This window comes from Lutjanus erythropterus, chromosome 6, assembly GCF_056507025.1.
Source record: "Lutjanus erythropterus isolate fLutEry1 chromosome 6, fLutEry1.hap2, whole genome shotgun sequence".
Classification (NCBI taxonomy): domain Eukaryota; kingdom Metazoa; phylum Chordata; class Actinopteri; order Lutjaniformes; family Lutjanidae; genus Lutjanus; species Lutjanus erythropterus.
This window is the reverse complement of record NC_139322.1, coordinates 40,292,999-40,401,415: the sequence shown is the minus strand read 5'-3', so window position 1 is coordinate 40,401,415 and position 108,417 is coordinate 40,292,999. Positions and strand designations below refer to the sequence as shown.

Here is a 108,417-nt window from a genome sequence, read left to right as displayed (position 1 = left end):
AACCAATCACAGAATCCAGAAAGTTTGAGATTCAGTCAGTTATCACTGCACATACAAAGTATCCATTTCACTTCATCTCATGAGAGCAGCAGAGGTTAACACTGTCAGCTCTCAGAGGTGGTAACAGTACACACAGTCTGTACACACGCTAAGTACTGCTGTAACTTCTTTACTCAAGTAAAAGTGAGAAGGTACAGGCTCTGACATGTACTCAAAGTATAAAAGTGAAAAGTAGTAGTGGTGAAAAGTGAACCGTTCATCTTGTCGTGTCTTTTGTGTCTTGATACGTTGTTTTTTCGTCTTCTTACACCCTTTGCGTTGTTTTAAGTGTTATGTCTTTTTCGTCGTCACGTCTTTTATATCATTCTTTTATGATATATTGTTATTTGTCATGTTACGTGTTTTGTCGTGTTACATCTCTTGTGTTTTTGTCATGTTACATCTTTTTTGTCTTGTGTTTTTTACATAGTTTTTCATCTGTGTTTGTTTTGTCTCATTATATCTTCATGTAGTGTTTCATCTTGTTACAACTCTTGTTTTGTCACATCTTATACATTGTTTGTTGTCTTGCTACATCTTTTTTGTCATCACTTCTTTTACACAGGTTTTTGTCTTGAGTCTTTTACATCATTTTTTGTCATGCTTTGTCTTTTTTATCTTGTTACATCTTTTTTTTTGTCTTGCGTATTTTACTTTGTTTTTCATATGTCTGCTTTGTCTTGTCACATCTTTTATGTTGTCTTTTGTTTCGGTACATCTTTTTTGTCTTGTCTTTTACATCATTTTTTTATGCTCGTTACATCTTTCTTGTCTTTTTACATCTCTAACATTGTTTTTTCTTGTTATATCTTTTTTGTCTTGTTGAATCTTTTATGTTTTCTTTCATCTTTGTATCTTTTTTATGTCTTTTACATAATTTTTAGCCTCGTTACATCTTTTTTGTCATTACATCTCTTTGGTCGTATGTCTTTTATGTTGTTTCTTTGCCTTGTTATGTTGTTTTCATCTTGTTACATCTGTAGTGTGTGATATTCACTGATGGATACACCAAGAATCATCTTTTCTATGTGTTATTGTTCCGTCCATTTAGCTTGAAATCAGTCTTGATTTAAATAGCTTCATATTTCTGTGAGAGTAGTGTTGTGCTTTCAGAGAGGTTCAGTAAAAACACGACTGAGAAATAAACTTATTTAACTGAAATCCAGTTAATTTGATCATTTAATATATGAAGTAACTGTGAATGAACAATCCTTAACTGACTATCTACTGAATGTTAACTCATCAAAGTCATAGTGACTTCATTATTTCTTAATGGTGAACAACAGGACTTCATGATACATCTTGTATGAATTCATGCATTACATCTCCATTAGTCATGCTTTAGTTAAGCGTTACGTAAGTGTGTAATTTGTACCTTTATTATAGTCTCAAGTGTTACCAGCTCGTGTCCTCCTGAGCTCCAGAGGTCTCCACACTAGTGTATTTAGAGCAGCAAATTCAAAACTTTAAATGGACTGGATACATGTTGAATCACAAATGTGTTTATCCATGAAGGAAAGGAGCAAAACAAACATTTATACAGGCTAAATGTTGCAGGTTTGAATGTTGTGATTTGTACATTCATGTTTGGACTTTGATGCAGTATGTTTATATGATATGGTGTGTAATGTGTGTATTGTGAGTTGTGTTTTTATTTTTATTTTTGCCTATGCTGAGACGATGTTCTCTTGTAAGTAATGTCTATTGTATTTTTATTATCCGTGCCGGGTGTATGCCAGGAGGGGATCATGTAATCGCTTCTTTACACACATATCTAATAGGATAAAATTATGAAATTTTATATCCAAAAGGTCAAAGGTCAACATCTGCACTCTACTGACTGAACTGTTTTAGTTATGACATGTTTTATGTTAGAGTGAGAAGCTCAGTCATCTGTGAGGGACTTTCCATAGAGAGGAGCCAGTTGAGGTGGATCGTGTATCTCATAAGGATGCCACCTGGTCACCTCCCTAGGGAGGTGTTCCAGGCACGTCCAGCTGGGAGGAGGCCATGGGGGAAAGACCGAGGACTAGGTGAAGGGATTATATCTCTGCCCTGGCCTGGGAACGCCTCGGGATCCCAGAGTCAGAGCTGGTTAATGTAGCTGGGGAAAGGGATGTCTGGGGTCCCCTGCTGGAACTGTTATCTCCGCGACCTGACTTTGGATAAGCGGTTGAAGATGGATGGATGGATGTTTCATGTTGAAACCAAAGGCAAATTTCCACATCGTACACAATAAAGTTTTCATATTTGTACTGATATTTACTAATGTACAGAGGGGAAAGCCCAAGGACAGAAGACAACTGCAGCATGGACCCAGTGGATTGTTGCAGCACCAGAAAAGGAGACTGCTGCATCTTAGGAACAGAAGTCTGCAGCCTAGCTGCAACAGACGCAGGTGAATGCTGCTAGACTAGACCGCAGACTCAGAGGCAGATGAGGTGAAGGCCGATGGTTTGGTAGTGTTGGCCTACCCAGGGGCTAAGGAGAGTTTGGCTGACTCAGGAGTTGTCTTAGTGTCAGCCAAACCAGGCACTGGAGAGACGTTAGCTGGGGTACTGGGCAGTAAACAGCCATGTCACTGGGCAGTGAAACGGCCGGGATGCTGGGCACCTGGGGTCCTAACAGCCTGGCCGCACTGGCTGCTTGAGCAAAACATGCGCATCACAGAACCTGTTGGTTTTTTTTCTTTGCACATATTAACAGGTTAGAGCAGCTACACAGTCCATGTATGTGACGGGAAGGTGGCTCCAGGGCAGAATCAGGCAGAGAACTGGCTTGCTCTATGCTGTCTGGCTCAACAACAGAAGAGAGAAAGGAGACCAGGGAACTGGGGACAGCCTCAACATTGTCTGAAACCTAGCTGGAAAAGTCATTTTAGTTCATAGGACCCACATGTCCACGGTTACATTGTTTAGCATCTACCCTGATATCTTGTTGAGTTTTGCCAAATGCGAAAATAGTGAGTTACCCTCATCCACATGTACTGACTGTGCCCTCAGTAACAAACATTCTGGAGTGACATCTTTCATACTCTATCAAACGTATTAAAAAAGAACCTAGAACCAGACCCTCTATTAGCCCTGCTTGGCGCTACTGGTGGAGACAAACTTCATTTGACATTTGCCGAGCACCGCATGGTTGCCTTTGCTTTGCTTTTGGCCAGTCATTCAGTCTTGCTTAAGTGAAAGGATGCTGCCCTGCCAACCCTTAATGAGTGGCTTCAAGAGATAAAGTCCTGCCTTATATTGGAGATGATGCACGTCTCAATCACTGGCTCTAAGGAAAAATTCTATAAAATCTCTAGACCCTTTTTGACATACTTTCATAACACCCAAACTGTGGTCATCCTTATCATTGTCTGTATTACTACATTGGTGTACATTTTCTAATAATGTGGAATATATCCTCCCGAACCTGGGAAATTTTGTTGAAAATCACAATAAAAAATCTTTAAAAAAAAGTAAAAATGAGTTTATCTTGCGGGACAGGGGAGTTGTAGGAGTTTGGGTTTGTTAGTCAGTTTGTGTTATTGTTTGACTTCGCTGTGACTTTGGTGTTTTCACGTTTGTTGGGGTCCAAACTAGCGTTACTTGTGGATTGAGGCAGCGGTAGACCAGCAGCTCCTGTGTCCTGTGAGGTAAAAATTATGTTGTTTTTTTCATTGGAGTTTGTGGGTGTGAACACAGCAAAGATTCAGTTTTTCGTCTAACAGCAAAGTAAAGTGAGGAAAACACTCTAAATCCTAGATTCTCAATGTGGTACATGTGGTGGTACACAAGGTCCTTCTAGCACAACACAGTGAGGTGGAACTTTGTTTCCCAAACTTTTTACAACATATACCACCTATGAAAAACTGCTGTAAATATAGTGAACACTTACACTGATATTGATTTGGGCAGCAGGTTAAATCAGTGTTTGTGTTGAAGGAGTGATATAACATTGTTGAGTTGGCTCCGACTCAGAGAGCAGCTGCAACAGAGACGTTTTGTTTCACCCACATAGCAACTGACATTTTTATGACTGGTTTGTGAAATTAATTGCGTTATTTTTATAATAAATGTCAAAGCTCAAACATGCCCAATTCAAACCCAGTACAGGAAAGTGTACAAAAATTGAACTGACAATATTAGGAATTTGGATTAAAACTAATTTCTGTCACCTTTTATAGGCTTACTGTTGTGTACTTAATATCCTAAATCACATAACGAGAAGACTATTGTGGATTTTGTTTTACAGAGGCTTTAAATTGAAATGAATAAAACTTTTTTTTATTTGTGTTAGAGATCAGATTAGTCCACTAAATTCCTGTTTGATATTTTACAGTGCAGTTTTTTAAGACTTTTCCCATGCACATTTTTCAGCCTGTGTTGAGGTAGCGTGTGTCCAGATTTTGTCCAGATTTTTTTTTATGTATGTAGCAAAGCATAATGAAAAAGTGAGATTACAGGTTTTCTTCCCTTCATAATTTTCCCTCGCTGCAGGCATAAATCTTTTAATCCAGTGTATTTGTTTGCTTTCCATTTTTTTGTCTATTGTATAAAACTGTTTCCATCTGCATGTTAATCCTATTTTCGTTTCATCTCCTCTTAACTGTTCCATCGTCTTCTTCCAAGCTAAACAAAGCAGAACTGCTGTACCATGTGTCAGTGCTTAACCAGTTGAACTTTGCATCAGTCTCCTCTGAAGTTAAAATGTAACTAAGTTCAATATAACTTGTAAATAATTATTTTAGGCAAATTATATATATGTATATATATATATATATATATAATATCTTTATATATTTCATCCACAAACTGTTAGCTCCATGAGTGCCAAACAAGTTATTTTATTAGGAATGTTTTAAGATGGAGAGAAATGGCCTCTACTGGATTGTGGTTTAGATAGTGGTCTTTTGAATTAATGTAAAATTAATTGCACAATTGCAATTCAAAAGTCGGTGCACTGGAATCTGGATGCTGTGTGAGGTTGTGTTTGTAGGGTAAAGAATCCATCCATCCATCTTCAACCACTTATCCGAAATCAGGTCATGGAGATAAAGGTTCCAGCAGGGGATCCGAGACATTCCTTTCCCCGGCTACATTAACCAGCTCTGACTGGGGGATCCTGAGGTGTTCTCAGGCCAGGGCAGAGATATAATCCCTTCACCTAGTCCTCGGTCTGCCCTGTGGCCTCCTCCCAGCTGGATGTGCCTGGAATACCTCCCTAGGGAGGTGACCAGGTGGCATCCTTACAAGATGCCTGAACCACCTCAACTGGCTCCTTTCTATGCAAAGGAGTGGCAGCTCTACTCCGAGTTCCTCACAGATGACTGAGCTTCTCACCTTTTCCCTAAGGGAGACGCCAGCCACCCTCCTGAGAAAACTCATCTCGGCCACTTGTATCCGTGATCTCATTCTTTCTGTCATGACCCACCCTGCATGACCATAGGTGAGAGTAGGAACGAAGATTGAGAGCTTCACCTTCTGGCTAAGCTCTCTTTTCGTCACAACAGTGCAGTAAAGCGAACATAAAACCGCTCCTGCTGCTACGATTCTCTGGCCCATCTCACAGTCCTTTGTCCCTTCACTCGAGAACAAGACCCCGATATACTTGAAGTCTCTCACTTAGGGTAAGGACTCATTCACTACTTGGAGTAGACAATCCACCGGTTTCCTGCTGAGAACCATGGCCTCAGACATAGAGGTGCTGATCCTCATCCCAGCCGGATCACACAAACCGATCCAGTGAGCGCTGGAGGTCACAGACCAATGATGCCATCAGAACCACATCATCTGCAAAAAGCAGCTTTGCAATCCTCAGGCCACCAAACTGCACACCCTCTCCCTCATGACTGCGCCACGATATCCTGTCCATGAAAGTCACGAACAGAATTGGTGATAAGGTGCAGCCCTGACGGAGGCCAACCCTCACCGGAAAAGAGTCCTGACTTATTACCGAGGAAAGAATTTCGTTTAGTATTCAGTAATAGTGATGTTATACATTATTTTATCATCTTAATATGACAGTTATCTGCCCCAAGTATCTAAAATTGGCTTTTAGATACCTTAAGTATCTTTTGATACTTTTGCTGTAAAAGTAAATTTTGCTGATAATACTTCTGAACTTTTACTAAAGTAACATTTTAAATTCAAGTATTTTTAGACAGCTGAATTTCTACTGTTACTTAATTAAAGGATCTGGATTTGAATACTTCCTCCACCTCTAAAGAGGAGCAAAGAAACCAAAAATGTTCACATTTAAGAGGCTGAAATAAGAGAATCTTGACTTCTTGTAATATATATCCTTTATTTTTAGAAAAACATAAAAAGTACAGTGTAACTGTTGGTCACCTATACATTCATATTGATGTTATACAACAGTAATGGGAGTTCATGTCAGTTCATACAGTAGCAGATCAGTGATTATCCTGTGAGGTCACAAACACAATCAATTTCTCCAAGTACTGCAAAAATTTATCAACCCAAAGATTTAGCGAAAAAGTAATTCTTTCCATATTTTGAACATCAGTCACAACACTTATCCAATCAGTCTTTCTTGCTGGCTGTTAATAATATCTTTAATAGCTATTTGTCTCACATCAGTAGATGAGCTGTGATATTGCCCAAATAAACCGGAGGAAGAACTGTCAAATCCTTCTCCAGAAATATTCTTTATGATGTGTATTACCTCCTGCCAGTGTGGCTGAATGGCCCGGCAGCTCCTAAATATATGGAAATGATCTGCCAGCTGTTCTCTGCATTTCCTCCAAAATAGACCTCTTTCCATCTCACCTATCTGTTCACATCCTAACTTGGGGGTTGTGAAATATCTGATCAAATTCCACCGACAGAATTCTCTCCAAAGACCCCAACTGGTCTCAACTCTGGACTGTAGAGAGCATGTTAGTCCAGATTCTTCTCCCTATTTTAATCTGATTTTAAGTATAATTTTGGAACAAGTTCCCTATTGTCCTTATTTTCATTTACAGCATGTCAATGAAATTGCTATCACATTTGTCCATGAATTTTATCTCATTATTAAAATAAGTCCTGGTTTGTAGATATCTAAAAAAAAATCCAGTCTTTTTAAACCGTATATGTCTGAAAATTTCTGGAAACTATCCAGTTCTCCCTCTGATGAAACTGAGCAATATGAAGTGATGCCAATTCTATACCAACATTTAATCCTCCCGTCAATCATTGCTGGTTTGAAGTCTGGGTCAAAAGCAACCCATCTCAGCAGTCTAGACTTTCTTTTAAATAGTGATTTGTATTCCTTAAACCAGATTCTTAGAGGAACTTTAGTCCATTGTTTTAAACTATTAGAATGCTGCTCATATGGGGTTTCCACATCTTTCCATTTTGCTATAAACTGTGGATTATAGCAACCTGCTTGTGGTCTTAATTGTGCTGCCTTGTAGTAGTCTTTAAGCATGGTAATGATCTACCCTCTTTCTCTTTAGGAAGTTGCAGTGTTTTGAATTAAGTTTTTGGTTCTTTAACCACCCCGTATGAATCTTGAAATACATTTGTCACAGGCATGAAATTATTGTGATGTTACTGCAACTGGTAAGGATTGAAAAAATACATGAGTCAGGGTAGTACATTCATTTTTACAGCTTATATCCTATTATGTATATCTAGGGGCAACTGATCCCTCACTAAGCCCCGCCCTCCTTGGTTACTGTTGTTAAGCCTGCCAGCTTTCCATTCTCACACTGCATTTATACAGTTTATGGTGATGATGGTGGCAGATTTAACATTGAAATTGTGAGTAATTGTTGAAACACGAGGTATGTGATTCCTTAGAGAAGTAATCAAGAGCAGCTTCTCATTTCTAACTGACGACGGTGGAATTGTCGGCTAAAATAATGACTCACAAGTGTAGCTGGCTGACGTACTGCTAACTCCTTGAGTTGGCTGAGAAATCATCTCCAGCTTATGTTTTAATGTTTCCACCTGACACGTTTTAAAACAAGAACACGTGAAAGTGTAAATGTAAAGTTACCTAGCAGTTGTGTGCATGATATAACGTTAATGCTTAAAGATTGAGGCTAAAGCTAGCTTATATCTCAGTAAACATTGGTCAGATGGTGAAATACAGCAGGTATATCTACATGACAGATGACAGAAATACACTCATTAACGTGGGAAAAGGAAGTGCAGTGGACTTTGAGATGGGGCACCCAGCCGGACCACACTCATGGAAGACAGCCGGGATAGGAGCTAAGCTAACTTGGTTTACACCTAAGACACTGAGCCAGAGAGAGATGCATCATTGTTTACCCACTTTGATTCTGCATCAGCCCACATCCTCCTCCTCAAAGCTCCACAGAACAAACACAGATGCAGTGGTATCTAACAAGTTTGACTGGAGGCAGTTACAGCAGCTAGTAAGCTACTGTTAGTTAGCCAGACATGCTAACATTTACAGCTTATATTAGAGTAGATGAAGACAGAGTTTAATCCATTCACCACACGTGTGCTGTTGTGTTTCCATGTTTATGAGACAACAAAAAAGATATCACCGTCCAGACTCATGAAACACCAACTATCGCTCTTCTCAGAGCCTCCAGCAAACCTTCAGCATGTATAGAAATGGAAAGCTTGACAGCTCTAGTTACGGTTGCTAAGCTATGTTTGGATAGTTGCTGTTGGAGGAGGGGCTTAGCAAATGGTCAATTGAATGAAATACTGAGGCATATAGGCATAGGCCTGTGCGGTATACCGGTTCATACCGAAAACCGGTCTTTATTTTCGTTATGATATTTTTCATATACCGTCATACCAGTTAATAGCCCAAACAACGTCCGGAACGTGCGCGGCAAGAAAGTGTTTCAGCGGTGACCTATTTCACTGCTGCACACCGACACCACAGGCGTGCTTCCTTGAGCGTGTGTACTAGAGATGTTCCTGGTGACTAATTTCCCTGTCGATTAAATGCAAAATTTAATTTAGACTAGTCTAACACTAAGAAAACACACAGAAAGCAGTTAAGATTTATTTTAATTTATAATGTTAAACACTGTCCGAAAAAAATACTGTGTGTATTAAGAGCCATTTGAAGCCGTTAATCACAGTCTACAATCACCAAATCGTACTTTACATGCCGCTGAAATGTGCACTACTTTGCGCTGTGCAATACAAGCCTTACACATTAATGTACAAAACATGAAAACAACTCACTAAACGCTTCACCTTTTCAGACCGAAGAGGGTCACAGTGTTTGCAGGTAAAGGACCCAGAGCTAACGTTAGCTGCCAGCCTGACACACAGTGTGGATAATGTTAGCAGTGCTAGTAGCTTACAGGTTTATGTCTGTGTATGTGCTTAATGTGGGCACGTTTCTCCAGTCGAGTGAATATAGATCAGCTTATTCTGTCACAGTTTACATTCATCTGTCCGACTTTGCTGATAAAGACATCCGGTGTTGCCACGGCGATTGGTTCATATGCGCTGGGTGAGAGAGGCTGTTGTCTGACAGAGCCGCAGCCTCGACTAGTGGCGGACGGCTGCATAAAATCTTAGAGGCCACAGATAACTGGCATTGTGCGTGAATGAAAGACTGATAAATATTTTAAATATTTTATTTTTAGATATTTTAAACTACTAGTATTTCTGGTCCTGACTAGTGTGTGTGGGGACGTTTAATCGTATAGTCGTCCTTGCCATGTGATGGTAACCATACTTTGAAGGGTCATGGTTTTACCTGTGTCTGGACATGAAAAAAAAACATGATACAATCCTTATGACAGTAAAATGGGCTGTTTTAAAGCCAATCAACTGCAGTAATTATTTTCTCATTAGAAAAAAATGTGGGTAAGAACACTGCTGCATGAAAAAAAAACAAAAAAAAACGTCAAATACCGTGAAACCGATATGATTTAAAAAAAAAAAAAAAAAAAACGTAATATGAAAATTTTGTCATACTGCCCAGCCCTATATAGGCATATGTATTTTGTTCTTCTCTTACAACCCTAAAAATCAAGAAGCTCATACAACCCCCCTGAGATGCTTTGGAGACCCCAAGTGGGGGTTGGGACCTCAGGGTCAGGAGCATACACATACAGAACTGGTGATAATGTGTTGAAACAAACTTTGAGAAAAATACTTTGTATTTTTACTTAAGTAATTTTCTGACACCAGTATGTTTCCTTGAAATTGAGTAATTGTAACAGTATAGTACTTGTACTTGAGCACAGATTTTCAGTAGTCTTTCAAACACTGTCAGTAACTCAGTTACTTGGATTAGTAACTGTAATATCTTTACTGTTTTGGAAATTGTAATCCCTTACATATTACTGAGTAAAGAGTTACAGTAATATATTACTGCCTAATGCTGGTGCACATATATATTTCTTACATTAAAAGATGTCTAGTGTAGTTTAAGTAGTCTGTGAGTTATGAAGGAAAATGTAAAAGTTACACTTGCTCCTAGTCTCCCCTATTTCTTCCACTACTGACTGTAGGACTCCCTTATGCACCAGGACACTGTAAGTAGAACAGAATGTGTGGCATATAAGAGGACAGGGCTTACAACTAGTAGAATCTGTCACAAACATGTGTCGTTTGGGATCATCTTCATGTGTCAGTGTTAGCATTTTTAAAAGATGTCTCTAAACACCAACTGATAACACAAAAAGCGTTCACTGCGGTGTGTCTGGTGTCGTCATCACGCCGCCGAGTAGGTGGGGGGTGACGTATGGAGCAGTCCTCCAACCCCCTCCCTCGCTCGTTTCTTCTCGCGGATGCTGCGACCGAGCTCCTGTGCGCGCGGGCTCTCGCAGCGGCTCAACCCCTCCTCCTCCTCCTCCTCCTCCTCCAAAGATGTCGCATGAGCTTCTCCTCTCACCGCGGCGTTTCTTTTCTCTTTTTCTTTTCTTTTCCTCCCTGTGCCCTTAAGAGTCAACTGAATTCGGTGAAATTAGCAGCTCTGGCCGCCGGCAGCAGCTAGCCCCTCGTCTCGGCGCTCGGACTGCCCCCCTCCTCCTCCTCCTCCTCCTCCCAACAGCGGAGGTGTTTAAAGCCTCAGCCCGGCGCATCCTCTCTCTCTCTGTCTCTCTGTCTCTCTCTCTCTCTCTCTCTCTGTCTCTCTCTCTCTCTCTCTCTCCTCCACCGCAGCAGAACTCCGCCGACCGACCGACCGTCAGGTGACCGCGCGGAGCGGAATATTCATCAGCACCGTCGTCGTCTTTCATCCCTCCGCTCCTTCGGACTCCTCCGGTCCCCCCCCCCCGGATCCTGTCCTCCGCTCCGGGACATTGTCCGCTCCACGCATACGCAGATTAACGGGGATTCTGCCTCCCCGCCCGCGCGCTGATGCTGATGTCCTTGAGCTCGGCCTGCACGGTGAGTCGGTGAGTCCGTGCGTGCTTGCGTGCGTGACTGTGACTGTTATTTACCCCGGGCGCCCGAGCGCCCTTTTTTTATTCTGGAGGATGTTCGCTCGCGCTGTGCTTCAGTGATAACATGTAGGAGATTTGATGAGAATGTGAAGCAGGGCCTGATGGGTATTCTCCCCTCACAGGCCTCCACAGCTGGAATAATAGCCCATACAGTAGGACATACCATAATACCCTGCCAAACAGCGCTATGACATTATCAGGGAGTGTGTGTGTGCGCGCGTGAGAGTGCTTGCGCGCGCGCATGTGTAGCTAATGATACATATCCATCCCTTCATCCATTCCTCCATCCCTCCGTCCCTCCATCTCTCCTCCGCGTCCGGTGGCAGAGGATGGAGGCTGTCTGTCTCTTGGTTTTCCCGGGCTCCTCTCTTCAGGCTTCAGGGGATCAGTTGCGTTGTTTGTCTCGGTGACGGCGCGTCGCACCTGCAGCGCTCAGCTGCGGGGGTGTCGGTTTGATCCGGTAATGATCTCTGGCCGGAGGAACCTGCACATGTCGCCCGGCGTAGGGTGGGCGTGAGGCGGGCAGAGCGGGCCGGTTAACCTTGCGGAGGGACATAGGGGAGGCAAGTGGCGCACCACAGCTCTGCTCCACTCTGCTTGTATTATTAGTAGGCACACAGTGTAGTTTGTCAGCATGAATCAGGAGCTCCTCTTGGTGCCATGTATGTGTTGAGGATGAGGATGAGCAGAGGGATGAAGCTCGGGCACGTCTGAAGGTGACCAGGAAAGGTCGTTTTGTGTGGGAAACACACTGTTGCATCGGGCCATTCCTTGCCAGGATGAAGCCTGTGAGTGTGTGTAGCTCTGGGTGGAGGTGGAGGTGGATAGTGGCTCATGTGGGAGGGACATGGGACACTGAGAGTGTGAGAGTGTGTCTATGCATGTCTGTGAGATGGATACACATCGGAGTGGACATGGATAAGTCTTAAGCAGGACTTTATTTTAGTCTTCCCATGTCCAAACTACAGATGTTCCGTTACCATTTTTTCCTTCCCGATACCAATTCTGATATCTGAACTTTGCGTATCAGATGATACCATGTACTGCTCCGATACCAGTGTGTTCAAAAAACAGGGATGGGGGAAATAACTGATTCTTAGATGCATCATGATTCTCTCTTGAGAGATTTTGAATCAATGTGGAAAAGTTGGAAATATAAAACCCAATTCTCGACATGATGATCGCCTGTAACAATATTTTAAGACCAGGCTGTATGTTCCTCATAGTTGAACCAAAGGATGGTGAAACTTAGATATGTTTCATGTTAAGGTTCTAAACAAGGCTACTTCTTGAGTTTTGGTGAGGATGGCTGAGCATGAGCTGCTGCAAATGGATACAGTCTAACCAGCTTCAAATGTTGATGCACCAAGATGCATTGATAGCATAAAAGATCATTTTATTTTTTTTCACATTTTAACCTTTGTAATCGAATTGAATCACAATATGACAAGAAATTCCCACCCATATGTCACGACCCTTCCAATGGCCTATACTTTGGAAAAAATATGAACTGTAGTCAATGGTGTGAGACAAATTATTCTTTGTTTTTTTGAACTGTACCATTTATCACACATATGATGTTCAATGTCAATTTAAAAGATCATTTTCCAAGTGAAGAAAATCTCAGTTTGTCGTAAAACTGTTTAAGTATCAAATTGTGAAGATACGTATTTAGAAAGACTACACCCAGAGGTTGTGTAAGTCATGTCATGACTTTCTCCCTTCAAAAGCTAACGTTCGCTGCTGAAACTGCAATGCCTGTGTGTACCAGGGTGTAGTCACAACAGTGGGTCTTACTCATTCTTTCTCTGGTTAAACAATTCAGGTGAGATAACATTACAGGGGGCAGCGAGATTAGTGTTGATGACGTAGATTGTGCGAGACGAGAGGTGTACTTCACTGAGCTGTTTTACATAAAGTTCAACTAAACTACGATAAACCTCCCACAAACTCTAAACTCAAAAATCTAAAAAATTGACAAACAACATGTGTGTAATTTGTGGCACAATTCAAATGGAATTAAAAAAAAAAATTTGTCTCTTGCTTAAGACTACTCTTCATATTTTTTCTTTTTTTTTTTTAAACAGTTGTATACTACTGACTCTGTATGATGTGATACGATGCTTGTTGTCTTGCTCAGGAAAAAGCCTTTGTAAATCTCGAGCAAACACATACAGAAAAAGCTTGCCATAGAACATGACTTTGCCATCCTGGGGAAAGAAATGGCGTATCGGATGTGCTGGGAAATAGCAGGTTTCTGCTTCGTGGTTAATAAATTGTGTGGTATCAGATTGGGGTATAGCAGGGCTGGGCATCAGTACTCAATAACTTTAAGGTACTGATTGAAATAACTGTACCAAAAAGTACCAAAACTACTCTAGTCAAATGATAACTGCATTCAATCTTCAATCCTATAAAAACAGACTCACAGCCAATCACCACAGGCATTCTTCATAAGGAAGAACCTTAGATAGAATGTATCAACTGGTTAACTGTATCGTTTTACGGTACTGGTATCGGTTCTGGTAATTATTTAAAAATGATACCCACAGAGCTTTAATGATTAATTGATTATGAATCAATTATTAAATTAATCGTCAACTAGTTCGACAAATGATTAATCGGTGTGAGTCGTTTTTTTTTTTTAAGAAAAAAAAAAGTAATTCTCCGATTTCACCTTCTTTAATGTGAATGTTCTTTTGTTCTGTTCTTTCTGTTTCTTGTTTCTTGTTTCTTGTTTCTGAATATCTTTAAAGTAGTAAAACAAGACAGTTAAGGATATCATCTTGGGTTCTGGAAAACACTGATAGACATTTTCACAATTTTTCTGACATTTTAAAAGAAACAACTATGAATCAAGAAAATAATCGGTTGATTAATCAACTGTGAAAATAATCATTAGTTGTGGCTCTAGATACCCAGCTGGAGAGCACTGACACTTGTACTTGCCAACACCAGCTTTTTAAGCAGTAACGGAGACCGTGAACAACCCCAGTCCAAACACCTGTCACCATCATCACCCTCGTCGTCGCCAGCATCATCCACTCTCTTTAATGTGCTCTACAGTAATGCAGATATCCGTGCCCTGTTGGCGGCCCACCTTTAATGGCTCCAGCCACTGACTGTGTCGAATTCTAAGTGTGCTATTCCCGCTGGGCATTACAGAAGTGTGTGACTGGCGCCGAGCCAGTGACGGCAGGAAGCAGCCCAGATACAAGGGTTCTGCCAAAGGTGACCCTTTAGATGCCTGTCGGAAAGTAGGACTGCAGGTGCACAGGTGGACCGTGGACTATAGCCAGTGTAGGCGAGGGGGACGGAATACCGACAGGTTCACACACACACAGAGCAGTAATGTGAACACAGTCACCTTGGATGACAATTGTGTGCACAAGAAGTGCAGACATGAACACATGAGTGCACACATACATATTTAGTCACATCCGCTTGAGTGTGTGTATGTAACCTGGGTTGCCCCATCCAGCACACACACACACACACACACACACACACACACACATGCAGTCACAAAGCATCCGAGGCCCTGCTGGCCTAGAATCAAATCCCGTGAGGACCTTCTCTCCTGTGTCTTCCCCGCTCTCAACCTTCTTGCTGCTGCAGTAAAGAGAAAACACCTGAGGGAAAAGAATGGCCATTTTCTCTTAAAAAACAACAACAACAACAACAACAACAACAACAAAAAAAAAAAAAACAGACTGCTGCGACCCTGTAAGGGACAGCGGAGGAGCAGGGCTAGCATTCAGGATAAATGGGCCGGCCGCCGAGGATTGTGGTGACCTTTTATCCAACTCTTTTCATGTTCAAACACATTTCCAGCCAGGATGGCCCCGTCTCTCTCTCTCACTTTCATTTTGAAAGCACCGTGGTGTATGACACACTTGTGCGTGTGTCATAACAGAGATCATATAAGTGATGTCTCTGGGCATGAGCATCGGTGTCTTTGTGTGTTTACTGTACGTTGGCGAGGCTTGCATCCTGTGGCTAAAGTGGGCCGTATCTTTGTGTGTGTGCGTGTGTGTAAGAGTTAGGAAGGCGTAACAAATTGAGTAACAAAGTGTTTTGTTTTTTTTTTTCAATTTATGTAATGCAGGCTCACATGTGCACACGCGTACACACGTGCACTGTACACATCAAAGCTCTGGGACAAACAGAGAGACACGGTCAGAGTTAGTTGCAATAGTTGGGAGGCTGAACAGAAGAGCTTTTTCTTGCGTGAGCGTTATAAAATCAGACAGAATCAGTGAGTAAGAGACCAGGCTGGAGAGAAAATGTGCGACTGGCTGAGTAAATAAATGATTGCAGTAGCAGGAAGCAGATAGACAGGGAGAGCGACAAAATGAAGGAGTCAGGAGAGGGGAAAAGGAGGAAGGTAAAATAATAACAAGCAATGAGACACCACAAGACACGGCACACACAAAAAGACAGACTAAACCCATATAGATAGAGTAGACAGATAGATAGATGGGAGAGCAGGCAAATAAGAAAAGATGGAGAGCGAGAGGAAGCTTCAAAGGCAGAGCAGGGTGACTCAGTCATAAACTAACACTCTCAGTCAGGATTGAGGCATGGCAGGGAAGAGAGGAAGAAAGGGAGGGAGAAGATGCAAGAGGCAGAGGGAGCTGAGGGAGAGTGAAGAGTGGAGAGGAGGGAGGAGGAAAGGAATTAATGATGAGCTTCAGCTCTGCTTTTTTTTTTTTTTTACACTCATGCTTATGTAAAATACCCTGATAGGGAAATCAGAATATGTTGTGTCATGTGTGATGCTGAGAATATTTAGTTACAGGCAGCGCTAATTGCTCATGTGGGAAGAAGCTTCGCTTCAGTCAGTCAGTCAGTGTGGCTGAAGAGAAAGCAAGTCGCTGTTCTACTAGGCAGTACTGAACGCTATCGGTGTCAGATTTATTTTAATTAAATCAGTTCCAGAGATGGGTTGAAATGTTAATTCACTGATTAGGAAATTGTTTTTTTTTCCGGTGGATTCAACAAGAGCAGCTCACTTCAGGAAATTTCCCTCTTTCAGGTCTTGCATGGTTTTTATTAGACTGAACAAACTGAACATGAATGAATCACACGTACAATGCATGTAGATGTGTCCAGGCTTGAAGTGGTTTGTGTCAAAGTGGATGCTTTGGCATACCTGGTTGATTACCTTGGTCAGCCTTAAAGAACAGCCTAGTCACAATCTTGACTTTTCATATCACCACCAAATCCCATGAAAAGACCAAAACCAACAGTGAATTGTACCTCCATTGTCTCTACATCTCTGGAAAAAGTGAGTTTTTCTTCTAAACATATTATACAAGTTAGAACATAGTTGTTGAAAATGTGAAAAGACTGAGAATTATGTAGTGCTGAATTGTGGAGATAGACCGTTGAACTGTTGTTCTGTTTTCTGTGTTAGGGATTTTTTGGGTGGACCTGAACCATGGCTCAGTGACGTACTGGAGCCATGGTCACCCAACACTATATATAAGCCCCACAAACTGACACACAAACAAATTATGGAACCCTTTTTAGTAGTGCAACTATTTGTGAGCTATTTTTAAAGTCACAGCAGCAACAGCACTGAATGAGTGCTAACACAATACCCCCATAACTATACAGCTACAGCACAGCATTAACCTGGCTGACTCTTCCCAGACTGGTATCTCCCAGTGAACACGAAAAAGGGAAAATCTGAAAATATTTTCTCCATAAATATGATCCAGTTTCACTCAAATCACTGAGTCGAGTCATTTTTTGATTTTTTTGTACTAGTCATGAAGTTGTGCTTTTGTATAGTAACTTTTATCAGTGAGCCCCCAGCCCATCGCATGATCAGTGTAGCTGCTAGCTGCCTTGCACATAATCTGTTGTAACAGACACCACTTTCCCCAGACTTAATAAATTCTAGCCAGTGGGCCTGTAACAACAGTATTTTGGTGAAGCAGAACAAGGTTTGAGTTGGCCAACATCTTGGAAGAAACACCAAATGTGCTGTACTGTTGCTAGCAGACTAACTAATCATTTGGCTCTGGTGCTCTAAAAGTTGAAGAAGACAGTTGGATGTCGTGACTGATAGAAATCGGTTAGATCTAGCTTACGTAAGTGCCCACCGTGTTTTGTTTGTCCAGGAAGAAATGAACGGATTTTCCATGATTTTGATATAGAAATACAAGCAATGGATTTTTTTTTTTTCAGTTTTGTATTTTGACATTTATTGTTCATTCAGTGCACAATATGACTAGAAACGTGATCTAAATGGGTCAAAAAGTCATTTTTCATTTTATCTTGACTTGAAAGATTTAAGTCTTAAGCAGGACCTAGTTGGTGATGAGAGCCACAAACAAGATAGATAAGTCAGAAAGTATTGAGAGATGGACACACATTGTTGGTTTTGGTCTTTTCATCGGCTTTCTTGACAATAAGACCAATGCCATCCTCTAACAGTGGACTTGTGGTGGTAGGGCTGCTGCAGTGAAGGAATTTCCCCTGCAGTGATTTAGATTGGCTTTTTTTTTCTCAAATTGCTTCATTTATGATAAATGAAGTAATGTGGTGCAGTAATGCTAAGTGTGACGTTATCTGTGAATCTTACTTTATGGCTCAGCGGGCAATTTTATGGTCTGAGCTGCTGGGTGCTATTCATAGTTACAATTACAATGTTGCAAAGCAAATGAATTCATGCAGTTTGACCATTTCTTTTTCACAAGTAGCTATATTATTATCTATCAAGTAACCCTAATGGTACATACAGCAGTGAGAGTGGCCCTCCATATAACAAGGAAGCTAACACTAGCTGAGCTAATGTTAGTGGTATAGTATATATGTCTGTAAAAAGTAACATGAAAAACAACTGGCTTCAAATGATGCTTCACACACTTTTGCGCTCACAAGAAGAAATTTTCTGAAAATGTTAAGAGTTCACAAGTCGTGTGCACAGCTTCCCATGTCACAATCACTAGTTCCATTTTTAAGGCTGCATTTATCTGCACTGTCCCTGGATATTACAACATTAGCCCAACATTGCCAGTCTGCTAGCCACATCAGCATGATAACATGCTAATGCTGAGTTCAACAGGCTAACCTGTGAAATAAATATTAAAACAACATAAAACATGGCAAAACTTAAAGGCTTCAAGTGTTAAGTCGAGCCGTTGAAGTTGGGTATTGATCTATCCTTGAGGTTGAACCTCTACCAGCCCCCATGCAGCTCACTGAAATTTTAAAAGCGTTAATCATTGATTTAGCAGGCCTTGAAGTGTAAAACAGAAGGACTTAGCCTGAAAAAAAGGAAAAAATATGAACATGAGAAGTTGTTGTGGTTGCTTCCCATCCCCTGTGGTTGGCTTGACAAAAGCGCCACATTTCAGAATCACAGTTACTGCGACAGCCCTAGTGGTGGACTGTTATCCAGCATAGTCAATACCAGATAAAAAATGTTACAGCTTCATGGTTTTTCTTCCACATACCATCATGTGTATGCTTCATTCTTAATGTACGAAAGCAAAAGCATCATGGAAAATGTTTAAAGCTTTCTGAAAACAGTTGTAATGGAATACAATGTTGTAAATCTCAATCTAATACCTGGTCTACACTTTAAGAGTTTAATTTTTTTTTTTATTATATGAGAATATTTAAAGATCATTATTTTATCATATTATTTTAACAAAGTAGGAAATAAGTGTAATATGACAGCTGTCATTCGTAGTGATGAACCCACAGAGAATTATCACCAGCTCTGTAAAAAAAATAAGGCCTCAGGATTCTTGCCTTTTTTTAAACAGGAAGTGAAGAGGTCTTTAGGGTATAGCTAACCCTTTTTATGCCTGATGGTTTTGTAAAGATTTGCCAAAGTCGACAGAAGAGCCATTGTGATTAACGTAGCACATTTTAATGTTATAATTATGTATTATTAGTATAAGTTTTGAACACTTTTAACACATGGGACAAAGCTGTTTTCTGGCACAGAGCAAGTTTAGAAATTTAAAAAATTAAAGTAAAGCAATTTCATAAATTACATACAGTATAATTCACATATAAATATATATAAATTCTTATAGGTACACGAAAATTAGAATTAGAGTGTGGGTGTTAATAATTTTTAAAGGTTTTTTTTGACATGATTTGTAACACCCAAAAAATGTCTGATATATCAAATTATACTTGTGTGTTTATTTAGATGATGACTGATGTATTAATGCAGATTTTTAGACACTGCATCAACTGTACAAGTTTCACAACTGACTCCAGAGTCAGCACGCCCCGTCTGAGCCTCAGAGATGATTTGATGTAATGATAGTCAGTGAGATCAATAGAACAGAGTGCTAATGCTTTATCTCCTCCTTGCTCTCTCTCAGGTCCTGGTGGTGCAGCAGTAGCTACCTCTGAACTGGATCCACTTCCTGTCTCTGATTTATCAGCCGCCTTTGCCCTGCTCGCCCCTCTCTCCATTCGTCCGTCATCCGTCCATCCCCGTCTGTAAGTCCGTCAGCCCGTCCGTCCATGGACTGGCCGTGACCCTGGAGGGAGGGGGACAGAAACGAGGAAAGAGCGGAGTCGCAGAGGAGACGAAGTTAAGAAAGAAAGCTGGATTCATTCAGACATCACTCTTCTGTAGTGCCCCTGCTCGCGGCCCTTGATCCCCCTCACCCTCCTCCTCCTCCTGTTATGGAGAATTAAAGGAGCAGTGGGAGGCTAGGCCAAGATAGTGAGGAGAACACAAGTTAATAACCAACACCCCTTCATTCTCCTTAAATCAAACTGAAGAAGGGTTTAGGTGTGTCATCAAATTTGCACAAGTAAGAAATCAAGACAAAATTCTGACTGTTTTGAGCACATGAACAAGCCTCCACCAACCAAACGAGAGGGGAACTGAGTCGACCACGGAGGAGGACCGCAACAGAAAAATAGAACCTTACTGACATGTCAACAACAGCCACGATGGGTGAAATGGCAAACAGCGCAGTGGAATTTTATCCCAAAGGGACTCGAGGCGGGGGCGGAGGAGGAGGAAGGGCAGATGGCAGCCACGCAGGGGGAGACTTCGGGGTCACAGTGAAGGAGCTCAGGGAGCTGATGGAGCTCCGAGGGGCCGACGCCCTGCAGAAGATCCAGGACAGCTACGGAGACACAGAGGGGCTCTGCCAGAGACTACAGTCCAACATCACTGATGGTGAGCAGGCATGGATGGATGAATGGTTAAACTGGTGGATGGATGGATTAATAATGGAGGAGTAGATGGCTAGATGGATGAGTAGGTGAGAGCACAGTTGTATAAATAGATGGATGGAGGAATGGTTGGGTGGATGAGTGAATACATGAATGGGTGAAGAGATTTCTGGCTTGCTGGGTGGATGGATGAATGGAGATGGATTAGCAGGGAGATGGATGATGAGATGAATAACGGATCCGTGACATTATACTTGGGTGGAGTCGCACATAAACACCACTGCATGGGTGGTGTTGCTGCAAACTGTGACCAAATCATCTGTCTTATTTCTACGCTGTCATCATTTGGCTCAAACTAATGAAGCACATTACACGAGGTCACCAATCATTCTGTAGCAACATCAAATTTTCTTGCAATGTGAACACACTCAACAAAATGCTGTGATCACAGAACCACACCAAGATGACACTCATTTTATTTCACGCATGCATTATTCAAACACAAGTAGCCTGACTTTAAAAAATGCAACAGTTTCACTGCAGTGCAACACTTCTCACACAGAGAGATGTAGGATAGAATGAAAGCACTTCCATCAAACAGTAAAAACACATTCAAACACATTCTACTCATGGAGCATCCTGCCTGTAGAATTGGTAGAATTGGATGCACAGACAACATGATTGATGAGTGAATGGAAAGCGAACAGAGTAAATCAATAGAAGTGTGGAAGGATTGACTAGAACCTCTAATTGCACACCTGTAATTATTGCAGACTGTCTGTAATTCATGCCTATGACTGCAACTACTTTCATTATTCTTCTGATTAAATATGTTTTGAGATGCAATGGAATGAGATTTTTACAGAAGAGTGTTATGGCCTGGCATAAGAAAAGAAAAGAAAAGAGAAGAATAGATTATTTTTTTTTCATTTTGCATTTTGAGAATAACATCAAATTATTGAGAGTAAACCTAAAATTTCATCCATCCATCCATCCATTTTCTGTATTTTTTCTGTATTCCGTAAAGGTCGCGGGTTGCTGGAGCCTATCCCAGCTGACATTGGGCGAGAGGCGGGGTTCACCCTGGACAAGTCGCCAGTTCATCGCAGGGCCCTAAAATTTCAAATTAAAGTCAAACTTTTGAGAATATATCAAACTACTAACATGAGCACATATGACTGCCTGTACAAAATCTATTGTGTAGATGAATTGGTGAAACAGTTTTCATAAGAAGGAAATTCTTTCTCTTTTGGTGCATTAAGAGATTGTACTGAAAAGACTGAAAGAGGTGCTGATGGACAAATGCAGCGATATTGATGGTTACACTTATGTCTAATGCAGAGAGAATATTTTGTATCGCAAGGTGCAATAAGATATATACACATTAGGCTTAGGCAGTATCTATTTTTTCATACCTACCTGACATTTTACAGGGGTGTATGGTATTAGGCGTTATTTGTGTAAAACTTGTGTAAACACTGTACTCCACTGTAGTTAATATACCCACAATGTCGGCGGAGCTAATCATCATAGCGGCGCTATTCCAGCTAGGAAACAACGCGCACACACGTAGGAGCTCCAGTTCAGTTGAGGAGATGCAACTTTTATTCACCGACAAACTCAAACCTAAACTGTAAATGTACTGCGTGGTCTGTACATACTCTCCCAGAATGACAGCTCCACTGCTCACCTTTCCCTCCGCTCGCCGCGCATTCACCATAACTCTGTCACCAGTCTGCCTTTCGCCTTATGTGATGCTCGCTAAAGCTACACGCTCACAATGAAACACTATTCTGACAAGGCAGCAGTCTGCAGTGTTTGTTAGAAAACAGGGGCAGATACATTTCTTTACTTTTTAATTAGTTATTTCTGTAACTTTATTCCCAAAATGACATGTTTCTTCTTCACATGAAAGCTATGTTTGTCTGCTCTTTGTCTGTATTTATGATTGTACTGAAAATGATACTGTCAGGATTTCTTGATAAATCAGGTATACCCTTGTATTTCGTAATGCCTTTATACCACCCAAGCCTAATACATATACTCTTCTGTAGATTTTCAAGGTGTGATAACTGTCTCAAAAATGTCACAGAATATGGTATTACACAGTTATTATTTTCAGTGTGGCTATGCAGTTGATTGAAAGATTCTTAAAATTGAAATATGGCCAAGTGCAATAGCCAAATCGTAGAGGAAGCAATTTTTTGATAAAGGAAAAATGTGCAATTTTAGCATTGTATTGACCCCAACAAATGTCACATCATCATGATTTTCTTAGTTTTTTATTTCAGTGAAAATGAAAATTGTGATGCAAAAATTATCATTCCCACTGGTTGTGAATTATGTCACATTTTTTTCTTCTAAACACATTATACATGTTACGAAAACATTGCTGAAATCATGTGAAAACTGAGAACTATGTACAGCTGATTTGTGGAGTTTAGACCGTTAAACTGCTGTTCACGTTTTCTGTGTTAAAGATTCTTTTGGTGACGTGCCAGAGCCATGGTCCCCCAAAACTATAATAAGCCCCACGAACAGAAACAGGAACAACATTGTCTCCCCCTCCCCTCACCCTCCTTAAAGTTCAGTTACAAACGTACCTTCAGCAACTCTCTCAGTCCAAATCAGCCCAGCAGTTCACTTCAGCTCACTTCAGTTCCAACAACCCGACACAGAAGAAAAAAAAACATCAAACATAGGCATGCCACCCAGACATTTATGCGTGCTTCCATGTATTTTTTCTTCATACCAACACTCAAATTCCAATATTTTGGCGCATGTTTATTCTCTTAGGATTTAAATATATGTAATTTATTAAATGTTTTGGTTTGATTTTTTTTTTTTTAATTTCTAAACTTGATCTGTGCCAGAAAACACCGTTATCCAAGAGAAGAATTCACAACTTCACACAGTTAAAAAATGTGTTAAAAGCCTTCAAAATCTAAAACTAACAATACCTACTGACAACATAGGTGTAAAATGTGCTTTCCATCAGCTCTGTCAGATTTTTACAAAAACATGATTTAATCAGGCATAAAAAGGATTTGCTATACCCTAAGGACCCCTGTCTCACTTTAGGGTTTTAAAAAAAAGGCAAGAATACTGCTCAAGCACTGGCAAACTTTCTATTTTCAGACAAATTCATTAAACAATATTTCTATCACAAACAGCTACCACAACACAAGTCAAACTTTACTTACCTCATTTACCAACATGATGCTGGTCAGTCACACTCACATCACTGTTGTGGCCGATGTCCAGGCTGCTCACTCACACCTACAGAGTGTGAACACGCGCAGGAGCAACAGGATCCTGACTGCAGTTCATTTTCTGAAAATTCCACATAGTACCTTCAATCAACTGATTGTTTCTGCATTAATGCTCTCAATTTTATTGACACCTTCCACTTCCAAACTTAACCCCCCAACCTACCCCCTGTCTTTCTCTCTCCCTCTCTCTCACACACATCCACGGGCGCACACACACACACACACACACACACACACACACACACACACACACACACACACACACACACACACACACACACACACACACAAACAAGTTAATATAATCATGCCAATCAAAGATTTGTCAGGGTAGAATTGCGATTGAGTAGAATGGGCTTCTGTGTCTTTAGTGTGTGTTTGTGCATGCGCACACTTACATGTTCTAACAGGGGTGTGGTACCACACTACACCCACTCCTTCAACTAGTTTGTAACCTAGCAACACAACAGCAGAGAGAAGTTGGCTGGGAAAGTCAGTAAGAGAGAGAAAGATGACTGAGAACTGTGAGATGGAGCTGGTGAGGAACACAGGGGGGTGAAGGGAGGAGGAAGAGTGTGTGTGTGTGTGTGTTCAAGTGTAAGCAAAGTCTACGAAATGTGTGTGTGAAAGAGAGATGGAGAAAAAGTGAGAGAGTTGGTGGGTGTTGAGTTACAGTAAGTCTGCGTTGAGTGTTGCTAATTTGACACTGTGAGCTGGTCAGGAATCAGTGCAGCAGGTCCAAACACACACACACACACACACACACACACACACACACTCGCACAGAGTCATGTATCTGCAGTTGTCCCTACAAAGCACAGTTGGCAAACACCACACACGAACACACACAAACACTGCTCTCACACACTGGGACGGGCTTCCTTTGCACTGTGCTGACTTTCACAAATTACATATGGTCTCATCTGCTGTGAGAAAGCACCCAAAGTGCAGACATGGATGGAGAAAGATGTTTCCATCTTATACAAATCTAATAACATTACCAGGGTTGGCAGGATTACTTCAAAAATGCATTCAGATACAGTCATTAATTACCTGTCAAAAAATTTTGTCAGTAACGTAATCCAAGTATCACAGTATTGAAGTAATGTAATATGATTACTTCCCGTAATGTTTGGAATACCTCAGTAAAAGTTATGGTGAAAATTGTTTAACCTAATACAGTATATTAATATAGTAACTTAAGATTACTTTTATCATTGATTAGTCAGTTGATTATTTTCTTAATTAATCGATTAGTTATTTGGTCCATCAAATGACAGAAAATGGTGAAAAATGTTGATCAGAGCTCAAGGTGACATCTCAAATGTTGTGTTTTGGTCACAGCTCAAAAATATTCAGTTTACTGTCAGAGAGGAGTAAAGAAACCAGGAAAAATTATATAAGAATTTCAACTTTTTTTACTTGAAAAAATGACTCAGAATGATCAATCGATTAATTAATCCTGTCACGATCTTGTCACTTAAAAAATAATGTTTCAAGTCTTTTTTATAATGAGTAGTCAGTTAGTCTCTCAACCATTTTCTCCATTTATTAATTCGTTTTTTGGCGAGATCATGCAAAAATCCATCTTGCCATGCTTCAAGTTATCTGTTTGTGTCCGCACCAAAAGTGGTGCAGCCAGTCAGCGTCCTCAGAGGGACCTCACGCTGCTACGGGTGTGTTTTAAGGTGTGACGACAGCAAGAAGCCTCCATGAAAATGACTCACCTTGAACAAGCAATGGCAGCTCCTGCAGAGGTTAGCATAGATACTGTGATAGCATCAGTTATATCAGAACTCTTCATTTAAAGAAGAACAAAGAAACAACACTGAAGGTTTTTCTAAATGGAAAAGATGTTTTCATTCTTCCCCCACCTGGCCTTGGCAAGAGTTTGATCTGATTGGTTGAGGTTAGTCCGACAGATGGTTAGACAGATGGTTTATCCCATCATCTGCCAATTTTTTTTTTAAAGTGCCTGTCCTTTTCCAGTTTCTAAAGCCAATTTCCCAAGTTACTAAATACAAATACTCAAGTAGTTTAGGTATCTGCATTATACTTGAGTATTTATTTTTCTGACAACTTTTTACTTTTACCCCCTACATTTTAACACAAATAATTCCGCTCCTTACATTTTCAAAACAGGCATGTTACTTTAGCTTTAATGTAGTTGGGGGGAATTATTACTTTTATTTTGCATCATGGTGCTCCGCCTTCCCAGCATCAAGACTGATTTCAGCCTAAATGGATGGAACAGTAACATTCTCTGGACTTCAGAAAACATCTTTGTTTAGTACAGATCACTGAAATAAATTATACACCATAATTGTTTTAATTTGTGTTTTTCAATGAAAATGTAAAAATGATCCTTTCCTCTAATATCGCAAATTATACCGCAATTGTGATATCAGTAAAGATAAATGCAATTAGATGTTTATTCAAAACCGTTCAGCCCTAGTAACAAGAAGAAACTGACGTAACAATATGTTACAAAACAAAAATGGCTAACAAGACACAAACAATGTAAAAGACATAAAAAATGAAAATGATGTTAAAGGTGTAGCAAGAAAAAAATTATGTAAAACAGGTAACAAGATGGAACAGATGAAAAAAAACAAAAACAAAAAGGACTTTAACAAGGCAAAAACTATGTAAAAGACAAAACAAGAAACAGTCAGAAATGTCCTTTAGAGGGCAGATTTTTACTTTTATACTTGTCTGTACTTTTTCACTTTTACTTGAATAAAGTTGAATCAGTACTTCTATTATTCCTTTTTTACACAAGTATCTGTACTTCTACTTGAGTGAAGAATGTGTACACATTTGCCACTTCTGGTCAGGTTACAAGTGTTGCATGGTAGTTCATCATTCTTTATTTTTACATTTTTAATCCTACTAATAATCCCTATTTTTACTAAATGTATCTGTAATCTGATGACATCTTTTTAATCTGTAACAGTAATGGAATACCTTCGATTAACTGTTTGGTCAATAAAATGTCAGAAAATGGTGAAAAATGTTCATCTGTGTTTCCCAAAATTCAAGATGATGTCCTCAAATGTCTTGTTTTGTCCACAACCCCAAGGTATTCAGTTTACTGTCAGAAAGGAGTAAAGAAACCAGAAGAAGCTCTTATCCAGATTGTTTGTAATCCGTTCCTCCCCGGAACTATTCATTACTCAAAAATCAGTCTTCTCAGACTTGTGACTGATCGCTCCAAACTCACAGATATTTTCTTCTTCGATCTGAGACATTTGACAGTCCAACAAAAGCTGTGCTGCCTCTGCTCATTATGATCACAATAACACTCATCACAGAGGAGGAACACGAATCGGCAGATCAGATAGATAGATGGGAAATGTATACAGTAGAGAATAACTCCTGCCAACAGAAATGCATATTTTGCAACAGTGCTGCACAAACAGATAACGTCAGAGGATACACATCAGGGTAAATGTATCGCACGCGTTTACATTATGATGATGAGCATCATTTGTAATATGATCCACAGAGCAGAGTGGGGGTTAAACCAATACACAATATGATCTTTCTCTGTGTCTCACACACACGCAGACACACACACAGATATGGATACCCCGGCACTGCAGTATGAGACCATTATATCCACATTGAAGAGACAGAAAGGACGAGGAGGTGAAACGATGAGAAAGAGAAAGAGGGAGTGAGAGGAAGAGTGTGTGTGTGTGTGTGTGTGTGTGTGAGGGGTGAGGAGGGAAAGCTAGAACAGCTTGCCGCATTGTCAAGGACACATCAAGGGGAGATTGAGAGAGAGGGAGGAAAAGAGGAGAGGAGAGAGAGGATGAGGAGCAAGGGGAAGAATGGAGGGATGGATGGAGGAGGAAGGGAGAGAGGGAGGGATGGACTAATGGAAGGAGGATGCAGCTCGCTACGATTACTCAGCATAAGGTCACCTGTTTTCTCTCTCCCCCTCTGTCTCTCTGCCTCGCCTCGGCCTGAACCCTGTTGAGCGTCATATTGCTACACAAGTCTTGGGCGATGCTGGGAGCTACATATGATTCCCTGCAGCAAGCACATTGGATCAGGATGTCTCCGAACACACACACACACACACACACACACACACACACACACACACACACACACACACACACACACACAGAGAGAGAGAGAGGCACACGGACACAAAGACAGTCACCTATCTTGGCCAACCACAGCATACAAATTGCAGTTACCCCCTCCCCTTAGCAGCCAATCAGAAAAAAAATGCTATGCTCTAAACCAAGAACACTGGAGGAATGACATCACCTGTTGCTGGGCAGAACCCTGTTAGAGACAGGAAGCCCTAGACCTGATATCCTGGTCACCATGGAAACAGAATCACTTAGGGGTGAGGTTGAAGGGGAGAGGAGGGTGAGGATGGAGATGCTGCAGTGAGGCTAGAGCAGAGAGGAGCAAAGTTAACTTACAGTTAGCAGAGCGCTGTTTCAAACTGTTTTACTGGGTGGACAAAGTTTGACTTTTTTGGGGTGACTGTGCTGATTTTGCATGTGTGCTGCAGTGTGAGTGTGTCCTTGTGATAAACTGCTATCTGCTACTAGACAGTGCCAAAATCAAATATCACAATATTTTTGACCAAATACTTTGATATAGATTGCACCCATTTTTGAGAACTGGGACAAATGAAGTCCCAAAACTTATGAAATAATATTGCTATCAGATGTGTCTCAACCATAACATGTCCATAACAAGTACATAGCCCTCCTTGAACAGTATTCCTGCCTTTTTAAAACCAGGAAGTGAGGCAGGGGTCTTTTGGGTATAGCTAACTCTGTTTATGTCTGATTAAATCATGTTTTTGTAAAAAGCTGATGGAAATCTGTGACACAACTTTAAAGGGCCAACATTTTCATAAAAATATATTTTAAAACAAAGATGATTATGATAGCACATTTTTACATGGCTGTCATCAGTAGGTATTGTTAGTTTTAGAATTTGAAGACTTTTAACACATTTTGAAATTGTTTGAAGTTGTGAATTCTTGTCAGGGATGAGGCTGTTTTTCTTCTCAGAGCAGGTTTAGAAATTGAAAAAATTAAAGCAAACCAAAACATTTCATAAATTGCATATATTTCATATACACTCATCGGCCACTTCATTAGGTTCACCTGTTCAGCTGCTCATTACCGCAAATATCTAATCCACCAATCACATGGCAGCAACTCAATGCATTTAGCCTGCTGAAGTTCAAACCGAGCATCAGAATGAAGAAGAAAGGTGGTTTAAGTGACTTTGAACGTGGCATGGTTGTCGGTGTCAGACAGGCAGACAGTATTTCAGAAGCTGCTGATCTACTGGGATTTTCACACACAACCATCTCTATGGTTTACAGAGAAGCAGTAGTTCTCTGGGTGACAATGTCTTGTTGATGCCAATGGTCAGACTGGTTCAAGATAATAGAAAGGAAACTCCATCCTGCCTTGTATCAATGGTTCAGGTTGCTGCTGGTGGTGTGATGATGTGGAGATGTTTTCTTGGCACACTTTGGGCCCCTTAGTACCAACTGAGCATCATTACACCACAGCCTTCCTGAGTATTGTTGCTGACCATGTCCATCCTTTTATGACTACAGTGTACCCATCTTCTGATGGATACTTCCAGCAGGATAACACAACATGTCACAAAGATCAAATCATCTCAAACTGGTTTCTTGAACATGACAATGAGTTCACTGTACTCCTATGGCCTCCACAGTCACAGATCTCAATCCAATCCAATAGAGCACCTTTGGGATGTGGAGGAATGGGAGATTTGCATCATGGATGTGCAGCCAACAAATCTGCAGCAACTGTGTGATGCTGTCATGTCAATATGGACCAAAATCTCTGAGGAAAGTGTTGAATCTTTGCCATGAATAATTATGGCAGTTCTGAAGGCAAAAGGGGGTCCAACCTGGACCTAGCAATGTGTACCTAATGAAGTGGCTGGTGAGTGTTTATAAATACTTACAGAATACATTTTCACCAAAAAGTGGAATTAGTGTTGGTATTAATCATTTTTAAAGTTTTTTTTTTGGTAGGACATGATTCATCCTAATTCTCAAGAATGGCTGAAACATTTTGTATCACTTCGAATTGCACTAACTTGTATGAAAGGTAGAAAATAGAGTTTGATTGATTGATTGATTGATTGATTGATTGACTGATTGATTTATAACAGCACGAAATTATGTGCCACTGTGTGTGCAGATGCGTATTATTTTTCATCTCATCTGGCCTGTAAATTTTGCTTCAGAATTAAAATTGCTAATCTCAACCTTTCTTATTTCTATCCTTTTTTCTTCCCGTGTCTTTCTCTCTGTCTCCGTTTCCCAGGTCTCAGTGGGGACCCGACAGACCTGGAGCGTCGGTGCCAAACGTTCGGCCAAAACTTCATCCCTCCAAAGAAACCCAAGACTTTCCTGGAGCTCGTGTGGGAGGCCTTACAGGACGTCACACTCATCATCTTGGAGGCCGCTGCCATCATCTCCCTCGGCCTCTCGTTCTACCAGCCTCCCGGAAAGGAAAGCGAAGGTAAGGATGGAAGGCAAATCATCATCAGCATAATTATCACCCTAGATAAAAAGGAGAGCAGGAATGAGACATGGAGGAACCTCAGGCTGTAGGAAGAGAAAAAGGGAAGAAATTTAAGAAGTTAAAAAAAGTTTTGGCTCTTCAAAGAGTTAAGTGAGAGCTAAAGAAAATGGAGAAGGACGAAACAGAGTATTAAAACAAGCCTATGCAAATCATGCCACAGGTGTCAATTACATGATGAAGGTTCACTTTAAAATGTTACAAAAAGAGTCATAAATTGACAAAAAAATAGCAAAATTTATCCAAATCCAATCTGTTGATAAAGACCATAAAATGCTGTTTAAAAAGCTAGTAAGTGGACTTTGAGTTAAGATAACCAGATTCCAACAATGAACTTTTACAGTCAAGAGTCATAAAGTTAGTAAGTTGATTCAGTAATGTTTATTACATTGTATCTATAAACTATATATATTTTTTTATTTTTATATTATTTTTTTCCCTAAACTCACTTTTTATTACTTTTTTGCTGATCATATAAATGATCTGATCCGTGACTCAAAAGGGTCCTCAGAGTTACTGCAGGGTGCTGCCAAATTATTGTTTGATAATTAAAAAAAAATATATATTAAAATATATCTGAAATAAACATGAACATGAATCTAACATATTATTTGGAAAGATAAATCAACCTATTTGTTAAAAAAAAAAATCCTCATGCAATCATATGACCTAGTTAACCTACAGAATCACTGTTTAACACCTATCCATTATGAATTTGTTACCTACACTACTGGTCAAAAGTTTAAGAACACCCCAAGTTTTCCAGTTTTTTATTGAAATTCAAGCAGTTCAAGTCCAATGAATAGCTTGAAATGGTACCAATGTAAGTGGTGAACTGCCAGAGGTGAAAAGAAGCCATTGCTCAGACATCAAAATAAGAAAAAGAGGCTTGCCTTGGCCATGAAACACTGTCAATGGACTACTGAAGACTGGAAGAAGGTGTTATGGACTGATGAATCAAATTTAAAATATTCAGTTCATCACACAGGATTTTTGTACGCTGTCGAGTAGGCGAGAGGATGGTTCCTCAGTGTGTGACATTAACTGTCAAACATGGACGAGGAAGTGTGATGGTCTGGGGCTGTTTTGCTGGATCCAGGATCAGTGACTTGTACAGAATGAGAGGCACCCTGAACCAAAACGGCTACCACAGCATTCTGCAGCACCATGCAGTAACCTCTGGTGTGCACCTAATAGGTCAGGAATTCATCCTACAGCAAGATAATGACCCCAAACATAAGTCCATGCTAAACCAGAACTATCTTAGGAAGAAAGAACAAGATGGTAAGCTTGAAAGCATGGAGTGGCCAACACAGTCTCCAGACTTAAACCCCATCGAGCTGGTTTGGGATGAACTGGACAGAAGAGTGAAAGCAAAGCAACCTACAAGTGCCACACATTTATGGGAACTTCTGCAACAGAGTTAAGAAGAACTTTCTGAAGAATATTTGATTTCCATTGTAGAAAAAATGCCACGAGTGTGCTGTTATATCTGCCAAAGGTGGCTACTTTGATGAGTCAAAAGTTTTGAATACATTTTGGTTTATAAATTGATTCCATGATGTATTTTTTAACTTCAATTGTTTATTTGTTCTATGCTTTCATTTCAGAGTGCAATGAGACATTAAACTGCATAATTCTCAATAAAAAAATGGAAAAATTGGGGTGTTTTAAACTTTTGACTGGTAGTGTATGTATAATTGAAACGTATTGGCCAAATACCTGTATGATTGTTAGCATCCTGCGTGTTCAGACACTGAACCACAATGGATAATTTTTTAACTTCACAGGCAAGAAGCTTACATCCCCTCCACCTCAGAAATCACCAATGAAAGTGCAGAGGGTGAAGCTAACACAGCTAACATTAGCCATACTACACCTGCTGCTGACTTAGCAGCTATGGGAATGTGCAGATAAGGGAAAATATTCAATAAAATATAAATAAAAGGGGGTCTGTCCTCCATGGCCTGAAAAACATGTAGGATCCCTGATTGAAATTATTGCCCATATTTTCAACATTATCCACCATAAAATACTGGTCATATCAGACCAAGCAATGCTGCAGCAGCAAAGCCTCCCAGACTGTGTTGCCCCAGTAGTGAATAAGTTAATGTATGATTAGCACAAATAAGAGTTTAACTAGATGTAACTTGTTAATTCAGATTTAAAATTAAGCAGAGCTCTGTTGCACAATAATTATAATAATAAAATCTCAGCTTAGTAAAGCCAAGTATATTTATGTAAACTGAAAGTAAACTGAGTTCAATTAGTATGGAAATGCTTGCTTACCCAAATTAAAATAAATAAATGAATAAAAATAAATTTGAGTAGTCATGGGACCTAGTTAGTATTGAAGAGGGAGGAAAAACATTCTTTTGACTGCTCTGTGTTCCTTAACAAAATGTTACATTGTTTGTTTGCTAGCTAAGAAGCAGAGGTAGCCTAATATTGTTTGCTAGCTAGCTGAAAAGCATAACAAAGAAGTAATATTGTTTACTAGCCAGCTAATAGAAAAAAAGCATCATATTGTCTGCAAAAAAAAGAACATGTTATATTGTTTGCAAGCTAGATAAAAAGTTGAAAAAACAAGTAATATTGTATGCTAGCTAGCTTAAAAAACCCCAAAACATTATATTGTTTGCTAGCTAGCTAAAAAAAAAAAAAGGGGGAGGGGGGGGGGGGGATTGTTTGCTAAGTGGGTAAAAAAAAACAACAACATTATAATGTTTGCTAGCTACCTAAAAAAAACAAAATCAAACATATTATTTGCTAGGTAGCTAAAAAGTAGAAAAAAGAAGTAGTATTGTGTGCTAGCCAGCTAAAAAAAAAGAAAAAAAAAACTATTATATTGTTTGGTAGCTGGCTAAAAAGTAGAAAAAAAGGAGTGATATTGTTTGCTAAGCTTCCATTTGTGAGAGGTATAATGTGATAGAAGAAGGCATAATTTATTAATCTCTCCAGGGCTGCCACATAGTCAGGCTCCCCGAGCAGTTAGAGGTTTGGTGACTTACTCAAGGGCACCTCAGCAGGGCCCAGGAGTGCACTGGCACCTCTCCAGCTACCAGTCCACACATTAGTTACGTAGTCTCACTTTAAAGATAGGTTCATGACTAAGCAAAGTGTGGAAAGTGTAGTGGGAAGAAAGTTGAGGCAGTTACACATCAAAATATCTGCAGTCTCCCTTTGAAGCATTCCTGTAGCACACCTCAAAGCAGAGAGCATATGATTCAGCAGGGCCGACATTATATTTCTATGCTGAATTTACACCTAAATTCTGCTGCAGTGTCTCTCAGATCCTTCAAATGAAATTGATAGCATACTAATATGCTAACAGATAAAACACAAAGAGACAAAACATGTAAGGGATTGTAAGCTTTCTGAGTTTGTTCACCACAGTTTACCACAGTAAACAGTGACAGGTCATGATTGAGAGGAAGTGGGCTCAGTGAGCAAATGCAAGAAATATGGAACAGTGTGGTTTTGTCTGAAACCTCATGTGCAACCAACACTCACATGCAAACTATCACAACACATTTATTTATTTATTTAGGTATAATGGTAAAGGTAGTGTAGTCATGTACTTCTTGTCATGACACTTATTTTCCATTTGTGAATGGTATGGTGTAATAAACTATGCTAAACACTAAAGATGGGTGGCATCAACAATTTTTAAACCCAATTAAATGCCAACTTAAACTTTAAATGATATTGCACCAAACTTTTTAACTGGTTTAAATTTAAGAAAGATTAAATTTACCCCCCTCTTTAGTTTTTACTCCAAAATCTGTTAAATGTAATTTTGTTGCAGCAAAACTTTTATATTCTAATTTGAAACGTGATCTGGTACTTTAAACTTGCACTTTTTGAGAGGGATTGCTTAAAGTGTTAAGTGCTAGAGAGTGTCTTTTCTTCAGTGTACATTTGTCCATTTCTTAATGTTCTATTTTTCTGGCAATAATACTCCATTAATTCAGCCAACAAGTTTTTCTCAAAGGAGGTGAAATTAAAGCTAAGCCATCACGAGTAGGCTAGCTTGGCTAACTAACTGTTTAGCTAGCTAACAAACATTGTAATATTTTGTTAACTTTTTAGTTAGCTAGCAAACAGTGCAATGTTTTGATAACTTTTTATCTAACAAACAGTGTAATATTTTGTTAGCTTTTTATCTAGTAAACAATGTAACGTTTTGTTAACTTCTTATCAAACAAACAATGTAATGTTTTATTAACTTTTTTAGCTAGCTAATAAACCTTGAGACATTTTGGTAATTATTTATTTTGCTAACTGTATTGTGTATTGTAAATGTATTGTTTTACTATGGAATACAGAGCTGCCAAAAGTTAATGGTTTCCCCCCATCTTTTATACTCCCAACTGCACAAATTTCTAATTTATTTTTCATTTATTTATTTGTTTGTTTGTTTATTTATTTTAATAAATTTAAACTTTTTCACTTCCGATACAATACTGATATTGCAGCCTTGAGTATTGCCGGTACGATATCAGCATGAATCATACATACTTTTATTACTTATTTTGTAGTGTGGAATGTTAGAAAAGGTTTGATCAAGTGATGTTACTCAAACAGAGAACAATAGTCAGCAACCAGAGTCACCTATGGATAGAAGAGCTGGAGCAGAAAATGGACTGCTTATTGGAGCGCTTATATCGGAGATTTTAGATGCAGTCCGATAAAATCCGATACTCATTTTTTGGCTGATATCGGACCGATATCCGATATCAATATCGGATCGGGACACCCCTAAGAATCTCCATACTGATTTATTAGCCTAAATTTTGCAGTTCTGCCGAACTTTGCAATCTCCAATGGTTGCATCTGACAGTTGTGGTGGCATTGCAGTAGGTGCTTCACTATCTGTTGCCTGGCAGAGATCTGCACTCTGACTTCTTCCAGTTTTGAGTTTGAATTTATTCTCGGTTGTTCTAATTTATACCTAAATGTTCTACTACAGAAAGAATCTGGTTTTGGATCACAGATTGTTCCTTTAATTTTGCTTTCCATGTTACATTTGATAACTTTTGAGAAAGATAAAGGTGAAAATATCCAAACTAGCCATACCACCAGCCAACTAATATTTCAGGCAGGTTAAATACTGTTTGATTCAGTTGTGTTGTCATATTTCCAGTTGTGTACTTATATCTAACCATCCCTCCGTTCCCCTCTCCCCAGCATGTGGGAACGTGTCGGCGGGCGAGGAGGAAGGCGAGGGTGACACCGGCTGGATCGAGGGCGCTGCCATCCTGCTGTCTGTTGTGTGTGTTGTCCTGGTTACAGCGTTTAACGACTGGTCCAAAGAGAAGCAGTTCCGGGGTCTACAGAGTCGGATCGAGCAGGAGCAGAAGTTCACTGTTGTGCGGAAAGGAAATGTCATCCAGATTCCTGTGGCTGACATGGTGGTGGGGGACGTGGCGCAGGTCAAATATGGTAAGGAGACCATCACAAATGTTTATTGTATGAAAGAGCAGCAACTTACAAATATTTTCACCATCAATCGATCAATCTATATTTTTTCAAACTGAATTATTAATTGTACACCCATAAATGATATAAATCACATCACTGCTTATTTTTTCTGCCCAGAGAATATAAACTCGGTCAACATACGTTAAATTTCTTGTGTTTTTGAAAACCCTCTTCATCTGATTAGGCCTACTCTTTTCTCAATTAAAGGATCATTGTGTGGATTTTAGTGCTGAGGTTGTAGATTGAATTCTGCTTGCCTCACCCTCCCCTTCCAAGTGTGCAGGACAAACTATGGTGCCTGTGAAACGTAGAAGACCCTCTGACCAGTGTTTGGTTTATCCATTCATTGTCGAAATGTGGCAGTTAGCAAAATCAACAAATAACAAAAAATCAGCCTACTAGCACCTCTAAATTCCACCAGTGATCAAATTATAACTTGTATTTTAATCTGTGCACAAACAGATATGTGAAAATGAACAATTATAATATAATGTGTAAATCAGTAAACATTTAGTGGTTTTGGTAGGATGGATTTTTTATGTTTATTATGTTTTTAGCAGGGGTGGAAGTAAATAATAACAACTACTAAGAACTTAAGATTAATAACAACTTTCTTTTGTCCTGTGTCAAGTATGCCCCTCTGACAGAACAAATGGCCCCAACCAGGTCCCTCAGAATCCACTTGGATACTGACAGACCAATGAAAAACCAAATGATATGTGGACGAAAAAATAAAATCGAAAACTGTGCAACAGGCTCAGGTTTGGAGGGGCGACTGTGACCACTGAGCAAGACACAACAGGAGCTGGGAGTCATTTAGACTGAAGGTGTTTTTCATAGTTCAAGAATTTGTGCGCAAATTATGAAAAAAATACACACGTGTGGAATTTTTCTTAGAAGGATATAATGATGAGGTGATGACATTTTATATCCAAAAAGTCAAAGGTCAGCTTCACTGTAACATCATAATGTTCAGCTCTCTATCAGTCCTCTGTCTTCATCTGTAGAAACAGTCTCTAAGTGACAACAGCATGTTTCTACCTAGAAATTATTGACTGGAACTACAGGGCAATAAGGTTATAACTTTCAACAAAAAATACAATTAGTACCTTTTATTCAATTCCTTCAAAGTCTAAATAATTACATTTATTACATAAGTGTGGATATAAACAGTAGTTTTACAGGGAGTCACAAGTTTAACAGCTCGAACATTTTTTTTGCTTTTGTGTATGGATTAAACAAACAAGATGTAGTGTGTTAATTAGTCAACATTTAAAGGTGTTAGTAGTTGTTTTTTTTTACCTTTGGAAAGGCTAGTAACTGCTTCCAGTCTTAACACTAAACTAAGCTAATCACCTTCAAGTTGTATATAGGGCTGTGTATTAGCAAGAATCTGGTGATACCATACATATCACGATACAGGGGTTATGATTCAATGTATTGCAGTAAATTGCAATACTGTAAGCAAGATGATATAATGCTATTGCTAATCAGTCAGCGTATAAAGAACAAACCACCACATGTTTAATATTTGAGTAAATAAAATTTTGCAATCAGAACAGGGATGATGGGTAACAGCACTGCTGTCTAGCAGATGGGGGTTTAAACACAACATGATATGAACCACTGCCGCAAATCCTTGCATGTAACACAATACAGTGTTTTAAAGATCGTGTAAAGGGGATTCAGACGTTTTCTTCTAAACATATAGGTCATAAATGTATTGCTCAAAATGTGTAAAAAGCCTCCCAACCGTTTAGAATTGAATTGTGGAGCTAGACCTCAAATTGTGTTTCAAGATTTTTGTGTTGTTTTGTGGGTTGGTCTGAAATGGTAGCAGCGTGTCGTGTCGCAGCTACCATTAGCATAAACCTGCCCCTGCTGCTCCAGCAGTATAAAAACAATTGATACAGTATCACAAAATAACGTAATGATCTTCTCATCTAAGTCTAAGCAACAGTTGAATATACTGGTTTCCCACAATGAAGATTATTCCTGCTGTACCTGCACTGTTTATCTCTGTAGCAGGTACTGCTGTGTAGTACCTAATGTCTCCAAGAAATACTGAGACATAAATTGTCCCTGTCAGGCACTGACGTCCTCAACAGAAAAGGTCAAGCACAAGGTGACTCAATCACTGATGTGTACATGTGTGTGTTCAGGGGACCTGCTGCCAGCTGATGGGATCTTGATCCAAGGCAACGACCTGAAGATAGACGAGAGCTCTCTGACAGGAGAGTCTGACCATGTACGCAAGTCTGCGGATAAAGACCCCATGCTGCTCTCAGGTTAGTTTTCACATTTTAGATTGTTGTTCTGGTGACATGGTGGGGCCGTGTTTATCTGCATGTCATGTTCATGTTCATGTTCAAATTCTAGGTTCCAACCTGTTTGCATGTTCTGTGCTGCACCACTACATTACAAACTACATCACAGAGTTCAGTGTTAATGTTTTTTTCAGTTGCCTTGTGGGGCAATCAAAATATTCCTGCTCAAAGTCAGTTTTTATTTGCCCCTTTAGAAATTGTTTTATTTATTCAAACTTATTTATCAGTGGTTAAATAATTAAAAAAGTTAATTGTCATGTTTAATCTATGACAGCATCGTCTGTAAAATAAAAGTAAATGGTGAAAATGATCCTTTCAGTGCTCAAGGTTACATCTTCAAGTGTCTCATTTTGTCAGTCTAAACCCAAAGACATTCAGTTTAATATGATAATAAACAAAGAAATCAGAAATCTTCATATTTGAGTCTCCAAACAGCGTTCTCTGCCATTTTGCATGAAAAATTGCACTAACAATTAGTCAGTTATCAAAAATAGTTAACAAAACAATGTGAGTCTTTTTTTTTACCACTTTCCCAGTTGAGCAAATGAATTGTCAGATTTACTTGCCCAACATAGTATTTTACTTGCCCTGGGCAAGTGGACAAGCCTTATTGTTAAGCCATGCATTTTATATATACCTTATATGAGGGCTAATGATTATTTTCATAGTTGATTGATAGGTATATTGTTTTCTCAATTAATCAATTAATAGTTGTTTGTTTTAAAATGTCAGAAAATTGTAAAAAATGTCAATCAGTGTTTCCACAAAGATGACATCCTCAAAGATATTCAATTTACTGTCAGAAAGAAGTAAAGAAACCAAAAAAATATTCATATTTAAGAAGCTGCTGAAATCAGAGAATTTTTACTATTTTTCTTAAAAAAAAAGACTCAAACAATGAATAAATTATCAAAATACATAGTTGGTGATTAATTTAATAATCAGTTCTATACATTTTATTGTCAGGTGTTTGTTTTTTTTGAACGCTCACCAATGAGCTACCAGGCCACTATCAGGTGTTCATGTTAGTGTGAACAAATGAATGCAATACCTATTTTTATTGATAGGCTCATTAGCACAACTGCACATTCCCTACAAATATTTGCACATAATTTAATACCTTAATGCAATAAGAGTTAATATTACTGTGTATTTTGCCCATGGATATGCCTGGCACCAGGCCATTATGCAGGGAAATCAGATTTACAAACAGTGAGATTTACAGAATATGCATGCTGGTGAAGACAGAGTATTCTGTATCCTTCATAACGACATTTTTATCATCTCTGAACTAGTCTCTTTTTCAGTTTGTCATGGATTGTCTCAGTTGATGTTGGTCTTTAGTTGTAACCCATGTTGGGCACCATTTGTTGGTGTAGGACCCATCTATCAAAAATAATTAAAGGAGAACTCTGTAATGTATTTACTGTAATAAATCATAAAATGACCATGATGTGTCATCAGAGATCAAGAAAACATGTTAGGTTGAAATACTCACTTCACTGGACATGAACACTACAGCTGCAGTGTCCCCCTTTGAAATTTGGATTCTGGACCAGATAACTGTTTGTGTTTGCCTTTTTCACATTAACCAGAGTTCAAATTAATGTCAAATGTTTGCCAAATGAATGTCTGTCTGTTTATGAGTCATAATACATTTTTAATAATCTTGCAGAAGGTGTAGATCTTTATAACTCTTAAAGTGAGCAAAATGTTAATGGAGTTTGGCAGCAGTGAGACAGGCAGCCGCTTAACTCAGCATCCAGAGTGTGTTATTTCAGAGCAGTGGGCTTTTTTTTCAGGACAACAGGCTGAGCTTTACATTGACAGACAACTGACAGCTATAAACAGTTGATCAACTTACAGTGGAGGAGGCGGCGCAGGGAACCAACTCATTTCAACTATAGATTGTATATTAAACAGGATTACAACTTATTTTAATACAGTCTATGGCTCCAACTCACTATTTGGACTGCTGTACTCATTTTTGCATGCACAGTGGTTACATGTTGCTGTTTTAAAGTTCCAAATAAAATGTGAAAATATTTGATTTTTTTAAATATTCAGGCTGAGTTTGGTTGGCAGTTAGTCAAAACTTCCTCAGGAGATTGAGGCATTGCTGGGGGACTAAAATGTTCATTACAGTCCTGTCTAGAGCCGTATTGAATGTTAATAGTGTCATCTTTGTTAAATGATAAGTTGCTCAGATGTTACTGTTGAGTGCAGTAGTAGGTAGCCATAGAGTATGGATAGAGAGGCCTAGCATTATGTGATCCATATTCTGATTAAAAACAAACTCTGTACTGGAAAATCCATTATGAACCAAAAGGCAGTGGAACACAAGCTTACCGAGAAGTGCCCGAGGAGTTCATGGTACAACTGCTCCAGCTGAGGCACCAGCTGAGTCATCAGTTTTCCCACAGATTAAATGTTTGGTGCTAGAAGCACTGCAAGCGTGGGTGCTATGGCCCACAACATTTTCTAACTTACTGGCGAGTTCTTGATTCAAACTATTTAAAACTTCCAACAGTCCTGTTTAAAACTTGAGCATCCCCTTCTCTAATCAGTCCTTTTCACTGACAGCGGATCAAATGACTATACTTTATGTATTATGTGAAACCTCCTAGTGACAAATCCACAGATTATTTTCACCTGACTCAGCAGTTTATCTCAGCTGTACAGAACATTGTAGCATCTTTCAGCTCATTGTATTCACAACTTTTCTGTTTGGCTTTGGCACTGTTCACTGTAAATTTTGACAAGAATTTTTAATTTAGTTTTAGTCTTAGTCACTTACAATTTTTTTTTTTGTTTTAGTCACATTTAAGGCTTTTGTTTTTGTTTTATTCTAAAGTTTTAGTTTTAGTCTTAATTTTAGTCAGTATTTTAGTTGTAATTTCACTTCAAATTGTTCACTTTATTCAAAACTGTTTATTCATTTTCCTTATATAAAGTTCTTTCATAAATTGTATAGTGTGGGTCTTAAATCACCAAATTACCTCTCATTGTTACATCTGCCCCCAACTACAGTAGTGTTACAACCCACCCCAGTAGTGGTTTAGGTTGTAATGACAGTACTGCTTGTTTTTGACATGAATTCAGATAATGTGTGATTATGTAGTAGACGTATAACAGTTTTATTTTGTAGTAGACAAAATATGGGTACGGTGTATCAAAGTTTGAGAGATCTAGTGCAAAAAAAGTGTTACTACCATCCCCATTCTCCCTATTATATAATAATGAATGCAGAAGTCATTATTAATATGTCAGTATCTGTTTATCAGACACTGCTAATAATTTTTTACTTGAGCCAGCCTTGAGTTTCACTGTTTAAATAAATCAGTGTCCTCATCAGTGTCCTCAAACAGTTTGTCTGTCCTCTTTCTTTTCTTTTCTGTCCACTTTAAAAGCCGCTGCCAAAGCTGAGACACTGACTTTGATAGATTTATTCTACTCTGACATGGTTAATTACTATAATCTAATCATTGAATACTTATTGTCAAATTTTAAGTCGACATGTTAACACTGACAGTGTTTTGATTGACTGAGACTCTTCTCATCAATGGTTCAGTCCGTCATTAGGGGGCAGCCCAAGGTAAAACATTGTCCAGTCTGCAGGTGTAGCTTATAATAACCCAAAATAAACATTGGAGCTCCAGAATATAGAAAGCCAATATAGTGCGGCATCTTTTCTCCACTACTGCCTTGGTTTTAGTGTAGGGATTATATAAATTCTAGAGATGGGCATTTCAAACCAGAATGCTATTCGATGTTCACTGTGAACTATTCAACAGTTATTCAAAGATGTTGTCAGGTAGTTTTGAGCCAGTAAAAGTTCAGTAAACAGCCTGTCACTCTGAAACAAAATACAACAGAGTCTACAGATGTCCTGTAAGCGATACTACCTGAGCCTGTAATAATGTGAGATCTGATGCCATCGTATTATTTCCAGTCGCCGGTAAAAAAAAAAAGGGAAACAAATAATGTAAAATAGATTAAAAACAAAACCGTAGTCGCATGAACTATTCAATTTTTTTGTTAAAATAATTTGATGACCAGTTGAATATTTGAAAATCACGACCCATCCCTAATAAATACAGCTGACAAGAACACTTCATCTCCAGGAAGATGGCTGGGACACAGACAAATGGTTGGCATCTCCATGAAGGGCGTTCACACCTTGTGTTGCATTATTACACATTGTAGCAATGGCCCTTGTTTCCCATCATATTTTATGTTCCAAAATGCAAATGTTGCTTTTTGTTTGTTTCAACATGTATCTGTTCATAAATGGTGGTTTATGGTTGTGTTTTTTTTTTTTTTTTTTTTTTTTTTGTTTTTGTTTTTTATGAGTGGATCACAGTTACTGCTGACACATGATGTTCTTTGGTACACATGTAGACATAACCATAGAACTGAATCAAATAGATTGACACCATTGTCACAGATACAATACAGCTATTTGAGTCAGTGTTGGACCAACATCAGCGTTAGATTGGTGCATCTCAGCACAACAGCTCAGGCCATCTGTCATATGTTGTGCTTTAGGAAAACATTGAGAAAAAGCCTTACAAACATTTGCAAGATCACAAGTTGTTTCATATGTGTGACCACTTGGGAATGTCACTCTGTAAGCACCATGGTTCTCTTCGTAATTGAATCTTAATAAGTAATGTATTTGGACATTCAGGTACCCATGTGATGGAGGGATCAGGCAGGATGCTGGTGACAGCTGTAGGTGTCAACTCACAGACGGGCATCATCTTCACCCTGCTGGGGGCTGGAGAGATGGAGGAAGATGGGAAGGAGAAGAAAGGTAAGTGGAAGAAAAGAATCAGTGGAGAGACACTAAAGTTACGTAAATAGTATTTTGGACTATTATGAGAGAAAGATATTTTTATTAAAGATCTTGTGCAGCTTTTTATTAGTTTTGTTTGTCATATAGCAGGCTAAATAGACTTAACATTATTGATACATCAGACGCACAAATGGTTTTGTTCTTGAAATGTACAAACCAGTAGAGGAAGTAAACAGATGTGAACAGAACCCAAGACAGATGACAGTCTCTCATACATCACCATCATCTCCATGGATGTGAGAGCAGAAGCAGAGATACCACAAAAAACACAAAACAACCATCAAGAAACACATCACAACTCCAAAGAGACAGGAAAAGACTACTAAGAGATGTAAAATGACCACAAAGAGACACAGTAACTACAACAAGACTCAAAAGGACCAGAGAGGCATGCAAGACAACTACAAAGACATGCGAAAATTACCAAACGCCAAATGACGACTAAGAAACCTATAATAACCACAAAAAGATGCAAAACAACTACAAAGACATGAAAAACCCAAGACGACTATAAAGAGACACAAAATGAGCACAAATACACAAAACGATTCCAAAGAGACAAAACCGACTGTAAGGAGACAATGACCAGAAAGATCTGCAAAGGAGACTTGAAAACAGCCACGCAAAGTGACATAAAACCAACACAAAAAGACAGAACAACCACAGACTCAAAGGGACCAGTAAGACATGTAAGAAGACCACAAAGAGGTGCAAAAAGTACCACAGAGATGCCAGATGACCACAAAGAAACATAAAACAACCACAAAGAGATGCAACACAACTATCATGAAAGCCATGAAAAGCTCAAGGCATCCACAAAGAGACGCAAAATGACAATAGATGCAAGTTGTCCACAGGGAGATGCAAAATGACAATAGATGCAAGGTGTCCACAGAGAGACACAAAATGAATCTGCAGAGGTGAAAAACAAGACTTGAAATTACTACAGAGAGGTACAAAATGACAGAGATGCAAAATGACCATAAAGCAACATAAATGATTAAATAGAGGTGCAAAACAAACACAAAGAGACAAAATTGACTAGAAAAATACTGAGAACCCACTGAGTGTGTTCTACATACAACCCTTGGAACATAAAAGGTTGTCAGTAGAACCCTCAGTGTTTTCTAGACAAAACCCTTGGAATACAAACGGGCTCACAATAGAACTCTCTTGGAATATAAAAGGTCTCTCTGTAGAACCCACTGAGTGTGTTCTAGATAAAACCCTTGGAATATAAAGAGGTTCCAGGTGTTTCCATGGGTAGAGTCTTGTTAGTGCACTTCAAAGGTGGAGCAGTCCTGGATAGAACCCTCAGAGAGAGTTCTGGGTGGAACCATTACACCAAAGAAGGGTTCTCCTTTAAGTGAGTGAAATATACCATGGATGGTTCTAGAAGGTTCTAGCATGAACCAAAAATGAATCACCTATGGGGTCAAGCCAAAGAACCCTTTATTGGGTCTAGTTAGTACTTTTATTTCTAAGTGTGTCTGAGCACAAAGAGGCTGTGAACTACAAATGAGACAGTAGTTGTAGTTCTGTGTCTGTATGATCTGTCCATGCTCTCATACTGCAGCTGCCTGTATGTGTGTGTGTGTGTGCGTGTGTGTGTGTGTGTGTGTGTGTGTGTGTGTGTGTGTGTGTGTGTGTGTGTGGAGTTAGTTGGGTGCCTAACTGATCTCAGATAAGAGCTCCAACAGGAAACACACCAGTTTAACCTCATCGATAATTTAGCCCACATCCTCTCCATCCCTCTCTCCACTCCCCGTTTCCCTGTTTCCCCCTCACCATCTCACGTTCTCCTGCCCCCTCTCTCCTCCTCTCCATCTTTCTCTATTTCTCTCACTCCATCTCTTGTTTACTCCATCCCTCTGCCCTCTTTCACTTTCCTATCTTTCCCTCTGCTCTCCCCCCTGTTTCTCCTTCCCTCCCTTAATCTGAGAGGGAGAGAGGCTGCAGATTGAATCAATTATTGAAAGAGCAGGGGAGAGCGTGGCAGCCGGAGAGATTCAGGGAAGAGTGTTGGTCGGTCAACGCATGAAGCATTAGTCTGTGCTCAAATTTGTTTTGGAAGAGCCCTGCAGTCAGAGCAGAGCTGCATACAACACATACTTTCAGAAGCACTTAAGTTTAATATCATTACCAGTGCATTCATCCATGCGTCTACTGCTGCAGTTCTCACCTCTGCATGGGAATGTGTGTACTGATGTTGACATCTTTAAAAAGGAGAAAACATTGGTGGCATCCTGTAGTGCAGAAATGGACAGCGACAAATTATGCTTATTTTATAAAAAAAAAAAATTGCTCCTGTTGTCCTCATTGTGTTTCCAGTGTGTTAGATGCACAGTAGGATGTATGCCACTGAGTGCAGCAGCCTCTGTGGGCTGGATCATTCAGACAGTCATTTACTGGAGCTAATACATTATTCATAAGACTTCTACAAATGCCATAACTTGTTAGTTTTTCCTCCTGCAATGTGGGTTTGCTACGGGGCTGTTCACTCTCTTTGATCCGTCTCTCATTTTGAGATCGAGGTTATATTCAGTTCATTTTTTCATTCTGTTCAGTCATCTGCACTCTTTGAAATAAGGGTTCCAAAAGGGTTCTTCCTGAAGAGATGAGGTTCTACCCAGATCCACTCACCCCTGAATAAAGGGTTTGTCAAGAGCTCTTTGTAAGACTAAGGGTTCCATTAAGAACCCTTACATCCAAAGAGCCCTTTTTTGAAGAAAGAGTTCTTAAGCGACTGTTGAAATCCTTGAAGAACTCTTTCATCAAGTGTTTGTCAATAGTTCTTTCTACCACAATATAATAGGATTCTCAGTAGAACCTTCATTTTGGTTTCTAGATAAAAATCTTTTGAGTAGAAAATGGATATGAGTAGAACCCCCTAAGTGTGTTCTACAGTAGATAAAAACCTTAGACAATAAAAAAAAAACCTGCGTGTATTCTAGTTCAAATCCTTGGAATATAAAAAGATTCCCAGAGGAACATCCTCAGTGTGTTCTAGATAAAACCTTTGTAATATAAAAAGGTTCTTGGTAGAACCCCCTCCGTGGGTTCTATATAAAACCCTTGGAATATAAAAAAGTTCTCGGGGGAACCCCCCTAATTTGTTCTAGATGAAACCCATAGAATGTAAAAACAAAAAAAAGTTAGAACCCCTTTATGTGTTTTAGATAAAATTCATGGAATATAAAGAGGTTCTCAATAGAACCCCCTTGGTTTGTTCTAGGTAAAATCTGAGGAAGATAAAAAATTTTCTAGTAGAATCTCCCGAGTGTGTTCTGTATCAAAACCTTGGAATATGAACAAGTTCTCAGGAGAACCTTCTTGACCTCAGTAGAAACCCCTGAGTGTGTTCTAGATAGAACCCTTGGAATATGAAAAAGTTCTTGTAAGAACCTCCTCGTTGTGTTTTAGATAAAAACCTTGGAATATAAAAGGGATCTTGGTAGAACCCCTTTCGATGGGTTCTTGATAAAATCCTTGGAATATAAAAAAAAGTTCATGGTAGAACCCCCTTGATGGGATTGAAATATAAAAAGGTTTTCAATAGGCTGACAGTACAAAGATTCTGAATGGAAACCCCTGATAGGGTTCTGGGTGAAACCATTACACTAAAGAAGGGTTCTCTGTAGGACCTCTCATGAGGGGTTCCGGGTGAAACCTGTCACAGATGGTTCTAGGTATAACCCTTTATGCTGGACTCTAGATAGAACTCTCTGACTGGGAACCAAGTGGAACCTTAATAAAAGGTCTTAAAAGGAACCGAATAGCCTCCTATGGGGACAAGCCGAAGAACCCTTTATGGGTCTTGTTAGCACCTTTATTTCTGATCGTGTAGAAACGTTCTGTTAGTACAGTGGTGCGTACAAACACTTTTACTACTTGAGTTTTTTATTCTTCCCTTTTTGCTCTCTTTTGTTTTCCCCTTTTTGCCAAATCCTCTCATGTGCCCCCAAAACCTTCCTTCCTCACACATTTCCCCAAACAGAGGACAGTACTGACACAGTGCTCATCTCTACAGAGGCCAGTTACAGCACAGTCACCAATGGTATGTGAGCATAAAGTTGTCTGCCCCGCCCCACTCCTTTCCTCAGCCAATGAATGGACCCTAGTACACGGTGCAGTGAAAGTGAAAGTGACCTATGATGGACTTTACATATAGAAATGTCTCTCACTCTCTTGACCCAGTGTATGACGATGTGTGTACCTTCATGACTCTTCCCTTTAGTATTGTTTCTTTGTGTTTTTTGTTTCTGGATCTGTATGTTTAGCTGTCCTGAAATCAGAAATATGACCATGAATATGCACAATTGTGGACATTCTTTTCTTAATTGTTTGTCCATCCTTTCCCTTATCTCTATACATACCTCTGTTTAACTCAGCCTGTCTTTCTCTCAGGAAAACAACCTGACGGAGCTGTGGAGAATAATCAGAACAAAGGTAAAAGCTCAGGATGTGTGTGTGAAGCTTAGGCTGGATGTCCGATGAGCTTATTTCATCTGCAGGTGCAGTGCTGAAGAGAGTGTACATGTTTTTGTGTGTGTTTCAGCCAAGAAACAGGATGGGGGTGTTGCCATGGAGATGCAACCCCTGAAGAGTGCAGAGGGAGGCGAGGTAGAGGACAGAGAGAAGAAGAAGACCAATGTCCCGAAAAAAGAGAAGAGCGTGTTGCAGGGCAAACTCACCAAACTGGCCGTTCAGATCGGCAAAGCAGGCAAGAACTGTTACGCCTGAGCTGGGCAGCTTTCACGCTCTTTGACTGTCATTGAGGACATTTTTACTCGATAAATGAACACAGAGAGTAGATGCTGTAGCTGTGAGTCCCACACAGCTTTTATTACAATGATGTACAGTGAAATTCTTTCTGAATATGAGAAATGAATTGTGGGAGTTGTGTGAAACTTTGCACATAAGGTGCAAAGAGTCAGTTATGTTTTATTACAATAACAGAGATGTGTGAAAAATTATGTTCTCAGATGCTTTAGTCTGTGATGGAATGTGATGATCACACAGGTAAAGGAGTGAAATGACTGATGGATAACAGTGTAGTTCTTCACAAGACGTGCATTACTTTAGCCTGACTGTTTTGCAAATGTGAATGAATCTGGAATCTCTCACTCCAAAGCCCCTTTACACTGAACAGAAACTCACTAAAACCCACTAACATCTAGCTCTTTTCTTCAATGGGAAGGGGTACAATCGGCATTCACTCCTGAGTCAAATGACCCAGCAGCAGACATGGGTATTTATCAGCTCTGGCTCTGATGGGCAGCAGTGTAAATGTGACACATGGTTTGACACACAGTTTTCACCTTTTTTGCTCCTGTTTTATCCACATGTGCTGCTTGACTTAGTTTGACTTGCTGCTGCAGCCCAGAACAGCAGAGTTTGCAGTTTGCAGTTTGCAGCCGCTTGAATGTGTGTATTTAACTGATGAAGTGCTCGTATTTAGTCAAGCAGCTGAATGGTGTATAAACATTTTATTGACAATAAATTCTTCACTATAAAAGTCCCCAATTTCGTTATCTAAAAGCTTTTGTTATGAACCACCAACATCAGGATATGTCAGCAGCAACTCAACATGAATCCTATCAGCTGAAAGTGAACATAAACAGTAAAATAAGACAGATGCGGTGCAGGGGAGAAACTAAACTTCAAACCCAGAGATTCATTTGGAAGCTACAAAATTATTGAGAGCTGAACAGTGAACACGCAGACTTTTAAAATGTTTTTTCTCTCTTCTCTCCTGCACAGCTATGAATTCAATCTTGGCTTTCCAGCACACATCAGAAAAAAATTAGAGAGACAAACGGGTCTACTTGTAGTGGGAGAAGGCTCAAACACCTTTTGGTGTAAAAACAGAGGTGTTATCAAGATGCACTGTCCAAAATGCCCCTGGACACAACTGAATAGACTTATAATCGATCAGAGCAATGAAATGTGCGACGTAGCAGTGCCTGGTCTATTTTCAAGCTTGACACAAAATAGTGACTACCTGGACACAATTTTCCTCATATTACAGCTAAAGAGAACACTAAAAGTAACATAATCTTGACCTATATTTGATCTGGTAAAATATAGATTAAGATTATATAGATCTGAAGTAATCAAAAGTAAAAAATGCTCTGTGCTGGATGCTCCATTGTTTTCCTAAGGAGAGAGTGGTGGCCAAATAACCAGCAGTGATACCCTTGGCATGGCGCACCTCTCAGATTTGTCACTGAGCACTGAGAGTAATGAGTATTGAAAGGAACCCCAGACCTGCAAAAGATCTTGCAAGAGTGATCATTTTAATGTTTGTACTACATCCATGATTAAGAAACAATGCATACAAATCTTCCTCGTTTGCAAATCAAAGGTTCCTTTCTCAACACGACCGAGAGCAGTGGAAGAAAAGTGTTTCAGAGTTCACCACACTCCAGAACACAAAATTAAAAACACACAATGATCTTGCTAGTAAGTGTAATGCAATGGTGAGAGGTCAGAAGTCTGATCAGGCTATCAGATTTGTGAATAATTCAATTTATGAACTTCGCTTGATCCAATGCTAAGGTAAGCTTAGCCATATGTATACCAGACAGACAGGAAGTTCAGCACTATGCTTTGCCTCTCTGCGCCCTTCCTCATGTTGAGCCTGGGACAAATTTCTTATAATGAGAAGGCCTTTTGAGGCATTTCGCTGGATGGACCCTGCTGACTTGAATTGACCTTCAACCAATCAGAGTAGTGAAATGTGTTACACCTGATTTTTCAAATGTGGACCTGTCAATCATCACATAGAACCTGCCCCATGTTAAATAAACAGTTGTGATTTGTCCAACTGGATCCAAGGCTGGTGGAATTCTGACTGAATAGAAGGGGGGCGGGACATTTCTGCCAGAGCAAATAAAAATGCAGATTTGTCTGGTTCCTGTGTTAGCATAACTTCAGACCTAAAATAAAAACATATATTGAATAAATTCATAACAGACTAAGTGACACACTGATACATTGTCCCTTCTTTGACTCTCCCCACAGGTTTGGTGATGTCGGCCATCACTGTCATCATCCTGGTGCTGTATTTTGTCATCAACACCTTTGTCGTCGAAGGTCCGTTTGTATACAAATTACCAACAAACACATACACACTATCTCTGAATGCAGCCATTTTCACTTCCTGGCACATTTTACTCTGACCTGTCTTTTCATGTTGTGGTAAATGTTCACCGCTCTGCTGAGTGTGACTCACTCTTTATAACTGGCTGTTGGTTTGGCCTTAATATGTGGTGTGATGTGTGTGCTGCAGGTCGCACGTGGCTGACAGAGTGCACTCCGGTCTACATCCAGTACTTTGTCAAGTTCTTCATCATCGGAGTCACTGTGCTGGTCGTGGCTGTCCCAGAGGGCTTACCTCTGGCTGTCACCATCTCTCTGGCTTACTCTGTCAAGGTAGACCCCCCACACATCCTGTTGAATGAACGCTTGGCTAATGGAACAGTGGGAGCTGCTGGCTACCAGTCAAGAAAGATATGCAATTGCAATATGAGTTAGAAGTAATATTATTTTCTCGATTAATCAAGTAGTGGTTTGGACCATAGAACTTCAGAAAATTGTTGAAAAGGGTGAATTTCTCAAAGCTCAAAATGACATCCTTAAGGATATTCAGTTCACTGTCAGAGAGGAATAAAGAAACCAAAGAAATATTGACATTTAAGAAGCTGAATTCAGAGATTAATTTCTAAGAAATTACTCAAAATGATTAATTGATTATCAAAATAAGTTGGCGATTAATGTAGTAGTTGATTAATAGTCAATTAATTGTTGTCATCGTTGCAGCTCTAGTCTTGATTTTAGTGGGAATGGTAATTTTGCATTTCATTTTCACTGAAGAAAATATGAAAATGATGCTGGGGTCTGAACCAAACAAACATGTTCACATGTCTGGAGAATCTGACTTGCATACCAGGGTATCTCTGTAGCAGCATGATGCTTCATTTATAGTGACACATTTTACCTTTATCAGAAAAAGTTTCTGTGAATTGTTCAGGTCTAATATGGAGAAGGAAAGGCAGGAGGATGTGTGAGGACAGCATTCATATGTGTGTCTGCTGAAAGAATGTTCCAGTCATTGGTGCAATTTTCACTGCCCTCTATAACCTTTCAAAATTCTATTTCTGCCCCTATCACTGTTACTCACTTTTTCATTTTCTTTCAAAACTCTCTCTGAACAGTGTCCTCTGACTGTTCAGCTGTCAAAATTCACCTCTACATACAAGGTTATGTACAGGACTCTATACTCTGTGGTCACTGAAGTTTGTTGGGCTGTATACAACTTGACAAGAAACACTGCAGATACTGCTCAGAGCTCTAAGAGCCTCCTTCTCCTCTCCATGTTTCTCAAGCAAAAACAGAAATGCTTGACCTTACATAAAGCCCACCCCTTATTCTGTCTGTGCTCCAGTAACATTTGAGCAAACTTGGTAGTCAGCAGAACCTTGGTTAACTTTCTCCTTTCCTGTTTCTTGTACTTAAATCATAGACTTATAATAGAACTAGACAGGACATTGCCGCTCAGCCTTGCCGGCAATTTTTCCCAGGAGCCACTTGCGGTATTGGAGCGAAAAATTCCCCACCGGCCCAAAAAGCATTTTCCCCTGTAGGCTACCATTTTAAAAGAGACGTTTGTAAAACTGTTGACAGGACACCTCCAACAGCAAACAAGCTCGGTTATAACTATAAATGATCCCAATTTTAATCTATAGAGTATTCATATTTGTAAAAACTTTCCTTGAGCCAAAAAAAATGCTGTTTAAAAATCTGTGATGTCATCACAATGTAAAGTTGATGGGCAGAGAAGGAACTTGCAGGCTGGGGTAAGTGCATATTCAGTATTCAGTATAACCAGGAAGTAAACCCGAGCAACTCTAATTGGACTGAATGCACGCTATCTTAGTATGCGTTAACTACTTCCTTATAATATATCTATGACTTAAATATTCTAGGTGTTAGGCCCTAGGAGTGTAAGAAAATATCAAAACTAATGATTATCACAATAGTACGTTTTGTGATACTGTATTGATTCTCAAAACATTGCATTGGAATATTTTGATGTTCGTGGCAGTGGTTGATTTTGTCTGAATTGCAGTGTTTCTAGCTTCCCTGTTCTGATTGCATAAAAAAGTTAACTTTTTTCAACTCAAATGCTATGCATATGGTGGTGTGGTCTTTGTACTGTAAAAGTTTTCCTTAAAATTAGATTTAAAAAGTGACAATATATCACTTTGCGAACACTGTTGCAATATATCGCAATATACTGAGTCATAACCCCTGTATTGAGATACGTATTGCATCGCCAGATTCTTACCAATACACAGCCCTATCAGGTTTGTCTATGTTGAAAAAAAAACAGTGCTGTTGATATGTTCATGCAAATAACAAAGCAATTAAACCTAAATAGCCAGCAGCGGCCCTGAAAAGAAAACCTGCTGGACGACCTGCTGGACGACCTGTGAAAGAGACATATACTGTGTATAGTTACATCTTAAGTTAGCTAATATTAGCAAAACTCTCAGTAACTGGCAAGTTAACGAGTGATGTAGATTAGATTAGCTAGTTAGTTGGCTAGCATTTCACTAACATTAGCTAAGTTGAATTGTGACTATGTCACTGACAGGTCCTCCAACAACATCTTGTAACCATCTCCAAAGATTTCAACATAGACAAGCCAAGCAAATAGCCTATCTAAGTTCAAGAACAGGAAAGGAGAAAGAAAGTCTCTTGCTTCAAGCTTGCTCAACTGTTATTGGAGCACAGAGTGAAAAGGGGCAGGGCTTAGACAAAGTCAATCAGAGGAATCGTTCAACATTTTGGGGAAGTACACTTGTTTGCTTTTTTTTGCAAAGACTTAGATTAGGAGATTGAAACCTCTCTTAGCTTATCTTAATATAAAGACTCAAAGCTGGGTACTCAAGGTTCAGTCAAATGCAGAGCAGAACATAAATGTTTTTAACCCGGATTTATAGGTGGTGAGCAAGTCTAATATCTTCTGGAAGTTTGTTCCATCTCTGTAGTGAACAGTAAGTAAGTGCTGCTTCTGCATGTTTAGTTTGCAGTCTGGGAACAGATAGCAGCACCTGATGATCTGAGAGGCTGAGAGTGTTCCTATTGTAAAAGACTGATGCTTTTCAGTCCCAGGCCATTGAGAGATTTATAGACAAGCAGCAGTACTTTAAACTCTGTTCTCTTACACACTGGAAGCCAGTGCAGAGCTCTGATGGCTTGTGTAACGTGTGCAGTTTTATTGGTCGTTGTTAGGACTTGTTAGCAGCTGCTTGCTGCATGAGCTCAAGATGTCTGAGAGTTGCTTTTTGGGAGACCAGAGAAGATCATTACAGTAATCTCAGCTGATGGAAATAATAAAAAATATGGATTGGTTTGTCGAGTCACTTGCTCAGTTCACTGTTGTCCACTTCATTTTCAATTTGGCTGCTCAAACTATGTGTCTCCTGATTTGTACTTCTCTTCAGAATAGATACAGTTTAGTGCCACAATTTTTTTTGAAGCATTTATTTTACTTCTGCTTTCTGTCTTGCCTCACAGTTTAGCCATTAACTACCGATAATCATGTCGTACATTCATGCTATGTGCATGATAATGATGTGGCAGGCTTGTATTGAAACAAAAAACAGGGAAGACAAGACTTACTTTAAATTCCATTCCAAATTTGCAATATTGTCATAGTATGTTTTAAATTAATTTATTTCAGAAAGTATTTCTGACATTCCTTCATGTACCACTAGAGGGAGCACACATACTACCAGTGGTACATGTACCACAGTTTGAGAATGTAGAACCTAATGGAAGCATGTAAATGTTTAATGTAAGAGGACCGAGGATTGAGCCCTGGGGAACTCCACACATGATGCTAATCTGCTCAGATGCATAGTTACCAGTTGAGACAAAATGGTTTCTGTTGTGAAGATAAAAATAGAGTCATTTTACTTCTCTGCCTGAGGACCCCATTCAGTTTTCCTGTCTGTCCAGTAGTAATGTATTCTCAACCGTGTCAAAAGCAACATTTCTCATAAGATCTGATAAGAATAGAACTAAAATTCTGTGTGAATCAACTGTTAAACAAAACTCATTCAAACCTGTGTGTGCAGCTTATTTCAGCAAAAGTGCTGTTTAAGGTAGTGTCTAAATCCAGTTTACAAATCACTCAAGCACTTATTCTTGAGAATTGTGACAAATGTATTTTGAGGGGCTTTTGATTTAAACTCTTAAATTTTGCTGGGAAAATATATTTTAAAGGCTCAAACATTTGACTGTTAAACCTTGTAATGAAAGTGGTTACACTGTTTTATTATATGTAGATGTCAACTCTGTCAAATGAAAAATCTGATGGATTAAACATCTTATGGAGTTGACAAAATGTTACATTTAGAAGGACTACAGAGTCAACATGTTATGGTTGAGACATGTCTGATAGAAATATTATTTAATGAATTTGTCAAAAACTAGAAAGTTTACCAGTACTTGAGCAGTATTCCCACCTTTTTAAACCAGGAAGTGAGACAGGCATCTTTAGGGTAAAGCTAATCCTTTTTATGCCTGATTAGATTTTTGTAAAAATCTGGGTTGACAGAAACTTGGGACACAACCTTAAAGGGCCATTATTTTCATACAAAAATCAATTTGAAAAGAAAGATGGTTATAATATTTTTTTTCCTGGCAAAATTAAAGCAAACTAAAACATTTCATAAATCACAAATATTTCATTTATATGAAGACTAATAGTATAAGTTTTGAAAAAAAAAAAGAAAAATGAGTGAGTGTTGGTATTAATATAATTTTTAAAGGCTGAATGGTTGCAAGTCTTCAGTGACAAGAGTGACTAATTAATAAAATGAGTTTGCATCTGTGTATTATATATCACAAAATAATTTTCCTCGTATTTATACTGTATGTAATAGGCCTTCTGCACCATTTTAGCCCACATAAATTTCCAGTCTTTACCCACACAAGGTCAATGTCAGCCTCTGCACAGGTGTTATCTTCTGCAATGTTTGTTTCAAAAATATCTTATATGAAAGAAAGTCTTTCATCTGCCCCTGAATTTTCATTTAATAAACAGTTACTGATTTTGCCCTGCCTCCCTCTCTCCTTCCATGAATCCATTTCTCTCTGCCTCTGTCCTTCTGCCTCTTCTCCATCTATTTATCATCATTCACTCCCATCCACCCCTCACACATCCCTCTGCTCTCCATCACTACATCATATGCAGAAAATGATGAAGGACAACAACCTTGTACGCCACCTGGATGCGTGTGAGACCATGGGCAACGCCACAGCCATCTGCTCTGACAAGACCGGCACCCTCACCACCAACCGCATGACTGTGGTGCAGACCTTCGTAGGTGAGTGAAAAACAGAAAGTGATAAATAATAATGAAATAAAATTCACCAGGCATGTCTTTATTGATCATTTATGCTGGCTGTGTTCCACCATAATGAAAACACAAAATCATGCTAATATTGAATAAATGTTGAGAAATGCATTGTTTTCAAAAACACCCTCACGACTTTGAAAAGTGCATGAGCCAATCATGTAGGCCAATTTTTACTTTACCATGATTAGATCAATAATACCTCTGATAAAAAGTCCACAGTATGAATTATCACACTGTTAAATGACAAAGAAAGAAGATGATTAACAAATACGTCCGTTATTAAATAATAAAATCAATGTGTGCAACATTTTTTGCTTGTCTAAAATGTGTTTTTCCTTTTAACATACAGTGCTTCTGCTTTCCTTCTTTAATAAAATAAAATATAAGCCAGTCACAGAAAAATACTATATAATGTATATAAACAAGTATAGAAAAATGCTGTGTCATCTAATACCAAATTTTGATACCTATGGAGACACATCAGTGAGAAATAAGCACACAGCATGCTTTTACCAAGATCTAATAATGCTGGTGATTGGCTGTCTACTGTTACACATTGTAGAGACATGCAGGAAAAACACTACACTACAACCAGAAACCTTCTTTAAAGTGAGCCATTGTACCATAATGTGTAATGCAATTTGCATTTAGTTCAAATGAATTTGGTATAAAAAAAAATAATGTTGAGGAACCAGTATCGTGGCCAAGATATCAGTACCATTACTGGTATTGAAAATGTTTGGAACAATACCCAGCCTATTCTTAAGTGTGTAGAATATGAGTATGAGGCCAGGACATCTCAGCAGCACATTATTTAATTTAAAATGGTATTTTGACACACATTTCACCTTTAACAAATATTGTACCTATTTTGGTTTGAAAATTACAGAAGACAGAAGACTTTGCATTACAACAGTAATGAGTTTATTTGTCCATCTATTAATCTTTTACATAATTGTTTAGTTTTTATTCATTGACAAAAATGTAACAAGTTTCCTAGTTCTCGCAACAAAGGTTACTTTTTATTTAGTTTTATTCTTGTTTTCATTGTGAAGAAAACAGTGAATATTTCTGTCATGGTTTTTGACAACACTGGAACACACACTGGAATAGATGTACAGTATTTTACAGGTACATTACTTGCTTTATTATTTTATTAAAGAGGTTGTATGGGTGGGAATAGGCATGGGGGATGCCATGAAAACAAAAAAATCATTAAGGTGGGTTGTTCTTTAAAAAACGTAGGAAAACACTGGATATTTGAACTGACACACTAGAGCAGTGGGCCTCCTATGATGTGTACTACTGTGGATCCCTGACTGGAACACAGGTTTTTTCAGCTTGGATAACAATGTTCTGTACCTCATACACTTATCGTCTATGGCACACCTCAAGGAACTATTGTTGACTCACGTGTATTTTGTATGTGCCTACACACTATTACAGATGCTCAGTTGTACTTTATATCTTTATATCTTTTTTTTTATTGTCACAAATATTGTCATTTGTTAGGTTGCTGTTTGTTAGAAGGGGCAGTCTCATCTAATTGTAGAGCATCACTCTCTATTGTCAGTCATGTTTTTATTTTCTCCAGTCTTCCATGTTTCTCATTGTCGATTTAAAAGGCTACCACAGCAGTTTATTTTAGTATTGCACTTTCACAAAGTTGGAGGGCTTTCCAGAAACAGATTTCAAAAAGAGAGACAGACCTTTGTCCCTAATTTGGGCCAAGCAACAAAAAAAAAACAACTAGATCCTATTTTTCCTGTAATGCAACTGAATTGCAACTTTGATTAAACTTGCTCTTTCTGGGAAGTGCCCAGGTCTTTCAAGTTTGTAATGCACACTTTCATATAATAAAATTAATACATTTGTAGCCATTGAGCATAAATTGAGATGGCCCTCTTAGACTTTTAAATACATTATACAACTGTTTTCACAGTCTCACTAGCACTCATGTGTATAATTGGTGGAGTGCCTCTTTAAAATTCAATGGAATTCAATTTTATTTGAGCGCCAAATCCTAACAAAGTTATCTCAGGGCACCTTTCAAATAGAGCCGGTCTAGACTGTTGTCTTTATAAAACTAATTGTTCCCACCAAGAGCAAGCACTGAGGTGACTGTGGCCAGGAAAAACTTCCTTTTAAGAGGCAGAAACCCCAAGTGGATCCAGAGTCTTGATTAACCAGAAAGAGAGGGGGTGAGGGGAGGGGAGGGAGGGAGACAGAGGGAGGGAGGAGAAAGAGAACATGCAGACAATACAACAGTACAATGCAACCTTCACTTAATGATTCACAGTAATAGTAATAGTAGGAATAATGATAATAGCAATAGTACTGCAATAACCATAATCATAATGTTGTCAGTAATGTACTACATAATTCAGTACTACATGTACTTAATACTGTGGTGCATTATATCCATAAAAGTTACCATTTAAACAATAGAAATAAACTTATTCTTTAAGAGCAGAAAAGTCTTTATCTATTGGCAGCTGGCTCCATTTTCAGGTCACAGATTGGAGAATGTGTCCACATGTACTGAACTCATCAATATCACAGGCTCTTCATATTATCTGATTTACAACAGTGGTAACAGAGAGCAGATGCACAGAGATTATAATTGATATATGTATTAAAGTGAGATTGTTGTTTCCCAGGTGACGTGCACCATCGTGTGATCCCAGACCCTGGACAGATCAACCCCCGGACACTGGATCTATTAGTCAATGCTATCGCTATCAACAGCGCCTACACCTCCAAGATCTTAGTGAGTCATGCACACACAGAGATGCCATTGTTTTGTGGCTTTATTCTTTTTTGGTGCAATCCTTTTAGTAGTCCTTACTTAATGTTAGTTAATGTTCATCCTGTTTTGCTTCGTCTTGCTTATCCGTGTTTTGTCTCCTTCTCTGTCTTCCTCCCTGATTTTCCCGCTGCCTCTCTAATCTACCAACTTTCAGCCACCTGATGTGGAGGGGGGTCTTGCCAAGCAGGTGGGCAACAAGACGGAGTGTGGCCTGCTGGGATTTGTATTAGACCTACAGCAGGACTACGCCCCTGTCAGAGAGCAGATCCCTGAAGAGAGACTGTACAAGGTAGGAAGCATGCAGCACATCCACCTGCACAACTTATTGTTTATTTATAGCGTTATAAAAGTTACCTACTGCAGCTTCAACACAAGGCTGTTATGCTTTATATGAAATTGTGCTATCTTGTATTTTATAATCTTTTTTACTATATAATTATTTATTTATATACATAATCATATGTGCATGTGTAAGTTGGGCTGACAGTATAATACATTTGACGTCTTTAAAGTGTGTTAGATTTCATTTTTTAGATTTCATTTATGTCTGCCTTTACACCTTAGTTTAGTTTCTACTCTAAAGCTAGATTAAGTTTATTTCTGTTGCACCAAAACTTGAAACTCTAATTTGATTTGTGATCCAGTAGCAACTTTATTTACTGCAGCTTTTTAACTTGAGGAGGTTTAACTTTTAAACTGGCTGCACTTTTTGGGACGAATTGAGCAAAATAATTAAGTTCCTTGAAGAATGTTAAAGAACAGACTCAGCCCAGTGTTATGATGCACATCCTCTTCATTTAACTCCAGTTGATCCAGAGGGAATCCATAGCAGCCAAAAGTTACCAGTAACTGCCCCCCTGCTTGACAATGAGGCCTGCCTGGTGCAAAATGTATGAAATGTGTAAAATGTCATGCTGGCCAAGTAAATCTGACAACTATGAACAACAGCAAAAACAACGCACACACACACACACACACACACACACACACACACACACACACACACACACAAAGAAAAAAGAAAAGAAAAGTGAAACTTAAACTATTTGATTAATGATTAATCATTATAGTACTTTTTCATGTAAAAATGACAGAAAACACTGTTTTCATCCACCCAAAATATTTTTTATTTTCTAGTAATCTTAGATTAAATGAATCTTTGCTTTTAAGAAATTTTTTTATTTTTATATACGTCATGGATACCATAAATAAATTAAAAAAGCAATAATCCTACAGATTTTGTCTATATGCTCACCATAAAGGCACGTTTTATTAATAATTAATAACTTTATTTATATAGTACCTTTAAAAACAGAGTTTACAAAGTGCTTTGACAGACAAAGTAAAAGAGCACAAGAGCAGGATACCAAGGAAAAATAACAACAGAGGGCCAAACAAGAGTAAACAAGGACTGAAGTAAAACAAGACACAAGAAAAGACACTGAAACATAGAAAAAACAATAAAACACAGTAAAAGAAATAAGAACAGTAAAACTAGACAAACATGACACTAAGAATAAGTTAAAATGAAGATGGCAGAGATCACAGAGACATAACATGATGTTGTCAAGTCAATATAAATAATAAAGGAATGGAATAAGACAACATCGACATCACATAAAAGCAAGTGTATAAAAATTTTAAGAAATGATTTAAAAGATGTCACTGAATCTGCAAGCCTTATCTCCTCGGGCAGGTCGTTCCAAAGCCGAGGGGCCCTGATGGAGAAAGCCCCGTCACATTTAGATTTAAGCCTCGACTTTGCCCGAGGATCTAAGGCTGCCTACTGGCTTGTAGGGAGTTAACATTCAGCTATGTAGCTAGGGGCCAGACCCAGGCGGGCTTTAAAAGTGATCAGTAAAATCTTAAAATTAATTCTAAAACGAACAGGAAGCCAATGGAGGGAAGCCAGGATTCAGGTGATGTGATGTTGTCTGTTAAAACCAGTAAGAAGCCTAGCTGCTGCGTTCTGAACCAGTTGGAGGCGGGAGAGAGAGACTTATGTCACAGTTTGAATTTCAAAGGAGAAATCTGTAATATATTTTCTGTAATGAATCATAAAATGATAATGATGTGTCATCACTGATCAAGGAAACGTGAAGCTGAAATACTCGCTTCACTTGACATGAACGCTACAACTGCCTCTTTTGAAATGTCCATTCCAGACTGGAATAACTGTTTTGTATGTGCGTTTCACATTAATCAGAGTTCAAATAATGCAGAATTTTCACAGAATGAGTAAGTGTCTGTTTATAAGTCATAAGAAATCCTTAATAATCTTTTAGAAGGTGCAGATGTTTATAACTGTTCAACTGAGCAAAATGTTAATGGAGTTTGGCAGCAGTGAGACAGGCAGACACTGAACTCATCATCCAGAGTGTGTTATTTCAGAGCAGTGGGCCTTTGTTTTCAGGATAACAGGCTGAACTTTACATTGTTAAACAACTGACAGTTATAATCAGCTGATCAACTTACAATGGAGGACTTGTCCCTTACTTGTTATTGTCATTTGTGTGCATCCTGCACTCCTGCAGAGCTCCTGCAGCCTGCCTGTCGGATGTGCAATTGCTATACGTTACTCCTTTTAATGGTAACCTGGCACACTCACATCCCCAATAGGTCCAAATACACAGGTGCAGTCTGATGCACATTTGATAATGTAGTGGACCTAACTCTGTGTTTTGTTGTAAAGTGCACAAGGACCACACACACACACAATATGTTTCATCAGTTTGTTGCCATGCGGTTCAGACAGCAGATATAATTGTACAGAAGCAAATCATTCACATGGTCTCTTGCTCATGAATGCTCTCTGTACCGTCCCAGAGAAAAGTCCAGAACAAACAGAGAGAGGGACAAAATTACAACAGGGCTCTGTGCCTAAGTACTCATTCATTAGGGACGTAACAATATATTGAATATTGTTTTATTTTATAAAAAGACAACTAGTGACTGCTGTATTGTCTTTGTTTTTCAGTTTGAACATGCATAATGCAAGCATTCATTGCCATTCATGGCTGGCTACTTTTATTATTATTCATTATCATTTTATTAAAAAAAGAAAGCAGAAGTGCTTTAACTTCTAAGTAGGGTTGCATATGTTTTGCACTTTCCTTAACTGATAAACATGCTTACAATTGATTTATTAATTTATATAAAGTCCACCTCTAGTCATGTTTTAAACAATATAAAGTGCTCTGCAATAAATTATCAATTGTGTTTGATGTGATTTTTTGCTAAATAAGTTCAAATACCTTGTTAAAATGTCTTCCATATAGCTCTACACTTCGCCTTCATTCAGTATTTAAGGATTCATGGATATGCAAATAGTCCCCGCTCTGTCAGACAAAACAATGTTAAGTGAGGCACAATTACTACCATTTTTATATTATTGATTAATACAGTTTTAATTGATCAAATGGTGATTCATTGATTAATGATTAATCATGAACATCCCTAGTTAAAAGGAAAAACAAATTTTATGCAGACAAAATCCTGTACACAGGAGATTTATTGCTAATGAATAACGAATAATGTAACTTAATGAATAATGTTTTCAAGTTGTAATTTTTCTTAGATTTTTTACTATTGTGATAAATATTGTATCATGGACTTTTTGTTGTGGTCTTCCGTGAGCATTGTTATAGAAGTTAGAACACAATTCATCTTTCAGTCAGTGGCTTTACAACAGTTCTACTTCTTCAAGCATGACCAGCCAACATCATGGCTCATTGCATGAATGCAGGTGTAAACCCTCAGGTACACCATCCAGCACACTCAGAGCTGTGTATTGGCTCTTCTTTTACTCTCCTGAATCAAACATCTCTCCCTCTCTCTCTCTCTCTCTCTCTCTCTCTCTCTCTCTCTCTCTCTATCTCTCTCTCAGGTGTATACATTCAACTCTGTGCGTAAATCCATGAGCACTGTGATCAAGCTGCCTGATGGTTCCTTCCGCCTCTACAGCAAAGGAGCCTCTGAGATCATGCTGAAGAAGTGAGTGATGGAGGAGGATGAGGGAGGTGGAGGTGGTCTGCGGTGACATCAGACTGTGTGAATAAACAGAAGCAGACAAAGTTCACTGTCATTATTATCTGTCCTTTGTCACTCTCTCCAGGTGTTCCTACATCCAGGATGCCAACGGAGAGCCGCGCAGTTTCCGCCCACGTGACAGAGATGAGATGGTCAAACAGGTGAGACCTGATAACTGAGCTCTTACATGCATCATGGTTTCTTAAGCGAGTCATTCTAGAATTAATTTTCATGGATCATCCTGGTGAAATGAGGGTTTAAAACCCTGACCATGTCACTGCAACAATCCTGAGCCAGTAAGCTTTGCATGTCATCCCCCAACTCACTCTCCAGCAGGAGCCCCTGAATAGTTCAACATTTTAAACAGAAAGTTCGCTCCAAAATCAAAAATATATGTTTTTCCCCTGGCCTGTAGTGCTGTTTATCCATCTAGATAGTTTTGGTGTGAGTTGCAGAGTTTTAAAAATTTGCGTGCCTTCTCGCCAATATAATGTGGCTAAATATCACTCAGCTCATAGTGCTCAAAGCATCAAAAAATACATTTGAAAAATTCAAAACCAGTGTCTCTTTCCAGAAATCATGACTCGGTTACTCAAGATCATCCACAGACCTTGTTGTGAGCAGTTTATGCAGGAACTACTTACTTTCTGCAGTAGAATCTGCTGAAACTTCTTTATAATCTACCAGAACTACTTTCTTTTCTACTACAAGTACACTTATTTGTTTTTTGCTGAAAGTTAGATTAGAAGATCGACACCTCTCTCTTGACTGTCTGCTAAACACAAAGCTACAGCCAGGAGCTGATTATCTTAAGCGTGGAATCTGATCTGTCAAAGTCTCAACTGGGAGATGTCAAAAAAGAAAATATCTTACACCACTTGTCTGTAATAAATCTTTCATCATCTCAATTAAAGTTTCTCTCTTTTACTGAACTAAGACTTTCCGTAAAACACACTTCAAACTCAACAGAAACTAAATAAAACCCACCAAAAAGTCTTTGCCGGTCTCTTCACTGTTCAACAATCACCATCTCTGGTTTGGTTGAAATAAATCCTTAATCTGCTGTGTGTGAAAATACTGTGGCAGCAGCAGTGGTGGAAGTAATGAAGTACATTTACTTGAGTACTGTACTTAAGTACATTTTGTGAGTATCTGTACTTTACTTGAGTATTTGTTTTTTTTGGAAACTTATTACTTTCACTCCACTACATTTCAAAAACAAATATTGTACTTTTGACTCCACTACATTTCTAGGAAGGTTGTTGTTACTTTTTGACTGAGCACATCATTGAAGTCAGCTGTTGCTGTTTTTTCTTTTCTAAAATGCAGTTGGTCACATGCTGTGTTTCTCACAAAACACAGGAAACCAATCACAGTAGCTCCTCTCAAATGGGACTGATGTAAAAGCAGAAATACGTCCAGGCGCACTAACAAGCACAAACAAACTCTCCCTCTTTCATTCAAACAAAAAGCGGTAATGGTGAAAAATACCACATAATTCATGTACATACTGCCTCTGAAGACAGAAAGAAATCTCAGTTATTTAACAGACTTGTTGAACTCCTTACAGTTAACTTCAATCTGCTTTTATGATGTGATTTTAATACAGTTACATCAGAAAATGACAATAACTGTCCTTTTTGTTTTTGACTGTATTTCTATGTTGAAGTTTTTATAGGTGTTTCTATAGACTTTATGTAGCAGAGTGGTTCTACAAGCAGGTCAGTGCATCATTAGATGGTTTCAGAGAGTTACAAGGTTCTGTAAATGCATCATGAAAACAATACAGCATGTATTTATATTAGAAAATGTACTTTGTAATTTGTACTTTTGAATACTTAAGTATTTTTATAAACGTGTACTTCTGAATACTTAAGTATTTTTAAAACCAAGTACTCTAGTACTTTAACTCAAGTAAAATTTTGACTGAGCAACTTTCACTTGTAGTTGAGTAATATTTGACCAGGAGTATCTATACTTTGACTCAAGTACTGGGGTTGAGTACTTTGTCCACCACTGGGCAGTAGTTAGCGGTTACTCTGCTGAGACGCTGCCCCCTGTTTGTTTGGAGTTCACTTTGACAGATGGATGTATTTTGCATGCTGCTCCTTCAACCTTGGGGGTTTCTACAGCAATGTCATCATACGGAAACCTACAACACGTCACGTGGGGAAAAGTTTTTAGAAGGGTCAGGAAAATCGCATTCTGATGCCAAACTACTACTCCTACTTAGACCAAAATTTGAATTTTTGGATTTCAATACATAAGAAGCTACAGGATGACATCAAAACCTTAGAGCTAAGCCAGCTGTTTCTCTCTGCTTCTAGTCTTAATGCTAAGCTAACTTCCTGTTGGCTCTAGCTTCACATTTAGCCTAAACACAGGAGAATGCTCAATCTATAATTCTAACTCTCTGCAAGAAAGTTATTTCCCAAAATATGAAACTAATGCTATTTTGCTAGCATTGTAATGTAGAAATAATCTCAGGGTAATCTAATATGTGTTGCTTTTTATTTAGTGTGTGTGCTGTTTGACCTTTTTTGGTTTTAGGTCCCCCTGATTGAAACTGATGACTACAATCCTATTTGAGATCAGCCTTCGTGTGCCTCAAATATAAATGCAAGACTTTAAAAAAAAGAAGAAGAAAAACCCACCCAAGATGGTGTAATAAGATCAGTGGTTGAAGTAGGATACTGAGGGAATACATCACAAATAAAATTCCTGTATTCAAAATCCCACTTAGTAAACGTACATAAGTATATAGCAGCAAAACAGTAAAAGTACTGCAGAAACATCCTGCAGAAAAAGGCCACTGTTAGTGATGCATATTATATATGACATTATGAGAGTGTTCATGCTGATGCAACCATGTGTAAGGAGCATTTTACTGTTGCAGCTGGTTGAGGTTCAGCTAGTTTGAATCATTTTCTATTCAGTTGGTTTATCTAACCCTGTGGCTTCCAACCCAGCGGTTGTGGGAGGGTTAGTGAGGGCAGGAAAGAAGAAAAAACACAAATGTGTATTCATTCTTTTTCTAATCTTTGTGACTCTAATCTATTTTTTCTTGCGCTTAACCTTTATTTTAATATGCAATCGAATAGAAGTTAACTTATAAATATAGTATAGATCACACAGCACATGTAAGCATTGCATCAGTCCATTTTATTTGGGTTTTATTCACAGAGGTATCACAGACACAGACACCAAATTAAACTCATTCCAGCCAATACATTATCACCCACACATTTAACTCTGGAAATTAAAGGGGAAAAGCGTCATAAAGGACATATACACCATCACAGTCACATTTATAGACATGAGCCCAGTTACATGTAGACTGCACCAGTCTAACACCTCTCCTCCACTAGGATCATGGACAGTTTGTGTCCTTAGTCTTGATAGCTGGTGTCCTTTTGATGCTGAAGACATCCACCCTTAGTTGCAGATTGTCTGTTATGCTCTCCATCAAATCACTTTTTAACCTTTCCTCTTTACATTTCTTCATAACACCCTAATCACCTTTTTTGCAATCAGCAACAACACCCTGAGTAAATATATCTTTATTTTAGATTCTTCATGAATCAAATCTATTTTTGTGCAAGTTACAGTTTAAATGAAAGCATGTGATACGTTGGAACGTTTGAGAAATGTCTCATTCAAAGGTCACTGTGACCTCATAAAATACATTTTTGGCCATAACTCAATAATCTTTACACTACTTGTGACAAAATTTCACACAAAAGTCTACTGTAGTAAAATGATAAAATGATGACATTAAATATCCAATAGGTCAACTTCACTGTGACATCATAATGTTCTGTAAAAACACTTTTCTGGCCATTATTCAACCTCATAACTCAGGAACAGAAGGACAAATTGTTTCCATATTTCACATTTGGCTACTGACACTAATCTTGGATATTCATTTGAAACTGTGCTGCATGTAGAGCTCCTCTGTGCTGCAGACAGGTACTTCTGCATGTGAGTGAAGCATCTAGATTTTAGAATTTGTAGCTTCTTTGCAGCAACATTTGTATTTGAAAGATTGTAGTCCACCACATGCTCAATGTTTTTGATTCAGGTGATCGTCATTGCACCATGTGATGAACCTCTTTGAGTGAAGATCTCACTGGAAATTAATCATACGTGTCAATAAAGTGATAGCTTCTATTTCACCAAATCATGTTTTTGTAAAAGTTGGTGGACATCTTGGACATAACTTTAAAAGATTTCATAAAAAATGGATTTTAAAACAAAGATGATCATAACATCACAGTTATACACCTCTGTTATCAGTAGGTGTTAGTTTTAGATTCTGAAGGCTTTTAACACTGGAACATGGCTGTTTTCTGACACTGAGCAAGTTTAGAAAGTGAAAAAATTAAAGGAAAACCAAAACATTTCATAAATGACATACACTGTATTTCATATATAAAAATCCTTAAAGGATAAATTACCAATGGAATTAGAGTATCAGTATAAAAATGTAGTATGTGAATGTAGTATACAGTCAATTAAGGAGTCCGTAGTGTGATTTGTCCTCCTTCTCTGCACCATAGTTGTAATAATGATTGATTGATTAACAGGTGATTGAGCCGATGGCATGTGAGGGGTTGAGGACCATCTGCATTGCGTACCGTGACCTGCCGTCCAGTCCGGAGCCAGAATGGGACAACGAGGCAGAAATAGTGACGGAGCTGACCTGCATAACTGTGGTTGGGATAGAGGACCCTGTGCGGCCTGAGGTACGGGTGCTGCTGTGTGTGTGTGTGTGTGTGTGTGTGTGTGTGTGTCTTTAGTGTTAGTTTCAGATAGTACTGTGCAATCTGTGATCATAACTTGGATGATAAAAGTAATTGACATTGTGTGTTCTACGTCCCCGTCAGGTGCCTGAGGCCATCCGTAAGTGTCAGCGTGCAGGCATCACGGTTCGGATGGTGACTGGTGACAACATCAACACAGCCAGGGCCATCGCTGCTAAATGTGGCATCATCCACCCTGGGGATGACTTTATCTGTCTAGAGGGCAAAGACTTCAACCGACGAATCAGGAACGAGAAAGGAGAGGTGAGCTGGGGTCTTGCGTGAGTTCAGTACAGAGTCATGAAGTTTTCTGTTGCTGAACTAAATTATAATTAACTTAAAATAGATGTTAGCAAATGTGTTTGGTGGGAGTAAACTGACACAAAGACTTTCATCTCACATCAAATAAATGTGTATTTATTGTATCCTGCATGTACAGGTGCCCAGTCCTCTTGGACTGATCATACTGCTGAATGTTTTTTGTCATCATTCAAGCAGAAGAACTCATCAGAATCGAAGGACATTTTACTGAGCAGCGCCGCCCTAAAATCCTCATATAATGAACAATAAAACATTATAAGACAATTAAACCAGCTTGTTTCAGCAATGGTGAACATAACTGTGACTGTGGGTTAACTTCTGCTTCACATAAGACTCCATGCTGTCATTCTTATGACTTTTCATGAGATAATATGTTTATTATTAGGGCACTATCAGTTATTTTCATCATCATTTAATCTGACAATTACTTTTATTCTATTAATCATTTAGTCTATCAAATATCAAAATGTTCATGAACTTTCTGTATCTATGGAAGCACATTTCTGCCAATATGATGGAAAAAAGATCCTATAAGTCATTATAATGACAAACTTTGCTGAAATTATGTCCTGGAATCTTAAAATAATTATTCAGTTTTTCAAAATATTGACTATATAGAATAATATAAATAATAATAAACTTTATAAAAATGACTTACATACTATAGTAATTATTTTAAGATATTAAATCTTTTTTTTTTTTGAGATAGTAAGTAATTATATTAGATAGTAAGTTTCTCATTCTTTTGAGATACTCTGTATATCTGAAACTGTATTTTAAGATAGGGGAGACCGGGGGCAATTGTAACTTCTTTTTCCCCTTATAACTCCCAGACTACTTGAAAATACACTTGTCATCTTTTGATGTGAGAAACATACATATGTGCACTAATTTATAATATAACTATTACTACTACTAGATATAATACAACCAATAAGGACAAGACTGTAATATTAAATTTCATGCAAGAAGTTACCCTCTTGGTAGGGGCAATTGAAACACTGGCTGGGGGCAGTTGAAACACCAGAAAAATAAGTCATATTAACTCACTGTGTTTCAAATAAAAACAGACCTGTAAGTAATCACATTACTGCTATAGTAGCTAATAATGTTACTTAAGTTTTTGTTTTGGGTTCTTTTGTATGTGGTTTGAATTCTGTTAGACTTAAGGCATCGTCTGCATTCAAAGCAAAAGTCTGTCTATTTTATCAGAAGACTGGTCAACTATTATAAGATTGTAATTATTTGACTTCAGTTAAAAGTAATTTTACATTTGCAAATAAAATAAATACAAAAACATGAATATTGTGCACCATTTAGTTCTGTTGAAATTTCAAAAAGAGAAAGAAGAAAAACAAGAAATGAACATGAACTTAGTTCAAAAATTTAAAACGTGAACTAGTTCATTTTAATCTCTGTGAACTGAACTTTAAACTAGTTCTTTTGCTAAAAGTTTGAATGAACTTAGGCAACACTGTTCACAAGTTATCTCGAGTCATTGCACACTGTTAAAGCCACTGCTTTCATCCTAACCATTTAACTCTATCATTTGAGCCAAATGTTTTGTTAATCGGATGGATATCTGCTGATTAGAGATGAAGCTGTGCTGTTCTATGGAGTGTGTATTTAAATTGACACTCATGCTGTGTATAAACTGTCATTATGCTCACAGTGTGTCTTTGATGCTTTTTCCTCCATCACACCTGAGGACAGCTCTACCTTCCCGACACTCTGGATCAACAGTGACACCTAGTGAAAGAAGAGAAGAGCTATCATGTCATTCATCATTATCACTCTCTTTCCTCCTTTTTTTTTCTCTCCATCTGACCGACAGATTGAGCAGGAACGTATCGACAAAATCTGGCCCAAGCTGCGCGTGTTGGCTCGGTCCTCGCCAACCGACAAACACACACTGGTCAAAGGTGAGTCTCAAGTTTACTAACCCAAACACACGCACACACACATTCATCCACACACACTTCACAGAGCCTGTTTTTTTTTTTGCCAATTTGTGTGCAGGCATCATCGACAGCAGCATCATAGAACAGAGGCAGGTTGTCGCAGTAACAGGGGATGGAACCAATGACGGGCCAGCTCTGAAGAAGGCTGATGTGGGCTTTGCCATGGTAACCTGACATATTATTCACTATTAATGCTTTTCTGGTGTTAAAACCCTCCTGTAGTTGCAGGTGTTGTGTGCGTGTTCACAGATTTAGGTGAATGCTTTAGGTGGGTGGGGGGATGTTTTGTGGAAGACAGCAGCTCAAAGTGGCAGACATCATCTGAAAGCTGGAACTTGAAGATTAATATGAGAAGGGGTATAATTTAAGTAAATGATGGCTGTTCTATCATGTCTCATAAATTGCTGCAGCAGTTTTTGGGTTGCTACCATTTATTACACAGATTTTGTGTAAATTCTCACCTTTTTTAACTCTGGAGAATTGATAAAATGGTCAAAATCCTCCCAAATACCACATTAAGACACCAAGACCTTGACAACACCATAGAAAATTTCATGCTGTATTTGGTATCAAAAACACTTGACATTTAGATATTTTTGTAAAAGTTGCATTTTTCAGTGACTGGATTTTGAGCGGTTCTGTTGAAATTATTCAGAAACCTCTTTATTGTGAATATAACTGTGAAAGCTATCCATCGTCTGAACACTCCAGGTCTGTAGTTTGTGGTTGTGCAGTTTGATGATGCTGTGATTATCTCACAGCTCACTGTAGGTTATTTTATACAGAGAGGTCGAGTTTAAAAAACTCTTCTGAAGGGCTGAGGTTCAACCCAGAATCATTTGCTTCTGAAGAACATTTTTTTGAAGAAAGGGTTTGTTAAAGGTTCTTGGTTAGACTAAAGTTTCCATTAAGAACTATTGTCATCCAACAAAAGAGTTCTTGAAGGACTGTTGATATCCTTGAAGAACTCTTTCATCAAAGATTCCTGTGGTAAAACCCCCTCAGTGAGTTCTAGATAAAGGTCTTGGAGTATAAAGAGGTTCTCTGCAGAACCCCCTGAGTGTGTTCTAGATAAAAACCTTGGAATATAAAGAGGTTTTTAGTAGAACCCTCTGAGTGTGTTCCAAGTGGAACCTTTATAAAAAATGTTATCAGGAACCTTAAAGAGTTCTCCTATGGGGACAAGTCAAATAATCCTTTTTGGTTCTAGTTATCATCTTTATCTAAGAAATTGTTACTGTTGTAGTGACACATGAAGACAACTGGTCTCAGTGAATCCAGAGTCTCAGCTCTGCATTCTGTCCCAGTTTATGGTTCTCCAACACTGTTCCTGGGCTGCAGGATGCAGGAACATTCAAAGAGAACAGGTGAAATTTAAGACATGTATGTTATGTTACACGCAAAAAAAACTGTATTGTTCCTTTCCAACACTGTATGGGATGAGCAGAAAGTGGGCATGTCCATGTGACTCCTGGTTAACTATGATGAAGTCTGTTTTCATTCAAATATCCTGAGGTGAGAGGTCAAAGAACCACTTTAAAAATGGTCATGACAGTTTTTTCCTCTCCAGAATTTAGCCTCACTTATTATTTAGCCAACAAGCTGGTGGACATGGTTGGAGTGAATAGATTCCTACAATCCAGTTATATGACAGTTATCTTTAAAAGTGAGTCTGCCACAGTCTCTGACAGAGACAAATGTCTGCAGTGTTGAAGAGCCTCATCATCCTATAAATCATGAACACGTGATAAATATATCAATAAACTAAGAATATACATTTTATAAAGGTTCCACTTTGATCCCTTTCAAAGGTTATACCTAGAACCATCAGTGGAAGGTTTCATCCAGAACCCCTTATAAGAGGTTCTACAGAGGTATGGTGTAATGGTTCCACCCAGAACTCTCTCTGGGGGTTCTAACCAGAACCATTCCACCTTCTTAAGGTGCTAACAAGAACCCACAGAGCAAGTTCTACTGAGAGCCTTTTTATATTCCAAGATTTTTTATCTAGAACCCACCCAGGGTGTTCTACTGAGGAACCTTTTATATTCCAAGGTTTTTTTTTATCTAGAACCCACACAGGGGGTTCTACCAAGAACCTTTTTATATTCCAAAGGTTTTATCTAGAATGCATCCAGGGGGTTTTACTGAGAACCATTTTATATTCCAAGGATTTTATCTAGAACCCAGCAAGAGGGTACTATTGCAAATCTTCTTTTATTCCAAAGGTTTTATCTAGAACCCTTTGAGGGGATTCTGTATTTTGTTTGTATTTGAGGTGGTATTTATATGTATATATTATGTGTTTTATCTTGAGCACACTCAGGGGTTCTACTGTGAACCATTTTATATTCCAAGGGTTTTCTTTAGAACCTCCTCCAGGAGGTTCTACTAAGAACCCTTTTATATTACGGTACAAAGAACCCTTGATGAAAGATTTGTACAGGGATTCAACAAAAACATGTTGTTGAGTAGCGTGCACATGGTTGTGGCTGCAGCTCTTACTCATGCAGCACTTGGAGGCACAACAACACAGTCCTGAGACAGTAACTCTCCAGAAGGATCCTGATGCTTGAATGCTTCATGAATCATGTCATGAGTCTCTCTGTCTCCTCCTCACTCTCTCTCAATCCATGCCAGGGTATTGCGGGGACAGACGTGGCCAAAGAGGCATCTGACATCATCCTGACTGATGACAACTTCAGCAGCATCGTCAAGGCGGTGATGTGGGGACGAAATGTCTATGATAGCATCTCCAAGTTCCTGCAGTTCCAGCTCACGGTCAATGTAGTGGCTGTCATCGTGGCCTTCACTGGGGCCTGCATCACTCAGGTAGACACATTTATTAATACACACACGCTGACACACATGCTTTTCTGCACACACGCACACACACACACACACACACACACACACACACACACACACAGAGAGAGAGAGACAGAGATGTCACTTCTATAAACATCACTCAGCCTATATCTGCTCAGATAAAGCAAATGCTTTTTATGCATTTTTACTTCAAGCTAATACAAGCAGACACATTGTGACCTGTATGGAAACAATGACATGTTTGATATGCAAGAAATATTGACTTGCATTATTATTAATAATATTATTTACTATATTATAATATATTTTGATTGAAAGGTCTTTTCCTCATCCAGAACAGTCAAAACATAAAACTGACACAGATTTGTCTAACTCACCCTGATATACTTGCCAACTGTCCCAATTTTTCCAGGAAAATCGCCCTCTCCCTATTCCCTCCCGGAATTCACAATTTTCACTCCTTTTTTCCTTCCTTTTCTTACTTGTTTCTGACACTGTATGGTGTCTATAAACCCTAAAAATACAGCTACAACAAACCAAACCTCCAAAGAAGAATTTCCAAATTTTAAGGAAAGTTTTGTTTTTTTGAGGGAAAGTGGCATGCATTTTGCTGTGTCAAATTCTTTTTTTGGGCATGGGAAAAATAGAAATGAAAACTGATGAATATTCGTTTATGCCAGAGATTTCATGCAAGGAGGGGGGGTGGGGGTGGGGGGGCAGCAGCCACGGTCACTACTGTTCGGGTCGGTGAGGCCACATTCCTCTGAACACAGTTCATGACACCAGCCCTCTGGCTGCAAATCTCCCTGCAGGACTCTCCTCTGAAGGCAGTGCAGATGCTGTGGGTGAATCTGATCATGGACACGTTTGCTTCCCTGGCCCTGGCCACCGAGCCCCCCACCGAGGCCCTGTTGCTACGGAAACCCTACGGCCGGAACAACCCGCTCATCTCACTAACCATGATGAAGAACATCCTGGGCCATGGAGTGTACCAGCTGGTCATCATCTTCACCCTGCTGTTCATAGGTGCACACACACACACACACACACACACACACACAAACACACAAACGCATGCAGAGACAATCGAGCATGTAATTTCATCTACTGCTGAGACAGCCTGTAATCGTTGGCTTTGATCAACAGATTTATCCTGGAATTGAGATGGTCAGGTTTTGTTTCAACATGCTCATAACAGAAAAAACAAGGAAAGCAAAAAAACACAAGGTGCCAAGATGGTCTAAACACACACCCAAACAAAAAAAATCTTGAGGAAATTTCTTCAAACTTGGTTCAAGCGTCTTTTTGAACTGATCAAATTCTTGTTAAACACATCCTTGGCCATAACTCGAGATTTTCAAGGCTAATTATTTCAAAATTCTGCACAAATATCTAATAGGTATGTGGATGTGGATGTTGATGGAACTTGGTTGCATCTGGCACTTGTGGTGGCATTGCAGGAGGTGCTTCACCATCTGTTGCTGGCAGAGGTCTGACCACTTGTCTCTCCTTTCTTCACACCCCATCTACTCCTTTCTTCACCTACTCCAGGCGAGCGCATGTTTAACATCGACAGTGGCCGCAACGCTCCGCTCCACTCCCCTCCCTCTGAGCACTACACCATCATCTTCAACACCTTCGTCCTCATGCAGCTGTTCAACGAGATCAACGCTCGCAAGATCCACGGAGAGAGAAATGTTTTTGACGGAATATTTGCCAACCCCATCTTCTGCTCCATCGTTCTGGGAACCTTTGCTGTGCAGGTAAGGTCAGGTATCTTGTTCAAGATTAGTTGTACCTGACTGAGCATCTCTTGCACTCAGTAAAAGTATGTTAGACTCAAAAACTGGACAAGATTCTTTCAGGTGGTGACTTCTAGTTAGACAAAAAAGGCTCTTGGCATGTGGTATGTTTAGATATTTTTATGTAGTTCAGTGTCAGTGGGCTGATGGAACAGAATCATGTACATGCTGCATGCTCCTGACAAAGTCTGCCCACTTTGTAATAATTCAATTGTCAGCATGATGAGGTTGTGAAGGTCAAAGATTTGTTGTAAAGCTACAGAGACATAAGGAGAAAAGAGCCCAGAAAGAAGCCATAGGAAGACGTGTTCTGTGGATTGTGGTTGTTGAGTACCTACTAGGAACTGAGCCTGGGTACTGTATCTCTAAGGTCCTGAAGTGGCTAGAGAGGAAAGAAAAAACACATACAACATACAATTAGTTTCCAAATGAAGGTCAGTTTGTGGGCACAACATACAATTCCTCCCGTGTGTAGAACAACAGAACAACAGAGCAGCCTACACTGAACACATAGGAAGGCTATCAACATGCAACTATGGTACGTCTTAATCAAAGTGTACCCACTGTGTGTAAAGACGCACACAGCTAATTCAACAATGCTGTTACTGCTCTGTCTGAATACATTAACCTGGACCTTTACTTTAATATTTGTATTGTTGTGAACTAATCCTAATATGTTTCTACTGGCAGAAGTTTGGTAAAAGCCATGATTGTCTGGCAAGTTGTCAGAAAACGGACAAACTGTTCTGTGTGTCTTGATACACATGGCGGTCAGACTGTGTGTTGCTAGTCTTTGCGTTCAACGTCCGTTTTGGTCCAAATTAACCAAAACATTGGAACAAATTGCATGTTGTGCGTACCCTACAGTATTTCAACCAATCGATGTAGTAAAATATGGCACTGATATATAAATAATATTCTCTCCATATGGCCAATCTGTGGCTCTGTACTAAAGCAATACAAGTTTAAATGTCTTCTACAGATGGATGCCATGTTTTGGTGATAGCCTGTGTTGTCTGATCACGTTCATAGTTTGTAAAAATTTAGAAAATGAATGTGATCATCTTCAGCCATTGACAGCTTATTAATTGTCACGTTGTCTTTCTCCATAGTGTATTCTGATTGTGCCCCACATACAAGTCCAGATTTAAGATTCCAAACTTTAGCAACCACAGGAAGATTGTTTGTTGAATCAACTCTCAGTCAGTGCAGAAGAGATGCACTGTGCAGGGAATTGTGAGTACACAAAAACACAGAGAAGCAAACAAAGACAGAATGAGTGATGGAGAGAGAAGAAGAGGGATATTTTCCAAATCTCTTCAGTTCTCTGTGTGGTCCTCTGGGGAGAAACAAGAGAAGAGAGGAAGCTGGAGGGGGATGGCAGTGATCTGCACTGTGAGAGCGACAAAGAGACAGTTGAGAGGGATTTGGAAAAGAAGAGATGAGAGACTGCAGACAGCTTAAGAGAGGTGAGCGAGGTGAAAAAGAGAAATAAGTAAGAAAGATGGATCCCTCCTCTCTGCATAAAGGAATGATTACTGTATGTGATACACTGTATCGTACTCCCAGTGAGATTTATGACTGTGCAGTCTGGTGTCAGGATGATAGTGTCACTCTGATAAGCCTTGTTCCTGGTGTAAATGATCATGTTGTTATATAAAAAGCTGTCACTACATCCACTGAGGCAAGCAGACCTACAGCAGCCTGCTGTTTAAAGACGCAGCCACAGGGCCGCATTCATTATGTTGAAACTATCACTAATAAAGACTGGTTGTATAAATGCACTTAGTGTGTCATTTTTACACAGTGACATAAGCTGGAGTGGGTTGACTGCTATGATTAATGTATCTGAGCCTCAGAATTCATCTTAGTTCACTTTAAGGCATTACAGTAACACCACAGTAGAACACCATTTTTGCTGTTAAAAAATTAAATTGGCATGAAAAATAGCCTTGAGAATGGTTCTAAACTTTGACTTATGAGTCTAAAAATTCCCAGTAAAACGCAAGACTTCTTTATATTTATATAGATATTGGTCAGCCAATATTATTACTGACATACTTTGGAATGTGCCAAATATTGCATTCTATTGCCCTGTCATATTTAGCTTATTGAAGATGAGCCTTACTGTGATAGTTTTGTTTTGCACCTGTGTTATTTTTGTAGTGTTGTGATGATATTCTCTGAAAATTAATAAATACACTTCTTGAAAAAAATATTATTTTCCTATCACAGCTATATCAGCCTATATTAGTATCAGCATATATGTTGTCTGATATGTGGCGATATGAAAACTTACATAAACATAATGCAGACCTTTTTTTTTTTTCATAGGCAGCATTACATGTATATTTCTCCCTAGATATCTTTTTTCTTAATTCAGGTTTGATATATATCACTCATTCTTGAGAATTGGGACAAATTATGTCTTACCAAAAAAATACCTTAAATTTTCTTTTGGTAAAATTTATTTTATAAGGATTTATGTATATGAAATACAGTATATGTATGAAATGTTTTGGTCTGCTTTAATTTAATTTCATTTTAAACACTTTTGTCCCAGACAAGAATTCACAACTTTAGACAATTTAAAAATGTGTTAAAAGCCTTCAAAATCTAAAACTAACAACACCTACTGATAGCAGAGGTATAAAATGTGCTATTGTAATCATCTTTGTTTTAAAATCTATTTTTTTGTAATGTTGTAGTTTTACAAAAACATGCTTTTAATCAGGTATAAAAAAAAGGTTAGCTATACCATAAGGACCCCTGTCTCACTTCCTGGTTTAAAAAAGGCAGGAATCTGCTCAAGCACTGGCAAACTTTCTATTTTTAGACAAATTCATTAAATAATATTTCTATCAGATGTGTCTCAACCATAACATGTCGACTCTGTAGTCCTTCTAAATGAAAGATAAATAAGAATTATGTTTTAAAAATGTGTATTTTGATTAACATTAAGAGAACTCTGAGACACTAAATAAAATGGCTGCTCACTGTGACTATGCTGTGAAATGAAAAAAATGAAACATTTTGTCAACTCTGGAGTTGACATCTGCTGGAGTTGACGTCTACAATTAATAAAGAATGTAATCACTGGGAGATTGGTTCTTTATAAGGTTTAATAGCCAAGAGTTCCTTTACAATATGTTTTCCAGCGTAATTTAAGAGTAAAAATCAAACCCCCCTCAATATATGGTTTTGCCCCAAGTCTCAAGAATGAGTGAAATACATCTATATGTATTAATTATATATAAACAATATTGGCTCATATATCAATATCAGATTTTTGTTACTATACAAATATCAGCATCAGCCACAAAAAGTATAGGTCCAGCATAGATCAGGTTCTAATACAAAGAAGCTAAAAGTAACTTTTATCAAAGAGTAATTCTTTGTGATTTTGAAGGTGCTGACAGCAGCCTATAATACTGTAAAAGCATCAACCTCTGTCAATCCAATCAGTCAAAATATTGCATTGATATAAGCATATTATTGTTAGCAACTCACCATATTGTTACCAAATATTACTATGCTGTTATTTCCAAATGTGTTTCCTCATTATTACTCTTTACTCTTATGACCTTGTTCCATAAATTTCAGTCAGAATCACTCAGATATACCCACTGTTAATACCAAACTATTATCTGCTTATTACTTTGGAAATTAAAAGCTATTACTTTATTATTACCTCTTTATTATCACACTACCATGTTATTACTGAGCTGCAAAGTAAGCAGTAAGTTTTATCAGTGTTCATAGTATACACAAGAATAAGCTATCATGACCTGATGTTAGCCAGGATAGTGTGAAAGGAGGGTTTATAATCTTAATAGATATTAAGGGTTAGGTATATCACATGAATAAGTACATACAGCGCTTGAACATCATATATTATAACATGTTGTTTTGATTTTGATAGGATGCAGCAGGGATTACAGTGATAATGCCACCTTCTTTTTCTTACTTGAAATCGTGACAGAGTAGAAGATAGACATGTTGCCACATCCTGGCGTTGTTGCGTTTTTTTCTCCAGTACAGACTGTGGTTGGTGCAGCAGAAATAGATGGACTGTGTCTATGTGTGTGTGTGTGTGTGTGTGTGTATGTGTGTGTGTGTGTGTGTGTGTGTGTGTCTGACAGTGATGACGTTCCTCCCTGTGTCTCTGCTGCAGATCGTGATCGTGCAGTGGGGAGGGAAGCCCTTCAGCTGTGCCCCTCTCAACGTGGAGCAGTGGCTGTGGTGTCTGTTCGTGGGAGTTGGAGAGCTGCTCTGGGGGCAGGTAAGCAGCTCTTCAGCCTGCTGAGTCAAACCACACTGAGCAAGTGTAGGCTGGCAGGCCTGGTTTAGTTTCTCTGAGGTGAGGCAAAGGAAACATTTTTACCCTTACTTAGATAACAATTCAGATAAAACTTTATGTTCACTTGAAACAACAACAACAAATTTGATTTTGAGTTAATTTACTCACATGTATGAAGCTGATATAATTAGTTCAAGAGTGACAGTAACAATAACAAAACATAAATTGGATTACACTGTATATTAAGGTGCCTGCCTTATAAAATGCTTATTATCATTAATGTGTTAACAAGACTATAAAAAAAATCATAAGGTAAGAATCCAGCTGGGAACATAGCCTTTGACACCTCTCATTTTTCTCTGGAGGTGTCACTGACCAATAAAAGCAAAATGCTGTTCACACCGTAGATCTCGTTCCCCCCAAAATGCATAATTAACTGTTATAAGTGCATAATAAAGGTTTAATGAACCTTAATAAGCATTGTTTATACATCAGAGCCAGTATCCCCAAAATCCGTTAGTTAACTCTTAATTAGTTCATAATAAAGGATTAATTAACCTTATTATGCATGAGTGAGTGAGGCTAATGTTAGCAGCAGCAGCAGCTCCTCTCCTTGCAGGTTAATGTTCGTGTCTGTGCTGAATATGATCACATGTTGCTCCGGTCGAGTGGTTATCTACCAGTTTATTCTGTCACAGCCTGCATTTAACCTTATTTCCATTTTCTAGATTAAAATACTGCGTAACTGCTGTGGTTTTTACAAGCTGTCATCTCGCCTTTGCTGATAAAACATCTGGGGGTGCCTGGGCCATGGGGGCGTATACGCACTGGGCAAGAGGGGCTGCCGTCTGATGGGGCTGCAGCCCTGACTAGTGGCTGCATAACATCATAGAGGCAACAGGAAACTGGCATAGTACATTAATAAAATATTGATAAGTAGTTTAACTGAATAGTATTTGTGGTGCCGACGAGTGAGAATGGTGACGTTTAATTGTAGTCAACTAATCACACACATCCCTATTATAATCAAATAATAAATATGTTTTTGATGCTATTATCCACACTTATATAGTTTTATTAACACATTAATGTTCATAATGACCTTATCAAGGTCTTATTACCTAACTAATACTTATTAATACTTATTAATATTTAAATATGTTTCAATGTTTTTATCTTCCTATGTCATTTAGTCAATTTCTTATTTTCAATAAAACAATTAATTTGTGTTCATTTAAAAACCTAAAAACACATTATTATTATTAGTAGTACTATTATTATTATTATTATTATTATTATTATTATTATTATTATTATTGTTGTTGTTGTTGTTGTTGTTGTTATTATTGTTGTTTTGTTATTCCAAACAAAAAATGTTTTGCTTTCTTAACAAAAAATTGCAGCAATCAACCTGTGTTTTCACCAACTTATTATTTTCTTGTATGTGCCACTTAGTGAAAATGAGTCAAAGCAACGTTTATTTTTAGTGGAGGCACCACATATTACCACATAGTTCCCAGCATGCATTGTGTGCAAGTTAAAACTCTCCTGAGACCCTTCTATTTATAATCTCTGGAAATCTGTAAATGGAAATCAAATTTATTTGTAATGTTCATCAGTGTGACAGAACAGTTGTTGCTTCAACTTAATATCTTAAGCTTATTGTTTTCTCAAGTTGAGTTAACAAAACTTAAATAGATTTATTATTATTCAGCCACTTATTTTCAGTGCACATAAAAAGTTTTGGATGCAATCAGTTTACAGTTTTTAAGATGAGAGGTGTTTACAGTGTTTGAGCCATCAAATTTGTTTGACAATGTAACAAACCGGGCTTTCAGGTGATCGCCACAGTGCCGACAGAGCGCCTGCCCTGCCTGAAGGAGGCGGGGCTGGGCCTGGAGCCCGGGGAGGAGGAAGGGGAGGAGTTGGCAGAAGACGAGGAGGAGATCGACTGTGCTGAGAGGGAGCTGCGCCGTGGACAGATCCTCTGGTTCAGAGGCCTCAACCGCATCCAGACCCAGGTACTGTTTGATGGAACAAACTTTAACCAAAGCTCTTTCACAGGAACACGCAAACACACACACACAGATATCCACACACCAAAGCGCCTCAACCAGAAGCTTCACGTGGTCATGACACACAAGCAGTTTGTTTAAGGTGAATTATAGATAGATGGTGATTGAAAACAGGACACACAAAGTATTAAACATCTGAACATGAATGCCTAAAGTTTGCACTTTTTAATCAAGTGCTTTATGATAAAATGCTAATTATTTTGGGGGGATATTGTGTCTTAACTGTGTAGTAACACTGCCTAAATAAACTGCCAGTATCATGGCCTCTACACACTAACAAAAGAGACTTTTGGAAAGAAAGAAAGAGATCTGCTTCATTCTTGATTCTTCTCTGACAAACATTTAGTTGTAGATAAGTTTAAAGACCGTATCTGATTTGTTCTTACTCTTCAAAAGTCAGTCTTTCTCTCATCCTGTCTGTGCTGTTCTTCTGACTCGTGCCAAACATAATGACTCCAGTCTTTTTCTCTCCAACACAGCTAACGTCTCTGTTCTCTAATGCTTTCTCTGACTTGGAAGTGGTATTTTAGATGCTCATGAGAGAGGATAAATGCTGTGATTGTGTGTGTGTGTATGTGTGTGTGTGTGTGTGTGTGTGTGTGTGTGTGTGTGTGTGTGTGTGTGCTGCAGCGGCACTCGTGTGTATGAGTGTTAACACGCTGTGTACAGGCTAATGCTAAGTAGACAGGCCGTTGACTTGCTTGATGACTTTAATTGATTGATACGGCACTGTGCTCTGTGTGTGAATGGACATTAAGACATCCAAACAGCATCAACATGAGCAGCAATCTGCTAACAGCCTCCTGATCAGTGTTAGAGAGCCACAGTCCTCACTCTCTGCTTAAGTGCCTGTCTGTGCGTTAAGTGGTCAGTTTTTCATTAAGAGGGTTTGGTCTGAGTGTGCAGACAATAAGCACACACGCACAACCTCATATACACACATCATCATCATTTGTAATTCTCTTTGTCAGTAATATTCAGAAAGCAGTTGTGATGCACATCACTGACATTTGCCATCAAAGGGAATTTAAGGAATAGTTCAGAATATTTGAAGTGTGGTTGTATGAGGTTCTTATCCATAGTCAGTGTATTACCTGCAGTATATGGCAGTCAACACGCCCCCAGTTTGGAGAAGCAGCAGGAGTACTGGTGTAGGAAGCTAATCAATGTACTGTGTACTGCGAATAGAGTCAGCAGCAAGACGTATTGTAGCCTCTTAAGAAAAAAATCAGTGTTTCTTTATGTGTACACTATATTTAGAATAGAGCCTGACCAACACTGGATTGTCGGAGCCAATGTTGAGACCAATATTAGAAAATATTAAAAATCGCTTATTGTTAGGGGTGTAATGATACATTGATCTAGCCTGATATATCTATTCAATATTCAACAATCTAATATGATCGATGTAAAGTGAAAATATTGGATCTATATTGTCATTGTGACAGCAATGCAAATATCATTTCAGTTACACCTATAGTTATTGATATATCAGTAAGTAATCTGATGACATTGTGAAGTAGTGTGGCATCATGGGAGATGTAATCTTCGCTTTTAAATATTTAAAACATTTAACAAGACTTAAGTCTTGTCATGTTTGTCAACTTCCTTCCTTACTCTCTGACATATCTGACATATCCCATGTTTTCCTGGAACTTACAGCAACTAGGAGCTAGCTTGCAATGGCTAGCAGGACATGCACCATTAAGTTGATACTGATTTTTTTAGGCGTCTAAAACACATTTTGCTGCTGACCTTGTTCACAGCAGCACATTGCCTAACTCCCTACATCGGTACTTCTGCTGCCTCTCCAAACTGGGGGCGTGTCGACTGCATGTAATACAGTTTAAGTACTTCAGATAATTACCTCAGATAACCCCCCGTCAAATAATCTGAACTATACCTTTAAGGGACTACAGCTCACACACTCGTACGCTCAGACCGGCCTGTCCTGCCCTCACTGAGTGCTGCTGTTTTGTCTCTGTCCTGCAGATGGAGGTAGTGAGCACGTTCAAGCGAAGCGGTTCGTTTCAGGGAGCGGTGAGACGGCGCTCCTCCGTGCTCAGTCAGCTCCACGACGTAAACACTATCTCTACCCCCTCTCACGTAGCTCTCTCCACCGCAACAGCCAATACCAGCCCAGCCCCCGGGAGTGAGTCCGCCGAACGCATGTACACACATGAACACACACAAACACACACACATACACACCTGCACACACACACTCGCAGCCACCTCCTCTCTCACACACACTCATCCGTAGACACAGACACACACACTGCTGCACGGCACGTGGACTGCAGTATTTTTGACTCTATGGTTGTGTCCCCTCCGGCTCGCTCGCTGCTCGTGTGTGTGCAATGTCTCCTCTATTCTTTTTTTCTCTTATTCTCCCCCTTTTCAAACAGCACCCAGTCCCGACCGGCTGTGTATAGTTCTGGTCTGATCCGGCCTGGTTCCAAAATCCAGTCCCCGGCCTCAGCCCAGAGTGTGTTTTGTTGTTGAGTGTTGGTGGGTGCGGGAGGTGGCTCGCTGTTCTCTTTCTGTCTGAGGAGTCCTGACAGAAATGGAGCAGCATTGTTTATAAAGACACAAAGTGACTCATGTTTAAAAGAACGAGAAGAATAAATTTAAGCAACCAAAACGGTCTGATTCGCTCTGACAACGCGAGGACACACCCTAAAGATCAGAAAGTGAACGGTGGCTCCTCCCGCACCATGTGTTACCTCCTGTCTGTGAATGAGGTCAAGCGTGGTTACTGTGGTTGACCCTTTATTTTCTCTATAAACTAAGAGAATATAGTGTAACAATAATGTGACTCCTCTTCTGCTGTAAGTTTAGATTTCACTGCCATAGAATCATACTCACGGCTTTCATATGGCTGCTGCAATTCTCTAAACTGTAAACCTTCGAGTATAAAAGCCCGATAACACACTGCTGTTAACAAGACTGAAACAAAAGTTCCCTCTACCTCTATCGCTCTTCCTTTCTTTCTCCTTCTTGTCCTCCTCTCACTTTTTTGTCCGGTGCTGCAATTGTTGTATTCTTGTAACAGTATTTACAGCTCTGACGTCACAACTTTGGCCCCCCTGATGTCTCCAAAAAAGTCCTGATTTTTCTCTCTGTCCAGTCTGTTTTTCCCCTCTTCTCTCTCTCTCCATCACAGTTCTCTCCTCTTTCTTCTATATTTACGATGAGATATTACAGGTTCCCTGTTTGCAGAGAAAATCTGTGAAATGTCTTCTTATTGTTCTTCATAAGTAGAGTTGTTCTGTTGTAGAGGTATTTAGATTGTACCAGATCTAAATACAGGCTCTTGTGTAGCATACTGATAAGATTTCTTTAGGTTTCTCTTCATTTTTTCCCCTTTTTTGTCCCTAACCTCATCCATTTTTGTCACCCTCCCATCTCCTTACTAGAGTAGCGTCCACCCCTCATCTTTTCTCTTGATTTCTCTGTATGTCAGTTCCGCGCGTCTGTTTGCAAGCGTGTTAATGTGTGTGCATTTGCTGACACCCGAGAGCCGTAGTTTGACTTATCTCTGTCAGTGTGCGAGTGCTGTATGTGCTTGCGTGCGTGTGTGTGCCTGCGTGTGTGTGCGTGCATGTACTGTCTCCTCATTTGATTGTCTTCATCCGTCTCCTCAGTTGCTTCTCCTTTTCCTTCCTTGCTTCCCTTCCCTCCTTCCATTCCACGCTGCCTCCCCTCCCCACGTTGCTCCATCACCTGTAGGTGTAGATTCAGAGAGGCCCAAGTCGGTGCTGCTGATGCCTCATTGTTGTGACCATCCTGCACAGACAACAGATGTTAGCGGGCTTTCTTTCAGTACTTTGGAAACACATCCTTCTCTCCATCACATGCAAAATGCAAAAAAATCTTTAATATCATCGTCAGAGTTGCTGCAAGATTGGCTGCCTGGTAGAAAAGACAGGTAATATGACAAAGGTGTGGAAGGATGTACAGTCAAAGTATGAAGGCAGGGTTCAAGCCCCACCACTGCCAGCTCATTGCTTGCTTTTTCAATTCTTTTTCTCTTAATTCGAAGAGCTTGTTGTGTCGAAATCTGTTACCCAACAGCAGTATGACACACACTTTCATCCTCCTGTGGTTCAGTTCCTGATGAGAAACCAAATGAGTTTGGACAAACATACGGGACGAGGAGGGAATGTGAAGGAGCAAGCATTAACTTTGAGCTTAATGTGACCCAGGTTTGCTCCTCTGAGTCACCTCGTGTTGTGTGGAGGCAGCCTGTGGTCAAATACAGTGTGCTCCTGTTTGCTTCAGCTTTCAGGACGGGGTGTACGCAAACAGCAGAATTCAGAACGCGTCAAATAAACTTCCAGCCACAGAAAAATGTATCAGACTTGATTCTGCGCACTTTAAAGGTTATGTCTGGGAATATTCTGTTGTTTTCTTAGTGTCAACAAATCCCATGAAAAGAGCAAACCAAAAGTGAATGTACTCTGCTAATAAGCTTTGTGATTTGTGTGTATCGAAACCTTAATATATCTTATTTCTCTGTTGTTAACAAGACAACTGTGCTTTTCACACTGCATATACTTAGCCCAGGGTTATCCTTAGCCCTGGGATGATCCTGGAATATCTAATAGGACATGGCTTTGCTGAGTCAAACCATACCTGATTTGCATTTCCATTACCACTTATAACACTCCATGCTGTGCTAAGTTGCTCCCAAGATGGACCACCTCTGGAATCGGGCCAACACATGCCCAACTGGCCTCCAACCAGTCATGATGACCACACTTCCAACCCTCAAGTGTGTGTTGTGAGACTCAGTTTCAGAGAAAGACTATTTTAAAAGTCTATGTGTTCAGCTCACAGTACTTTTATAGCTTTTCACTGAAACTCTGTGGTTTTCAAATAAGCTTACCTCCTGGGCCCCTGTTTGTACTTTCAGGTATCTGCTTTATTTTACTGTTTCATGTTTGCCTTCAGTTATACAGGAGTTCTGAAGTTGTTGCTAATGAAACCCCAACATTTTCTAATTTTGCTGCTTCGCAATAAAAGCTTTGACTTTTATTTTGAAGAATTTATAGGTAATCAAAAACGTTTTACAGACGCTCAACTAAAGGCAGACATATTAAACAAAGACAAGCTCAAGTGGGCAGTCATGTTGTAGTGGAGATGCAAATCCCTGTCATGCCGGGCTGATGCGCTGAGTCATATTGAGTCAAGCCAAGCCGGCACATGTGTATGGAAACACACACACACTGTTAACCTTGAGTTAACCTAAGCCCACGGCTATACAGTTCACACTGCACTTCTACTAGCCCTGGCTTAAATATCAGTTGGACCACATGAGTAATGTTAACATTCCAGAATGATGTGACTACTGTTTAGGGCTTTTCACAGCCCAGGGACAAAATCATTCTTATGATCTTCTTAGCCCCAGGCAAAGACAACTTTCACACTGGCACATTCCAAAGTGAGCTAATACTGCATTTAGTCCAAGCCTTGCTGGCCTTGCTCTGGAGCAGAATCAGTTTTCAGGGTTATCCCCTGAAAATTGACCAAATACAGGTCTAAAAGGTGTCTGCTGTGGGAAAAGGGGCTAAAGGCTGTTAAAGAGTAGTTAATTCTAGAACATAACCATTATTCATGTGGATCAATGGGCATTTAACCAAGGGCTAGTAGAAGTGCAGTCTGAATTATATAGCTGTGGACTTAGGGTAATCCAGGGGAACCAATGTGTTTTGTGAACTGGGGCTAAGTTATATCAAGGTTAAGTCTTAGTCTGAGGCCACAGAGCCCTGGGCTAAGAATATACAGTCTAAAATCCCATAAAAGTCTGCAGCCATGCTCATGACTTTGTAAGGCTTTACTTAGAGACATCATTGAGCATGATTGAGCTAGATGTTAACATTTAGCTCAATCATGCTGACATGCTGATGTTTGTTAGGCATAAACATCATGCTCACCATCTTGAGGGCTTTTCACATTGCATTTTTTAACTTAACCCCTTTTTACTCACGTGTTTAATCTAGGGTTAACCTAAGCCTAAGGACTATACAATTCACACTGCACTTCTACTAGCCCTGTCTTCAATGTCATTGTAACAGTGACTAATGTTAACATGCCAGGATTGTGCCAGTGTGAATGCTTTCTTAGCCTGGGGCTAAGAAGGTTCTAAGATTGTTTTTAGCCCTGGGCTAAGTGTAGTGTGAAAAGCCCTTACGTATGAATATACACCAAATCTTACCCTATCCTTATCCTGGTGATTATAACAGGAACTTATGTTAACATTCTAGAATGTTGTGTGACTACTCTTTAACTGCCTTTACCCATTTTTCACACTGGGACGTTTTAGCTCTGTGTTAAAATTCTGGGCTAATCCTGCTCCAGACTGAAGCCAGTAAGTCTTAGGCTAAAGTCAGGCTCAGTACCCTTTAGGGATTAACATTTAGCCCAGGGCTATCCTTAGCCCTGAGCTAAGTGTTAATCCTGGGATAATTTAGGCCATTTTCAAACACAAATTGTTAAGCCAGGGTTAAGCTAAGCCTAGGGCTGTATGATTCACAGTCCCTTGTTCTAGCACTGGACTAAAGCCTCTGTACACCCACACAGCTGTTTTCCATTAACCTGGCTGATTATCTTCTTCTAATCTTGTAGCCCTGTTTCACACTGGCTGCTTTTATCCCTGGGTTTAGTTGATCTTCAGGGTATAACCTCAGAAACTCAGGGCTAACCCTGGTCAAGAGCAGGGCCAGGTAGCCCTAGGCTAAAGTCAGGGTCAACCCACTTTGGAACGTGTTAGGATTGTGCCAGTGTGAAAGACCTTTTAGCCTAGGCCTTATGAAATGTGCCAGGAAGGTCACCAAAGTTATTCAAATTCGTCCTGAGGGACATGTACCAAAAGTCATGACAGTACATCCAATAGTGTGAAAACTTGTCTTTGACTTGCTGGTGGCAGTAGAGGAAAAGTCAGGGGGTCACCAAAGTCATTATTGTTTTGGGTGTAAACTGACTGACCAACACTGGCATTCAGAGAGCCCTGCTGCTAGCTTGGCTGTAACTCATCAATGAGCCACACTCTTTGTATGTTCTTTTTATGGGATTTGGTGACAGTACCACAGATACAGAATATCACCAGTTTTATCCTTTAACTACCTTCCTGAGGTCTGATCACATGCTCTGATATGGGAATCTCCAAACAACAAACTCACACCTATCGCCTATGCGTTATCAAGACATACTGACCTCTCCCACTGCACTGCTGCTCATCCACAGTTAGCTTCAGGGTCATAACTTTACACCACTACCCAGAGTTCTTTGCAAAGCAGACCCAGCCCTCAGACTTGGCACTGTGCCCTGTTGCAGTATGATGTGCGTAGCTTCTGACGTCAACACCATCACCTCCCTGGGTTTTACAGCCAAATTTTTTCATCATTGGGTAAGAAAAGAGTCCAGGGTTATTCTGAAAGATACATCTCAAATATTCAACAGAGATATACCAGAAGATAAGTAGATCTATACACTCAACTACAACCTCAATTCCAAAAAAGTTGGGACATTGGGTAAAATGTTACAGAATGCAATGATTTGCAAATCCTTTTCAACCTCTGTTCAATTGAATACAGAACAAAGACAAGGTATTTAATGTTCAACCTAAGAAGCTTTATTGTTTATTTGTAAATGTACACTCATTCTGAAATTGATTTCTGCAACATGTTCCAAAGAAGCTGTGACAGGAGCAACAAAAGACAAAGACTGGGACAGTTGTGGAATTCTCAAAAAACACCTGTTAGGAAGATTCCACAGGTAAACAGGTGCGTTGGTGACAGTATCATGATTGGGTATTAAAGGGGAGTCCTGGAAAGGCTCAGTCGTTCACAAGTATGGTTAGTGTCTGGAGGCAAATAGTTCAACAGTTTAAGAACAATGTTTCTAAACATGCAGTTGCAAGGAATTTATAGATTTGACCGTCTACATTCCATAATATCATTAAAAGATTCAGAGAATCCAGAGAAATCTCTGCACATGAGGGGCAAGGTTGAAAACCAATATTGAATGCCTGTGACCTTTGACCCCTCAGGCAGCACTGCATTAAAAACTGCATTAAAAACCCACATCATTGTATAAAGGATACTACATGGGCTCAGGAACACTTTGGAAAACTGTTGTCAGTAAACACAGTTTGTCTCTGCATCTACAAATGAAAGTTAAGACTCTACCATGCAAAGAGGAAGACATACCAACAATGTGTCTTGGCATTGTCTTTAAAAAGATGTCTTCTGGTTGGCAGCATATGTCCCTCCAAAACCAATATGTACCTTTCAGTATTAATTGGGCCTTCACAGCTGCTGTCTTTTGAAGATAGTGTTGGTAACAATCTGGATGGTCCTTTGTCTCTTTAGTTCAGAGGACACAACGTCCATGATTAGTGAAAACAATGTGAAATGTGGACTGGTCAGACCACAGCACACTTTTCCACTTTGCGTCAGTCCATCTCAGATGAGCTCAGGTCCAGAGAAGTCTGCAGTGTTTCTGGATGTTGTTGATATTTGTCTTTCTCTTTGCATGGTTGAGTCTTAACTTGCATTTGTAGATGCAGAGACAAACTGTGTTTACTGACAACAGTTTTCTAAAGTGTTCCTGAGCCCATGTAGTATCCTTTATACAATGATGAGGGTTTTTAATGCAGTTTTTAATGCAGTGCTGCCTGAGGGGTCAAAGGTCACAGACATTCAGTGTTGGTTTTCAGCCTTGACCCTCACATGCAGAGATTTCTCTGGATTCTCTGAATCTTTTAAGATTAAGGATTGTAGATGGTCAAATCTATAAATTCCTGCAGTTTTGTGTCATTGTTAATCTGGATCATTTTGAACCTCACCCCATCCATGCTTGTGAACGACTGAGCCTTTCAAGGACGACCCTTTAATACCAGTCATGATACTGTCACCTGTTACCAACTCACCTGTTTACCTGCGGAAGCTTCCAAACGTGTTTTTGAGCATTACACAACTTTCACAGTCTTTTGTTGCTCCTGTCCAAACTTTTTTGGTTGCGTTGCAGGCATCACATTCAGAATGAGTGTATATTTAGAAAAAACGATGAAGTTTATCAGTTTGAACATTAAATATCTTGCCTTTGTGCTGTATTCAATTGAATATAGGTCAAAACGTTTTTGCAAATCATTGCATTCTTTTTTATTTATACTTTACTCAACATCCCACCTTTTTTCATAATAGAGGTACTTCAACTCACAAAATGGGAGCAGAAACAAAAGTGTTGGGTTTGTATGTTTTGTTGAGTGTATAAATCTGTTTCATGCTTTCATCCACCTCAGCTGTGCTGGACCTTATTGATCTCCCTGGATCTTTAGAGCCAATCTATGGATCCAGTTTGTTTTCATTTCAGACTGGTTTAGTTTCATCTACCTGCAGTTACAGCAATGTTGAGACAAGAGATGAAAATTAGTCAGGAAAAATAAAGGGGAATGGAATGTTCAAGCTGAATCTCAAATCCATCCTCAGCTCCTCAATTCTTTGCTTAAAGTTGTTTATGTTCAAAAAGAAGATTTCAGCCTCAGCCCTCACTTTTCGCTCCTTAAATAGTAAATGAGTAGGAGCCATGAAGAGAATGAGCATTGAATTGAGGACATTGCTGATGTGTTGCTATGGATAAGAGCTCAGTCATCACAAATATGGGTGGGTGCTGCTCAGAGTCGGGTCACACGGTGGGGGGAACAGGAGCCATTAACCAGTCATGTACCTCACAGCTTCTCCCTGTCTTTCTGTTGCGGTTTCTTCTCATCAGCAGTTGTTTTGCACACAGCAGCCTCTCTACCTTACAGCGCCTGTCTCCTTCCTCGTACTTTTAACCATCATCGTTTTTCCATCAAGCACTGCTGAAAGAGCCGGCAGGGAGAGAGGGACAGAGAGAGAGAGAGAAAGTGGGTGAGAGAACATAAGTAACACAGCAGTGCCCTGACCTCCAGGCCTCTCTGGTCACACTGTGGGCGTCATATACTCGAAAGTTTACCCTTCTCATGGAGACCAAATGAAAACAAACCAAGCGCTGACGAAGTGAGAAAGTAACATTCTGAAACCTTCTCAGGCTGCATGAGGTGTTTTTCTACTGTCTGACAGGCTCTTTGGAAAAACAGATAAGCACTGAACCTACTGCTTGACCGTCTGTCTGTGTGTCCGTCTGTCTGTCTGTCTGTCTGTCTGTCTGTCTGTCTGTCTGTCAGTCTATCATATATGCCAGAGTCATATATAGAGACTCCTCCGTGTTTGGCCAACTGCAGCACTGACCTCCATCAGCTGCCCGACCATCCACCTCTCATAATCACAGTTTGGACTCCAGTGGGTGCTGCAGTCGACATCAAAGCTTCTTCTATGTTCTCCGTCCTCTCATTTGGCCAAACCGTCTCTATGTAGGGCTCTGCCTGCCTGTGCCTGTCAGTATATTTGCACTGAACTGTCTCTGTTTCTTTTGAGCTCATGCTGCTTCTTTTCCTCTGTTTGGGCTTGGGGGAAGGGTGCATGGACCAACTGCTATGGCAAAGGAATGTGTTTACGCACGCATACACCATAGACTGCATAATCCACCTTGAAGTACACTCATAGACCTCACTCTGATGTGTGTGTGTGTGTGTGTGTGTGTGTGTGTGTGTGTGTGAGAGAGAGAGAGAGAGAGAGAGAGAGAGAGAGAGAGACAGAAAGAGAACGTACGTGACAAAGATCTGATTCAGCATGCCCTGGCTGCCTCTCTATGTGTGACAGGGCTGACGCCCGAGCTTCACTCCGGCCTCTGAACCAATCACCTTCTGTTTCTAGTAATCTAACCAACCGCATTCTGTTCTAACCTGCTGATTCTCCGTGATGTCACCTTTCTGTTTTGCAAGACTTGTTTTTTTCTATCCTGCAGAAACTTCATCATCAGCATCATCATCATTTCAATCACTCTGCCTTCCTCTGTCCCCTCACCGCTGCATGGCTGCAGTACATTTTGCACATATGCATGTGTGTGTACGTGCATGTGGGTGTGTGTGAGATGCTGAGTGACTAGCTGGCTGTCCGCGTGTCTGCGTGTACAAACCAGATCTCTCTAACAAACAGCACCCCTGACTGACAACTGTCTGATGCATGTGGATGTGATGAACCTCCAAGCTGCACAATGTGGGAACTTCATTTACACTGCTGCTGCATGCACATCTGTATGTGTTTGTGTGTGTGTTTGTGTGTGGTCACTGCTATAGGTTCTTGCCAATTTCTTATTTTATGAAACATTAAACTAACACTCACCATTCCTGCTTCTTTTCCATCTGTGCCTAACAACCACCCTCATCTGTGTGTGTGTGCATGTATGTGACCCAGTGTGCTGAGGTGTGACTGTTTTCCCCACACATACTTTATCATCACACACACACACGCACACATAGACACACACTCATGCTCAAGTGTGTATGTGAAGCGTCCGCAGCTTCTGTGGTCTTTGTGATGGTGGCTCCTGAATGCTCTTGTCTTGTGAGGTCTGATTGGTGTGTGAGAACTGACAAAAACATGTCATTAGCCAACTCATTTTATTTTACCTTTGTCTGTTGGAGATACACAGGATCAGGTGGACTCAATATATTTGTGCTGTCAAGGTTAAAGTAAATATAATTGCAAAGTTTGAGAAATATCCTTGATATCTTCAAATACTGTGTACAAAATATGTAAGGACAAAAACAGTTTTCCTTTGAAGGAATAAAAGAAGACATGACAAAAAAACAACAGATCTTGATATTAAAGTAGTGAAGTGGTAATGTGAGGTTGTGGATATACTTTCCTTTAAATTTGGTGATAGTTAATAAGTATGTTGAGTTAATGAGTTAATGTGTCTGTTGGTGGATAATTTAAAGGGATATTTCACCCCAAAATCAAAAATATATATTTTTAATCTGGCCTGTAGTGCTGTTTATCCACCTAGATAATTTTGCTGTGAGTTGCAGAGTTTTGGAGATATCAGCTGTAGAGATGTCTGCCTTCTCTCCAGTATAATGGAAGTAAATGGCACTCAGCTTGTGGTGCTCAAAGCAGCAAAAAGTATATTTGCAAAAATTCAAAACCAGCATCTCTTTCCAAAAATCATAGATAAACAACCCTACAGGCTAAAGGAAAAATATCTATTTTCGATTTGCAGTGAACATTACCTTTAAGGTAAGGACCACACTCTTAACATTATTTGTGTTCCAGAACATTGCCCCGTTGGCATTCAGATTTACCAGTTACTTGAAGAAATAGTCAGACTTTTTGAGAAAAACAGAATTTACTTTTGTGCTGAGTTATATGTTAGCCAGTTAGCTTAGCTCTAGCATAAACTGCTAGCTTGACCCTGTCCAAACGTAACAAATTCCACCTAACAACACCTCTAAGAATGAGTTGCACCAACAAAAATGAATTTAATCTAAGATTAGTTCTAGTCAGATTTTACAAAAGTAGGTTTAAAATAATTGAATCCAGATTTAAAATTAAGCAGAACTAATCAAAAACTAATGTCCATTTAGTAAGTCCAAGTTATTAATGTAAACCAGAATTAAGTGAAGTTGAATCGATATGGAGAAGCCAAAATTACAGCAAATAAATAACTTAAGTAGAGAAAAGAGACTTTTAACTTCCAGCTGCTCTGTATTCTCTGTGTAAAAAACAAACAAATCATTACATAGTTTGCTCGCTAGCTAAAAAAGTTAACCTACATAGCCTACTCATGATGGTTCTGCAGAGGGGCTTTTTAAAAAACTTGTTGGCAGAATTAATGGAGTAATATGGTCAAATAATATTAGATTAAACAACAGCATGGTAAGGAAAAAGGAACCTGCCTGGCAGCAACTGGGAGACCATATAAACAGATCAAGTTTGAGGAACTTGATTATTTTGCCTCAATCCATCTCAAAAAGATTACAAAGTGTTGTCGGACCAGACAGTCTCTCCTGTCAGATATTTGGACATTTGAACATTTTGGATATTTGGATGCAGAGGACGTGACAGAAATAGTTTAGTGACAAATGGAAAAAAAAAGAAGTAGAGAAAGAAGTTCCAAACCTGCTCACTTTCACACCTCTGCACAGTTGACCAATCACAGTTGTCCGTTTGACATTAATTAGTAAAGGTGTAGGGGGAGAGGGTCTCTGAAGCTAATCAGTCATCTGACAGGCAGTTTAGACAGAGTACTGGTGTGGTAAGGCTTGAATATACTCCCAATTGAGTGCATACACAGGCAACTGGGAACACTACGGAAAAGTAGTAATTCCGTTTATACTACTTTTGAGAACAAGGACGCTGTGAGGACACGCTCCACACATGCTGACATATTTCATAGCTTGTCGTAGTGTAATGGTCATGCAGACAATTCTGTGTGGTTACAACAAATTGGAGATACACATGCACCCTCTGAGGGTGAAATTTTTGTCATGCGGATCCTTGCACACTCACAGACGTGGAAAGTTGAACTTCACCTTTAAAGCTCACTAATTGACAGCAAGACTTCAGGAAGTCTTTGCTCCCATCCCACAAATACTTTGACATATAAATGTCTGTAAAACTTTCTGCGGTCCTTTTCTACAGATTAAACAAATAAGATATGACGTGTTAATTGTTGAGCTCTAGCAGCGTTGATAGGCACTTTTTGTTACTTTATCTGACAAAGTGATGAAGAAAAAATGTACTACTGGTCAGACTTTGCTTTGGATAGGATTTTATCCAGGGCTCAAGATATCTGTGTACCAGACCAGACTTATTAAAGTTATTAAAAGTTGTTTTTACTCAGTAATTCTCCAGCAGTGCCAAACTGGACAGACTTTGCTGTGGTAAACCAAAGAATAAACTTGAGGAGCCTCAGTTGATCTTGCATGCATTTGAGTTCAATACAATGTATATGTATACAGAGAAGATCCACTGCAGAGAGATACAATAGAAATACTCAATTTTATATAATATATTTCACATCATACAGAATCATGTATCATCAGGACATTAGACAGGGGGGCACCACATTACACAAGCAACAATGTCAATACTACAGAAGCTGTTACAACTTTATCCAAGGCTCAAGATATCTGTGTCCCACCCCACCTGTGTACAAACTTTTATTAACTTAAGTGCCTAATATAAAATATTAAGGTTATTAAAAGTTATTAAAAGTAACAGTTACTTTGAGAGGCAGCCGGATTCTTAGAATCCATTTGTGTCTGCACCAAAATTAGTGCAGCCAATCAGCATCCTGGGAAGGACTACGGGCAGTTATGGGCATGGTTTTAGGTGTGACAACAGCAAGATGCATCCATGAAAGTGACTCGACTTAAACAAACAGTCATCTTAAACTCGTCTTAAACAACCTGCAGAGGTTAGTGTAGATATAGTGATAACAGCAGTTATATCAGAACTGGATACTGATCTATCTACATGGAAAAGAAGTTTCACTCTTGTTCCAGACGGTTTTCGGCAAGAATTTGATTCAATTTTGTTAACACCATGTTAGGTGTGATAGATGGTTCATCCAATCCCCTGCTGTGTTTTTTCTTTTTTTTTTTCAAGTGCCTGCCCTTTTCCAAACAGTTTCTAAAGATGACTTCCCAGATGGTTCTGTGGAACAAACCATCTGGCATGTCAGGTTACCAAAACAGAGCCAGGCTAGCTGTTTCTCACTGCAAAAAAGAATAAGAATATATTCCGATTTCAAACGATTTTTTGGTCAATTATATTCTTGATTAATCAATTAATAGTTGTCAGAAAATGGTTAAAAATGTTGATCAGTGTTTGACGTCCTCAAACGTCTTGTTTCGTCCACAAGTCAAAGAGTTTACTGTCAGAAAGTAAAAACAAAAAGAATTTATTCACATTTAAGAAGCTGAAATCAGAAAATGTTTATTTTTTCTTAAAAAATTACTCAAAGTGATTATTTGTTTTTCAAATAGTTGGCTATTAATTTAATTGTTGCAGCAACTTGTGTTCTAAAAGACTGTTGTGTTTCAGCTCCATCCATTTTGGTTTAAACCAGCCAATAAGATTAATTTCAGCTTTCAAAGTAGCTCTGAGTCAAAAATAAAGATACAGTTTTTTATTTAACACCAGTATGACCAGTAGAGGTTATTTTCTTTGACTGAAGCCACCTGGCCCTGAGTGTCCATCTGTCTGTCTGTCTGTCACTCTGTTTGTCTGCTGGAGGACACAAGTCTGTCTGTCTCTGGGTTTCCCTTGTCTCTTTTTTCCCTTTTTCATGTCTGACTTTGTCCTCTCTTTCTTGTGGTCCCCCCCTCATCTCTTCTCCTCTCTGGCAGATGCGAGTGGTGAAAGCATTCCGTAGTTCGCTGTACGAGGGCCGGGAGAAACCGGAATCCCGCAACTCCATCCACAACTTCATGGCCCACCCGGAGTTCCTCATCAACGACCTCATCCACAACATCCCGCTGATCGACGACACCGACGTGGACGACGAATCAGAGCTCAGCAGATACCAGCACCTGCACCCGGCCCTCCGCAAGCCGCCTCCCCCTCCCACCCAGCCCCAGCCCCCAGCCCGCAGCCGCCCCACCCGCCCCTACCGCCAGTACAGCCTCCCCGTGACCCCGTGCAACCGAAACAACAACAACAACAGCAGCAGCAGCAGCAGCAGCAGCATCAGTTCAACAGTCACCCACTGCAACAAAAACCCCAGCACCCGGAGCCCCCATTACCAACACCACCACCGCCACCAACACCACCACCAACACCACCACAACCATCATGGCAGGGACAGGCCGGCGAAGCCCTCTGCCCCTCACCTGGCCCACCTCTACTGCGTGGAGACCTCCTTATAACTGAGCTGAACGTGGGTCAGGGGGGGAGAGGAGGAGGAGGAGAAGGGAAGCGATGTCTCGGGGAGGGGGGTGGGGCGGAGGAGAGGGCTGAGGACTCACACATGACATTTTTCATCCGACCTCCCCCCGACGACGAGCCGACAGGGGAGCGAAGGACGAGGGAGGCACAGGAGGGAGTGGACAGTGGCTGCTCACACAACTCCCCGAGGACACTGCAACTTACCCTCCCTTTGCCCTTTGCTCCAGCCCTCTCTCTCTTACCACCACCCCTCCCCCGCCTCCTCCTCCCTTGAACCCAACACCGCCGCCGCTGTCCCCGAAGAACTGCCCCACCCCCCTGCCCTGCCTGACCTCACGCACGCTTGTCGCACACACGCACCGGCACAGGTCTGCTCTCGCTGCTTTGTCCTGAGCGACGGTGGGTCAGGGGAGGGATGGAGGGAGGGGGGACGGACATCCAATGGAAAAAAACAAACAAACAAAAAAAAGACACATCCCTCAACGCTTCAGTAGAAAAGACTCACTCTGTTTCTACTGGTCTTCATCATTAGTGTTGTTGTCATCTCCCACCTACAGCTGCCATGGCACCATCACCACCACCATCTGTCACCATGGCTACGACCTGCAGCCACTTTGCTCGCGATATAAGTAAAACGCTTTGTTAAAGCTTTAACTAGACTTCAGCCATCCTCCAGTCATTTATTTCTCAACATAATGGTGCTCATTCATTTCATTCTGTTACATTTGGTTGATTTCTTTCTTTTCTGTCTGAAAACTTCTTCCATCCCTCTCCTTTCAGTGTGTGTATGTGAATTGTCTTGTCTCTTCTGAAAAAATAACAAAAACAGAACAAAAACAGAAATTGCAAACAAAGATACTGTTCATTTAAACCTAATAGTAAATAGAATGGCTGCAAAAAACATCTAAATGAGGGGAGGACACATATATATACACGGTATATGTATATGTATATATATTATTTGAATGTTTGGGAAGCGACAACACAGAACTCTTTATGTTCGTCACTATTCTTTCTCCAGCTCAACCTGCCCAGTCCTCGTACGCCGCCCCATATGTCCACACGACCTGTTATCTGTATCCTGTCCACCCTGCTGTGAGATGATACAGTGTGTTGGGCTCTCACATCAGCCCCATACAGGACTAATGTACAGCCTCCTGCCATGTTGATGGATTGATGAGTATGTATGGGTTGATATCTCTGGACGTCACTCATCACTGACGTCCACAGTCTTCATTTCCGTTCCATCATCTTCTCTCTTGCTGTTCCTCAGTCTCATTTTTGTCTCATCCCTTCTGGTCTTTCGTCGGTGGGGTGTGTGTGTGTGTGTGTGTGTGTGTGTCTCAGCTTTTTTCTTTTGGGGAAATAAAGCTGAATGCTTGTGAAGCATTAGCCCTTTAAAATGCCATCAAACACACGATGCACAGGCGATGGCCCTTTAAGACGTACTCACTTTCAGACTCCCACCTCCACCGCTCCTGCTCACGTGCCATCAGGTCATTTCCATCATGTTACCAGTTCCCTCTCCCATCAGTGTTGTGGACAAAGAGATCGTTCCATGTTCATTTTTACAGAGGAGGAAAAAAAAAATCTTCACTGTCTGATGTTGAAAAGCAACCGACCGCTTGAGCAGTCAGGCCCCACGTCTAACGTCAGTGTTCTGTTTTAGCTTTAGGCCCAAAGCTCGCTCAGATCTATCAGGGACGACCAATGAGAGCTTTTGTGTCAAATACTGTGCGTTCCTCATCATCATGATGTACGATTAGTTGATTGGAATACATTAAAGGAACAGTCTTACATTTTAAAAAATACACATACTTGCTTTCTTGCCACTTTCATGTCTGTAGATCACCCATTCTTGAGAACTGGGACAAATTATGTTGTACCAAAAAATACTTTAAAAATTGTTAATACCAATTCTAATTGGTTGGTGAAATATTTTCCTTAAAGGATTTTATACATATTTATACATGAAGTATACGTAATTCATGAAATGTGTTGGCTTACTTAAGTGTTTTTCATTTCTAAACTTGTGCCCAAAAACAGCCTTGTCCTAGACAAGAATTCACAACTTCAAACAATTTAAAAATGTGTTAAAAGCCTTCAAAATCTAAAACTAGCAAAACTAACTGTAACATTTTGTGAACTCCCGTTAAAAGGCTTAATAGCCAAAAGTGAATCTAAGAATACGAAGCGACAGCCAGCAGCAGGTTACATTAGCTTAGCATAAAGACTGGAAACAGGCACACAGTCAAGCTGACTGTCTCAAAAGGTTTGCCTCTGCCTCTACAAAAACAATAAGACACGGCTCGTACAGCTTACAGTACATCATGTTTCAACATGCAGCTAATGAACCACTTATCTTCTCAAATACATGTCTACATAAAAACAGCTAAAAAGCCTTTGTGTCAGGAGAGCCAGGCTAGCTTTTTCCATCTATTTCCAGTCTTTATGCTAAGCTAAGCTAACGGCCACTGGCTTCAGCTTCACACTGAATGGACAGACATGAGAGTGGTATCAAACTTCCTATTAAACTCTCGGCAAGAAAGTGTATAAGTGCACTGGCCAAAACGTTTAATCATGGTGAAGCTGTCCGATGTAAAGGGGCATAACACACTGCATGAGCACACCCCAGCAAAAAAAAAAAGAAGAAAAAAAAAAAGAAAACATGACGACGGGCTCAAGGGCCCATGACATCACATTCCACCGCCACCTCGTCAAACTCCACCTCAACATTCCATGGAACATAACATTCCAGAATAACTGCATCACATTCCAGACTGGGTGTGAGAGTGCCCTCCTGTATACCATGTTGCACTAGGTGTGGGTGAACCGCTGACTTCATGTTGCCTCGGAGCGTGACTGCAATGCAAACTCTCTCCCCTTCCTTCCCCTCCTTTCCTTCCCTCACTCGGTTACACCCCGTTGACTTCCCTGAGTTCTCTGCTGGTCTCTCACACAGGCCAGAGAAAGACAAAGGGCAGACAATATGCAACAGACTGCCATGTCCACACCTGTCCCCAGACGTAGGAGTAGAAATAGAGATGCTAACACATGCAAACACAGCGAGAGAACATGTCCGTCCTGCTAGTTCTGTTTCAGGATGCACGCAGGGCTCTCTGGGAAACACCCTTACCTGTACAGAACTCTGTCTTCTTGAATGCTCATCATCATCGCCGCCACCCTGACCCCGACCCGGCCCAGCCCCACAGAGCGGGCGGGTGGGCGGGCGAGCAGGTGGCGACATTGTATTGGTCTGTCTGTTTTGAAGCATGCATTTGGTATCATTAATGTCACTCTTTATGTGTTGGTAAATCATTTAGGCTACTGTCACTACTGTGTGCTATGATCTCTCCACATCTGCTCTCTTCCTCTCTCTCTTCCTCTCTCTCTCTCTCTCTCTCTCTCTCTCTCTCTCTCTCTCTCACACACACACACACACACACACACATACACACACACACACACATCCTGTTAACCTATTCTATTTCAGCACCTCTTAGCACAGCTCTAAACGCTTTCTGCGGTATACAAACACACACACACACACACACACACACACACACACACACACACACACACACACGCATACATACACAACAGGCAAACAACAGGCGAATAATCTCCAGTGGTGTAAATTTGACTGTCCAGTTCCAGCCATCTCTGTCCATCCGTCCAGCCACGTTACATCATGATGTTGTGAGACAGTTTCACAGAAGGCAAAACACAATGTGAAAAAGAATATATTATATTTATCAAAATTATAAATTGTACAACTGCACCACTACTGTACAGACCGCCCAAATGTGCACATGTGCATCTTTGATTTACAGGTACTATGTTCCTGTTACACTTTTCTTTTTTTAATTTTGGTTTCTTTCTTTTAATCCTATTGCTTTTTGTAAAGAGAGGAACAACAAAATGGAAGCGCTTGTATATTATTATTATTATTATTATTATTATTATGATTATGATTATTCTTATTATTATTTTTGATTTTCTCCACCGGTGCTCCCACTGATGGAAAAAGACAGTTGCACATTCTCCTGAGCATATTCTGAGGGCTGTGTTTTCTGTCCACTGAACAGCCCCTGAAGTGTGCAGAGGTGCGGAGATGCTTATAGTCTCTTAAAGACCAGAGACACCACTCTGTAAATAGAGAACAGGAGATACAGACGTACCTCATTATGATCTAAAAGGACTGGACAAAAGTGGGGACCCAGGGCGGACGGAGAACTGGAAGGCGATGCAGAGCTAGAGACTGCAGAAGTGCGACGCACCCATGCGTTGTTTAGGCTGCTCTTTTAGATCTGCCACCAGTATTTACTGCCATGTTATGATGGGAAGAACTGACAGGTTTTACATTATTCATTATACATACTGTTGTAAATATTGTGTGTGGAATGGTCCCCCTTCTTGCACAATGCAGTGCTGTTCTGCAGACAGAAAATGCAGCCTTAACTGTGCTGAAACGAAAAAGACCAAAAAAAGAAAAAAAAAAAAACATAAAAACTATTGAATATATTAAAGAGTTACCTGCCTGTTATTTAAGCGAATAAATATCTATATATGAGAAAGAACACACCTGTATACTGTAGACTAAATCTGTATGGAAATCTAAGAGAATTTAATGGGAATTAAGTCCAACACCTTTTGTCTGTATGAAAGAAAAAAATACATCAAAGTATTCTACAATAATAACTTTGACAAAGTCTGTGTGGTCCTGTGTTGTTTGTTCACAATGATGCAAGACGCCAAGGGTTACTTGTTAAAGATCATATAATGGAAAATAGAAAATAGTTGCTGAAAACATGTAAACTGTTGTTCACCATTTGTGTGTTTAGGATTTTTTCAGGTGGACCTGAAAAATGGCTCAGTGACGTGTCGAAGTTGTGGTCTAATGTTCTGTAAGCCCCACAAACCGACATACGAAAAACACCGCTTCAGCCTCCCTAATGGTCAGTTTTAAACATACAGTGACTCTCTCAGTCCAGATCAGCCCAGCAGTTCACTTCAGCTCACTTCAGTTCCAACAGTCCGACACAGAAAAAAAAAACATCCTGCGACCGTCCTCTGGCTCTGGTGGCTCAAACATGTCTGGACATGTCCAATAAAGTTGTTGGACGTAGTGTCCATGTTTCAGGTGGTTTTCGGGCCATAGTGGTCCCCAATGTTTCAGAGCAGAGAAAACTGTGAATTTTCTGCTAACTGCTAATTTTGAGACCTAATTTTATATACTTAGAGATCATTCAAATGTAGCTCAGTGGTTAGTAACACATTTCTGTGACAAACTCAGAACACACATTTATTGTTGCTTTAGACGACCTTTAAACCTCTGCAGAAGTGACACTTGGCCTGTTTTGAAAGAGATGCAGTGTTTATCTTGTTCAAAATGCCTCACAGGTAACTGAAATATTCATCATGAAGTCCACTTGAAATTGTAATCTCAAACAGAGCCTGAAGACTGTACAGTTTTAATGCAAATATGAGTTTGTGCATTAATGAGATAAATTACTCTCCTTCAAATACCACTGTGTGGGTCAAACCACCACGTGTTTCACAGTGAAGGTTTCGGGGCCAAATGCCTGTCTTCATTCGACCGTTTTCATGGTAGACATTAAGGCCGCATTCCAATCGGTTAGTAGTTCACTATGAAGTGTTCAGCCATGTTCAGTAAGATTCCAAACCACCATAGAGAACAAAAAATGCTCAGCTTAAAGGGAACTGTGAATTGAGCAGGGAAGAAATAAACAGTGGATCTTTACTTTGCAGGAAGTCAACAAGCAAGATTACCCATAAGTCATTGCACCAAAATCAAACAATTAAGCTAAGTTTAGTTTAATTTAGTTTAATTTAATTTAATTGAATTAAATAATTTAATATTTTTATATTTATAGTCACAATTTTTATGTACTTTACATGTCTCTAACTATAGATCCTTTTACAGTTTGTTTTGGCAATGGACCACAACAGTTTGTCGATGGGCGCTGCAACATGAGCAGTTTTGATCACATCCTCAGTCCAGTCAACACGTTTGATAGCTTGCAGCCAAAGACAACGTCAGTTCCTCTGAAACAGTCATGGTCCTGTCAGAATTCTGTACAACCTAAGTAGAGCAGTGCAGTATTGTACACATAACAACCAGACATTTTGGTGATTTGGGTAGAACATTTAATTCAACATTTGCAGATGATATGATATAAATATTACATTACGGTAGTCTGTATATAATCAACAGTACATATTAATTTGGAAATAATCTGCGTATTAATCTCTTTTGGTATGCACCATACATGTATGTTGAAAATCATTCAAATCACATTAATTCACCACTTACATGGCCTACTGGAATAAGTTTCGTAATGTTTTTGTTTTGTTTCACTCAATATTTTGTTTCAGGTGTAAAATTTCTGTATTTGCAGCAAAGGTATCCAGGTGTTTTACGTTAACAGGCTAACATCTGGAGGAAAGATGTCTGTGTTGGTGATGTCACAGGATGTTTCAAATGGAGGAATTCTGTGAAGGGAAGTTCCTTTAACTGACAGTCAGTGAACAGGGAGCAGAGAGGACAGTCGACAGCAGACTCGCTGTGGGTCAGTGCTCTGTAACAACTGCTGTCTGAAGTTTGAACAGTGTGAGTGTGGATTGTGATATGGAGTCAACACGTTGCTAAAACTGGCTGTTTTGTTACTGTTGAACTTTGCTACCATCTACTAGAAGGTGTTTATTCCACCAGAGCCAAACTCGCAATGTTAACAAAAGTGAAAAATAATTTGTGCAGCCGCTCCAAGATTGAATGGGTTCATTCTTGACCCATGCAGTAGTTTTTTCTGTAATGCTGCTGACAAACAGACAACCAAATATAACTGCCCAAAATATAACAAGGTAATAATTCTTTTTTCTTTTTATTTCAATAAAGATTGTATTCCATTGAGCCACTTCCAAGATGAAGCAAGATACCCACCTGCATGTCAGTTTGCTGGCTAACATCTGTGTGGTGTCTACACACAGGAAGAAATGTCTTTTGGTCTTTTTTTATTTGGGAGTTCTGCACAAAGGACTTTTTTGTGTAATTTATGATCAAAAATTTCATTTTCTTTCCTTAAGGATCTACACTTTGACAAAACTACACAACACACTTAAAAACATTAAAAACACAGAGATTTGTGTGGAGAGCAGTTCATTAATTTGATTTTTCCAGTATTTAGAAAAATATAAAACATTTATTTATGGTTTTAAAGAAACAGTTCACAAACAACAAACAAACAAACAAACAAAAACAATAACATATTTTTCCTCTGGCCTGTAGTGCTGTTTATCCATCTACTTTGTGTGTGTGTGTGTGTGTGTGTGTGTGTGTGTGTGTGTGTGTGTGTGTGTGTGTGTGTGTGTGTGTGTGTGTGTAAGAGAGAGAGAGTTGCAGAGTTTTGGAAATACTGACCCTAGAAATGCCTTCTATCAATATAAATCCAAAAATCATGACCCAGTTGCTCAAGATAATCCACAGACCTTGTTGTGAGCAGTTTCATGTAGGAACTACATTCTTTTTGCAGTAGAATCTACCAGAACTACTTTTGAGTTTACTAGAGAGAAAGTAGCTCCTACATGAAACTGCTCACAACAAGGTCTGTGGATTTTCTTGAGAAACTGGGTCATGATTTCTGGTTTTGAATTTTTCAAATGTAAATTTTGGGGGTGTTTTGAGCACTACAAGCCATTATATTGGAGAGAAGGCAGACATCTTTACAGCTGATGTCTCCAAAACTCTGCAACTTACACCAAAACTATCTAGATGAATAAATATCACTACAGACCAGAGGAAAAATGTGTTTTTTTTAAATAAAAGTTGACTAGTGTGTGTCCTGACACTGCTGGAGGTTGTTCCCGTGAGGTGTCTTCAGTTGTCCTGCAGTCTGTAGAAGGGGCTGAAACTGACTGAAATCTGAACCCTGTCCTCCTGACCCCCTACAATAAGTGTAATAAAGAAGTTTATCAAAAAGATAAGTAACACTATAGGTCAGGGGGAAAATATGTATTGTTGATTTTGGGATGAACTGTCCCTTTAAGACACCACAAATGAAATGTCCTTCACACCTATACTGTATACTTATGTAGTTAATTCTTTTGTTTTTTTATGGAGGTGTAAAAATTAATTACATATTCTGATATTTCTGTCAAAAGACTGACATTAAAAGAATCAGAAACAGTGGAAATGGTTTGTTACAAGCCTTAAAACTACTTTTAATATTCATATGGAATGATGAGTTGAAATATGAACTGAAATTGTAGAATATATATTTTAATAAGGCCAAAATTCTTTTAAGTTGAAAAAGAGTGTTTCAGAATTGGTTTATGTTAATCATTAAAATAAATCTTAGATTCCAGATGTCCTTCCCACCACAGTGTCTTTGAATGGACTTGTCTTTGGTGAGACAGGAGCGCAGCACTTGTCCAGCCATGCCAGTGTCTGGATGAACCACAGACATTGCTCATTTCCCAGACTACCTTTGGGGAGGTGACCTGTGTCACTTCCACTTAGAAATCCTCCAGTAGGTGGCGTCTCTGTCCAGATCAGCCCTCTGCAAAGCATTGTTGTGACTTAAACCACTTATCTACACCCCAGTTTTACACTAGCATGTTCACTGGAAGAGTTAGTGGAGACTGGAGACATCATGGGTTTGTTTTTCCACCACAGATGTTTTGATTTGTCACAGAGGGAAGAAAAATATAGTTCTTATTTATCAAAATGTTCCAACAAGCTGTGAGTGAGCCAGAATACTACAAGACAACGCCCACCCAGTCACAGCCTGTTCACCCTGCTGCCATCAGGCAGGAGATACAGACAGATCTGCTCAAATTCAAAACCAGTCTCTTTCCAAACACCACCTGGCAACTCCACAGACTTTAATATGAGCAGTTTCATGGAGGAATTATTTTCTTTCTATTAGAAAGAAAGAAAGTGCATTAGAAAGGAAAGGTAGATTACACAGTACCTCCAGTAGATTCTACTCACAAAAAAAAAAAAAAAATCTAGAAAAATAAACAGCACTATAGACCAGGGAATTTTTTTTATTATTATTTTAGGGTGAACTGTCCCTTTAATTCATCCTCTGCACTTCACCTTTTTAGTTTCTCCTATATTTTTATTCTCTCTTAAGAGGGAAAGACATGGACATCTTGTGACACATACCTGTAATAAGAAATGTCTATTGGTTTGAAAATACAGTGATAAATTAGAATCTCAACATCTGTCAACTTACTTTATTAAATACCATACATATGCATGTATGATTAGATATGTGTAGTTATTGGCATAAACTGTGTAGGACATTTTTTTATATATATATCTGAGGTTAGTTTAGTACCTACACGCAACTGTTAGCTACCCAAGTATCATATTATGTTCTTAAAAGGTTTTTGTGTGAAGTGACACCAAAACTTCACACAATAACAGATCTCTTTACCTGGACCTTGTATTGTTAATTTCTAAACCAGGAGCTGAACACCTCTGCACTGCAGCAAAATGTGAACGGTCTAACTCTCTGTAGAATATTTCTGTCTGGTTGTCAAATTCTGTTAGTGCTGGATTTGAGGGACCAGTGTGTAAGATTTACTGTCAGAGTATGGCAGAGATGGAATGTATTATTTCACTCATTCTTTTGGGACAAAACTGTATTTTAAGGGGGGTTTGACTTCTACTGCTCAATTATCCTGGAAAATATATTTGAAAAGATCAATCTCTTGGCTATTAAACTTTGTCACATGCCAAGTGATTATATTTTTATTAAATGTAGATTCAATCTGAATTGGTGTTGTAAATGTAACTTTTTTTAATTTATAGCGTTGACAAAATGATCAATTTTCATTTCACAGCAGAGTCATAGTGAGCAGGCATTTTATTTTTTAAAGTGTCTCACAGTTCTCTTAATGTTAATCAAAATACACATTTTTAAACCATAATTCTTATTTAGCTTTGATTTAGAAGGACTACAGAGTTGACATGTTATGGTTGAGACACATCTGATAGAAATATTATTTAATGAATTTGTCTAAAAATTGAAATGCTTAGAGTAAGCCCTACATCTATATCTACAGAGGCTGCCATGATTTTACAGTAGCCCAAAGCGGACAAACTAAACATGTTTTTTGCAGCCACCAGTTTCTCCACTCACTTGAAAAGAGAGACGGAGGTGAAGGTGTTTGCAATGTGGAACCTCACTGCCAGATGCCAGAAGACAAAATCAACACACTGGTCCTTTAAACCATTATAAATGGGTCATGATCAGCTGTAAAAGAACACTGAGACTCAGTGTTTATAACCAAAGATGCTGCTAAATTAAAACAGCCCATTGAGTTGAGGTTGTCCATCAAACACTGCTACAACAGGTGGATAACAGTTGTCATCTGTTCAGTTCTGGCAACCAGCACTTGATGCTTTAATGAGTAATGTGAACAACAACCAACAGCAGCCAAACAATCTGCTAAACTGTTTGTGGGCAACAGTTTTTAAGATCAAAACAACCTCATGACTCATCTCTGCAGTTTACTTGGTGATACAATTCCTTGAAAGCTGAAAGGGAATAGATCAGATTTTTTTTTCGCAGTGGGGTTGTGTGAGATTCTTACCCATATTCAGTGTATTACCTACAGCAGATGACAGTCGACACGTCCCACCGCTTAGCAATGTCATCAACCTATTCTGTTGTTTAGGTATGAGGATGTGTTGATAATATAAACCAAAAGGACTCCTGCACACCGTCATAACTTACTGTATAAATTTTGTGATATTTTGGTACTAGACTTTCATCAGGCAAAGGTTTTTTTGCCTATCCTACACACCTGTCTCATCTAATAGATGTTCTTTTATGCTAGTTAATAGAAGACAAAAATCACTCTCTCCAAAAGCCACCAGTGTCTTGACAAGAACAGCAAATGTTCCTCTCAGAACGCAGGAGTTGATGATCTACCGCTGCCTCCATAGTTTAGTTTGTTTGTGTTGTAGTGTACCTTTGATAAATCTAAGTTTTTGCCAGAGCAGATTGATTGCTTTTTAATTATAACATACACTTACACTGCTAGAGATTCTTTTTGGTGTCTAAAACATATTTTGCTGCTGACCCTGTCCACAGCAGTACATTGCTCAGCTTCCTACACCTATGCTCCTGCTGCTTCTCCAAACTGGAGGCACATTAGCCTCCACCTACTGCTGAGTCAGTTTCAAAAATCCCCATTTGGTTCGTCTTATCCAAATGACCCTGACTGTCCGTATGTTATCTACCAAGTTGAATGCTGAAGGCCATCTATGATGTCATAGCAATGCGTAAAGGCCAGTGCAGCTAAATTTACAGTCAGGACTAATCTGCTGACCCAGAATGCATTATCTGTATGATAAGTATGGAGCTACAGGCAGCAGCCTTCAGCTTGGCTTAGCATTAAGACTGGAAACAGCTCGGCTGGCTTTGTCTCAACTCACAAACTCTTCCTACAAGCACAAATGAGTGAGTCTGAAAAGATTAAGCAAACAAGATACACACAAATGTGTTGGTAGGTGGATTTTTTTTTTTACATTTGGACAGAACCAGGATAACCTTTCCCAAAATGCAGACCTATTCCCTAAAAAGTACAGACCACCCCAAAATCAAAATACATTTCCCCATGACCTGTTGGGGAATTTATCTGTCTAGATTTTTTTTTTTTTTTTTTGGTGAGTTGCAGAGTTTTGGAGATATTGGCTCTAGAGATGTCTGCATTCAGACCAGTGTTATGGAGAGATGATATGATTTTAAAGCCAGTGTCTCTTCCTAAAAATCATGACCTGGTTACTTTAGAGAATTCACAGACCTCGTGGTGACCAGTTTCATATAGGCACTTCCTTCTTTCTGCAGAAGAATCTTCTGGAACTACTTTCTTTTCTGCTAGAAAGAACGTAATTCCTACATGAAACTGCTCACAAGGTCTGTGGATTATCTTAAACAACCAGGTCATGATTTTGGACAGAGACACTGATTTTGAATTTTTCAAATGTATTTTTTGATGCTTTGAACAATGTAGATGGATAAAGAGAACTACAGGCTAGGAGAAAAAAT

The 108,417-nt window shown here is 39.4% G+C and overlaps 1 protein-coding gene across 1 annotated transcript; it reads left to right on the top strand.

Moving 5' to 3' along the window:
- Positions 1–10,766: 10,766 nt before the first annotated feature.
- On the top strand, positions 10,767–98,621 carry atp2b3b (ATPase plasma membrane Ca2+ transporting 3b). The gene is made up of 26 exons (XM_084721907.1): positions 10,767–11,372; positions 19,786–20,600; positions 30,219–30,416; positions 35,667–35,921; positions 38,123–38,248; positions 42,978–43,103; positions 47,143–47,202; positions 47,553–47,594; positions 47,704–47,868; positions 50,172–50,243; positions 50,440–50,582; positions 55,417–55,549; positions 58,243–58,352; positions 58,546–58,680; positions 62,278–62,384; positions 62,506–62,581; positions 67,007–67,165; positions 67,307–67,486; positions 69,378–69,465; positions 69,563–69,669; positions 72,145–72,336; positions 73,146–73,359; positions 73,885–74,096; positions 78,310–78,417; positions 80,274–80,456; positions 95,794–98,621. The coding sequence occupies exons 2-26, from the start codon at positions 20,351–20,353 to the stop codon at positions 96,310–96,312; spliced, it is 3,960 nt and encodes a 1,319-aa protein (XP_084578033.1). The 5' UTR covers positions 10,767–11,372; positions 19,786–20,350; the 3' UTR covers positions 96,313–98,621.
- The last annotated feature ends 9,796 nt before the right edge of the window (positions 98,622–108,417 follow it).

What these genes read in the sequence shown, in the direction of transcription:
- atp2b3b (XM_084721907.1), top strand. Translation starts at nt 20,351, where the DNA reads ATGTCAACAACAGCCACGATGGGTGAAATGGCAAACAGCGCAGTGGAA. An exon ending in TGTGGTGCAGACCTTCGTAG is followed by an intron (nt 55,550 to 58,242) that starts GTGAGTGAAAAA and finishes GTTGTTTCCCAG; the next exon opens with GTGACGTGCACCATCGTGTG. An exon ending in CTGGGGCCTGCATCACTCAG is followed by an intron (nt 72,337 to 73,145) that starts GTAGACACATTT and finishes ATCTCCCTGCAG; the next exon opens with GACTCTCCTCTGAAGGCAGT.